The sequence below is a fragment of the Gnatocerus cornutus genome, chromosome 9, assembly GCF_029298725.1.
Source record: "Gnatocerus cornutus isolate USDA-ARS CGAHR chromosome 9, icGnaCorn1.1, whole genome shotgun sequence".
In the NCBI taxonomy this organism is placed as follows: Eukaryota; Metazoa; Arthropoda; class Insecta; order Coleoptera; family Tenebrionidae; genus Gnatocerus; species Gnatocerus cornutus.
Genome location: NC_142241.1, coordinates 981818 through 1125996, shown reverse-complemented (window position 1 = coordinate 1125996; position 144179 = coordinate 981818). Strand labels below are relative to the sequence as shown.

The 144179-nt window shown below is 35.4% G+C and overlaps 2 protein-coding genes, 1 long non-coding RNA gene and 2 pseudogenes across 4 annotated transcripts; 3 read left to right on the top strand and 2 right to left on the bottom strand.

The window, feature by feature from the left end:
* Nucleotides 1-48574: 48574 nt before the first annotated feature.
* Nucleotides 48575-49385, bottom strand: LOC148167676 (uncharacterized). Its single transcript, XR_015770715.1, has 5 exons — nucleotides 49347-49385; nucleotides 49309-49316; nucleotides 49184-49249; nucleotides 48964-49041; nucleotides 48575-48910 (listed from the first exon to the last, which is right to left on the bottom strand). It is a non-coding gene; the product is annotated as an uncharacterized LOC148167676 (long non-coding RNA).
* A 1970-nt stretch (nucleotides 49386-51355) lies between these two features.
* On the top strand, nucleotides 51356-103511 carry LOC148167675 (BTB/POZ domain-containing protein 9-like). The gene is made up of 13 exons (XM_088045509.1): nucleotides 51356-51418; nucleotides 100625-100678; nucleotides 100726-100786; nucleotides 100833-101086; nucleotides 101132-101381; nucleotides 101433-101683; nucleotides 101731-101992; nucleotides 102039-102240; nucleotides 102290-102449; nucleotides 102594-102715; nucleotides 102759-102850; nucleotides 102897-103105; nucleotides 103161-103511. Exons 1-13 carry the CDS (start codon nucleotides 51395-51397, stop codon nucleotides 103230-103232), a joined length of 2013 nt encoding a protein of 670 aa, XP_087901635.1. The 5' UTR covers nucleotides 51356-51394; the 3' UTR covers nucleotides 103233-103511.
* A 9638-nt stretch (nucleotides 103512-113149) lies between these two features.
* On the top strand, nucleotides 113150-113557 carry LOC148167674 (uncharacterized). The gene is made up of 2 exons (XM_088045088.1): nucleotides 113150-113323; nucleotides 113375-113557. The coding sequence occupies exons 1-2, from the start codon at nucleotides 113150-113152 to the stop codon at nucleotides 113555-113557; spliced, it is 357 nt and encodes a 118-aa protein (XP_087901214.1).
* A 5016-nt stretch (nucleotides 113558-118573) lies between these two features.
* Nucleotides 118574-120671, bottom strand: LOC148167673 (uncharacterized; annotated as a pseudogene).
* Nucleotides 120672-138534: 17863 nt separating this feature from the next.
* LOC148167672 (uncharacterized) lies at nucleotides 138535-140203 on the top strand (annotated as a pseudogene). The gene is made up of 4 exons (XR_015770714.1): nucleotides 138535-138798; nucleotides 138857-138995; nucleotides 139047-139100; nucleotides 139156-140203. The product of XR_015770714.1 is annotated as an uncharacterized LOC148167672 (transcript).
* The last annotated feature ends 3976 nt before the right edge of the window (nucleotides 140204-144179 follow it).

Below are 144179 nucleotides of genomic sequence, written 5' to 3'. Positions count from 1 at the left end.
GACACTATAATTCTTAAAACTTAATTGGAGTGAAGCATTATCAAAAATGCAGTAGATGTCGTTTAAAGAAAAAAGGGGTATAAATTAGCGTCAAAAACATATTCTGCGCCACAAACGACCCTTGAAAGAAATGTTAAAGAAGCTTGTGTAGCTCTAGATCTTGCAGCTCCTGCAACTTCGTTGAAAGTTCCCTTAGACCAAAAAAAAACATTTTCTGATGACGTACAGAAAAAACTTAGCAACTATATAGAGCTTGGGCGTTTTATGATGACGAGAGCGATGAATGCGCAGTGAAAGCGCGCTCAAATGCCGCCACTGATGCGCTACCCCTGACTGTTTGAACTTGCGGTCAACGTGACAACTGGGGTCAGAAGTGAGATCCCGTCATTGACCTTAACTAAGTAACCTAAATGGTGGAAAGTACCCGCCATGATGTTCCTACTCACCAGCCATATTGGAAATTTTTAGGCAACCCGCAATTCTCAAGTGTAATGTTTTGCTCTAAGTTGAAATAAACCACCGAAAATAGTCGGAAAACTTGACAGATAATATTTTAGATAACTCACTGTACAGTATTGTATTACTGGTTGCATATAAAAAACTTGTAACGACAAAAAAAACACTTCTAGAATATTGAGTTTGCTAAATGACGCATAGTATAAATAGATTAAGATATTATAGAATAATAAAAAAGTTTTCGTTTAAAGTCGGCCAAATATTTACCTTCACAAAAGTTGCATGTAAAGCAGGTAACCAACAACACAGCTACCTATTATGCAAGTTACAGTCGAATTTCGATTCGTCGTCTCACATTAGTCGAAATTTGCTCGACAACTAGGATTTCGCACATTTATTTGAATTTTCGCGCAAAAATAATGACAACAGCGGTCTTAATTCACCGACGAATAAACGCGAAGGGCAGTTTTTACCGAGGTTTCGTAATGATTTTATTCCTTTGTTTAATTAGTTGAGCGCTGCAACTTGGCGGAGTCGGATGTGTTTGTGCATGTGAAGTGAAATTGTGCCGTTTTAGACTTTGAATTGAGTTTATTTGAGAACCACGCAGGGCAGAAATATTTCGCGAAACTTTTCATTCATGAGTTTTAAAATTCTACTTCTTGTTTAAAGTAAGACGTGCTTAAGCGTAATTCGATGCGCAGCTTAGTTGATATAGCTTTAACTTAACTTCTCTAGTGGAAAGATACAGTAATTTACAGGAAACGTCGGGTTTATTTCTTTTTAATTTCGCGGTTTTGAAATTGAATAGTTGCAGGGTATTACTAACAGATAATTTACTTAGGACCATTTCAATTTAGACATTTCCATTTCGTATTAGTTTCTCTGAACTTTTCGTTTAATAGTTTAAACAATACTGCTTTTGTTCAGATTACTTTCGGAAACTTGATGGATAGAGCGCTCATGCAACAATGGATGGATGGCAAGGAAGCGTAAGATTTTAATTTCTTTTTTTAATGTTTTTATTGTTTTAGATTATAGCAGACTTCGAAGTGGATGGAACAGGCCTAGACTGCTTCAGTGGTGCTAGCACTCAACGTCGCAACGCTCTAATTCATTTCTCTTTCTTTCAGGAATCGTTAAGAAGTTTTTAATGTTTTTTATGTTTTAGATTGCAGCAGAGTTCAAAGTGAAGGACTTCAAGGAACATCTTCGACTCAACTCCATCGTCCTCAACAAACCTCTTGTTTATTTTAACTCATTTCTTTGTGTTTCAGGGACATGTAAAGAAGTTTTTAATGTTTTGAATGTTTAAGATTGTAGCAGAGTTCGATGAGGATGACAGGACGACGCGGGTGCTAGCGTTCAACTCCATTTAGAACTGGATGAACTCACTTCTCGACTCATTTGAATTATTTCTGCTTGTTTTAGATGTGTTCTGGTGTGGATGACAACTTCAAGGAAATTTCAGTTTCACTTTCATCAGTGATTCTTCTATCTTTTAATTAATTTCTTAATTTCAGAGCTCGCCTATACCTAGTATAGTTAGTTAAGTTAGCAAGTAGGTTAGCACGTAAGTTTAGCAAGTAAGTTATAAAATAAGATTAAGAATAAATTATATAATAAGTTTGGAAGTAACAAAATGTGGTAGGTGCGCAAATAATATTTGGTAAAATTGGAATTTTATAACCAGATCTAACTGTTGGGAACTAACATTCTGGAAAATTGTTAATTCGGGACTAACACAAATATGTATAACGTAATATGAATTCTACAGGATTTTGACTTCTAGGACATTTTCAAGAGTGCGAGGATTCAACGCCCCGGCCAGCAAGCAAGTTTCATTTTATTTATACTAGATTCCTTTTCTAGGAGTTTTTAATGTTCTGAATGTTACAGAGAGAAGCCAACATCTAGGTGGAGGACAGGACTTCGACTCCAGGACCGGCTTCATGAGACGTCGTTTTCGTCAACAATTTTCCTGTCATTAATGTATTTTGTTCTTCATTTCAGAGCTCACCTGTACCTAGTATAGTTAGTTTAAGTTAGCAAATAAGCTTAGAAAGTAAATTATGCAATAAAATTTTAGAATAAGTTATGCTATAAGCTGGCATGCATGTAACAAAACGGGATAAAAAGTAAACATAAATAACATTGGGTTCTTAACAAGATCTAACTGAAATATTTAACTGGGAAACTAACGGGACTAACGCCAGTATGTGATTTAATACGTTTCAGATTTTATAAGATGTTGAGTCATTTTGGTTTCGGTGTGGGTTAATGTGTAAACGGGTGCAAGAATCTTAAATTTTGGGAATCATCCTTGAGTGTTCTGGATTTTTGAAAAGGGATTCCTAATCGACGTGATCAGCAACCCAAATTTTTGGATGGAGAGGGATAAATCCAATCCTACAACTTGGTCGGATTAGTAGTTACCACCAATCTCACCCTCATTTAAGCCGCCCTCCATCACAGGTGACTATTGAGAATTTACGATATTTCTGGCGTCCCCATACTAATAGGGATTTTCCTCCATCACAGGCTTTTTTTTGTGGTTTTCCTTCTTCTTCCCGTTTGGTCTTTCCTTGGAAGTTCGGGTTTGGCAGTCCCGATCCAAAGGTTTCTACCCAGGCAGAAGGAGCTGTGTTCCTACTGGACGTCCCGGACTCCTGTCGAACCGTGGAAGGAGCAGCGACGCCAACGCGATAAGTACCTTTATGTAACCTCGTGAGCGGTTAACTAATTGAAGTCGCGAGATTAGATGCGTTGACAGCTGTCGGCGTGTTCCCGCCGTTAGCGTACATTTTCTGACCTCAGCCTGGAACTGTGTGGATTTTAGTGTTTAGTGTTTAGTTTAGTTTTAGTTGTGGCGTGTAATTGAGAAATTGACGATTCCGCCATTTTGTTGTTAGAGATACGCCATTTGGTAATAGTCAATAATAAATTAATGAGATAATTTTGCAGAAGGGCTTTTTCGTGTTGCACATGATGATGTGTCGACTGACTATCAACTGATATGAATGAGGGTGTTTTATAAGAAGTCCCCTCCTTTGTTCAGAAGGACTTTAGCCAGACGATTCAAGGTCTTTTAGTTTTGCTTATTGCTGTCGGATGCACCTTCATGCAGTTTTGTTGCATCTTCATACGTGATATTTGTGAAGGTAATTTAGTGAAAAAGTGAGTAATACCAGAAGTAATTATTATTTTTTATAATATGTATTGTTATAAAGTTTGGGAAGATGAAGAGGAAGATTGCATCTGTAAATGGTGCATTAAGCTTCAACAAAAAAATTGCTTGACGTTTTATCATATCCATTCAGTCGGACCAACTCGTTATCAGTGCTATCATTGTAATTTAATTATATGTGATGAGGGACTAAGAAGTTGTAGGGGTGAAGAGGAGTGCCAAATTATGTATTATATAGATTATACTTCTGCAGTGCGAAGTGAAATATATTATGACACTGATGAAGAATTCGAAAGTAGTAGCGATAGTGGATTGAGGGATGAAACCTGTTTTGAATCTTGAGAGGATGAGATAAGTAGTGATTAGAGTATACATATAAGACATGTGAAAACGTAGATTGTATTAGTCTTGAATATGTGTGGAGATTAAATAATTATATTATAGTAAAAGTTTTTGTAAATTTTTTATATACATTTATATTAATAATATTAATAATATATTGGCAGGAAAACATACAAAAAATTTTAATGCTAAATTAAAACTCCAAGCTGTAAGGCGGCATTTAAAATACAAAACCATGTCGGCCAGCGTCTCAACAAAACCCAAGTTTCCATGAAAAGAAAAACGGACAAGGAGAAACAAAAGAGTAAAAATTAAATTGAATTGAAACAGTTGGCTTCTTAGACACGCTAAAAAGCTTTGTCGAAGTAAATTTTCAAAAGTCCCAATGCTTTTTTAGCGGATTAAGCAAAGGTCTTAAGACATTGCGACTGCTTATGTCGCATGTACAATAGACAAAAAAACTCGCAATCACTTGCCGATATGTCATAAATGCCTTAAAATTCATGAAACAAAAACGGAATTGCCACAGAATACTTTAATAGCATTGCAAAATTGTGGCTTAAAATGACTTTTGCCAACCTAGCACTCAATTTACTCAATATGTGAGGTGCGAGGATTCTTTTGAATCGTTTACCTTATATGGTCATAAAGTATAAATTAAAGAAACAGCTGCTGAGTTGAGATAAAATACCGAGTCCTTTCCCATTGTTTTTTCCTTATCCACATTTACGAATATTTTGATGAATGTAGTCAAAAAAGACTGGTGCTAGAAAAGCGAATCACCTAGAGAGCGTTTACACTAGCACTGCATCTGCTAAATGAAAAAGAAAAGAAGTTTCTGTCATTTCTGCAAGAGAATCTGATCAAATTTCAACTTATTTATAAATAAATAATTCTACAATCATGAATGTTTGATTAAATTTTTAATAAACACAATTATAATAAATAAATCAGAACAGTCCATCAAAAAATTACGTATTGATAATATTGGACGTTGACCAATGAAGTGCCAACTGTAAAATAGAAAATTTGAAGTCTCACTTTGAAAATCCAGCTTCTAAAGATTATCCAGTAATTGCAAGACTTGATCAAGTAATTCTAAACTGATGATGACATAATAGATAGTATTATGGATTACGATTACACAAAATAAATGTTTCAAGTTCATTTGCTGATGATGTAATAAAGTACGTAAGTTACAATTGTTTTGAATGTTTCAATTACACACAAAGAACAAAACATTTTTCACATTCCGCAAGCTAAAATCTTATGGAAAACTGTTGAAGGGTTCAAGAGATACGTACTCTTTTGAAAAAAGGTGCATTTCACTGAAGCAGCATTTTTCAGGAAAAATAAAGTGAGATGATCTATTCAAAATTAAATGTTTGGTGAATAAAATTGCATCTTGAACAAACAAGATTTTGTTAGTAAACTAAATTGACTTTTTATCCCTTCATCAAATGTCTTTCCAACGATAAATAAAGGCAACTGTATAAAAAAAAATTATGAATCTGCGACGTGCTTGAGCAGCAAATTCAGAATCAAAAACCGAGAAAAAAATTAGACATCATTTTCAGAAACAACAACAATCAGATCCTAAAAACTGTATCATTCTTGTAACATTTTTTGTTTCAATATTTGAGTCAGTTGAGACCCATTAACCCTTTGGGTACATTTGACGGCCCACGCTCGTCATGCGCAAATTTTGGCGTAATAACATTTGACGAGTCGGACTCGTCATTTCAAATAACGCAAGCGAAGAATTTGATAGAGATGCGTCAATTAGTGAAATGGAAAGTGAAGACAATAACGAATTGGAAGATGATAGTGATAGCGACATACAACCCATACGACGAAGACGCAACAGACTCTTATCGAGTAGTGATAGTGAGTCATTTTCTTTTTGATATATTTAGTTGTTAGTTGAAAACTACTTGTTATTATTTTTGTTTGTTTTATTTATCATTATTACTCTGTAATTATTATAAACTTATATCTTATTTAAACTATGTATTAAATTAAAATAAACAATTTGTTACATACAAAGTATTGCATTATCATACTACTTCAGATAGCAACAAATTAAATACGTTTCAGATGTATGATACTCTTTAAATAATTCAGTACCCAAAGGGTTAATAAAACTAACCAGGGCAAGTTCTTAAGGTTGTAAATTCTGTTGAATTTTTGTTTCTCCTAGTCCTTATGACTGCGCGCCAACAGAATCACGCAGCTAGCTTGAAAGCTGGAACTTTTTAGAAACGGTGAGATTTAAATGTATTTCCACCTTTTACGCAATCAAGAATTATAATAATTAGAAAGTACAAAATTTTATAGTTCGGCAATATGTACCATAAACAATAATAACAATTCCACTGGTTAGTTGCATACTTAATTGTCCCCTCCACTATTTCTTATTTTTTTTTACGATAAAATTTTTTTCATGATAAAACAGTGTGCACCACGTCTACAGGAGAACAGATTTTCACCTCGAAGAAATGCTGGAAGCGACCGAAAGCCCAGAAAATAGAAGGAAACTCGGAAGCCACTATAAATACAAATCGGATCTCTACATGTAAAAAATCTAATCTTTTGAAAGGTTGAAGTTTTTTAAAGTCAGCACAAAACGATGCCTTATAATCCTGATGTCTGAATTGTAGGTGATTTGTAATGAATATGGTAAGCTTGTCAGAAAATACGGTTTTGGTTTTTGAAAAACCCTTTCTTCCTTTCTCACAACTATGTGGTTTCAAAGACTTGAGAACAACATTAATTTCATAGTCGGATCACAATTATTTTAATAGATTAAAACGTATCTATCATCTATCATTTCTTTCAGAGTAGGGGAAGTTGGGGCAAAGTAAAACGTAGAGGCAAAGTGGAATTTTTATATAATAAATTAGCAAATGCTGACATCTGTTCAAAATGAATGGAAAAACCGAGAACAAATGCTAATCAATTCTACATACAAATTTCATGTTGAAATGGTTCGTGCTTAATATACAATCGAAGAAAAGACGTTTTTGACAGTTAATTTGCGACTTTTTCATATGGAAAACAGTTGTTTAAAGAGTTAATATGTAAGTTTCCTATTAAGTGTAATCACCAATTGAAAAAAAGAATCATGGTTAATTAGTAAACAAAAAAATTCAGACTATTTCTTTTTTAAAGCAAATGTCACTTTTCTTTCTTTCAAATGTCACTTTTCTTTCTTCCAATTTTAAAAGAGGGGCAAAGTGGAAAACGATGAGGTGGTGTCACGTCTGTCTACCCTTTGTACGTTGCCCATGTCACCTCGTTTCCGCAAACTGACTTTGCTAGTTCTCCGTTTTAAAGTGCTAGCTAAGCCACTTGCGAAAACCCGGTGCAACGTACAAAGGTAGTTAACCTCTAAGCCGCCGCAATTATTATTAATTGCTGACAGTAGAAACGGACTCGCTCAAAGAAAAATCTGAATAGCCTAAGAAACAATCTACAATCATGACTGATGACATCATGACTGGGAGAGGAAGAGATATGAAAAGAAGTGCAACTACTCTGGTAGATCCTGATGATCCAAATGAAGAAATTCCTTCTGCTAAGAAAGCCAGAGTTAAACCAGACAAGACAAAAAAGATGAAGTGTTTGAAGTTCAAGCTATACCAAACTTAAATGATGATGAGTTTAAGAACATAAACATTGCAAATAATCAAATCACCAGCATCATCTTCACCATCTTCAGCAAACTCAGACAAGAAGCTAACGGGGTTGAGGGCAAAGCAGAGAAGAAGGCCAAAGATAAAGGAGTGTTCATAGTATCTTCTATGGGGACAACAGCTACAATTACTTATGACAAGGCAGAGAAAATGGTCAAGGAGGCTGCAACAGCCACTCATTTATTTTTCAAAAAATATGGATTGAAAGACCAAGAAAATTGGTATGGGTTGACTTTTTCGCAGCCAACCAACTCAGGTTAACCGAACTAAGAATTGGTCATGGGTCTATGCCAATAAGCAGAACAGACGGGACATCCAAATCCTTTCCAGTCTCCAAATACGGTTTGCATGGTGGGCACCATATATTGTTGGAAGGATGCACATACCCACCTGAAAAGAGAGGATCAATGGCACAAAGTCTTGGACCAATGATTGCATTACTTCTTCACATCAGAACAAGAAGAGAAGTATAGGGAGAAGTGGACCAATGCAGCTAAGAGAGCAATGGTACACATTCCTATTATAGACGAAATCTTGAAATCACCAAAAGAAGAAAAGCTGATGAGGTTAGAACCATAGTAGGGCTTCTAGCTGATCTAGTAACAATGACTACTGGAAGGCAGGCGAACAGAATGTTTTTCCCAATTAATATGTTATACAGACCATGGAAATTGCCTGTGAATGATGAAGGTTTCATCTGCAACTGCATTTGTCGGAGGTGATTTACTATTAGATGCCTTCAATGTTTCAGGAAATGGTGGGATCTACATATACCAACTATGCACTCTCCTAGAATTTATGATGGAGGGAGATCTCAACGAAATTTATGCACAGCAAATATTATTTCATACAATATTTGGAACATTGTAGCATCTTCTTATTCAGAATCGTGCAAACACAAAGCAAACGGCAGCTTTTCGCCGGAGAGCAGTCAGGTCGAAGTAAGGACTCTTATAAATTTCCAAAACAGGCCGATAAAGATAATGGGCGCCACTGCGGTTTAACACTATCAGCAACCCCCGCAGAAGGTCACTGAAATAAGACTGAATAAAATGAAAATTGCTAATACAAAAATTGTCTATTAATGAACTCTACATAGTTGGTTAAATTTGACTAATACAAAGTTAAATGTTGTGAAATTGCTAAGTCAGGACACCTGTGAAGCAGGTCCTGATCGAACAATTTATCTATTAACTAAAGAAGATTCAGATCTGTTTCTTTTACAAAATGAAAATAAAATACACAAAAGACACGAGCTTGACGCTACGGCATGTGTCGCTCACTCACATGTCGGTAAGGGCATTGAAACTGCCTACCAACTCGCCCTTCTAAGTCGATAGGAAATTACAAATACAGGTAATTAAATCTCAAGAGGCGTCGGTGCAACTTAACTCGACTCGAGGTTCTTGAACGTAAAACTAAGGGGTATCACTTATCTTTGGTTTTATCTGGATCGCTGACAATGGGCCGAGGACGACGGCATCCGCAAAATGGACCGGGACGCCCGAAAAGGTGGACGATTGTCCTATGTCCTCATGGCGCTCAATGTGGTTTCGAGCGGTATTGTGGCTAGCCAATATTGGGACTCTCCCAAAGAATGACTAGTATTTGGACTCTCCCAAAGAAGTTTCTAACGGGAATTTAAAATTAACACGGGTAATGCGAAAAATTCAATAATTACCTCTAATCTAGAGAAACTTCTATTCGGTACGCTACGATTATATCGACATCCACTGGCGGATCGACGATAGAAATGAGGATCACCCTTCGCACCTCGTGGTACGATATCGAAAGTCACAATGATGTCTTCCTCATCACGGAAATCTCTCGCGGTACTCGATATTATAAGGCGGTAAAATAAATCGCTTAAACCCGTAATGAAAAAGTGTCATATTTTGAATTCACCGGAAGTCACAATCGGTTATGCGCACTCACGACGCTTGTCGCCAACACTCGTCGAAGAAAGTACCAAGATACTCTAACCTATGACCTGACAGGTGACAGGCCGGTACCTTGTTTACATTTGAGGTTAGATTTTGTAAGGTGCGACTGGACCGATATTGAGAGATGGTAAATAAATGCGCTAACGGGAGATAATTAAATTATGAAATTTTAGATGGAAATAGAAAAGAAGAAGAAGAAGAAGAACAAGAAGTTCGGACCATTGTACTCGAATGGGACCGAAACATAAACGTTGTGAAGAGATAAGAGAAGATAGGAAAGTTGAAACGGGATTACCGAACCCAACGTGAAATTCGGGTGGAAAGTTGTAGCACTTCCACTAGCTGAAACTCTGAGGCGGTAACACGTGGTTGATCCGCTGCCTCAAGGCGGCCACAATAGAAAAATAATTCCTTACACGGATACAAAGTTAGATAAACGGAATGACGGTAATTAAACAAAAATTCATTTCATACTGACAAAATTAACGTTTCAGTTTTGAGATGATAGCTCTACTCTGGCTTGGATGTTAACGCCGTGATGTTATGAACCCAAGCATCTGAAGAAGTCCCTAAAGTATTTCATTATTAATTATGCCCTTCTTCACCGGCAAATTTTGAAACGCTACAACATACAAAGAGGATCTCAGCATCCTGGAAAAGATTACTTCACTAAAAACATGGAATACGAGGGAAGAATTTGGGAATCGATTTCAAAAGATGACTACATGTGGTAAATCAACCCTTTTCAACCCCGTAGTCCTCAATAGATATTCAGTGCCAGCTAAGCCACTTGCGAAAACCCGGTGCAACGTACAAAGGTAGTTAAACCTCTTAATTGCTGACATTGGGAAAAAGCGAACTTTTTTCCACTTTCACCTTTGATATTGAAGTAATTTGAATGTTTCAAAATTGTAAAATAAAATAAAACCAAACCAGCAATGTTGGTCCGAACAAGCCAAGTTAGCTGTTCAGAACGTCAAAGGCGAAGAGTTAAAATTAACAAATGCTGTTGTAAATTAGGTATTTCTTTGGTCATAGATTTTTTAAAATATCAGTTGAGCCGTTGAGCAGTTGAGTTTAAAACAATTAAATCTGTACTAGTTAAAAAATCGTCCTTAAATACTTATAATCTTTTTGGGAATTGTCGCCGAATTATTTGTGCGGTCAACCTCAAATGTAGAAAGATGGACGTAAAAGCATCGGAACGCCCGTTAAGCCTTTTAAACAAAAAATGCCAATGTTTCTGATAAAATCTCAACTTATTTATAAATAAATGATTCTACAATAATCAATAGTCCATCAAAAAAATTACTTACTGATAAATATTGAACGTTAACCAAAATTAAGTGCCAACTTTATTATAGAAAATTTAAAGCCTTACTTTGAAAATCCAAATTCCAAAAATTATTCAGTAATTGCAACTTGATCAAATAATTCTAAACTGATGGCGACATAATCGATTTTTTCAAGCTCATTTGCTGATGATGTAATAAAGTACGTAAGTTACAACTGTATTAATTGTTTCAATTACACAAAAAGAACGAAACCTTTTTCACATTACGAAAGTTAAAATCTTATGGAAAACTGTTTAAGGCTTCAAGAAATACGGACTAGTAGTAAAAAGTAGTGTCGGTTTCACTCCACGACTTTGAGGAGTGACTCCAGCATAGGAAGAATCATTGCAGTATATAGTAAATTAATTTTATATGATTTCAACTCTTAGCTCACTGATATTTGGCACTCATAGAGCCAGTTTACAGAAGCTAACTTAAATCTTAAATTTTGATTAAATACGTAATCAAATGTTAGAAACAGATTTATCAAAAAAAATGGGCCTTGAAAAGTGCTATCAAAATGTTAAAAGAGAATTTTGATTGCATTCAACTACCACTAAAATCGAAACATTATTTTTTTCGAATGATCAATGAACCTTCCACCTCTTGCAGTGGAAACAGTGAAGAACTTTTGCAAAATCGACAATATTGTTTATGTAAAATTGTCAAGTCGACATATAGGGGACGAAATCGCCTGCTGTAAGTAAAACTATTTCACTCTGTATCTACAGTGTTTCTGAAATGCTTGGTCAAACTTTAGCAGCATCTTTTGCAAGTCATACAGACTAAATTAAACCTATAATGAACTACTTGACTGCACGACTGCTGGGTTATTTTGATTAATTTATGTTTGTTTCAGATATGTACAAAATGAGAATGAGATCTTCAATACCAAATTTTGTATATTTTCATTTCACAGCTAGTCCGTACCTAGTATAGAGTTAGCTAAGTTAGCAAGTAGGTTAGCAATTAAGTTAGCAAGTAAGTTTAGAAAGTAAGTTATGAAATAAGTTAAGTTAAGTCCACACCTAACAACGGGGATAAACTATTGAATCTAACTGAAATATTTAACACTCGGGAAACTAACATTTTGGGGTATTAATACTGGACCAACACAAACATGGAATGTAATATGTTTCAGGTCTTAGATTTCTACAGAGTTCTCCTGGTCGACACCGAAGAACATCTTCATGGATGCTAGCTTTCAACATCTCCGTCCGCACGTAAGATACACTTCATTGTTATTTCTTTCTTTTCAGGGATTGTTTAGAAGTTTTTAATATTCTGAATGTAACAGAGTGCACTCATCATCGGAGTGGAGGACAGAAGGTCGCCTTCAGGATGCGAGAACTCAACGCCCCTGCCAGCAAGCAAGTTTCATTTTATTTATACTAGATTCCTTTTCAGGGCTTGTCTAGGAGTTTTTAATGTTCTGAATGTTACAGAGAGTAGCCAACATCGAGGTGGCTTAATGTATTTTGTCCTTCATTTCAGAGCTCACCTGTACCTAGTATTGTTAGTTTAAGCAAATAAGTTTAGAAAGTAAATTATGCAATAAAGTTTTAGAATAAGTTAATAAGCTGGCATGCATGTAACAAAACGGGATAAAAAGTAAACATAAATAACATTGGGTTCTTAACAAGATCTAACTGAAATATTTCTTTTCAGGACTTGTCTAGGAGTTTTTAATGTGCTGGAAGTTACAGATTGCAGCAGGCATCATCGGAGTAAAGGACAGAAGGTCGACTTTCAGGAAGGCCTTTAGGATGCAATGATTCAACGCCCCGGCCAGCAAGCAAGTCCCCCATTTCATTACTACTTTCCTTTTCAGGGCTTGACTAGAAGTTTTTAATGCTCTGAGTGTTACAGACTGCAGCAGTCATCATAGAAGTGGAGGACAGGCCGTCAACCTCAAGGAGAATCTTCAGGATGCGAGAAATCAACGCCTCGGCCACACACGCAAGTCTCATTTCATTACTACTTTCCTTTTCAGGGCTTGTCTAGAAGTTTTTAATGTTCTGAGTGTTACAGACTGCAGCAGCCACGAGGTATAATTTCAGATTCAGAGAACAAAGGAAGTCGAGCCTCTCATCGTCTACAGTTAGGAGATAGAGACCCTCGGTGAGTGCACACGTCTGTATTTCAGTGTAACAGATAAAACAAGTGTTGCTCTCTTTTGTTTCGAGTCAATCATTGGCGGTCCACTCTGAAAGGTCCGGCGCTTCAGATTCCAAGAGTTGCCGACAGGTCGAGTCTCTCATTGTCTACAGCTTCATGGTGCAGATCCTTGGTGAGCTAACATTTCTTTCCTTTACTATCACAAACGAAACGCCTGCAGCGTCCTGGGGTGCTTTAAGTAAGGCACTAAGGACGCTGCTGTCGGTCCCAAGCCCGGATAAAAGGAGGAGGGTTTGTGGACACGGTTTTCTAGCGACCTGTTCACTGTAAAAAAACATGAGAAGCTTCAGGACTCATTCCTGTTGTCTTTCTTCAAGGAAATCTTCAGATGGGTTGATGGGAACAAATGTTGCACTCTGTTCTTAGACATGAAGCATAGAAGCGATTCCTCCAGTGCGTCTTAATTAATTTCTTTTTTGATGCTTCTAGGTAGCATTGGACGACAGGAGAGGAAGCAAGAGAGCGTAATGAGATCGCCACAGGTTTTAGAGACTTGTTTTGCAGTTTTTAACGACTTCTTGATTCTTTTGATTTATTTCTTTTCATCATGTAAAGAAGGAACTTTTTAAGACATTTCCATCCGTAGTCAGAAGTCGCGACGTTGCCGCATGTAACCCATCATTAATTGCAGAAGGAAATTGGCAAGACCTCAGATCTTTACCGGTTTACCAAAAAGCACGTTCGGAAGCGATGGCGGCAGGCGATTTTCATAAAAATCCGTATTTAGACATATTGCTACAATCTCAGAATGAGAAGAATGAAAAGTATATTCAATTTCCCGATGGTAACATTGAAGTTTATTTATATAGCAGGTGTCAATTAGAAACTATATTAGAATTTTCGAGTAATCGCATTTGTTACTTTGATGCTACCGGTTCAGTAGTGAGAAAATTAAGAATTTTGTACAAAAAGACTATATTACTATGCAGGCACGTTAAATTTACAGGGTATTATTATACCATTATTAGAGTTGATTAGTTCGAAACATGACTCGGCAACGTTAACTAGCTTTTTTATTAATTTCAAAAGATTTGTAACCGTTCAATGTCACAAAAGTTGGCCAATTTTAGACGTAATAGTTGTTGATTTTAGTTTTGCTCTTATGTCATCTCTGTGCTTAGGTTTTAATGAGATGACTCTATTTTCTTATCTGCAAGCTACATATAGATTCGTTACTAATCAAATCTCAAACGCGGATTTAAATCAAATAATTTGCATCAGAAATTGTTGTTCCCATTACATAAAAATGATTTCGAGGCAACTTTTTAAAATGAAAGTAGGAAAATACGAACAAAGAATAATTTTAGATATTGTTGCAATAATGATTCAAGCCTCAAATATAAATGATTTAATGGAATATTTTAGAATAGCTTGCATAATTTTACTGTCAACCATAAAAGATGAATACTTTAAAATGGCCTATAATAAGCTCAGATCAATTGTTTGCCACTATTCTTCGGCTTCAGATTTGGAAAAGGACAGTACGTTTATAAGCGATGAAATTTTCGACGATTGTAATATTGAAGATGTACACGGAAAATATCTAGACTCACTTTTCATTTTATTTTTTCAAGTTTTTTTAAAGGAGCAATCTAAAATTAACAGTCATGAAGAAAATCGCCCCCCCCCCCCCCCAAATCAGAATTTCTAAATAACTTTTTCCATAGTCTACCGTTTATTCAATATTTACTAAATAAATGCATGCCTTTTGCTCCATTGTGGAGAGCAATTTTAACACCTTTGATACAAAGAAGAAATGAAAATGCACCTCTAAGATTAAGTAATGCGAATGTTGAATGTTGGTTCAAAATAGTTAAAAAACAACTGCTTCATGGTAAAAGTAATTTAAAATAGAAAGATTTGTTAAAATTTTAAAAGAGAAAATTTTCTCAGATTTAAAAGCCGTGGAATTAAATATTGCAAAAGTACCAAGAAAGAAAAGAAAAATTGTGAAAAATGTTCGAATGCAACAAGAAATTGACAATCCATTAAAAGAAGAAAAGTGGGCAAAAAGAAAAGCAAAAAAAAATAAAAACACACTTTGAAACTCCTCACTTAATGCGGCAATTTAATATTAAAGAATCATCGCATTTAGAACAAAATAGGAGTAATTCAGAGAACAAGGAAGCGGCCGAACAATGAATTATTGATAATAGCAACAATACGCCTCCTTTATTAAGTTCCATAGGCGAAACCTCTTCAAATGCAGAGCAAAAAACGAGTTCAGTTAACAATGAATATTATTTACTAAATTCTATTAGATTTTCATACGTTGTGGGCTCATTTTCTTTAAAAGGTAACAGCAATATTCCGCTACGATTATAGAACTCTGTTGTCAATAAATAATACTTGTTTTCCTAATATGTCAGAGATTAGATAGAGATAGATGGATATCTGATTATGTAATAGATTCATTAGCAAGTACCTTTTTAGCATCTAGAACTGACATTTTGTATTTAGAAGAGATGCTAAATTTAACAAAGTTTCACGTGAGCATAGTGGAATGTGGCAACCTCGTTTTGGAGGAAAAAATAAAAACTTATTTCAAAATTGAATGTTTGATCCATAAAATTACATCCAAACCAAACAAGATTTTGTTGGTAAACTAAATTGACTTTTTCTTCCTTCATCAAATGTCTTTCCAACCATAAATAACAGCAACAAGAATGATGAAGCAGAGCTCGTCACACCAAGATACACCTCTACTAATTGTCGGTATAAACGATCCTGACAAAACAGAAAATTTCTTTGAAGCCAATTAGAAGTAAAAAATAATTTCTGTCAAATTTTTGTTTCTTTTTGTCCTTGTAACTGCGCCAACAGAATCACACAGCTAGCTTAAAAGCTCGGGACTTTTTAGAAACGGTAAAATTTAAATGTATTTATCCACAACCGATATATTATGAGCCCATAATACTACCATTTCGAGACGTCTTATGGGTTCAACAAAACACCAGTGTCTTATATCGTGTTTTCTTAAGACATAATTTATTTTGTATTAATGGAGAAATGCAGCAGCACAACGTCTTTATTTATTGCAAATGGTACGTCTTTTTGTACTCTCCAAGTGTTAAGGCCCCGAGTGATAAGGAGCCTGCAAACCAACATACTTTTTCATAACTTCCGCTATTATGCACTTAATTTATGAAGGCTGCAAACTTTTAGCATTGCTTTTTCATGCTTAACGTTTCCTCGGAGAAGCTGTCATTCTAAATGCGATTAAAAACCTTGAGTAGAAGGATTTATCGAAACTTTGACAGCTGTCTTATTGTAAATATAAATTTGACAACAAAAGTTACGAAAATGTATTTTTGGTTGCAGTTTGAATTCGGTCAGGCTCATTATAACTCACGGATCATAAAGTTGCTTTCAATTTCCTAACAGCAATCTGTAAAGCAACCCTAATAGCAACCGTTTCATAACCTAGCAATTGACTATTTAGCCATGTTAATTATATCTGTCATATTTGACAAATACAGATAAATCATAAAAGCAGTCTTTCTTGCGTTTGTAGATAAAAGTTTGTATTGCATTCGTGTCTTATTGGCCAAGCCAACGTTCTATTGTCTCCGACTTTTCAAATAACACGACATTTATACAACAAATTAACTATTATTTCTACTTTTTCCGTAATCTGGAATTATAATAACTGGAAAGATGAATCTTTGTGCAATTTAAGCAAAATTTTTCACAGGTACTGAGCAACAGAATGCTATCTAGCGAGTTATGGGCTGCGATTAGTTAATTTAAAGTGCTTCTAATTAAAAAACATGAAGACCTGAGAACAACATTAATTTCGCGAATTTTAGACAAACATATGCCGATTTTATTAACTTGGAAACTGTTGTGAATGTACCGAATAACAATGAAGAAATGTCAGAAGCATGAAATGCTTTCGTTTGTTATGTTGTTGGCCTTGACAAGAGGTAGAAATTACCTATTGCCTAGTTCTTCTTTGCGAATTTAAAGGGCCGTAAACGCAAAAACATCCTTGCCAAATGTTTAGCATAGTTATACAGGTGGGTCAACGAGGCTCTCAATTTTTTCAGTTTAAATGCATGCATTAAACACCTGTTATCAAATGATCGGGTGTATTTAATTTTAGACACATGTCATATGATGAAACTAATTAAAAACACTCTGGCAGATTCAGAATTTTTGATTAATGAGAAAGGTAAAAAAATATACTGGGCTTTCATCAAACGACTATTCGAATAAGAATGTACCCATACAAAAGGCTTGAAACTGGCGAAAAGACTAACTAAACGTCACACTGAATTTAAAAATGATACAATGAATGTGCGTTTAGCAGTTCATGTTTTGAGCGACAGTGTAGGCTTCAAGGTACTGTTACAGTAATTTTGTTGATTTTAAAGGTGCAGGTGCCACAGCTGAATTTTGCGAAATTTTTAATATGGCTTTTGACATACTAAATACGAGAAGCAACATTAGTCGCCAAATTAATCAAAAACCGATATTTGAATTAACAATGAATTATTATGAAAAATGCCCCAAAAAAAGTAAAAAAAAAATACATTTCAAAATTGAAATTGCCAGATGGAAGAAAAGTTATCAATTCACAACGACAAGCAGGTTTTGTACGAATTGCCATAGGTTTACAAAATGTAATCAAAATATTTTAATTGCTTTCCGAAAAAAAAACATTAATACATATTTTTAACTTGGGTGCATTAGGAAGTGGTTTTAACAAGAACCTCAACTGCGTACAGTTTCAAGCTGCCTATAAAACATTGCTAACACAAAATCAAATTTCAGCGTCACATAGTACTGGTGTTGTCTTCAACAGCCATGGCAACATCAGAATTTTTGTTATATTTCAACAAAATTTTTGCCACAAATGTAGCATTTGTTAAAAACGGACGAGCACAAAATGTACCCTCTCTGAAGAATTGGCTGTTTACCTTAAAAGGTTTCCGGTATTTATGGGGGAAATTTAAAAACACCTTTAAGTTCCAGTGTTTACAGAACCTGAATCAGGACGTTTTGGAAATTTTTTTGGCTCTGTAAGAAGTCATTCATACGGAAATAATACACCTACGCCTGAGTTACATCCCCGTACCACTCGCGACTCCGCGATAGTGCAACCTCGGCACTTTGTTGCATTATAAAGGGTCACGAGAGTAGGAAATAGGATAGTTTTTTGTTAGACGTAGTAAGAGTAGTTCATCTTTAGTTGTAATACCATAAATAAATAGTTTTTAAAAACTTTTAAAGTTTTTTCTAACATCGAAAACTTAACTCCTGCAATCTTTTTTTCCTCAACAAGTTGGGCATCTCTGGGGTAAATCTTAGTTAAGTATGTTAAATACAACAGTGCTTACCGTGTTTGAATGTTAGCTCGCGTTTTCGAAATTTTGCAATTTTAAAATTTTACTTTTTAATTTTGACTTTTTGGAATCTTCCAGAGCATTCCTAAACTTTCGAGAACCTTGCATAGACCATGCGTGAACGTTCTAAAAGTTTTCAGCCAACCCCCTACTCCGTGGTCAGGTCAGATCAGGTCAGGTCAGGTCAAAATTATCAAATTAATGACCATAAGTGGAAAATGTGTGCCGACTTAAAAGTAGTGGCGCTTTTAAAAGGTATACAAACGGGTTATACCAAAAATATGTGCTACATGTGCAGCCTTTAAGGAAGGAATTTAGATTGCATCTAAACAATATAATAAAAATAGCACTTGTGCCTATCGAAAAAATTTGATTACGACAGCTTTACATCAAACTAGGAATTGTAAAAAAAAAATTAAAAATGCTTAAAAAGCATTGAACCCAGAAGGAAATGCATTTAATGAATTGCGAATGACAAAAAAAAAACAAAAACTAAGAGAAATCTGTTTGCTGCAAAAACTTTTAGTAAAGCCGATTTACCTCCTTGAATCTGGTTGTGTGCTAACAATTTGGTTACTTTATGTGTGTGGCATTGATTTTCTATTATTTAAGTTCAATAAATAGTCAATAAATTTTAAAAATTGCGTTTTGATTGGGTCTAGTGTTAAAAATTGTCAAACTAAAATTATTCGCAAATGCGAGCAAACTTTTAAATAAAATTCATATTATTGGATTCAGCGTATGCGGCTGTGTTTGACCCACCAAGTGCCCAGCAGGTTACATAAAAATGAATATATCGCTGGATATTTGATAAGAAAAATTTTACAAAAAGTGCGAAATTGTAAAACTTGTAAGAAAAATTTAATAAGTGAAGATAACGCAGATATTGCAAATAATTTTATTCTTTAAAGAGTATAAAAAAACCTACTATAAAAACCCAATACAAATTTTCGAAAATTGTTTTCCAAATTTATGTAAAATGCGAAAAAGAATATTTGTTCATTGATTTCAAAGGCTAATTGAGGGAAAAAATGGTACATCTATGCAACTATGTAACTAAAATTGTGGTGGTATCTTACTAATTCGTTCTACACGAAAAACTGGTTTCCTTAATCTAGTTTAGCCCTTGTAAATGAATTTCAAATTTAGGGCCAGTTTCATAATCGGGCCTTAAAAGCGCCTTTAACAAAAGGCACCTTTACGCTAACAGCTCCTTTAAAGCGGCCCGCTGTTTCATAAACATTGACAGACGAATTTTTAACTAAAAGCGCTTTTAGGGGAAATCACATTCTAAACTTCACTAAAAATAGGGAGTTTCGTGTTAATGTTCGTATAATCAACCGGGAACTTTGAAAATTCTGTTTGAGTATGGATAGTATGTAGTATTCTTAAGTGAATTTTTTTTTACATAGCTACTAAGAACATGTTTGAACATGTATATAGTGTTGGAATAATAAATTTATGGTACCTGTTTTTAATTTTTGGTACTTCAACATTTGGAGCAAAAATGCAAGGGATGTTTTTAGGTATTTGAGGCTAGTTTTAGTATTCCGATTATCTTATAAATAGCAAGACGAACAAATTTCATACTTTTCACAATGATTTTCGTTATGTGAGACCAAAATTTTATGAAAATGTCTCATCGTGGATGAGATCTTTTAGATTTGTTCGATGGTCAGCCAATAAAGACAAAAAGTTGAAGGAAACAGCATTTTCTATTTAATACATTTTTAAACAAATTTAATGAAAAGTGCCAACCGGTTGGTTCTAGAAATTATAAATATTAAATATTTAATTTGTATTAACTAAAAAGTCAATTTACGTAGATGTATCAAAGAATTAGTAGATCCGAACGCACAAATGTGAGCTGTTTTTGAGGTTAGAATTGCTTTAAAGGCGCCTTTTAGCAGTTAAATGGTCGATGTCGGTCCTTTAAGTTAAAGGAGGATTTAAAGGAACATTTAAGATTATGAAACAAAATTTTTGAGTTAAAAGTCCCTTTAAGCTAAAGGAGCTTTTAAATTAGATTATGAAACTGGCCCTTACACTTGTTTCGAAACTGTTAACATACCTACTAACATACGAGTATAAGCTGTCACAAGATTATTTGAAAACATTTTTTCCAGCATTAGCATAAAGAGCGGCTTTAGTAATAACTCAAACACAAGACAATTTAAATGAGCATACAAACAATTATTAGTCCATTTCAAAAACAGCTTGTATATTTCATTGACTACATTTATATTATTTTCGATATTTTTTAGATGGAAGATTTGCTCCACAGAGTATCGTAGATCCATCAGATTTTTTAACGCAGGAGCAAAATTTAAGTGAAGATCCCGATTTTGGTACTTTTGCTTTTGGAGGGAATTTGGAGGCCAACCAGTGGCTTTAAAAAACACCTCCATGTGCTCAACATGTGTAATGCCAATGCCATTTCTACAAAGACAGAAGATTAAAGGTGGCATCCAGTGAAAATGCAGGCGATGTGGCAAATTCGGAAGCATCAGAGTCAACTTCTTTTTTTCTAAAAGTCATTTGTCCTTTGTACAAATTTTAAAAATAATGTACGGTTGGTCTCAAGACTATTTACAGAAACAAATTGCGCAAGTTGCGTTCATTTGTTCTGTGGTTCATTTGCAAACCGGTTAACCTCAAATTTGATTGTTTTGTGTTGTTTGACTTTATTTAAAAACTATGTTAGTGTGTGTACTGTGTAACGCTAAAGCAAGCTTTAAAATTTTGTTCTAAATTGCAAATTGTTGGTTTCGAAAATTGTACAGCCACAGCAAATTTCTGGAAATTTTTTAATGATATCTTTGACGTCCTAAATTGAAACCATTTGTTGGCTAAAACTAAATATAATCGTGGTATTTCTAGCACGAACTTCAAAGACATATCTGAAAAAATTAAATTTTTTATTGAATATATTAGTAACATTAAGGATACTCATGGTAATTTGGTTATAAATACTAACAAAAAAACAGTTTTTTTTGAGATGCATTGTTGATTTAACCAATATAATAAGTTTCTATAAAGATTTGATTGAAACTGGTTATTTAAGACATCTTTTGATGTATAAATTTAGCCAGGATCATATGGAAATAATTTTCGGTTTAATTAGACAACGTGGTGGGTTCAACAATAATCCATCTTCGTTGCAATTTCAAAGCGCCTACAAAAGATTACTTGTTCATAATCAAATTAGGACAAGTAAAAATGGGAATTGTGTGAAACTTGACACCACAAATATTTTATTTGTTAGAAGTGGGAAGAAAATTGCTGATAAAAACGACTTAATAGAAGATTTTCTTTCTATTGATGTAGTGGATCAAAATTATAATTATGGTTCCAAAGACATGTTATCTGCACACAAAGAAAACGGGGTCGAATATATTGCTGGATTTATGGTAAAACAAATTGAACCAAAGATCACGTGCACATTTTGTAAAAGTTCGTTGCGTTGTAATCAGGGTGGAACGAAATCGTTATTAATAGCAATGAAGCAATGGGGAAAAGTAACCATACCAAGCGAAAATGTAATTAATGTTTGCAAATCATTGTAGTTAATAGTTTGGGAAAACCAGTCAAAAACTCTAAATAAAACTAATATTAATCTTTTTTTAACTTCGTTTCTATTACGAAAATCCATATCATTTCTTAACACCTCAGAGATCTTGGAATTGGACGTCTTAGATAATCTTAGATAATAAAATTCAGTTAATAAGATGCGTGAGCTATATGTATATTAAAATCAGGTTTCACCATGAAGCAAAATCAATTAATTTTAAGAACAAGCCGACTCTGCGAAGTCGGTTGGCGAAAACTATCTTGTTTCTAAACGAATAAAATAAAAATTATTGATTGATTGTTTGATTACTTTAACTCACAATAAATTAATTTAAAAAAAATATACAGGGTCTATCAGAACTAGCGGACCAAAATGAAACGATGTATTCACAATCTTCTGGGAATATTCGGAAAAATGTTTAAAAAAATCCATCTTTAATAGTGATTAGAAAATGAACAATTTAAACTAACCAATCGTGTTGCTGATGTTAAGTTACCTGAAAATTAGCTTTTCCTGCTTTATTTGTAACTATGGATGCATCTTAAATATTTTTACATTGTTGTTACACTGACATAATTTTTTAGGTGACGTCTTCTCATAAAAATTGACAAGTTTATTTTGAGACCAACAAAATGAAATAATAAACTCAAACTTTAAAATTAACAGAATCCGAAAAACAGATTAGTAAATGAATACAGAAATAACAAGAATGAATGAATTAGCGGTATAAATTTGAATAAATAGGTAAATAGTTTTTAAAATAAATGTTCAAAGTTTCTTCCTTCCACTTGAATGCACAGAGCAGCTCTTCTCAGTAGACTTGCCCTAGCATTACTGACCATTTCAGCTGTTATTGAAGCAAATGCTTCTTGAATGCGGTTTCTTAACACGTTAATATTTTCAGGCATATTTCGGTACACCAAATTCTTGACGTGTCCCCAAAGGAAAAAATCTAAGGGCGTAAGGTCTGGCGACCTGGGGAGCCAACAATTTACTATGGCGTTCCCAAAAACTCCAGCCCAAAGATTGACAGAAAATCTTTGCTGGGGATTACTTTGCCTGAAGACGTGCGGATTATCTCGCCCCCAAACATGAAAATTTCTTTCATTGAAAAATCCATCTTTTTGAAAGCAAGATTCGTCTGTAAACAATATGCTTCATGTTCTCGCAGAAGCCAAGTACAAAACTCCACTCTTATTAGAATCCTCTAATTATCCAATCTTCCGGCGTAAGACATTGCACTTTAGTATAAGGAAATGGGTGCATTCGTTCGTCTTTATGAATACGTTGAACAGAAGAGGTGGACATTTCAAGATTTCTGGCCACAATACTAATATGCTCGTTTCAGGTTCCTCTTCAAAAATCTCAATAACCGCTTCCTCGTTGTCCACGGTTCTCGCAGTTCTTGGGGCACCTTCAACCTCCCTTCTGCATACTTTTAAATTACCAGATTCTCTTCCTCTCTGTACTAATCTTAAAATAACATTTCGGCTAGGCTGTTCCCTATTTGGAAAACGAAGTGCGTATTGCTGGATAGTAGCTGTTGCACTGCGATTACACTCTCCATACAACAAGACCATATCAAAATATTCTTCCGGGGTAAACATAATTAATTATTAAATACAATGAAACCACAAATCAACGTTTGGAATGACTGTCTAATTGTCAGAAATACTTTGTTATGACATAACAGTCAATTATTTTTTGCAACAATTAAATAGGTTTCTATGGTTAAAAATATATGTTTTAGGGTAATTTTACATCTACAACACGATTGGTCAATTAAAACCGTTCTTATTTTAAAATCCAACAAGGATGGATTTTTTTAAACAATTTTTTCTTTATCTGCAGAAGATGATTTATCCATGGGATGATTTTGGTCCGCCAGTTCTGATAGACCCTGTATATGCCATGTGCTATGTAACAAAATATTTATTTCGAAAAAAACATGTTTCAATTGTTTTAAACTGTTCTCTGACTTATCACATATATTAAGTTTTAATCTCTTATTTTAAAGGTTTCTCTTCCTTTAAATTCAAATCACGCGCTAACTGTCTTGACCAATCAATTCTCAGATACTGTAGAAAAAGATTTTATAACTTTGGTTTAATTCCGCCTACCGTTTGGGCCAATTGAATTCTAGCTGGAAGTCTGATTTACTCTGGAACATTTTGATAGTTTGTTGATATTTGCCAGAAGTTGGGTAGAAATGTCTACACATTAGAAGAAGGAATTGACGAAGGTTTCACGATTAATTAAATTCCTGCGAAACTGCAAAACTTCTTGACAAATGTGACACTGACTAAAGTTGTCAAATTTTTTATTATGTTGTGTAAAGGAGGCTAGCCATTCCTTGATTCGACAAATTCAATTCGTCATTTGTCCATGTGGGCGGGGTTAATCCAAAGTTACAAAATTCCGACTATAGTTGTCAGTTTTCAATGTGCTAGAATAGTTATTTACAGTCGCTTGTGGTAACTTACATTTTACAGAGCGAAATCAGTTTGAAATAATTGGGTCTTTCAAAATTCATGAGAACTGCCATATCTGACATTTATAAATTTCATCATCTGTGAATTCTAACAATTTTTGTAGTTGGTGCACAAAAAGTACACAAGATGTATAAAAAACGTGTTATTATGTCTTTAAAATCAAAAATATTGTCTTAATTGAGATAATAATTTAGGTAGATTCCACTTTGGTGATCAATCTTCATTATGGTAAAGTGATTTTAATTTATAAACGCATCAGAACAGCAGACGATTTGGGCAATTTTTACCGCACGACGTGTGTAAACGTCCAGGGCGCTTGTAAATATAATGTTTCCGAAGATGTCAATTAAATGTTAATTTGACGTTTACAATTCATGAGTCCAAAAAATATTTTTAAAGCAGATGAAAGTGTAATAAGAGAGTTTTAGCATTTTTGGGTTTCATATATCGTAGTAACGTGTAAACCCGGCTTAAGATACTAACCATTTGACAAACGTAGTCTCATTTTCTTGGAATTAAACTTCGCCGTGTAATTAATTACCATCAGGACTTTTTTCTTCTTTCAATTAGTCCGTTTTGAATAAACAATCAGTATAAAAAGTAACACTCTCCGTTTTTCGATTTATTACATCGTCTCCCAGAGCATTTAGGTTTTATTTGCCGGCTGTTATATTACCTATCCAAAAAACATTCCAGCGGCCTCAGATTTCAGATATTAAAAATTGATCAAAAAAACGAAATCTGCAGGAATTAACTAAAAACACAAACTCCTTTTATTTCGTCTGCACCTGACACCGCCAAATTAATGAATATGAATGAAAACTTCTTACCTTAACCTGCAATGTACTCAACACGTGGTTTTCCAACACTAAAAACACCAGAACGGCCACGTTTTATTGTTTATTATGTTGTACACAATAAATTATTAATAAAAGGAGATTTAAATCAACATTTCAAGTTTTAAAATGACTAGAAACACCACTAAAGCCTTCTTGATCACAAACGAGCGGGATTACAATGAGAGACGCCATGCTCTCGCGGCCAGACATGCAGACGTTATGCTAGACGCTTTTTGGCGAGAGCAATGGAATCATGCCGGGTTGAAATAATGCGCCGGACTCAACCGAAACATGTGCCGAACTGTCGCGGATAAAAAAATTGAATTTTAGGTAATTAATGTAAATGCGCAGAAAAGCCAAAAGCCTACATATACTATATTTCAGAATAATTGACATCTCGGTACGCCATGTCTGTGTAAAACGCCTCTAACAATGTGAACGACTTTTAGCATTTTGGTTCAAAAACTGTCAATGTAACATTTTGAGGTTATGAAGTAAATTACTGTTTTAAGCTAATGGTTTGATATTTTAATCAGATTCTGAAACTACCATCATAATACAGATTTCTTCTGCTTCAGACTCCAGTTCCTCTTCAGAATCTGATGAATCAGATTCTAAGTTGACGTGACACACATTACATACACATAGGGATAAATATAAATCTAAAAACACTAAATACGCTTATATTAGAAGACTCTGCCAACATAAATTAGAATTTCCAAGGCACACTGAGATGTCAATCATTTTGAAATATAGTATACAGGGTCCGGCAACACTTGTGTCCACCCCCAAAATCATCTTTAGTTTTAAAGATAAGACTTTCAAAATTTGCATACGCTCACAGTTAACAAAGCTCTAGAAGCTGACGCAAAAATTTGTTTTTTATCGCTGATAGTTTTGGCGTCGCGACGCTTTGAAAATGTAATTTTTAGGTAATTGTGAGGGTTTGTGATATCAACCCCTAATTTAATTTTTTTTCAATATAAATATGTTTAAAATATCTCAGTTGTTATTTTAGATTCAATGCAAATTGTCTTCAAAATTTGAGAAAAAAATGCTGTTTTATCAAGTTAGTTTCCAATTTCATTACGTCAAAATTGGGAACTACGTTTACACCCATCTGTCAACATCTTGTGTCACAAATGACATCTATTCTTTGGCTCGCTTTAGATTGTAACAAAAGTCTTACTTGGTGAAATTGTCGCTTTGTCGATGTTAATTAACGATTTGTGGTGTCCATAAAGTGCAACATGCCCGTGTTAATCAAAATTAGCCTTTATAAAAGTGAATGAAGTGACTTGTGAAATTTTGGTGTAAACGTAGTTTGCCACTGCGCCGTCATAATTTTGAAAACTAACTTGATAAAGCAGCATTTTTTTCGCAAATTTTAAACACAATTTGTATTTGATTTAAAACAAAAATTCAAATATTTTTGTTACAGTTATGTCGAAAAAAATTTGAATTCGCGAATATTTCCGCAAAAACTCAAAAATCGCTAAAAATTAGACTTTTTGGGCGTCGCGACGCTAAACAAACCGTGATAAAAAACAATTTTTTTGTCATCTTCTAGAGCTTCGTCAACTGTGAGCGTATACAAATTTTCAAAATTTTGTCTTTACAATTAAGGACGATTTTGGGGGTGGACACAAGTGTTGCCGGACCCTGTATATGTTCTTCAAGATTTGAAATGTTGATAACTTCGTCTTTTTTCTTTTATGCCAACTCATTCATGCTTCTAAACCTATGAGCAATTAAACAAGTGCAAAACGGTCGACTTACAGTAAAATTCGGAAAAACACAAGTGTTTAGTTTACAATTTTGCTTTTCAAGTCTCCATTATTCTCAGTATTTTAATTAATTTTTGAATCTGTCAGTTTCAAGATGAAGGCAAACTCAACCTAGCAAAAATGAGTTCGCAAATTTATTGAAATCCAGTGTAAATCGTTATTTTGAAGCTTATAAATGCAACACTCACCTTGGTTATCGGTGCTGAATTCCGCATTTGGCAATGAAAAGTTCCAACTAAATAACCTTCCACTTGAGCACTAACTAAAACAATCCGAAAGTCTTCTTAAAAAAAGAACGAATAACCGGCAAAAGCAACACGTACAAACAGTGCGCGGGACGCTACGCAACAAGAGTGAACAGCTGATTTCTCCGCTACCAACCACTACCAACCTACGTTCACAATTCCCCAAACAAAGTTGTTTGAAGCGTCGGTAAACTGCTCCAACAAGACCGCGATGCGTGTGTACACAGGAGCACTAACAGATGGCGCTTTACGATTGCAAAATTTAAAGTAACTGGATTTATAAAGTACCGCAATTGTCCGCCATATTTAGGCAAAAATAAGCGCCAAATTTAAAATTTACAATCGAGGCTAAACAGTTTATTTTAAGCAAATGTATTCCTATTGCTAAATTTTCGCAGCTTAATCTTTGGTTTAATTTAATATAAAAAAACAATGATTTACACATTTCTATTTTTTAAACATTCTCTCATTGTAGGAATAGAAAATATTCTCACACCCTTAGAACTACTGATTTTGCAACCAGGCACTTTGATAGTTTTATCACAGATATATACGATTTCACCAAAATCTCAACGTTTTGTTTTACACTTTAACTCACGGCATACCATATGCTAAACTCTAACATAACCACAATTCATAAATTAGTACTGTTTCGTGAAGAAGGGAACATAGACAAGTGTTAAAATTGCGGGAAATTTAAAAATGGCCACCATTTTCTGGCAAAAATAGCCCAATCTTTCTCTAATGCATAGGTACAATGGATTGCGGTACTTTATGAATCTAGTAACTTTAGCAAAATTAAACTACATTATCACCTGGATTTTCAGAACCGAAGTAAATAACGGTAAAATAAATATAGGAGTACCTAAGCGACTCTAATTTATTTATTTTAAATGATTTATCAAACTTTTCATTTGTAGTTGAACACAAAGTCCAACATAATAACTTTTTTAAAACCGTTCAATTTTATAATATCAAGAAATAACAGTATAAAGTCCAGCTCATTACTATCAGTCCACTCTCCTCTGTAAATTTTCTAAAATTTTGGGTGTAAATCCAGCTTTCAATTCTTTAGGGAGAAAATTAGGGGAAAATTGAATAACGATTTTTGAGGTTAACACGTTGTCAAAGTTTAGTGTGTCAAAATCTCACGTTAGTTTAGAATTAATCAAAGATAAGTTCCAAAAAAGAGATTTAAATAAGGATTAAACAAGTTTTGGCAAACTTGCGCAGGACGATTAGCTTCTACGCATGTGACAATTGCTCCACGGTCAAACGCTTTTTCTGCCAACTGTTTTCGATAAAAATTTCTAGGGACTCCACTTTTTAATAAGTGGACTGATAGTAATAAGCCCTAGTATAGAATAACTAAACAAATTCATAATAAAATTTTAGGGCTATAAACTTAGAGATGAGAGAAGACGAAAACACATTTGTACCTACAAGTCCAAGGGCAGAAACCAATTTGTAAGAATAAATTTAATAATAAGAGTAATATAATGTATGAATGTTTGTAGTTTTACAAGTAATAAGAAATCTGAAGACCAAGCATTTAATTTAACTAGTCGATGTCGAGGAGTTACTTTTAGATAAAAACTCCATAAGACGGAAAATATTTCAAAAAGTACGAAGTTTCAAACTTGTGAAAAAAGTTTGAAGAATCACTAGAACGGCTATGAGGATTGAACAGATTTTCAAAAGTACTTTTACGGCAAATTTTTGGAACAACTCCAAATATAAAAATCTGAGCAACTCGAGGCGATAATTTTTTAACAAAGACAATGTATTTTGGAAATACGTCAGGAAGGGTGGCATTCTCAACTCGAAGAATGTTTATTGTACACAAATTTCGATCAAATTTATGTATTGGAATGTACCACTTGTGCATTATTAAAAAAAAAAATGTATTTCTTTAGTTTTGTTCCAGTAAAGAAAAAAAATTATGAGATGCAGTTTTAAAAAAAAAACTATTGACGCATTTAAATAACAAAAATTGACTAGTCCTAAAGAATATATTTGTTTGATTCCAACTCTCCCACTCAAAGAAAACTTTAAACCTTTTCTAAACCAAATCCGATCCGAATTTGTATAAATTTTTTTTTCTGCGAAAGCTTTGTTCTTTCTATGTATTGATATATTGAACGTCAATAATACCGTCTTCAAATTTTTCTCTTATCAAATGGGACTTAATTTCAATGTGTTTAGTCCTTTTCTGAAACACCAGATTCATAATGAGCTTCAGTGTGCTTTGGTTGTTGATGTTAAATACTGGTTTTACTGGTTTCTGAACAATGTACTCGGATTCTACGGTTGACAGTGTTGTTAACTGTTGCTTCTGTGAACCACAAGCAACTGGAACCTTTTCAAGCAAAATAATAAAACTAGTCGTTGACTTTTGATCTTTTGTATCTCCAGCAACGTCTGAGTCACTATAAACTTTTAAGTGGATCATCAGCTCTAAAGTTGATTCTTAAATTTCAAGTTCATTCTAATTTTATTATTGTAGTTTTCCAAACGTTGACTAACTTTGCTACCACCAAATATATCAGACTTCCTACTGCTTTTCTATATGGATATTTTTCGCCCACTGCTCTAGAATTTTTTGAATCATAAAACCTTATTATTATTCATTATCATTATTATCTACTGTAAAACTGCAATCAGTCATCCTCAACTTCCTCAGCATTTTTTTTATGTATGCATTCTGATGTAGGCCCAGCAATCCATCTTCTTCTTTTTAATTTGAATAAGCGGATTTCTCTAAGAATTTTGATGATTTCGCGCATATTGCTACTGATTTCTTGCAATTCAGCCGTTGAATCTTGATAAAAATTCAAGACAGAAAACAACAAAAATCAGCGAGAAATTGTCGTTTTGCATCGAAATAAGCGGATTTCTCTAAGAATTTTGATGATTTCGTGCAGATTTCTGTTGTTTCTTGCAATTCAGCCGTTGAATCTTGATAAAAGTTGGTGGATTTCTAGATTTTGAGCTCTTCTTTGCGGATTCAAACCAGAAAACAGCGAAAATCAGCGAGAAATCGTCGTTTTGCATCGAAATAAGCGGATTTTTCTAACAATTTTGATGTTTTCGTGCAGATTTCTGCTGTTTTCTTGAAATTCAGCCGTTGAATCTTCATAAAAATTGATGGTTTTGTAGATTTCGAGCTCTTTTTTGCGAATCCAATTCAGAAAACCACCAAAATCAGCGGGAAATCGTCGTTTTGCCTCGAAGTAAGCGTATTTCTCTAAGAATGTTGATGATTTCGTGCAGATTTCTGTTGTTTCTGGCAATTCAGCCGTTGAATCTTGATAAAAAATAGTGGTTTTCTAGATTTTGAGCTCTTTTTTGCCAATTCAAGCCAGAAAACAGCGAAAATCAGCGAGAAATCGTCGTTTTGCATCGAAATAAGCGGATTTCTCTAAGAATTTTGATGTTTTCGTGCAGATTTCTGCTGTTCTCTTGCAATTCAGATGTTGAATTGTGACAAAAATTGGTGGTTTTGTAGATTTCGAGCTTTTCTCTGCAAATTCAAGCCAGAAAGCAACGAAAATCAGCGAGAAATCGTCGTTTTGCATCAAAATAAGCGGATTTCTGTAAGAAATTTGGTGATTTCGTGCAGATTTCTGCTGTTTTCTTGCAATTCAGCTGTTAAATCTTGATAAAAAGTGATGGGTTAGTAGATTTCGGGTTTTTCTTTGCGAATTCAGGCCAGAAAACAGCAAAAATCAGCGAGAAATCGTCGTTTTGCTTCAAAATAAGCAGATTTCTTTAAGAATTTTGATGGTTTCGTTGGAGACCAAGAAAGTACTCAAATTCTGTTATTTTAATTCAAAATTCGCGGGTGGTAGCATTTATAATTACAACGTTTGTGCGTTGAAACCTCTCATTAATTTATTAATCGCCTTTATTATCGAACTTGACTTGAAATTTTCTTTAAAATAAGTTGCATTTCTCATTTTTTTGAAGTGTTATTGTAATGTTATTGTATCATTGCCACAACTGTCACGTATTTTTATTGCGATAATTAATAAATATTTAATGAATATTGCCCCACCTAACAACAGGACTGGCAACAGTCCACGTCGTGTCTACAAATTGGGTCGATTTTTGACGTTAACATGTCTCTAAAACTCCGCTTGCGAAGCAAAATGTCTTCAGTCATCAAAGGTAAAATCTATCGTCTTATCAATTCTTTAGAAACATCACTTCATAGGTAATAATCTCTGGTTGTTTCGCCTTTTGTTCTTGGATCTGTACCAAACCATGGCCCTGAAAATCCTCTTAAAAATGTCTTTGACAGGCCTGGCCGTTACGATTATTCTCCAAAGTTTCTTCTTTATACAGACATTTGAGCAAGGCTTCTTTTTTAAATACTTTCCGTATTATAGAGGCCTACTTTTCGTACGTACCACTTTGCATTTCTCTTACTAAGGTAACGTTTAGTAGATTTTAACAGCGATGTGGAGCACTCCAGAAATGACGTTATTTTACAAAGAATGCTTCAAGAACTTTAATTTTTGGGATTTCAAAAAAGCTGGTTATATCACACAAAAGAAGATCCGAAAAGAATCTTTATACTTGCAGTGTTTCCTGGTTGTTAATACAATTCTTCTATTTACCAGTTTTTTTAATTTTATCGAGCCGACCGAAGGTGATATTGATATTTATTTTCCGTTGGTTATTATCGAGGAATATTTTTCCACATGGAAAAAATCGCTGTCGTTTGTTTTAAGAATGACTTTTGGGAAAAGACGGATTCTTAGGGTGGTCACATCAACTGGTGGCAGGACTGGCTTTTACTCATCTGGTAGCATGGGGACAAAAAGTTGAAGATGTGGTAAAGCAAACAGGGTTCTATCTATATCTTCAATCAATCATTTTTGCAGTCGAACGAGTTGTTGGGGGATTTGATTAACGTAAATTGGTACAACGGGAACAGTGAAAATAAGAAAGTCTATTGATTTAGGAATTAAAAATTGTAGTTTAATATTAATCCTAATCTGGTGTAATTTTGGAGATTTTCCATGGTTTGAAGAGAAAAACTGACTTTTGTTTTTTAATATTCTTCACAAACTATTTACAACAACATTACTATAGTTACAACTAAAAAGCTAATTTCAACACTCATCCATTTTTTTTGTAACCTAATACTTTATCTGTATAAGTACTCATGCTTTAACACTTCACTTCACCAATGAAGAGATTGTCTCCATTTTGCGTAAATTTCTTCATTGAAACCACCTTTGTCAGGAAATCTGCCAATTAATTTTCTGAGGGTACATAGGACACAGATCATCCCATCCCTTATGAAATGATATCTAATATCAATATGTTTCGTACGTTTGTGATGCTCTTGATTTTTGATGAGATGAATTGCACTCTTGTTATCCACATACATGTTCGTTGGTTTGTCCATATCTTCTCCAAATTCTTGTAAAAAATTTCTAAGCCAGATGACTTCTTGACTTGCTTCAAAAGCAGCAACATATTCTGAGTCTGCTGTTGATCTTGAGACTGATTTCTGTTTATGTGAAGACCCAGTTCCAATGACTGGAATTTAACAACAAAATATATATAATCGTAGAACGAAGATGATCTAAATCTGCAGCAAAATCAGCATCCGAGTAAACAACAAGATCACCAGATTTGTTACTATCTCCATAGCAAATGCCGCAGTTTTGAGTACCTTTTAAGAATCTTAAATGACGTTTTATTGCTGTCCAGTGTTGTTGTCCTGGATTACTTGAAAATTGACAAACTTGGGATATTCTTCTGAATGGAATATTCTTCATTTTTAACACTTCTTCCTCATTTGCTGGACACTGTTGAAAACTTAAGTTCACATTTAGATCAAAAAGATTAGTGCTTGGGTTACAATCCGACATATTAAACTTTTGTAAAATTCTTCTTGTGTAATCACCCATGTATAAATATACATTTTTCATTTCTATTGCGTTTAATTTCAATCCCAACATAAATTTCTGGATCTTGATCTCAAACCGTTCTTCCAATTGATTTAAAAATTGTTCAATTATCTGTCGTGATTAACATAAAACTAATCCATCATCAACAAAGAGCGCTAAATAAATGTCTTCTTTATTAAATTTTCCATTAAACACTCATTCATCAGAGTGTAACTGTTGATGGATTTCATTTAAATTTTCTACAAATTTTTTGTTCCAACATCGAGGTGATTGCTTCAATCCGTAGAGACTCTTATGTAGTTTACAAACTAATCTTTCATCTTGATCCATAAATCCCTATGGCTGATCCATAAAAATCTGTTCATTTAAATCACCATTTAAAAATGCTGTCTTAACTTCAAACCTACTTGCATCCGATGCCTTGTCGATTTTCTGGTAATTGTTCAAGTGTTCATGTTCCATTCTTCTTTAATGAGGTTATTTCTTCATTCATAGCGTTGAGCCACTCTTCTTTGTTATCACTTTCAACTGCTTCATTATAATTTTGAGGTTCACAAATTGCTGTACATGGTAATTCACCCAAATACTCAGGACGCTTCAGCAATTTTCGGTTTCTCAATATTCTTTTTTCTGTCTTCTTTAATTCTGCTGAACTTTCAGTTTTCTTTTCAGATTGAGTTATTGACGGCTCACATTCTATAACATCTTCATTCTCTTCATTTTCTTCATCTTCAAAGTCTCTAAATTTTATAAATGAATACAATGGGTTAATATTAACTCTCTTCTTCTCATTGAAGACTACATCTCTTACTATTTGAATTTGTTTTGTAGTAGCACCCACCAATATTTTCTTTTTGGACTTTGAATAAAATTTTCTTCTAAATTGTTTTGAAATATGTACATCCAAATCTTCTTAAATGTTTAAGTTCAGACTTTTTCTTTGTCCAGCTTTCATATGGAGATTTCTTATCATCTGCTACTTCACTTGGACGCCGATTTAATAAATACACAGCTGTATTCACATGATATGGAAAACGTAGGTCTTAGTTGAAACAAACTGCAGCTGTCAACCTGATTATTGGCTGTAAATTATTTGATAATAACTCAAACTGGTATTGAAGAGATTTGAGTTTTTGGTGGCCGTCTGCGCTCTTATGAAAACCGTTAACATGTTGAGGCCGAAGTTTGAGGTTATGTTACTAAAAACAGTGTAAAACAGAATGGATAAAAAACACCAGTAGTGCAACGTGCAATTACTTCTCTAAACAAATAAATACCAAATAAGCGAACAGAAAAGAAGTTTATTTAATAAAAAAAAATGTTAAAAGTGGTTGCACACCCACAGTCTCAAAAACACAACTTAATGTTTTTAGGGTGATTCATTGTGTCCACCCATATTTTCATTCACATTTTGGCACCACTTCTAAAATAGGACTCGATAGCAAAAGCCTTTTCAAGCGGTGAACACCTTTTCAATTATGACAATAATGACATTAATGACAGCCAAATGACAACTCAAATTTATTATGCGAAGTTCTCTACGCCATACGTTTTCAACCTTTTTTGTTTTCCACAAAAGGGCTGATCAAAAATTTATTGGATCATACTGTACTAACCAACAAAGTTTTTGCTGTTTCCACAATCGTTCGAAGCTCTCTTTCAGCACTTCTACAGGGTGTTAGGTAACATTACGGCCATAGAAAAAGGGGTGATGGAGGCAGCCGTGAAAAGTAATGTTTCGAAGTTTTTTTCGGGTTTTCTTGAACCGTTTAAGAGCTGGAAGGCTTTGAATGTGACCAATCAGGGAACAATTTGCATAAGGTTACAAAAATTTGAATCAGAGTTACTGAAGGAAATTTTTTGTTTGATGTCAAATTGACAGTTCTTATTGTTTATCAGTGGCGTACTTGTTCCATTTTTGTGGACATCACAAATCAAGTTCTACCAAACGAAAATGTGTTGGGTACAATAAAGGAAACATTGTTGCGTCGTTTACAATTACGTGTTCAACAAGATGGTGGCCATTTTGAACATCTATTGTAGTGTTGCTTTATTGTCTGTTTTTTGAATAAAATTGCGTTAGTGTTTTTTTCTTTTATTGACGCCCCTGATTTAAAACTTCAAATGTGACGGGAAAGAGACAAATTATTCGTTTGGTCCGAAAGCTACTTGGATTTCTGTAAAATTGAAAAATTATTTTAAGCCATTCTATTGGTCAACTTTAAAGCCTTGTAGCTTTTTACCTAAAACAAAAAAAATAAAATTAATTGCTGATTCCGAAACAGTTTTCCTTCCTTAATTACCCATTAGTCTATGGCCGTAACGTTACCTAACACCCTATATTTTGTTCTGGAGTATATGGTGCACATTTTTCGAATACAATACAATTTCTTTTAAAGAAATCTTGAAAATGTCTATTTGTAAACTCTGTTCCATTATCACTTCTAAACAGTTTTATCTTGTTTCCTGTTTGACGTTCTATTAAAGCATTAAATTCTCCAAATTTTTGAACAACATCACCCTTGTGTTTAATGAAATATACTGTTCTATATGATGTATTCTCATCTTTAAACAGTATGAAGTGATTTGCTCCACCAATGGATGGTTCGGACATTTTTCCACAAACTTCTGAATAAATGTATTCACCAGGTTTTCTTAAGGACTGATGGATTTTCTTATTAAGGAATGATTTTCGAAATTGTTTTCCATATTAACAACTCTCACAAAAAGTATCTTCTTTTACTGACATTTTAAAGCTGTCTGGTATTTGACCTTTCTTTGCCATTTCTTTTAAAGAGCGTTCATGCCATAGCATAGCTTAATCAACTTCAGACGATTTACTTTGATATGTTAACACTTCAATATTCATTTTGTAGCAATGATTCAACAACTTGACTCCAGAAACCACAACTTTTTCACCATCTTGAACTTGTATCATATTTTTCTTAAAGATGACTGCCATATTCTTATCTGTTTCTGCTCCTAATGAGAACAAATTCTTTCCCAATTGAGGAATTCACAAAACTTCTTTTAAATCTCTTGTTTCTTTTCTTTTATTGCCTTGAACAACCACTTTTATTGTTCCTATTTTTTCTGCGGCTATAAATGAATTGTCACTAATTTGTACTTGCACTGCCAAACATTTTCACATTCTAACGCAGTAATTTTCTTGGTTTCCGCTCTTAACGGCTGAATTGCAAGAAAACAGCAGAAATCTGCACGAAATCATCAAGATTCTTAGAGAAATCCGCTTATTTCGATGCAAAACGACGATTTTTCGCTGATTTTCGTTGTTTTCTGGCTTGAACTCGCAGAGAAGAGCACGAAATCTACAAAACTGTCACTTTTTATCAAGATTTAACGGCTGAATTGCAAGAAAACAGCAGAAATCTGCACGAAATCATCATGATTCTTAGAGAAATCCTCTCATTTCGATGCAAAACGACAATTTTTTGCTGATTTTCGTTGTTTTTTGTCTTGAATTCGCAGAGAATAGCTCGAAATCTACAAAACCACCAATTTTTATCAAGATTCAACGGCTGAATTGCAAGTATACAGCAGAAATGTGCACGAAAACATCAAAATTCTTAGAGAAATACGTTATTTCGATGCAAAACGACGATTTCTCGCTGATTTTCAATGTTTTCTGGCTTGAATTCGCAAAGAATATCTCAAAATCTACAAAACCATCACTTTTTATTAAGATTTAACGGCTAAATTGCAAGAAAACAGCAAAAATCTGCACGAAATCATTGAAATTTTTGGAGAAATCCGCTTATTTCCATGCAAAACGACGATTTTTCGATGATTTTTGCTGTTTTCTGGCTTAAATTTGCAAAATAGAGCTCAAAATCTACAAAACCACCAATTTTTATCAAGATTTAACGGCTGAATTTCAAAAAAACAGCAGAAATCTGCACAAAAACGTCAAAATTCTTAGAGAAATCCGTTATTTCGATGCAAAACGACGATCTTTCGCTGATTTTCGATGTTTTCTGGCTTGAATTCGCGAAGAATAGCTCAAAGGCTACAAAACCACCACTTTTAATCAAGATTTAACAGCTGAGTTGTAAGAAAACAGCAGAAATCTGCACGAAATTATCAAGATTTTTAGAGAAATCCGCTTATTTCAATTTCGATGGTCGTTTCTCCATGTATTTTTCTTAGAACTTTTATTTCTATGCGACTCTAATTTATTTATTCTCTTCCAGCACTCTGCTTTATACTGGCCTTGCTTCTGACAATAATAACAAACTACGTCCTGTTTTGATTTTCTTTTATTTGCTTCAGCACATTTTGTTTTCCTTCCATTTTCTTGAAAAACTTTCTTGTTCACCTTCAATGTTGCTAAAGCATTAGAAACTTCTTCTTTCTGTGAAAGTCTTGATTCTTCTTTCAAAAGTCGTGCTGTTAAGATGTCAAATGTCTGTCTGTCTTCGTCACAAGAATTCCAAGCTGTTACAAATAGTTCAAACTTCAGTTTCTTGACTATTTTGTCTATTTCTGGAACTTTTTCTTCTGTGTCAACCAATGCTTGAACCATTGATTCAACTTTGCTGATGTGTTGAGCGATACTGTCTACTTCTGACATTTGGTAATTGTTGTTTCAATAGTACTTTGTTAAATGATGACCGTTGTTTATGAATTAATTTTAATCTTCACATTGCAGCAGCACTTTCACAGGTCATAACAGTTTGCAATTGTTGAAATTCCATGGATGTGGACAATATTAACATTGCCCTTGCATTCTGGTCTTTCCATTCTTTCAAATTCCCTCTCCACTTGGTTTCACAAATTTGCCTTCGATTATGTCACCTTAACCATCAGCCTAAAAAATAATGTTCATCTGAAATTTCCATAGTTGAAAATTCTCTCCATCAAACTTCTGAACCTTAATATTTCTTGTTTTGTCCATCTTCTACCTCACTTTTCTCACTTACAGGAAGTAAATCTTGATGTAACAAACACAGTCTTTAAGCAACAGTGAATTCTTTGAAAAACATGTAATCTTGCAGATACACTAATTTCCTAATGAATCAATAGCTAACCTTTTGAAGATTTTCCGTGGGTTGAAGAAAAAAACTGACTTTTATTTTTTAATATTCTTAACAAACCATTTACAACAACGTTACTATAGTTACATCTAAAACGCTAAACTTCAACATGTAAATTCATCTATTCTTTTACTAAATAAAGTGCAGTTCAGTGAGTAAAAAAACGTAATAAACTACTCGGGGTCGTAATTATCCTTCACCAGTTCGACTTCAGCTGAATTATTTCCCATGTGACATAAATAACTTAGAGATTTACGAGTTATTAATGTCATAATGAACACACATAAAATATTTAGATTTCGCTCTAAGAATAATTATCAAGGTACCGAAAGTAGAGTCATTGATTTCAGCTTACGTAAACAACTTGTATAGTTTTCACGAAAAAATGGCACTCACTTTATTACATTTTCGACGCCAATTCCTCTCCCTAAGAAAAAGTAAAAACGTTCTACTAATTATCGAGACTATTTTAATAATTTTAGGTGACCCTCTCTGGTTGTACCGTCTCTTGTACTTCAAGATATTCGATAATCTATTGATGAAGTTACTCTCAAAAATCATTTTAATCTGTGTCGCGTTTCTTAGCATTTTTCAAATTTCTTATTTTCTCAAGAAATTTGACAAAACCTTTTTTCTACAATACCTAGGATCATTCGGAATTTTACCTTTCGTAAGTAACAAACCAACATGATGTCTTTCTGAGCTAATTTTACAGTGCTTAGCAGCAATTTATGGTATTCCAGAAATATTATCGTTTTACCAAAATTTTGAATTTTGGGACGTAAATAAAGCTAGTATTCCAGTTCAAAAACGCATTGAAATAGAAGTTTTCTACTTGAATTGTTTCCTTATTTTTAGCAGTGTTTTATCCCTTATCACTGTTGTGAATTTCATCCTTCCTTCTAAAGGTGACGCTAATTTTTATTTTGTTTTGGTTATTTTCGAAGAGTATTTTCCAAAATGGAATTTTTATTTATCGTGGTTGTTCAGACTGGGTTTTATACCAACGGGTTTTATGATGCAGGCCATTTTTTACGCGACAATTTATGGTTCAAACCGGCTGTGTTTTGACGTTTATTTACTAATTGATTTTTTAAGAAAAATTGACAGCAGATATAGTCACCTTCAATTAGAACTGGTGTACTTTGAAGAGTACCAGAAAGACATTCGAAAACGACTAGAAGCTTGTGTTCGACGACATGCGGTTATTCGAAAGTAATTTTTGTATTTAAATGTACCTAACTTCATTTTATATTTCAATCAATTTTAGTAGGGCAAATGAAGGACAAGTTAAACTCGGTCCTTATGTCGCTTGCTTCAATGTTACTGGAGTTATTTTGGGCATTTCCACCTTAGTTTTTGTGTTTAATGTAAGTTACTTTTTTGGCTCCCTTTTTATACCTTTCTCGAAAGTTTCAAGGTACTTTTGGGCAAAAATATCTGCGCCCTTCTGTTCTTTCGCTTTCGACAATGGTCGTTTTTATCCAAATAATAGTATCTGGACAAATGCTTGAAAATATGGTAACAATTTTAAAAAGTTATATTTTTTTAATTAGATTTTGTAGTCAAACGAGCTTTTGGAAGTTTTGACACACACCAACTGGTACAACTGGAACAATGAAAACAAGAAGATATATTTGCTATTTTTAATGAATGTCCAGAAGAGGGTACATATGAAATTTACCGATTCAATGTGTGTTAATTATGAATTGGGGATTTCGGTAAGTCACTTTTGAACAAATTTGTGACCAAGAAAGATTTTAGATTTTTAAATCCATTTACTCCGTCGTTTCTGTCATGTATCAAGTTGTACAACGGAAAAATTAACAAGAGGTGTTCAATTTTAGTCTATTTTTATTCACCCCTTGCTACTTTTGGGGCACAATTAGTGTTAAAACTGTCCGCCTTTAAAAGATTTTCACACAAAAAATTGAACATCACAGAATTAGAGAAAAAAGTTCTAAATGTAGCACATCTACTTTTGACTGTGATTAATTATCAATTAATCAAAAATTGTTCATCTGGAATGTCAAAAGTGGAACGGCTCACAATCCATGGTGAAGCAGTCCTGATTTAACAAGTAGTTATGGATGCAAAATTTATTTTTGCCAAATTTGTAACATCACTGATATATTTAATGTAAAATGTTATTATATTAGATAGGGTTTTTAAAATAAACAATAGTATTAATAGAACCAGAGTGATTATCATTATTGATGCCCTCAACACATTATTTTAGCTAACAAGACTTACAAATGAAATTCCAAAATTTAACTTTTTCTTTTATAATTTATCACACTTAATTAGCATCTTTAGGTTACAAGTCTACATTGGTGTTAAAACTGTCGGATTACAAATTTTTATAAAAATTTTTGGATTTTGGGATTACGTTACAAATAAAAAATCCATTTGTGCGTCTCCGTCATTTTTTATGGCAGTTGTGATACTTATTTGTGGCAAAAAAATCAGCTTTGTCAAACGTGACATTACGAATAGCTGGTTTTATTTTGCAAGTTAGCATCGCTGCATAAATGTCAACTGTGTCAATTTCTGTGTCAAATTAGAGAAATTATCTGATTTGAATAGGGTGCTAGCAAACTTTTTCCCAGCTGATCACCTAGATGTGAGAATGAATTTTAAATTCAAACCAAAAGTTAACGTAGAACTAGTGAAACTATTAATTATTGTCGATGAGGATTTCAACTTCCAAACTCTCCAAAACATTTTCTAGCGAAAACAAAATCATCAAAATTCATACAGAAATCCGCTCATTTCGATGCAAAACAAAAATTTCTCGCTGATTTTCACTCTTTTCTGACTTGAATTCGCAAAGAAGAGCTCAAAATCTACAAAACAATCAATTTTTATCAAGATTCAACGGCTAAATTGCAAGAAACCAGCAGAAATCTGTTCGAAATCAACAAAATTCTTAGAGAAATCCGCTTATTTCGATGCTAAACGACGATTTCTCGCTGATTCTCGCCGTTTTCTTGCAAGAATTCGCAAAGAAGAGCTGGAAATCTTGAAAACCACCAATTTTTATCAGGATTCAACGGCTGAATTGCAAGAAAACAGCAGAAATCTGCACGAAATCATCAAAATTCTTAGAGAAATCCGCTTATTTCGATGCAAAACGACGCTTTTTCGCCGATTTTCGCTGTTTTTTGACTTGAATTTGCAAAGAAAAGCTCAAACTGTACAAAATCATTAATTTTTATCAAGATTTAACGGCTGAATTTCAAGAAAACAGCAGAAATCAACAAAATTCTCAGGAAATCCTCTTATTTCGATGTAAAACGACGATTTTTCGCCGATTTTCGGTGTTTTCTGACTTGAATTCGCAAAGAAGAGCTGGACATCTACAAAACCACCAATTTTTATCAAAATTCAACGGCTGAATTGCAAGAAACCAGCAGAAATTTTGCACGCAATCATCAAAATTCTTAGAGAAATCCGCTTATTTCGACGCAAAACGACGATTTCTCGCCGATTTTCGCTGTTTTCTGACTTGAATTCGCAAAGAAGAGCTGGAAATCTACAAAACCACCGATTTTTATCAAAATTCAACGGTTGAATTGCGAGAAACCAGCAGAAATCTGCACGAAAACATCAAAATTCTTAGAGAAATCCGCTTATTTCGATGCTAAACTACGATTTCTCGCTGATTCTCGCCGTTTTCTTGCAAGAATTCGCAAAGAAGAGCTGGAAATCTTGAAAACCACCAATTTTTATCAGGATTCAACGGCTGAATTGCAAGAAAACGGCAGAAATCAGCACGAAATCATCAAAATTCTTAGAGAAATCCGCTTATTTCGATGCAAAACGACGCTTTTTCGCCGATTTTCGCTGTTTTTTGACTTGAATTTGCAAAGAAGAGCTGTAAATCTACAAAACCACCAATTTTTATCAAGATTCAACGGCTGAATTGCAAGAAATCAGCAGAAATCTGCACGAAAACATCAAAATTCTTAGAGAAATTTGCTTATTTCGATGCTAAACGACGATTTCTCGCTGATTCTCGCCGTTTTCTTGCTAGAATTTGCAAAAAAATAGCTGGAAATCTGGAAAACCATGAATTTTTATCAGGATTAAACGGCTGAATTGCAAGAAACCAGCAGAAATCTGCACGCAATCATCAAAATTCTTAGAGAAATCCGCTTATTTTGACGCAAAACGACGATTTCTCGCCGATTTTCGCTGTTTTCTGACTTGAATTCGCAAAGAAGAGCTCGAAATCTACAAAACCACCAATTTTTGTCAAGATTCAACACCTAAATTGCAAGAAAACAGCAGAAATCTGCACGAAAACATCAAAATTCTTAGAGAAATCCCCTTGTTTCGCTGCTAAACGACGATTTCTCGCTGATTTTCGCCGTTTTCTTGCTAGAATTCGCAATGAAGAGCTCGAAATCTACAAAACCACCAGTGTTTATCAAGATTCAACGGCTAAATTGCAAGCAAACAACAGAAATCTGCACGAAATGAAACAAATAGCTATTTCTGAAAGCGGAGCGAAACTACTATTTTGATGCTGAAAATGAGAAGCAAAGGGTGATTTTCCCTGCCTAAGAGCGAAAATGATAGAAATTGTTTCTTTTCGTTCTCGACTTTTTTGGCAATACAACCAAAACCGCCTCAGCTAATTATTATTATAATTATTATTTTTCGCTAAACATTGCAAATCTGAGACGCAGGACAAACGACAAACGTTGTCAAACTTATCAATACAGCGAAATTTACAATCAAAATATTTTGCTCTTCTTGACTGTATACTTGTAGATGCATCAAAGCAGCGACGGTAATATCTCTTAAAACTAATTTGATGAATGATGACTTAAAAACTATCACCAAGTGAAATTGTTTTTCAGTCTTATTTAGTTCATTGAAGGTTTGGACGTAGTTAGATTACAATGTAAACATAAAAATGTTATTCCAAAGTTGTTCTTATCGTTATTATCGACAATAAATTGAGTGCTTAATGGGCACTATTCGCCATTTTTGTAACATGGAGGTCACGAGAAAACGCTTTATGGAACTACGTTGTTTTAACGTATTAACACCAATTAATATAATCGTTATTTACAATACAAGTATCCAAGAAATCTTATAGTGAAATGAGCGCTACTTCCTCAATTTAGAAAAGCAAAAATCAACCACTATTAATACAAAGATAATGAAAACAGAATAGATAATTTTTTATTGTTTATGTTGGTAATAACTTTATTACTAAATAATAAGTAACAATCAAAAACGAAGGGTCTGTATAGTTCAGAAGAAAAGTTACCTTTCAGATGTGAAAGGCACTGTCAGTCAACATAGCTTCTACAGGCTTCTTTTAACATTCTTATTTGATTTAACAACAAATAACGGTTTTTGGAATCATCATTTCTTAAAATATGTCAAACTAGTGACTAAGATGCCAGCTCAAATTTTATTTCGATTTTTATTTTTCAATTGAACAAAAAATATCCGAAAATTCGTAATATGTACTGGCAATTTTATTGTTAATGCAATCAGATTGGGCAAGTTGCTAGTTTTGAGTCGTTTATTATCTTTACTAGATGTGTAGAAAAGAAAGTACAAATTATAGAAATTTTTATTTAAATTGAACAAAAAATATCCAACTTTATTATTAATTAATTTTTTGAATCAAATTTGGTCAAACTATTATTTTTAACTCGTTTATTAAGTCCATCAAATCTTAAATTTCTATAGCCAAAAATACAAATTTTGGAGTTTTTTTATTGTGAAGCTGAACCAAAAACATTACACATTTGAAGTTTTTCAGAATTTTTTAATTTGATAGAGTTATTTTGTGTTCTTTTTAGATTCTTTTTACTCTTTTAAGCAATGTTGAATAAGTTTAATTATCGCTCTGATGATGATAGCATTGCTATCGAAACGCGCGTCAGCATTTTTTTTTTTTAAATTTGGTGTTTGGGGAATAAATTGTAATTTTGATAATTTGAATTTTGGAGTTTTTAAAGCTTCTTAAAGCTACAAAAAACACGAACATAAAACAAAGTAACGAATGTAAACAAAACACACAAAAACTTGGAAATGCAGCAAAGTTGCTAAGTCCATTTTTAAACAAAATGCGTTTGCAATTTTTAAAAAAGGGTAACAAAATGGTACAGCGTTGAATCTTTTTGTGTTATTATTTCAGAATTAAGGAGTATGTAGACTCTAGGATATTAGTGAGCATGTTAGATGTAATAAAAACTGTAATAAGTAAGTTTTGCTAGAAAAGACTTTCATATAGAAAATATTTTTAAAAATTTGAAAATTTTGAATCTACTTGATTTTTTTTTTTAATTTTCGTCTTTTTTAATTTTTAAGGTATGGAATTTGGTATGGTTTATAAATAAAAGAAAAGCAAATTTCCACATCATAGCGTTAAAACTATCAGAAGTTCAAATTTATATTACTTTTTTTGGAACTTTTGGTTGACTATAAAAATAAATATATAATATATATAATATATATAATAATAATATATATAATAAATTTTGATCCATAGTCCTGAATATTTTTAAAAATTATACTATAGGACATTGTCCTCTCAAATTTCTCTCATTAATTGCACGGTAAGTTGCAATTTTTGAAAATTTTAGATCCTAGTGAAATAAAATACTATATTTTGTTTTTATTTATTTACTTTTTTGTGAGTTGGTACAGTTTGTAAACAAAAATAGGCAATTACTTTCCTCAAGTTTCTATTTTCTAGCGTTAAAACTACCTTAAGTACAAGTTTTTTTTTAATTCAATTTGGTCATCAAAATATATTTATTTTAAATTTGTGTTTTTTTTGAGCTGCAATTTTGGAATTAGGTACAATTTACAGTAAAATTTGTGTAAAACGGAACCTGTTTATTTAGGAACCTGCTCAACGCGAACGCGGACCATTGGATTTTTAAATTCTATTTTTTAGGAATTATTTTTTTTCAATTTTGTTTATTTTGTTTGCCTCATGTTGAATTTTACCTAATATTTTATGTATTATATTTTTTCAACCGCTCATTCATTTTTTTTTCATTGTTCCAAGTTCTGGGTATAAATGTGTTAAATAATATAAGTTTATAAATGTGTTAAAAATATTTTAGTTGTCATTTTAGATTTAATTCAAATTGTTTTCAAAATTTGAGAAAGAAAGTGGTGTTTTATCATGTTTATCTTTAATTAAAACTTTAATATTATAAGACTGTTTTAAAATCGAAAAAAACAAAAACTAACGAAAATCTTTCTGATTTTTAATTTTGCAACAAATGTCAAAGCAATAAAATTTATTCTTTAATTCAAATCAATTTTAACTATTCGATTAACTCTACACCTTTTTCAGCACATAATTTATTTTTTTAAGACTGTTTCAAATTTTTTTAATTATTGATTTAGAAGCAACTTCATTTATTAGCCGATTTTTTAATATTTACACATTATTGGGTAAATTTGTCTTTAAACTTTAATGCACCAGTTGATATTTAGAATCCATAACCTGTTATTATGTATTTACAATTACAAAATTCAATAAATAAAAATATGAAAAAAACTGATTTTAAGAGTACAAACCAATAATTTTATAATATTAATTGCAGATTTATTTGTTTTGAATTAAGCAAAAATTGCTATTCCTTTGTCATTTTTTTCTAAAATGGAAAATAATTTTTTTCCCTTTTGTGAACTCAATCCGAAGACATAGTGTATAGTGGATTGTATAGAAATTCAAAATTTAAAAAGCAACAAAAGCTTTGGATCGGTTATTAATTTGGTCTGATAATAAAAAATCTAATACCGCGTTATGTGAACAATATTCTACAAAATTTGGTAAAAAAATTTATAGGTTACATTTTTTGCATTCTCTCTATTTAAGTTTGTTTAACACTTAAATATAATAACTCAATTTAAATATGGAACAACGAAAGTTTATCATCTGTTAAGAATAAAAATCGGTTTAACAAAAAATAGGATAATGGCTAGAATTTATTTGACGGTGTATTAAAACTCCAACAAATGTGTATTTTACAAAATTTTTTTTAGAAATTTTTGGAGAAGGAAAAGTCATCGTCTTGCCTTTAAACTATTAAAAGTATATGTATAAGAATACACAAAAAAAAATAAAAAAAAGTGAAATTTTAGATTTTCTTGTTTTTTTTTTCTAAATTTTATTTTTTTATTTAACTATTTTATGAATTGCTGCAGTTTGTAAGCAAAAAAAGACAATTACTCTCTTCAAATTTTTATCTTTTAGAGTTAAGACTAGCTGAAACACAAATTTTATTTTTTTTTAGGAATTTAATTTGGTCATCAAATACAATTTTTTAAAATTTGTTTTTATGAGCTAGAATTTTGAAATTTGGTACGAGTCATAAACGAGTAATGACCACAGCTTTTACACGTTTTCATTTCTTCGTCTTAAAACAAAAGAAAAAATTTTATAAAAAAATTAATGAAATACTTAAAAATTAACTAAACAATATTGGAAGAGACAATACACTCTGTCAAGGTCTATAACTATAAAACTCGATGAAAAATGCACAGCGATCCCTTCAGTGTTCAGATTCAGTGTTTTTAATTTTTTTTTCAATAACTGTTAATTTTTTGAAAAAGTTTTGATAGGAGTATTAAATTGACGAAATTGTTTTAATAAACATGTTTAAAGAAAAAGTTGGGGAAAAAATAGTTATTTGTCTTCCAAAGCCAAAAAGTGTTTTTTTTTTGGTTGAGTCTTTTTTTAAAATGACACTTTTTGGTCGTGATACACACAAGATTTTTTAGGCGACATCATTAAATTTAAGTTAATTAATCTTAATTTATGGTTTATTTATCTAATCATTTATAACAACTGAAAAATTGTAAATTTTTATGAATTCTTCAAAAAAGTTTATATTTTCTTTATTGACATTTGCAATTTCGGCATGTGTAGCTTCACAATTTGTATGGACTAGGTTTGATGTTGTTGCAGCAGGACTGCTAGACATGTTCATTTGCAATAATTCACCATGTCTTTGTTGCACTTTACACCAGTTTGTCAATTTCATTTTACCGAAATCATTATAAAATTTGAAGTAATATCGGTATCTTGATGTAATTTAAACAATTAACGATAGATGGCGTAACCCTAGTACGGACAATAAGGTCACTAGATCAAATTGTCTGTTTTGTAAGGTACCGCTGTTAGTGACAAAAAGAAAGACAACGATATCTTCTGTCTATCTCTACATGCGCACTAAATATTTTGTGTTGTTTGTGTGGACACATTGCTTTATGAACTGTCAATTCTTGTCAAATATCGTTTGTAATAAAATGGTTTGAATGTGCGATTTCTCAATACGAATCGTTATGGTGTTTTTGTTTCCTCCACCGTAAGTAAATACTATTTGACGTTTTATGTACGACGACTTTCCACAAATTTCAGAAAACTCCAAATAGAAGGTAGATGGAAGCCCTATCGAAGCCGACAATCATTGTGACATTGGTTAAGCAGTACGTATTTGGGGAATACTAAAGTTGGTTTTTGTATATGAACCCTTGAGTACTTCTTATAAGGTTATGGAATTTTGTACCTGTTAGTTTACGAATTCCGTGAACTAAATTTAAATAATGTTCCCCCAATTTGTCTTCAATCGCTTTTGTGTTTCAATAGCCCCAATACCAACATGAACTTCTTGCATTCAGGCGAATAACTCGTTCATCTTATTGTTAATATGAGTTGAAAATCAAATCTATGGGCAAGAAAATGGAAGAAGGAAGGCCACTCACATGTGGTACATCACAAAACCTGCGTTATGGACAGAAATATTATTTCAAATGCCTAAAACACAAGCAATGATATTGTAAAGTGTAAGTATATCGGCCTCAACGGTAAACGTTCTCAAAATGTGTTGTAGGACCAACTGACTGCTATCCTTAATCTAACAGCGGGGCCTCATAAACTATCAGATGGACAAGACACAGTCATTGCACTCATCACTTGAACAGTGCAGATACACAGTCACATGAGGAAGACACACCATCGCTTTCAACATCAGCGGCAGAAGATGGTTTGTTTGAAGCCGCTTCCTCATAATGAATGGGACATGAAATGCATACATAAGATATGCAAAACTAGTTCTATAGTTTAACGCTGGAGGCTCAAGAACTCGAACAAAGCACTAAAATACATTATTCGCACTTCAATTTCGAAATGTTAGTTTACTCCTTACGTATTCAAATGGTCTCCTGTAGAGTTAAAAATAGATGTAATTTTGTATTTCAGGGTGATTTAAGTAAATAATTTTAACATAACCTTAATATTTGTTCTTGATATTCATTTTGTTGCAGTTGTTTTGCATAAACTCATTCAAGATCTTAAACATGTCTACTTCTTCAAACTTGTAAATTCTTTCTTCTTAATAGCCCCTTTAAAATATCTCATGTACTTCATTTTCTGCTCATGTACTTGCTACTTCCATTTGTGCAATGCTTTCTCTCAGTTACTTTAACATCTCATCATTGTTACTACATCGTCGGGAGAAGCTACAATATAATAAGTGCTAATAGCATATTCTAATTAGGGCGTTACTGCATACAGGTCGAATCGTTGGAGATTAGAAAAGACAGTGCTTGAAGTCCGAGACCGTTTCTGAGTGTTGCACCTCCTTAACGTGCTAAAATGGAATCGGTTCTAATGTCGGTTCGCTCACCTCTTACGTATTCACATAGTCTGTTATAATGTTGGAACCAATTTTCTTTTTGTACCCACGGTTTATTTAAGTGTATTTTAAACAAATAAATTTAAGATAACCTTACATTTTGTCAATGACAAATTTTACGTCAACAATTTTATGACAATTCCCTAGAATCTTGCGTCTCGTTCTAACCCATTGATTTATGGACTATGTCTGTCTCTCTTGCATTGCGCACTGAAAACTAACAGCGGTACCTTATAAAACAGACAATTTGATCTAGTGACCTTAACGGACAAAAATAAAAGCGGCCAGAAAACGATCATTTTTCGTCCGCATTTGAGAACTGAAAAGTACAGTTTTTAATTAAGGTCGCCTAAAAAAAATCATTTATTAAACAAACAAAAATTCAAATTTTTGTCTCCTATAGATAGAATAAGGTCTCATTTTCAAGCGCCACTGCTCCTCTCATATAAATATTTAAGGATTCTAAAACATTTTAATCTAGACAAAAAGGGTGGCAAAATTTGACAAAATTAATAATAAAAAAGAATTATTTATTTTGGGTTGAGGTAACTTTATTAAAAAACAACAATATTATATTATCATTATTCTATAGCAACAAAAATAAATAAATACACTGCCTTACAAAACTATTGTAAAATTTAAAAAATTAATTTTTTCAAATAAATTTTAATTTTTTTTTAACAAATTATGATCAAAACTACCATAAAATCTACACTTGTAAAAATTGTAAAAAACAAAACTGAATCACTTTTCCTTCCACTGCGAGTTATTCAATTGGCTTTAACAGCTTCTAAACAAAATGCTACATCTAGCATTTATCCTTGCATATAGAAAATTAAATTTCGAACTTTCTCATTTGGAAATTTTTGCCACATTTGCGTTAAATCAATTAATAGGTCAGGAAGGATCGTAGAATGCTGCTGAATCACTAATTTATTCAGTCTTGTTAAGTTTGTGTGAATCAACAATATCTTTTTATTGCTATTTTTTAAAAGTTTTATAAAAATTTATAAATTTATAAATTTTAGAGATTATCTACAAGAGGTAGGTATAGTTGACTTACGAGGCTTGCTTATGACATATTGGATAAAATGTATTAAAAAAGTATACAAAGCAACATAAAATTCGGCAACATTATTAATAGAATAAATATTATATCATTTTGCAATTTTGCAGACAAAATAGTTCCACCTATATACCATATATTTTAACGGATTTTTAAAGTAAATTAATTTTGTATATTTGTGACGAATACGAGTTTTAATTTTTATTAAATATTTATTTTTATGATGTAATTTGTTAGTCAAGTATGATTTTAAATTATTATAAATTATGTGCAGCAAATAATAATTATCCAAAATATTATAAATTTAGTTCTGATTGCATCAGAATTTCTAGTAATTTTAGCAGCAGTATTATTGCTTTGTTTAAAATATTGATAGTCAAAATATGAATTGTATTTTTAAAATAAATAAATAAATAGCTAACCAATGGGAAATTAGTTTGTTCACAGCCACCCTGATGAGAATAAGGCATTTCTAGATACCCTGCACAAAAGTCTTTGTCGCACTGTGTTTATACTGCGCTTCTCACTCTAACGCACTATCTATTTGTTATCAGATCCATGGTTTGTAATTTAGGGTTCTACGACGACCAATGAGAGTCAGCGGAGAAATTGAAGTAGCCAATAGCGTAACAAAGTTAGACAGAAACCTAAAAACTCCACCATTTAACATTTGACAGATGCAGAGTTAAGAAGAGAATGCGCAGACGCATAGTACTGAATTTTTAAATTCGTTGTCTTTTGGAATATTTTTCATTATATTTTAAGCTTATATGCTTTTTAGAAAGACAATGTAATAAAGGTTTAACAGCCATAGGTCCAAGTTTCTTAAATATTTCAAATAAAAGCACAATTTGCTAGCAAAAAGATGCTTGCAGCAGTGTATTTGGAATTCTCTGGAAATAATTGCGTTTCTTGCGAATTTTTCAGGAACTTTCTTCGATTTTTTACCGTCACAGTTCGGCACACGTTTTGGTAGCGTCCGGTCGCAGCTGCCATTATTCCAAGACTCTCGCCAAAAAACGCCTATCGTCTGGTAATGTCAAACGCAGTATGGCGACTGTGTCGTTAAAACCGCGCTCGTTTGTGACGCTGCAACAAGTTTTAGAGCTGTTTGTAGTCGTTTTAGTCGTTTGAGAAGCTCTAATGTTGATATAAATCCTCTTTAATTAATTATTTTGCCGTGTACAACATAATAAACAATAAAACGCGGCGGTTCTCGTGTGTTTAGTGTCGGAAAACCACATGTTGACAACATTGCCGGTAAAGGTAAGAAGTTTTATTGTCATTAATTTAGCGGTGTTTGGTGCAGACAAGATGAAAGGACTTTGTGTTTTCAAAATCTCGCCAAATCCGGCGTTTTTATCAATTTTAAATGTCTGAAATCTTGAAAAAAAGGGAAGTTACTGAAATGTTAACCGTTTTTAGGACAGCCGGTAAATCAAATCTTAAATAAACATGCGTGTGATGTAATAAAACGGAAAATGAAACCTACAACACTTTAGATGAGAAAGTTCCCCTAAAAGGGAAATTGAAAGGTCTGAAACTTTGCTAAAACTTTCCCCCACAATTGTAAGATGGCGATGCGGTCGCTGCAAATGCCACGTGAATGATTCTGATTGGCCTAACTGGTTGCTAGGAGCATTGAGTTGTTATGGTAACTTAAAGTTATCAATAATACCCTAGTGTACATTGGGTTGTGGAAAAATAAAATGTTCAAAAAGCATAAAAAGGTAAAAATTTAATATTACCTAATAAGTATTTTAATCATACCTATTCCGAGGGCTAACTATCCCTCGATATTTCATTATTTATGGTGTTTTAATATAATTTAAAAAAAATGCATATTAATAGTTGACAAAGTGCGATTGTTTCGTCATCTCTAATTCTTTTTATTTTTACTAATTTTATTCGCTGCCCTTATATGGTGTGACAAAAAATTTCAACATATTTTATTTGTATTCTCAAATCATACATGTTATACGAATTATTATTTACATGCAGGTGTCCGGAAAGTGGCGCACAACAAAAAAAGAAAAAAAATCACACTCTGTTTTCGTTTCATCAAAGAAACCAATAATCGCCACAAAAGATTGCAACTATCATTTTCATTCGGCTGAAAAAAATGCCATTAGATATATTTGTGGTTTTTTAATAAAAAAATGTTTAATAATGCCAATGTCTATCAAATTTTGGACGAAACAACAATTTATGCGCACTTTAGAGCCTATAAAACCAAAAATATGGAAGGCTTTGGAAAATATACATGCCCAACAATAATTTTTTCTTATACATACACTACCGCTCAAAAGTATTTGCCCACTTAAAAATATTATTAATTTTTTTGCGATTTCGCGGTTATTTCTGCTGATTCTGTGGTAAGCGATAATCATTGCACGCGTTTCCACACCTAATTTAACTTTCTTCACCATTTCTGTAGAAAACTGTCACTAATTTTTTGAGAAAAACTTGAAGAACAAGAAACTTCCCCAACCACAAATTAAAGAAGTTTTGTTGTCAAACACCTTAATGATATTAAAAAAACGGTAAGCGTCAGTCAACACTTCTGGTTTTTGCCTTTATAGGCTGATGGTCTGTGAAAATATATGAAACGACTTTTTCAAAATTTCTAAAAGTACTTTAAAAAATAAAAAAAGTGATATTTTCTAAAACATCAAAAAAAGAAAAAAATTGCTGTTAGCATCAATAAAGTATACAGTATGTCCCCGGATTGAGTTTCCAAGAGGAAAAAAAACACGTTATTTTTCATTTTACAAAAAATGACAAAGGAATAATATTTTTTGCTTCATTTAAAATAAATAAATCTTTAATTAAAACTTTAATATTATCAAGCGGTGTTCTTAAAATCGAAGAAAACAAAAAATAACGAAGAACTTTTTTATTTTTAATTTTGCAAAAAATGTCAAAGGAATGAAATTTGTTCCTTAACTCAAACCAATTTCCACTATTTGATTGCCTATTACCTTTTTTAGCACTTAGTTCAATTCGAACTCGTAATTATTTAAGACTGTTTCGAATTTTCTCAATTATTGTTAAGGATGCAATTGCATTTTTTTAATACTTACACATTATTGGGAAAATTTTCCTTTAATTTTTAACGCACTATTTGATATTGCAACTCCACAGCTAGCTATTATTTAAACACGATTACAAAATTTAATAAATAAAAACTAGCCTGTCTTGATTGTTTTGGCACTCGCTTGTTTCAAAGAACATGTATCTTTTTTTTAAGTCGCATTTTTTGTCTATTGGTTAATTAAGACAGTCGGGGTAATAAGCGCATGATCTGTCTATTTGTTAATTAAGACAGTCGGGATAATAAGCGCATGATCTGTTTATTTGTTAATTAAGACAGTCGGGGTAATAAGCGCATGATCTGTTTATTTGTTAATTAAAACAGTCGGCGGAATAAGTACATGATCCGTCTAATTGTTAATTAAAACAGTCGGGGTAATAAGCGCATGATCTGTCTATTTGTTAATTAAGACAGTCGGGGTAATAAGCCCATGATCTGTTTACTTGTTAATTAAGACAGTCGGGGGAATAAATACATGATCCGTCTATTTGTTAATTAAGACAGTCGGGGAAATAAATACATGATCTGTCAATTTGTTAATTAAGACAGTCGGGGTAAAAAGCGCGTGATCTGTTTATTTGTTAAGGATGCAATTGCATTTTTTTTCCATTTTTTTAATACTTACACATTATTGGGTAAATTTTTCTTTAATTTTTAACGCACTATTTGATATTGCAAATCCACAGCCAGCTATTATTTAAACACGATTACAAAATTTAATAAATAAAAATAATAAAAAATTTAATTTTAAGAGTACAAACTAATAATTTTGAAACTTTAATTGCAGATTTATCTGTTTTGAAATAAGCAAAAAATGTTATTCCTTTGTCATTTTTTTGTAAAATGAAAAATAAACTTTTTTTCTCTCTTTTGAACTCAATTCGGGGACATACTGTATAAACATGAAAACAAAAAACGCCAAACAAAAACGGAAGAAAAAAATTATTTTGGAGTTACTTAAAAAAATGTTGGTGGGCAAATACTTTTGAGCGGGAGTATATGTCAACTTGAAGACATTTTTTTTTAATAATTTTGAAAATATTGGAATTCAGAAAAATACGCTTAAAAAATTTGTTGCTATGTACAAAGAAGTTATTTTACTTCATTAATGTGAAAATTTTTCACATGAATATTTGTTAGCGTTATATAGCAGAATGTGGCTATTTTACACATTAACATTTCAAATTTTAAATATACCAATTTAAAAGGTGAAAAAATTAATAGAAAAAATTATATTCCAGCATTAATAAATGGGTACAGTTAACATAAGCGATATTTTTGTATGTTTGTATATAACATGTATGTGTTTTAAGTATCACAATTTGTATAAAGTTCATGTTTTGTATTTGAAATCAGTTGTAAATCCAAGCCTAAGAATTGATTTAACACAAATTGAAGCCACAGGATATCAATATTCTACATACAATATCAATATTCTTACGTACATCAGTTCTAGGCACCATCATCAGCTATAAAGAATAAACAAACTGAACTGAATTTTGAGTTCTTGCTTTGTTAATTCAGGAAAATCATTAATTGGTCTGAAGTTATTATCGCAAAAGAAACTTTTCTTCTTGTCCAACGATTAGTTTCCACTTCTGAGGCTAAAGTTATTATCTTGATGTTTTTTTGAATTCATGGTAGCAATATTTTTTTCTGAAAGATCAAGATCAGAATCAAATCATGTACCAAATTCATAGTGCAAAAACAAGCGATTCGATAAAAAACACTAGTTTTTGGAAGCAATTTATTGTGCAGTTCTGTTGTCTAGAGTTGTTCTGATTCTTCTCTTCAGGGTTTAATCATGCTGAAAAAAATTAGTGTTGTCACTTGTGACAATAACATTTTTTTATTTTTTTTTTATTTAGCGCTTGGAACACTCGATAACTCTCACGTAGTCCTCATACAATTCATCCAATAAAAAATTCAAAAATTTAAAAATTTCAAAAAAAAAGAAGAAACTAATTAACATACTAACGAACCGTTTAATAAAAAGAAAAAAAAGGACCAGAAAGATGACGAATTAATCGCAAAAAAAATATACTAGATCTTGAAAAAAAATTAAACTTAAGCAACTAGAAATATTAAAGTAACAGTTTGGTCATAACGAAAGATTTTTGAAATAGATTTAGGGATTCAAAAAAACATTTGAAAAAGTTAAGGTTCATTAAGTTCTATACCCTGAACATCATCAGGTTCATTTTGGTATACTGCGATGTTGTGCAAGATAGCTGTGGCAATTATTATGCATAAAGTGGTTTCAAGTTTTGTTCGCAAACCTAAGGTCAAGCAAGCAAAGCGTCTTTTCCAAACATCAATACAATTTCGCGTTTGGATATGAGCTGTGTTGTAATTGTGTTCCTCTGGCGTAGTTAGGTTTACCACAGGAGTCTGCAAAAATTCTGTGGACGCATAGGCGCTATCACCTAATAAGAAACCAGGTATGAATTCTCTGTTTTCACTTCTGGCACATAAAAGTGATGTATTCCACATTGGCCATCTGGCATCAATGTACAGTACAGTAGAGTCTCGCTAATCCGGCACAATGTAAACTTGGGAGTGCCGGATTAGTGGAAATGCCGGATTAGTGAACGTTGGTCGTAAATAAACAAAATAGGAACAAAAACAAATTTATTAAAAATGTAAAAACAAAGAAACGCACTTCTTCTTTTGTATATTGTTTAACAATTCTTGTTTAAAAGCTTTTTCACGAAGATTTCTTAGAATCATAATTTCCTGAGCAGACACACTTTTCTTCAGCCCAAATTATACATTTACTCAAGGATAACAAAGTTTCTGCAGGAATAAATAGGCGAATTATTTTAGTGCCGGATTACTGGACGTACTGGACTGATGAAGTGCCCGGATTAGCGAGTGTCGAGGTGCATGGTTTTAGTGGCGGATTATCGAGACTCTACTGTATTAGCAAATTTGCATCACACACCGCCTGGACATTAACAGAAAAATAAGTTTTTCTGTTGCGAAATAATTTTGCATTATTTCCTCCCACAGAAATTATGGGCACATGACTCACATCAATGACATTAGGAAATCTTCTTATTAAATAAAAACCAGTTTTTACTCCTGTCTGCTCATTATATTGGGAATCTTTACAAACTGAGGTCGTAAGGCACCTATCTTATCAGATTTTTTTTACGGTTCTACTTACAGTACTCATTGTACACCATAATCATCTTCCACCAATATTTGAAATGTACCTGAAAATATTTTATTGCAACTTTTTTCATTTTTTATTTGACTCATACCTGTAACATAGAATCGAAATGCTATTAAAAACTGGTCTGCAACTGATAATGATGGGTTCCTTATTCTAATGGGTGCTTTATCATCTTCTAGCAAATTGATAATCACCTGAACGGTATTTTTGCTCAAACGATATCTGTTCTTAAATTCTTCATAATACAGTCGAACTCGGCTATAGCGAACCACCAAGGGATCACATAATCGGTTTGTTATATACGAGAGTTCGCCATAGACAAATTGTCAATGGTTGTAAATAAAAACTTTATTTTAAACGCAGGAATGTAGTTTAATAAAAATAAATTATTACATATTATAAATTAAACAGTTTGAACAAAAAAATCAGTAATTTTTTTCTGGTTGGATCTATGTTGCAGCATTTCTTTGGTAATTCTAGTTTTTAATACTTCTGCAGCATTAAAAAGGCGTTCATCGTCATTGTGGGTTAACTGAACATAGCGTGAAACAACTTCCAATGCAGCAAGGGTTTCTTTCGTGGTTGGTAAAGAAGTTTCGTCGTTGTCCAAATCTTCTCTATATTCTCTGTCACTCTGTGTTTCCTCAACCTCTTCTATAACAGACCGCATAATTTCATTATCTGTAGGATATTCGGCAATTTCGAGATCTTCGTCAATACGATCGTAATCATTTAAGTCCATCTGGTTAAAGTCGACCAGTAAATTGTTTTCTGCCCATTGGGCTAGACCTACGTCGTCGTCGTCGATTTCTTCAGGTAATAAAATCCACTGAGCAAGGGGCATGTCGTCTTCCTCATTGAACCCTATGTCGACATTAAATCCTGCGTGCCGAAAGCAATTAGAAATTGTCTTCTCTGTAACACATTTCCAAGCTGCATTTAACATAAAAATTGCATCGAGTACCGAAATTTTAAATTCGACATTATTATCGTATGATTCAATGAGTTTTAGAAGTAACCGCCTTCGATAGTAAGATTTTAAACATTTAATTACACCTTGATCCATGGGCTGCAAGATGGAAGTAACATTTGGCGGCAGGAAAATCAATTCAATCCATTTTAAATGAACCAGTTTAGGATGAGCAGGACAATTATCAATCACTAATAGGATTTTTCTATTTTCTCGCGAAAGCTCTTCATCCCACGTTGTTAAAAGTCGGACAAAAATGTCCGATTTCATCCACGCTTTTTTGTTTGATTCATAAGTAACTGGCAGAGTTTGAGATTTTTTGAAACACCTAGGTGATTTTGATTTACCTATGACCAGCAATTTCTTTTTTTCTGACCCATCCATATTTGCACAAATCCATGCTGTTAGCCGATCCTTTGAATGCTTTCCCCCGGTGCATTTTTCGCCCTTAAATTTGAGAGTTTTATCTGGTGTCATTTTACAGAACAGGCCCGTTTCATCCCCGTTAAAAATATCCTTGTCAGCATATCGTCTACGTATACCTACAGTTAAGATACACTGGTTGAAGTAAAAACCAAAAAAAATTCTAAGTTTATACATCACCTGGCCATACTGTTGTAAGCCAATTTGTGGTTAATTCTGGTGATACAGCTCCAGCTTCACCATGGATTTTCCCGCTGTTTATGTTGTGCCTTTTTTTGAAACGATCGACCCAGCCTCTTGAGCAATTAAAATCTTCTGTCCCGCCTATTTTGATTTCCGCTCGATTAGCAAATTGGTCGGCTTTTATTTGTAAAATTGGTCCCATAATAGGAACATTTTGACTCCGTTTCAGTGTAAACCATTTCAATAAAGCTTGATCAACATCAGTTCTCTTTGGTTGGCGCATTTTTTTCCTAGAAGGATTTGTGCAAGTTTCTGCACCCAAGTATTTACCTCTCTTGGCCCAAATTGTAGAGACCGTGGACTTGGATAACTTATAGTCACGACAAATTTGTGCGTTTGCACATCCATCTTCTAATTTTCTTATTATTTCCAACTTCGTGGATAATGTTATAGATTTTCTTGTAGGAGCACTTGCCATTCTGTAGAAGAACAGCGCACAACACGTCACAAAGTAAATCCCCGCGTTGTATGTAAAGGTTATGTTCTTTAATGTACGATCGGGAATGTTCGATCGTAAAGTTACTTACTCGTCAGTTCGCTATAGCCGAGGTAATTTGCCTCATCGGATGAAATATTGCGATCTTTATATCCGTGTGTTCGTTATAACCGGGTTCGTTATATCCAAACAAAATTACATGTGTTTAATAAGAAATTTTGGCGGGAATTTTTAATTCGTTCGTTACAACCGAGAGTTCGTTATATACCGTGTTTGTTATAGCCGAGTTCGACTGTATTTTTCAAAGGGATCAATCTGTGGTTGTGTTCGTATAACAATGTTTATTCACATAATACATTAAACTTTAGGATAACTTAAATGATTAAAAATCGCGACGACAAGCTGTGTCGTTGTTCTCGCGTAGCTCTCTCGCGTCTCTCCAGGTGGCGTTCTCTCTCGCGGTGTTGCCAGCATGCTAGCGAGGTTGCCACAGAACTCCCCTTCGAGTGGTTAACGGAATTTCGAGTTGAATCGTACTGTACGTCCGGAGCGAGTCGTAACCACGTCGTTGGTCTTGGGCTTCAGGATCTATTTTGGTGCGGAGTCTGATTCGTTCGTCGAAAAGGTTTCGAATGGCGGAGTGCGGCTTGCAGATCTTGGTATCGGTCGGTTTTCGACGAATGCTGGTTTTAGTCGATCGATGGATATCGTTTTATGGGTACCGCTGATGTTTACCACAATAGTCTTGTCGTAGGCCAGTCAACAAGAACATCGGGTATACGTGAAAAATAAAGAAAATTCCAAAAGTTTTGAAATTTTCGTCAAATGTGTATTAAGTAAGAAGAATGATAAATCTCAATTTGCAACTTCGTAGGAGGTCCGGAAGTTACTTAAAAAAATTGAAACGCGTTATTTTCTTTAACTATGCGAACAAAATTACAAAAGTCTTGCAAACTTAATACAATGAAAAACAGTATTCTTTGTATCTTGTATTAAATTTGCAGCTATTTTTGACATCCGGAACTTGATAATTTAGTAAAAATTAATGTTTCTATTAATAACTCAGAGAAAAAAATTGCAAAAGTTTTGCAAATTTGTTAAATTGTGCTTAAAGTGGCTTTGGATATTGACGTAAATTTGCAGCATTGCAGGATGTACGGAACATATTGCAATATATATATTATAATATATTTGACAATTCGATATTAACAATTTTCGATCGAAATAGCCGAACAAAATTCCAAAAGTTTTGCTAACAAGTTGCAAATGACGAGAATTCAATTACAAACACATTCTTAAATTTGCAGCTTCCTATGAGCTCCGGAACATTGTTATATCACAATAAACATTGAATTTTTGACGAATTTAAAAGCGATGTCGCTCGTTACGAGAGTGCAACAAGGAAAACTATATTTTGTCTACTACGCTAAACTTGGATAACGAAGAATGATTCTGATAAAATGCTCCACTGCTAAAACACTTTTTTTGTGCTCTCACGTTACCTTATGGAAATTAAGAGTGTTTGAGTTTGCTGTTTAATGTTTTTCTTTGTAGAATTTGGAAAGGATTATTTAATAGTTTCTTAAATTTGTTAAAATACAGTAATATTATTATAGCGCAGAAAAAACAAATTTTAATTTTTTTTATTCTGAAAGCTCTGTGATAATGAAATAATGTACGTTAACTTTTTTGTTTTATTCTTAAATTTACCAAATTAAAAAAATGAGATAGTAGTGAAAAATTCCTTTAATATCACAACATAACTAGAAAGATGTTTTTTTGTTTGTGTAAATTTTGCGACATTTTTGATGCACTTTAACACCACGTAATGTCTTTAATACGGATGCCTTTCCGTCTTTTCTTAATTCACTACACTCCACCAAGGACCTTAAACCTTTTTGTTTTACGTAATCATATTGATAATTTAAAGTTTTTCCGCACACAAAACAGTTAATTTCCCAGTCACTCATGAGGAGGTTCAAGTAATTAATGACATTATCGGTTTCTGAGACCCTACAATTGATGACTTTCGCGTTTTTTCTCTTTATCAATTGTTAAAAAGTAAAGCGAGAGCAAAAAAAATGGTTTGTAAGCATTTTATCTGAACCATTGGTTGTTATCAAACTTTAGCTTATTCAGAAATACAAAAGAACAAAACCACCCATTATTGGGCGAAAGAAACGAAAAATTGAAATAGGTAATTTATGTTACTGAGGTGAGTAAATATGTATTGTTGTCTTTGGTGCACTCTCGTAACGAGCGACATTGCTTTTAATTAAATTCGTCAAAAATTCAATGTTTATTGTGATATAACAATGTTCCGGAGCTCATAGGAAGATGCAAATTTAAGAATGTGTTTGTAATTGAATTCTCGTCATTTGCAACTTGTTAGCAAAACTTTTGGAATTTTGTTCGGCTATTTCGATCGAAAATTGTTAATATCGAATTGTCAAATAGAATTGCATTATGTTCCGTACATCCTGCAATGCTGCAAATTTACGTCAATATCCAAAGCCACTTTAAGCACAATTTAACAAATTTGCAAAACTTTTGCAATTTTTTTCTCTGAGTTATTAATAGAAACATTAATTTTTACTAAATCATCAAGTTCCGGATGTCAAAAATAGCTGCAAATTTAATACAAGATACAAACAATACTGTTTTTCATTGTATTAAGTTTGCAAGACTTTTGTAATTTTGTTCGCATAGTTAAAGAAAATAACGCGTTTCAATTTTTTTAAGTAACTTCCGGACCTCCTACGATGCTGCAAATTGAGATTTATCATTCCTCTTACTTAATACACATTTGACGAAAATTTCAAAACTTTTGGAATTATTTCGATTTCATTGTCTTTGTTGACTGGACTATCGTTGCGAGAGATAACTTCAAATGGACCGTCGTAGGGTGATTGTAATGGTTTACGAACGGCGTCGTGTCGCACAAAAACATGGGTACTTGATCGTAGGTCCTAGAATATGAAGGGTTTCGAAGTACTATGGTGCTGTGATGGCACGGGACGTAGGTAGCGCATTCGGGAGCGTAGGTTTGAGGTGAAAGATGAGATGTCGACAGAGTTGTCGGTCACGTTTTCAAAGAATTCTCCGGGGAGACGGAGTGTTTGACCATAGAGCATCTCTGCTGCGGTTGCGTCAACGTCCTCTTTGTATGCAGCTCGCATGCCTAGAAGAACGATTGGCAAATCGTCTGTCCACTGTTCAGATGAATGACATTTTAAAGCGGTCTTGAGTTGGCGGTGCATACGTTCAACTAGTCCATTTGCTTGAGGATGATATGCTGTAGTGCGAATGCGGCTGCTGCCTGTGAGTGATATGAGGGCTTTGAAAATATGGGATTCGAATTGGCGTCCTTGGTCGGTTGTTATGCGAAAAGGAATACCAAAGCGGGAAATCCAACCTCGGAAAAATGTTTTTGCTATTGCCGCGGCTTCGATGTTCTGTATTTGGGAAGGCTTCGGGCCAACGAGAGAATCGATCTATGGCTGCTAGACAGTATGTGTAACTTTCAGATGAAGGAAGAGGTCCGATCAGATCGATATGGACGTGCTCAAAACGCTGAGTCGGTGGCATGAACGATCCAAGAGGGGATGTAACATGACGAGTTATCTTGTTACGTTGGCATGGAACGCATTGCTTGACAACTCGTTTGCAATCACGCTCTATTCCAGGCCAAACAAAAGATTTCTTGAGAATTTGGTACCTGGGTGCGATAAGTTGTGCAATGATGCTATGGCTTGCTGGCGAAGGTTGGATGTAGGGTCGGACGTTCGACGTTGAAGTATCACAATACAAGCGAGTATCAGTGCCAGGTAGTGTAACTGTTTTAAGCTGCAAACCTGATGGTGCTGAAAATAGGGATGCTAATTCGGTATCGGTAACCTGGTAGTTTGCAAGGGCTGCAAAATCGATGGCACTTGTGATGGCTTCTACTCGAGACAGCGTATCGGCCGGAATGTTCGCTGGACCTTCAATGTGCCGAATGTCGGTGGTAAATTGGGCAATAAAGTCTAGATGACGAGCCTGTCGTGGAGATGCCTTGTCAGCTTTTTGTCGTAATGCAAATGTTTTTGAGGAAGTCGTCTTGCACTGTCACCTGCGAGGTTTTTCAAACTTCGTAGCAACTGAGAGGGTGAACGATTTCCTAGTTCTTCGGTTCGTAGGAGCTTGTCCAACCTTTTTGCCTCTGATTGCGACAGGCGATCTATAATGGCGCTTTTTATGGCTGCATGCCTATCTGTAGCTGGCGGGCTGGATAAAAGATCCTGAATCTCCGTTGCCGTTCGTTCGTTTAGGCACGATACCACGTAGCTGTATTTCGTCTCGTCAGCGGTGATGTGCCCCAGTATGAATTGCTTTTCCAGCTGTGCAAACCATAGTTGGATTTTCCGTCCAATATGGCCATCCTAGTAGTTGCACTTCGCCGGGGTCACCAATGTGGTTGTGTTCGTCTAACAATGTTTATTCACATAAAGGCCTCATTTGAGGAGTTATTTTAAAAACTCAATAAATCCATTTCATAAATTATTACAAGCGTTTAGAAAAAACGATAATTTGTTCAATTTTCTTCAAATTTGCTTTAACTATTTTGGCATAAGAAGGTAACATAATGTTTAAGTAAGAGGTTTTTCACTGAATAAAATATCCACATTGTTAGATTCACCCAAAATAATCTCAAATTCACATCAAACCCACTGTCAGTCAAAGTTGGATTTATCGAGTTTTAAAAAATAACTCCTCATTTATCAAAACTGATGGAGTATATTTCAGTTTTTACATTTCCTTTGGCAACTTTTTGGGGTTTGGATTAATATGGAAAACCAACCAATGAATCAAAGTTTCGCCGCTATAAGTGACTTGTCGTTACAAGCGACGTCGTTATAACTGACTTTCACTGTATTTTCGCTCACTGCCATGTCGTCAACAATGGTGTTGTATTGTAGGGCTCCACGGTACTCACTTTGAAAAATATGTTTTTACAATCCTTGCACTTTTTACCGTAGTCTCGAATATTTTCATCAATTTCTTTTCATCGCAAATAAAATCGATGTTGAATTCGGTACTGTCAAACATACTTGTCATCACTGTAATTTATGTTTTAAAATGTCAAAATTGATTTTTCGAGTGGTGTCCAAAATTACATGAGTGCGAGTGTACTATATCGGTCAATAAAATGTCATTCTGACCGACGTTTTAAATCAATACATTTACTAAAATTTCTATAAATGTTGTAACATGAAAAAGACAAAATAACAATTGAATACTTTAAAATATATAACGGAAATAAGTGTTTGTATACATAAAACTTCTTAAACGACTAATTTTAATTAATTTTAAGCAGTAATATATTACTGAAGATTGTGTAAAACAAGAATATAATGTATTTATTGGCGAATTTATGCATTTTTGAAAAAGTCGGTAATACAGGTGTCCCAGAACTCGTGTACTGATAATTGCTTTGTAGATAAATTTTTTAACCAAATTGATGTAATAGCTGATCGTTTTTAAATTGCTTTGAAAGATTAATTACTTTACTTGAATTTTGTAAATTCGTATTTAAACGCTAAAATTAAAATAATAGTACTTAAACCTAAAATTCCAATAATCTTATCCGAAATCTTTTTCAGCGAATTCTTCAAGCTTATTTATAATTTTGTGAACAACATTTGTGGGATACCATTTTTTTACTAAGTTGATTTATTAATTAATTCGTTTTTGGTTGGATTTCATATCAATGTCCTCATTTTGCGGCTTAATAAAACTTGCTGAAAATATGATTTTTAAAAGATGTTTTGTTAGTTCTTTTTTAACTCTTATGGAAAAACATTTAAACCACTTGTTTAAAAACATTAAAGCATCTTTACATCCATGATTTGTAATAAAGCCTGTCAGAATTCTGCTGTTAAAAGATGAATCTAACTTCATAAACCATATAAAGTGTTGAATTTTAGCTTTGCTGATACGTGCTATGGTGAAAAGGCGTGTGTAAAGTGTCTTGGCTTCAAAACGATTTTTTCCTATCGTTTTACTAAATTGATTAAAAAAAAACAACAATTAACTGAAAGTGTTAAATAATAAAACGAAATATATCAAGCATCTTATTTTCTTCTATACTTATCCTATTTTATGATTTTAAATTAATTTAAATATGTAAAAACATAAGACAAAATTTGAGGAACGTGTAACAATAAAAATCAAATGAATTTCAACATATTGCAATCTTACAAATTTTGATAATATAATAAAGAGTTCACTGATAAGAAAAAGTTAAATTAAATGGAATATTCAAAGTAGTAAAATATAGATTTTTTTTTGTTTTCATATAATTTAAATTAGCTTAAATGAAAAACTAGAAGGTAAATAAATAAGCAACCAATATTGGTAAAAATATGTTGTTTAATTAGTGGTCTATTTAAAAGTTTTTATTAAAAAATAAAATAAAACAATAAAACTTATTATAATTATTTCTTACATTATTACAAATGTTTAGAAATATGATTAATTACATCTTTACATTTGCCAATTTGATTGTTAAGGTTTAATGCCTCGATGGTAAGTTTTCTTCTTTTTTCGTTTATAAGTAGAAGAAATTTCTCTTCTTTTTTGATGAGTTTCTGGACGGCCTTCTCTATATCTTCCAGATGGTAAAGGGGCTTCTGTTTTTCGCTGCCGACATCCTCGCAGTGTGGCTGCTGTGGAATCTTCTTCTTCTTCTGTGGAGCTTTGCGATGAAAAATGCGACTCCTCGTCTTCCAATACTTTTTCTTTCAGTTACCTCATTTTTTTCCATGGAAGTGGTCGGTTGTTAATCGTTGAGGAATCAATTTCTTTCTGAATTAGTGTTAACGAGGGCATTTTGACTTTCAGAACGTGGATTGTGATTTTGGCACATTCAGAATTTGACATTGTCATCTTAAATGACAGTTCTGTAACTTGATTTACAGTTTAGTTAGTTTTTTATTATCAGCAAGGGTACATTAAGAAAATATATGATATGACATAATTTTTCGCATTCGTTTGGATTTTATTCAAGATTTAACAAAAAATATTTCGATTTTGGGGTGGTTGAATGCAATCAATTTTTTTTTAACATTTTGCTAGCTTGTACTTTCCAAGGCGCATCTTTTTTGTCATAAATTGAAATTGTGTCAGAACTATCGTTTCCGAGATATTGCTTTTCAAACTTCAAAAATTCAAAATTTTAGTTATAACTTGACACGATGTGTAAAATCTACATCTTTTTTCAAAAATCAATTATACTTAGGTAGAACGTCTTGAAAGTGGGGTGGGTCTCTAAAATGCTCAAAAAAAGTTTTGCTACTGAAATAAATTTTATTGCTGTTGCGTCTCACCCCCTCTAACGAAAGGCTACTACTACCGCACCCCAACCATTTTTACTATGATTGCAATTTGTTACATAAGATCTTGACATATTCGCCTATTTTGTCTTGTTTTTGTATAGATTCTTTTGACATTATGTTTTCACCACAAAATTTGCAACATAGCATATTATATACATGAATGAAGAGGAAGTTTTATTTGCACAATAGATTTTTCTTGAACAGTATTAATATTGGTGTTACAGGACAAACTATTATTACTTCTAATAGTTGTGAGAACACTTCTTTCATTAAAAATATGATCCTTAATATATCTAGGACTCATATCATGTGTATAATTTTTGCAATAAAATCTCTGAAATTTTTCCATTACACTAGGGTATTTGTTATCACAGTATTCTGGGACGGTCAAGATTTTGGCATCATTGCATTCTATGAAGACTGTGTCGTCCTGGACCAAAGAAAAGAAATAACATTTTTCTGTTCCATAAACTTTTCTTATTTTTTTTATCTTTAAAAGTGGTCTCATAATTGCCATGGCTTTGTGTCATGTGTATGTGTTTATTATTTTTATCACTAGGTAACATTATTATTGAATTGGAATGTCAATCTTCTAGGAAACACCTCGCATATATTGATATTTCTTACTGCTTATTTTTATTTGGGTTAAATCTGTTCTTGTTTTTCATTATTGTTCGTGTAACAGTATTTGATTAACCATATGATAAAAATAAACAAACTTGTTTACATTCAGCTCTATTATCTATTCTATACATGTACCTATTCTGATATTCCTCTCTTCAAATGTCATTTGTTCTACCATCTTGCATTGCGTTTTCTGCTCGCTATGATAACTCGCTTGTTCTTGAATTATCTGACAATTCTAGTTATCTTTTGAATTTAGTTTTTAGGTGCAAAGCAATAAGATACACCTCAATTTACATTACCATTTTTTTATTTCATTGCATTCTTGTGTTACACTTTCTCTACATTGACAATTTCTTAATTTTGGTCGAAGTTTATAAAATTCAATTGAAGATTGTCCTAGACATCCACTCCTCAATAAAAACAATTTAACTTTGAATTTTTACCCCTGTTTTTTATAATGAACATGGACAATTATGACATCATTGAATTCTAGTCCATTTTTATCATCTTTGTCAATTCAAATTTACAATGGACAGTAAGAAGCTGTTCATTGTGAACCCATTGGCCACGCTCCGGGTGAGAGAATAGATGACTTAATCGAGAAAAATCTGCTTACTTGACAGCTTCCTCAATAAACTAGTCAAGTTTATCGCTAACAGACCAACTAACGGAGTCTTGATTTGAAAAGAAATGCCTCCCATCGAAGTAATGCATGTCTTCATGCATTTAGGGCCAATCGCACCATCACAGAATGTGTAGTCAGAAAATATTGAAACATACGTCTTAATCTATTAAAATAATTTTGATTTCGACTATGAAATTGATGTTGTTCTCAGGTCTTCGAGACCACAAGCTTGTCTCTTCGATGAGAAATGAAGAGTTCAGGGTTTTCTGAAATGAACGAAATTTTGTCTTACATGTTTACCTTATTGATTACAAATCAAGTCAAAGAAACGGGATACATTTTCAAATTATATATATATTTTTTTCGAATTAGTTAGAAACGATCCACATATCATCGAGATATTTTATTTTCGCGATTAAATAAACGCATACCATGAAGTTTCTACACTACTCAAAGGTAGACTATCAAACAAAGTTTCGTGATTTCTTGCACAAGCAGGACGAATACCGACTATGAAATTAATGTTATTCTCAGGTTTTCGAGACCACAAAGTTGTCTCCTCTGTGAAAAAGGGAGAGTCTAGGGTTTTTTGCAAAAATAGAATTTTATTCCTATTTTTTCATCTTTCTAAAGAGAGTTTTGAAGTCATTGATTTTTTTTATATCGTTTTACATCATCAGTATCGACTATGAAATTGATGTTTTTCTCCGGTTTTTGAGACCACAAAGTTGTCTCTGCTATGACGAAGGAAGAGTTTAGAGTCCAGAGAGAAGAATTGTTATTATTTTTCAACGTATTGCCAAATCACCAGAACTCTTTAAAATTTTGTTCTTTACAATTAATATAATTTTAGATTAAGTAAAATGTAGAATAAATGCATTTAAAGTTTACGGTTTCTAAAATGTCCAAGCTTTCAAGCTAGCTGCGTTATTCTGTTGGCGCAGTTACAAGGACAAAAGTAACCTTAAGAACTTACCATAGTGGTAAGTTTTATGAAACGGGCTGCAGAGATTTTTGTAGCCAACTCAAACATCGAAACAGAAATTGTTATGTATTTGCCAGACTAGAATCGATAAGTCAAAAACTGAAAAAATGTCAGCCTCATAAGAAGTCTCATTGATCTTACCATTCTTTTCTGATCTCCGAGCAGTTAATGATAAGGTGGAAGGTTTGCTCAGCTCAAGTTTATCTTTATCACTTACAGCTAGGTTGATTCAAGCAAATCTATGTTTTTTAGGGTCTGTTTGAGTGTGTCTTGTCTTGTTTAAAGTAGATCTAATGCCTTTTGAACAGAGGCCAATTCAGTCTGATTGACAGTGTTATGTCTATAACGTCAGTTGTTTAACAGATGCTTGGAAAGAGCTAATCGTATTAGAGGCAAGCTGTTTTTCTAATGACTGTGCCTCTTCTATCTCAAATCCCACGGCTAAGGATATGAAGCTCCGAGTAACTGCCCATAAGGGGAAGTCAGGAGAAAGGTTTCCATAAATATGCAAGACGGAGGTCATTTAAGACAGTTGAGCCAGATAATTTCCCAAAAAAATATACTAATGATGATGAAGTGTTTAGGATTTAAAAGCTTTGAAATAATTGTTGTTTTTTTGAAATTTTCTCTTGATAACTGTCGAATTAAACCATTTGTTATCATGATTTTGGATTCTGGGTATTCTGCTTAAGTACGTTGTCGACCCATAAAATTATTTCGTACTTCTGATTAGCTTGAAAGAAATTTCCAGATATGACTACGATCGTTCATACCGAGAACTAGTGGAGGTGCATCTTTGAAGAGTTTTATGATCTGGCTTTATTATTTTAGTAGTCTTTATTTATCTATCGTTGGAAAGACATTTGATGAAGGGGAAAATGCCAATTCAGTTAATTTGGCAATAAAATCATGTTTTTTCTTGTTTGGTTTAACCAACGCATTATCGTCATCTCAAACTCACGGTCCATAACCGTAGGAAATAACCTTCCTCCAGAATCACTAGTTCGCTTTGATTTAGAAACAAAAAACTCTATTACGGTGCCGGTTTCTTTATTGCTCATTTGCAATAATAGTAGATTATATCATTAAGAGTAGAAGTAAGTCTTTTTGTGGTAAGCCTACAGATTGAGAACCGAGACGAAATATATAAATCCAATCTCTATTGTTGTCAATAATACGAAGGTAATTCCAAAAATTTTGAGAATAAAAAAAAACAAAAGAAGTTCTATCAAAACTGTTTATTACAGTTTTTCGACATAGGACCCTTGAGCTTCTATATAAGAGTGCATGCGCTTGAACCAATCCTTAAAGCATCCAGCCCTTGCTTCTTGGGGTAGCGCGCTAACTTCGTTCTGGAATGCTTGCAGCGCGTGATCAGGACACTGAAACGACCGACCTTTTAACTTATTTTTAATTTTTGTAATTAAAAAAAATCTCATGGAGCCAAGTCTGGACTTTAGGCTGGATGTCTCACTAGTTGCACTGGAGTGCTACTCAAAAAGTCAAGAATTTGACCTGCGATATGGGCGGTGGCGTTGTCGTGGTGTAGCTGAATACCGCGCAGTCCGGTCTTTGGTCGTCTCTGCTCAATTAGTCTGAACACCTGAGAGAGACAAATGGTCACATACCATTCAGCATTAACTGTCTTTTGACCCTCAAGTGGAACAGAACTAATGAAATCGCATTTCATAAAAAATTAAAAAAAAAAATTAATGGCGGCACGGCGCTCAATCAAAACTATCATAAGTAATATAACGAGTGGGCTCGAAATTGTCGGAAATTTTTCCGACAGACGAGTAGTTTTTTCGACGATCAATTGCACGAGTGAGCGAAGCGAACGAGTGCCAATTGTCCGGAGAAACAAACTACGAGTACTGGAGGAAAAATTTCCCACAATTTCGAGCCCCCGAGTTATATTCGTCATGAGAATTCAACGAACTGACAAGCAACTGACAGCTCGCGTGGTATTTTCGCGTGGAATTGTCACTCTCGCGTGGTATTTCCGCTGAAAATTTCACTAGTGAAAATTTCCAAAAAAAGTTTGCTCTGATTGGTTTATTTGAAAAAATAAATGTCTCTTATTGGTCGAATCTATGGTGAGTTGAATTCTCACGTCAATGAAACTGATATTTTCACTAATGGCAAATGAATGACACTTCATAGATATGCCTTTGCTTTTACCTTGCAAACGTCAACTACGTTGAAGCTAACCAATTTTCTTCTAATAGCACTACCAACAGGGACACTTTCTCAAAATTATTATGATTTTGCTTATGGTGCCTTTCTAAATTTGTATCGGCGTGGAAATTAAAATTCGCTGGCGTAGGGATAACAATTTATTCAACAAAGGTAACAACTAACTCAAGACTGATCGGAGTTCAGGGGCCTATTCGTCCGAGGTGCTTTTGGAGTTGTATGGTTGTTCCAGAGCCTTTTTTTTTGTGAAGGTTTAGGAGAAGCTACACAGTCAACCTCTGGGTCTTTGGTGTTCTAAGCGACCCAGAGAGTGTGGACCTTTAATTTTTTAATGCCTGCTTTTTCCAGGTTTCTTTCATGCCTTTCGTTTTCCTTGAGGATGTTTCTTACCATTTTCTTCAGCACTTTCCATTCCTTTTCTCCTTGCAGCATTAACTCGATCATCTTTACTTTGTCTGGCTATTGCCCAGTCTCTTTCATGACCTGCAGCCTTTCCGCATCCCTCCTATGTATACTGCAGTGGAAAATAGTGTTGCACACATGATCTTTTTCCTCAATACCAACACTGGTCTCTTCCCGCTTTCCCGATTTTCTGTTCCATAGGCCTATAAGCTTCAAGCGCAAGAGAAAGAGTTCCCTTCAACGGTCAGCGGTCAGACCTTATTGCTCTGCCAAAAGTTAAGAATGCTGCTATACAACGAACGAGTGCTTTGGCATATTCATTGCGAATCGTATTGTTGTTACCAGGAGTTTACCCAACTCTCTGGTGACGTCGTTGTGGGTATGGAATGGGTAGAAAAATAAAGGGCAGTTTGTATTTTAATGTCCCCGTAGTAGGCGGAGGAGAGCGGTTACTCGTGTTACAGGCGTGTGTTGAGGGTGGCTAGCCGATACAGCTAGCGCAGAGACCCTTGTCGGAGATGGTGCTCGTGGTATCGTGTGTGTAGAGGGTGGCTGACCGATATAGTCAGCGCAGAGGCCCTTTGGAGATGCTGTTTGTTGGAGATGGCTAACCGATACAGTTAGCGCAGAGACCTCGTTGTACCGCTGCTCGACTCAGATTGCCTTCTGTCGGAAATCCGGCCGGTACTTATCTGTGCGCCCGGCCGGATGAGGGAGGAGCTTCTGTTCGTCGCTTGAATTTCTTTCAGAATGTCTTCTTTGGTGATGTCCAATTCGACTCCTTTGATGACTGCGGAGAAGGTCGGAAGTTTCCTTGGAGTTTGGGTGGTGTTTTTTGTTCCAATTTTGTGGACGCTGATTTGGGAGTTTCTGTAAAGAAGATTAGTTTGGGTAATGAAGTTTGAGGGTAATGGGTTGGATAGGATTAGGAGAGCGGTTTTATTGTAGTTGACTTTAAGGACTTCAATGTGGGTGATCATGAGTTGTGTGGTTAGGTGGGTATAAAAGGTTTTTTGGGTAGAAATTGGATCTGGGATTCCTTGAATGGTGTTTTTACATGATGGGGGTTCTTGGGATTTGACTGTGTCATCGGAAGATTGGGAAAAAGTTGGGCTTGGTGTTCTTGGAGTTGTTGTCGATTTGGAAAAAGTTGGGCTTGGTGTTCTTGGAGTTGTCGTTTGGGTGTTGGTGTCGATGATGCTCTTCTTAGTTCGCGGTCATCCTGATGATGCGACTGATGGTTTTGTGGAATTGGAGGATTTCCTCATCCGTTGGGTTTTTAGCCTGAAATTGAATTAATAGCCATGACAGTTCCTCAGCTATCTTACTTGCGTCCGTTTTTGGGGCGGACTTTGTTTCCGATTTTTTTGAGGTGTGTGGTTTCTCCTCTTCTTTTTTCTTCCTCTTTTCTTGTTGAATTTCCTTCAGTGTTGGCTGCGGCTTCTTCGGGATTTCGACCCACTTCTTCGGTTCTCTTGGCTTCTCCATTCCTGGCCGCTCGGGACACCTCCTCCAGGCGGAGATGTGCTCTCCTCCGCAGTTTGCGCACTTCGCGGCCGTTGTTCTTTGTTTCGTGCACTCGTGAGTGCTGTGTTTGCCGGCGCACTTCATGCAACGGTATTCTGCGAAGCAGTTCCGCTGCACGTGCCCGAACAATTGGTATCGGTGACACTGCAGTGCCTCCGTGCGCGCCCTCAGCGCCTCGACGGTGACGCTTAGACCTAAAATATTTCTTTTATTATAAATCGATTTGTATGCCTTAACTATTTCCACGATGACACACTGTCGTGGTTTCCCTTCTTGGTTTTTCATCCGACGGACCATTTACGCCGGATATCCTTCTTGCTCCAGTTCTTCTTTGACTTCTTCCTCGGTGACTTCGTGTGGGATTCCTTTCATCACCACCTTCAGTCGCCTTTCTTCACGGAGTTGGTGAGTGTGGAATTCGTGGCCTTCTTCTTTCAGGAACCGGTACATTGCCCGGTAATCCTGCACTGTTTCCGGCTGGATTTTGATTCCTTCGCGGATTGTCGTTGCCTTGGTCCAGTTGATGTGCTTTCTTTTGAGAGCGGCGCAAACTCTCGTCCACTTGGTTCGGTCCCTTAAAATGATCGGTGTTGAATTTTGGCCCGAATTGTCACTTACCTTGTTCTGGCGCGATTCGTCCTCCTTGGTTTCCTTTTCTTCAGTCTTCTCATTTTTCTGTTCTTCTTGCTAGTCGTCGTCATCTTGGAGTTTTTCGAAGATGTTCTTCGTCTCCACGGGTTTGGGAATTTTTGGGGTCGATCTTTTCGACGTGCGTTTGGGGTTTTCATACTCTTTTTCTTCCTTGGAATGCCTCTTCTTTCCCTTCTTCTTTGTTTCACCCTCTTCGTGGACTTCCACGTCCATTTCCGGGTCGGAGTCGATGGGGGCCGAATTGGGTTGGGGCTCCGCCGTTGAGGGGGCACCCGATGCGACAAGAAATTCCCGTCGCATGGAGATCACTTCAATCAAGCGATCCAAAGTGTCCACCGACATGGCGTTGAGATCCCAGCTTCCAGTTGCGGCCATTTCGAGAATGCGTTGGAGTTTGTGGCTTCGAATGCGAATTCACAGGTGATGTTCTCAGCACGACAAGTTGTCAGAGAATTGCCTTCTGTCATCATTTTGTCGGTGGCTGCTTTTACGTGGTCTCACGAATTTTCGTGTTCTTCCACAGTCGTGGTTCCTTTTCTTCGGTGGTTTTCTTCTTTCTTCTTGTTTTCTTCGGTGGCCTTTTGTTTCGGTGGTTTTCTTCTTTCTTCTTCGGTGGGTCTTGTGTTTTCAGTGTGGGACCTTTTCTTCTTCTTCTTCTTTCTTCTATGCTTCTTCCATTGCGAGTCTTGGTCTCTTGAATCTTCTCGTGGTGGTTTCTTCTGTTTGTTTCCGAATTGTTGGGTTGTCATGTTTTGCTGCCTTCTCGAAGTGCCTCCTGGCGATCTTCTGGATGACATCTTCAATGGGTGGAATCTTCAGGTCGTTGTGGATTTGTTCGTTGGTCATGAACCATGGGGCGTCGATGGCGTTCCTCAGGGTCCTGTTCTGCACGATTTGGAGTTTCTTCTTTCTTCTTTCGTCTGCTTGGTTCCAGGTTGGTGCTCCGTACGTCATGGTGGGCCTAATAACAGATGTGTAAATACGTATTTTGTTTTTAATACTTACCTTACTCCTCCGGTTGAGGAGTGGGTAGAGTTCCCGATTGATCCTTTTTGCCTTGATTTCCGCTTCGTTGATGTGCTTCTGGAAGTCAAGTTTTTGGTCCAGGGTGATTCCAAGATACTTGACTTCCGTCTTCCATGGGATGTCTTTGTCACTGAACTTGATGCTTCTTATTGGTTTGTGCTTCTTCGATCTCTTCGTGAAAATGATTCCGTTGCTCTTCTTCCCGTTGACTTTGATCTTCCATTTTTCTGTCCATTTTTCGACTTCCTCCAGGTGGGTGTTAATCTTCTTGGCGAGTCCTGCTGTGTGTCTTCCTTGGGCCAGAATGGCCGTGTCGTCCGCGAACGTTGCGATGACGGTGTCCTCCGTCGTTGGAACGTCCGCGGTGTAGAGCAAATACAGGAGCGGCCCTAGGACAGAACCCTGAGGGACTCCTGCTTTGCTCCACTTCTTGGTGGATTCCTCTTCGTTGACTTTGACCTGAAAACAGCGATTAGTAAGGTACGAGTGGATTAACTTACCGTAGGCCAACGGGATCCGGAAATCGATAAGTTTCCGGACGAGTCCTTGGTGCCAGACTCTGTCGAAGGCCTTTTCGATGTCCAAAAAGACTCCTGTTGTCACTTTTGAGACGTTGAATCCTTGGATGAAGTCTGTGATCCTTGTCGTTTGGTGGATGGTTCCGTGTCTTCTTCTGAATCCGTGTTGTTCTTCCGGGATGATTTTTCTTTCTTCGATTACTTCCAGAATTCTTCTTTGGATGACTCGTTCGGCTACCTTGCTCAGACTGGAGAGCAGACTGATGGGTCGGTAGCTGGCGGGGTCCTTCTTCTTCTTTCCTGGTTTGTAGATCATGATTCTTGCTTCCTTCCATGCTTCCGGAAACTTCCGGGCGGGACCCGGGATTTCTTTGGTGGCGCTTCGGCGTCGTCACCGTCGGGTTGGTCTTGCGACCTGGTGGAGGATCTTCTCTCTTCCCCGATCTTGGCGCCCTCTTCGCCGACGCCTTCCATGGCGTCGTTGAGGAGCTGATTCGCAGTGATGGCGATGCTCGTCGAGGAGGAGGTGGTTCCCCGTGAGGTGGAGGGGACGATGGCGGAGTCGGGGGCGGCTGCAGGGTCGGCCCGCTTACCGCAACGTCCCGGAACGAGGGGGCAGTCGTCGTCTTTTTGACGACTTGGACTTGGAGTCCTTGGTGGACTTCTTGGAGTCCTTTGAGGTCTTCGCGGTCTTCGCGGTCTTCGCGGTTTTCTTCTTCGCCTCCTTAGCGGTCTTCTCTGCCTCTTTCGGCATGGGACGGCCGAGCGTTGCCAACTTTTGGCTGCTCGGGGCGCTGGGGCGCAAGTTGAGGACTTCCATCGAGGTGGGGGAGGCGTTCCTCGGCGTCGTGAGGCGGCTGCCCTCCTGGCTCGACGAGGGACGGATCGCAGGCAGGGGTTTGAATTTTTCCCCCGACGTTACCTGAAAGGGGTAGAAATTAAAACCGGGATCCGGCGATTTCTTACCCCTGGTCCTCTTGGGGAGGGATTGGCCGTCCTCGTCCTCGAGGTCGGCCAGGGCAGCAAACTTGTTGCTGGTGGCGAGCGGGGCGTCCCTTGTTGGGGACCTGGGGAACGACCTCTTCGAGGAGAACGACATCTCCGAAAAGGTCGGGCTGAAGGACCTCACGGTCCTGGGAGTGGTGGCGGTGGCGGTGATGGTGAGCTCATTGATGGCCGTTGTCTTCTTTGGTGATGTCCACCGAGCGAATTGGTTCTGGGTTGAGGGGCCCAGACTCGCATTCGAGAGGTCCCGGGTTCAATCCCCGGCGGCCGCCTAGCGTTCTAGAGGTTTTTGAGAGGTTTCCCTCTAGAGATTAGGCGAATGCTGCGCTAGTATTCCTCCTCTCAGTCAGGGATCTTCGGATCCCACCCAGTCAGTCAGGTAAGGCCAAGACACAAAAATGCCCGATTGAATTACATAAGCGCAAGCCGCTTGAAAAATTCTAATCGCACATTTTTTTTTTTTGTGTATGTTTTGTTTGCAGTCCGCTCTCCGTACAGCTTAGTGCCAAATGCGGGATTGTGATTGGCTGCACGGAGCGCGAAAGAATTCGCGGTTCGCGGTTGTCCCGCGGAGCGTGTTCCGCGCGGTAACAGTATGACAGGTAACCGGTCAGGCCATTCATCGTGTTCACATTCTAGTTGCAACGATAATTGTATTTTGAAGTCCCTTTTCTTGCGTTCCACTGGATGGGAAATACCTAGGCAGTTTTGCATGACTGCGCTAACGAACTGAGTGCCGTTGTTACTGATTACTCGTCGAGGAGTTCCGTAGCGCATGATGATTTCATTAATGAGTGTCATGGCACAGGCTGTAGTCGAGGTTTCTTTTAAGGCAAACAACTCTATCCATCGGTTCGATGTGTCTTCGATGACGTAGATCCATCTTAGCTGTTTCTTCGATGGAGGTAAAGGTCCCACTATGTCGATAGAGATTATTTCAAAACGCTGGCATCGGTTCGCACAGTTATTTGGTGATACTACTACTTCTACTTCTCCTAACTTTTTTGCAATTTTTCCCCAAAGCATTTTTGTGTTTCTAATTTCTAATGTGGTAATTTTTTTTTATATATTTTTTGTAGAGATCCAATAAAAGCTTCGATTCGTTTTCTGTCCACTTATGTTCTGGGACTTTGATCTTATTAATGTTTGACTGAGCTGTCAATTGTCTAGGTATTCCATTACTAACAAGTATTAGTTCTTGTACTCCTAAAAACTAAATTAAATTAGTAACGAAAGAAACGTTAGTTAAAACATGTATACCAACTTACTAGTGGATAGACCTTCTTCGTTAATTTCATATAAAACATTCATGTTTCCTGATGTATGCAACTAATAATCTACCCACTATGTGTATCACTCTGTTTGTTTACCAGGTTTAAACAAAAATAACATCCAACTAACCAACTACCCAACTGAATTGTTTTTTTGGCGCTTGCACGATCGCGTGATACTGTTCCAACACGTGTCCACTTGTGTATGGTTACTAATCGCACTAACCGCAGGCGCCCTGAGCAATCCACGTACCGTTTTGTGGCGGTATAAAAACATGAGTTGGAACAAACCTATTGTTACGATCGTCGTTTACTTCTTTTCCTGGTCGAAGTTAAAAGAACGGACCCAAAATTGCTATGTTGTGTTTCAAGTCAAAATTTACGTTCAATGAAAATTCTGCTGTTGTAGAAAGAAATTAAAAGATTTGGGCACACTCTACTTAAGCTTTATTAACACAAAATTTCAAAATGAACTTAAATACATTCGGGCAGGTCGCTTATCAGCTGGGCTTTACTTAATCTAAGAGTCTCCTAATGGTACGAGGGTGGGATTTCCTGTACGCGAAAGCTTCACCCTAACTACTCGTTTATCCGTGCAGGCTCACCCTAACTAACTTGTTCAATGTTTGCGAAGGCTTCACCCTAGCTAATTATTTTAGTTCTCCGAAGGTTTTCCCCTAACTAATCGTTTCTGTTTCGGTCTCACGTCGAACTTTCAGTTTTCTGGATTATCAAGGGTAATCAAGGTTATCAAGGGTATCAGTGGGTAACTGAACATGTTCACTCTTATCGGTCTATCGGTTTGGATTTTAAACGGGAATATACGTAATCGAAAAACCGGTTGTTGAATTAGGAAGAAATTCAGATTGGCTAGTCAAGTTTATTGCTAACAGACCAACTAACGAAGTCCCGATTTGAAAAGAAATACCTTAAAAGGTCTTAGCGCTCTTTGTCCCGATTTGGAATAGTGCCCAACAAGTCTAGGTCTGCCCCTCTCAACGAAATTATTAAAAATGTGGATTTTTCTGATTTTTCTTCATTCTACCATCCGTTCTATTTGGCTGCCGCTTCAAATTGCAGTTTGTAATTGTTGAATGAAGTCGAACCATCGTAAGTGGGGAGTCTCACTTCTTTTGCTGCGGGTCAGGCTGGTCTCATTTGGAGCTTGACGTCTTAGGCGTAGTAGCTCGGTTTGCACCTGTTGCTTGAATCGCTCCAAATCTTTTACGGGTACCTCTTCTTTGACGCCTTGTACTTTTTTTTAACCCTCTTATGCACCCTTCTGACCTCTTTTTTATTAAAGTATTTATTTCTTGGTAGCAGAGCGTGGTTGAAGGAGTAGTAGTTATTTTTAATATAGAGAGGCTCAAATCTATTGCTTTATTTTTTTACAACTTTTTCTTGGCAGTATTTTATTTAAACAACTATGTAACATAGCCAACTTTTTAATATTTGAACATTTACTTAATTTTTGAATTTCGTCGACCTTTGTTATCATGGTCACGTTTATATTCTGTTCCATGCCTTTCAGCTGACTCAAGATTGATGCATTTTCTGGTTGTCTTTTTTCTTCTATATTAGTCACCAACTTTTGTTGTGTTTTCAATTTGGCCATTAACGTGGCCATCAATTCTTCAAGCGCCTCTATTTCTGCGGATTGTTGTCTCGTCTGAACAGGCATAAAAATGTCTACAATCAGGTACAACAATCTTTCAATCCGAAATTGTCACGAATTTTATGAGACCACAAAGTTGTCTCTGCTATGAAGAAGGAAGAGTCCCGAGTCCAAAGAGTAGAATGTTTATTATTTTTCAACATATTGCCAAATCACCAAAGCTCTATAAAATGTTGTTCTTTCCAATTCATATAATTTTAGATTAAGTAAAATGTAGAATAAATGCATTTAAAGTTTACGGTTTCTAAAAAGTCCAAGCTTTCAAGCTAGCTGCGTCATTCTGTTGGCGCAGTTACAAGGACAAAAGCAACCTTAAGAACTCACCATAGTAGTAAGTTTTTTTAAACGGGCTGCAGAAGATTTTTGAAGGCAACTCAAATATCGAAACAGAAATTGTTATGTATTTGCCAGACCAGAATCGATAAGTCAAAAACTGAGAAAACGTCAGTCTCATAAGAACTCTCAAAGATCTTACGTATCTTCTCGGATCTACGAGCAGTTAATGATGAAGTGGAAGGTGCGCTTAGCTCAAGTTGATCTTTATTACTTAGAGCTAGGTTGATTCAAGAAAATCTGAGGGTGGACCTGACCTATTAAGTTTTCTAGGGTCTTTTTGAGTGTGTCTTGTCTTATTGAAAGTAGATCTAATGCCCTTTGAACAAAGGCCAATTCAGTCTGATTGACAGTGATATTAAACTAGACGTTATAGACAGTTGTTTAACAGATGTTTGGAAAGAGCTAATCGTATTAGGGGCAAGCTGTTTTTCTAATGACTGTTCCTCTTCTATCTCAAATCCCACGACTAAGGATATGAAGCTCCGATCAACTGCCTATATGGGGAAGACAGGAGAAGGAGTTTGCATAAATATGTAAGACGGAGAGATCATGGCCATTTGAGACAGAAATTTCAGAAATATACATACTATACTCACTAAAAATAATAAACTTTTTTCTAAACTAATTTCTGCTTCTTGGAAACAAAAAAGTTGTAATGTATCAACAATAATTACATTAAGTTTAATTCTCTCACTTTTAAGGCCGCTTTTTTAGTCGTGGTTTATACCAAAAAATGTTGTTAAATTATTTAAACCCATGTTTGAAGTTTTTCAGTCGTTTGCTAAATTAAACTTCTGTTTTTAGTTAGTTTAATCCAAATTTTAATACAAGTGTTTTAATGGATTAACTAAAAATTAAGCTGAGGCAAGTTCATCAACTAAAAGTCATCAAAGTCGGTCAAAATATTTTACCGAAGAAGAGTTGCTACTCCTGGCGGAGTTATTTTCTTCAAGACCTGCAAAATAAGTGTCTACAACATCTTTGACCTCCTCATTTGTTGAAAATCTTTGTCCACTTAGAAAGATTATGAGTCGAGGGAACAATTGAAAGTTTGAGGGGGCCAGGTCAAGTGAATAAGGGGGATGGAGAAGTAAATCGAATTTTAATTTTTACTCTATTTGCCTCACTATATCTCCAGTAGGGACTCCTCGGGGCCTTTTCGCTCCTCGGAGTCTCGCTTCTGATTTCAAAAGTTATGTTCTGGTGGTCGCTCAGGTTAACGTCATCCGTGACTATCCACCCTGTAACTCTGCTTACCAATTCTTCGCTGTGCGACACCCCGTTGTGTTTGATGCACGTGGGTGCATCCCCTTGGTTGAGGATACACAGGTTCATCCTGCTCCTCTTCCCTGCTGCCTTAACACTATATCGCAGAGTTTAGGACCCTATTTAGTTTTTCGATGTGTACTTTTGGCGAAACGTAGCACGCGTACATGACGCACATGTCTACGTCCACCCACACATATCCCTCCCCACCACCAGTGTACTTACCTTTATACTTGTTGCTGGTGAACCTTATCGCTGCATCCCGGTTGGGTTCAGTCAGCCATCCTCTGTGGCCCGCCATTCTGATGTTCGGCTCGGCCACCATCACGACGTCTGCTTCTCTCTCAGACGCCGTCCTAAGCAGCAGCTCCTGCGCTGCTGCGCACCTGTTTAAATTGACTTGGAGGACCCTCATGCGCGGGATGGGCCCCCCGCTGCCACCTTCCCTCTGGAGTTCTTCTTCCTGGAGCTGCCTCTCTCCATTTCCCTCTTTTGAGCTTCTCGGTACCTGGGGCAAGCGCGAGTGTCGCTTCTGTGCCCCTGGACCTTGCAGCGGTTGCAGCTAGGCTCCTCCTTGCACGCTTCGGCTTTGTGCCCCTCCTGTCCACACTTGTGGCAAGCTGTTTCCCGCCTTGCCTCTTTGCAGTCGGCCGCTCTGGCCGGTGGTGGTGGGTTTGGGGCGGTACCTGACTCGGCACGACGTCCATCCCACCTTCAGCCTCCCGATCCTTTCCGCCTTCCTGGCTACCTCCTTGGTCACACGAACTGTGGCTTGTTGGGTGGTCCTGTAACCAGCCCGGAGTCGTACATCATTTGTACTCACCTTGTAGGCGAGAGCCTCGCCTACAGCCTTGGCCACTTCCTCGACTGTTGCCACAGCATCCAAGTCGAGGATTTGGATCTCCTCCTTGCGGTTGCCGGTCTTGACCTCAACCTTTTCGATCTTCTTCTCGATCGCCTCTTTCACGGCCTTGCTTGTGCCTTCCCCCCCGTCAAGGGTGATCAGCAGGCCTTCGCCTTGCTTCCTCACCCCCTTGATTTCCGCCCCTGTGGCCTCCATGTTGACCTCGGTTCTCATCCTTTTCAGGAGTTCAGCATACTGAACTCCTGTGGCCTTCACCAAGATGGTCTCCCTTGGTCGCTTGGAGGGCCCTGGCCTCTCCCTTTTTTCTGGCTTCCTCTGCACCTCGCGTGTGGTGCAGACCGCCACCTCAAGTCCCGCGTTGCCAGCCAGAGCGCACTCTGCCAGCTTGCGGTAGGTTCGAGCGTCTAGCGCGGTCGATGTGGCCAGCGCTATTCGCTCTCTTCCCTTCTCGGTTGCGCTGTCGATGAGTTTCCTCACGGCGCGCACGTCTTCCACCCTGGGCTCTGCCCCCTCCTGGCATTGCGGCACTCCCGCAAGGAAGACGAATCGGTCTCTTCGATTCTCCCCTGCCGTGTCGCTTCCTACAACTGAGGTGAACTTAACGTATTTCAGTTCACCTACCTTGATGGGGACGAGGTCCCTCAGCTCCGGGTACCTCTCGGCAACCTTCCTTCCTACTGACTTCTCCAGGTTGTCTTCTGGAGCAAGCATCAGCGCAATGTCTGTGTTGCTGGGGGCCATCACCGGGTGCCCCTGGACCATCTTGGTTTTTTGGAAGGCCTCCTCAGGCCATCCCCTCCCTGCGAGTTCGCAGATCGCTTCTTCCGAATCTGCCTCGGCTATCCTCTCTCGGATGTTCCTTGTTTCGAGGTCGAGAGCAATCTCTTCCTCGCTCACCGTTTGGGTTCCTTGGTGCACCCATCTCTTGTTTGGGGCGTCCGTTTGGCAGCCCATCGCCCTTGTCGCACCTGGGGACCTTTTGGCAGCATGCCTGGTCTCGCTAGCTGCGAACTCACCCATGCTTTTGGCGATTCCATTGGACTTCGCAATCGCCGCCTTGATCTCCTTCTTGGTGTTCGGGTTTTCCCTCACCAGTTTCTGGAGCTCCTTCAATGTGGCAGTCAGCGCTGCCATCTTCTTCTGCTGGTCTCCCATGAAAGACCAGCTGTCATGAGGGCTGTCCCTCTTCCTTTTGGAACGGACGGTTCTCCATCGGGGGGTTTCCTGCCTCCCTCCGGATCCGGCCTCATCCGTGTCTTCTTCCGTAGAAGAGATGCTGATGGTGATGTTACCAAACGCCGCCAGCTCGTCTCCCAGGGTCCCACCCTGGGTGTTTGGCTTTGGCGATCTTGCCAAGGCCCTCCCCTGAAACGGATTCTCACCTGCATCCGTCCCTCTCTCCTCTCCGGTGGCTCCTTCGTCCACCCTTTCCTCCTTAATTTGTTTTGTGTTAAAATCCATAAGATGTTCCCACGAGTATGGGGGATTGAATTGTCGTCGCACGCGGTGCCCCCTGCACGTGCGAAAGGCTTCCTTCGACGGGGTTCGCCTGGTGCCCCGAAGTTGGCCGCTCACGACTGGTCCACTCTCTAGCCACGCATCCCTTTGGCGCGTACCTCACCGTGGGATTGAGGGATTTTTATAGTGGTAGCCCTCCACTTGGCCCAGGCGATTAAGCCAAGACCCCCGTGCCCCCTGCTAGCACGTACCCGGTTTCCCGGGGTCGTTGCACTGGCAGGCGGTTTACGGTATGATCCTTGAGCCATTTTTCGTTCGCCGCTGCTGCCTCCCACACTAAGTATGGGCTAGCTCACAGCTGACTATTGCCCCCTCACCGCGGCAAGGTAATGACTTTCTAGGGGGTACCTGACCTAACCTGACTCGTTCAATGCTCGCGAAGGTTTCACCCTAGCTAATCGTTTCTGTTTCGGTCTCACGTCGAACTTTGAGTTTTGTGGATTATCAAGGATAGTGGGTAATTGCACTAGTTCTTTCTATACGTCATCAGAAAATGTTTTTTTTTTTGCTTTAAAAAAACTTTCACCGAAGTTGCAGGAGCAGCAAGATCTTCTAGAGCTACCACGAGCTTCTTTAACACTCCTTTTGAGGGGCGTTTGTGGCACAGAATATGTTTTCGCCGCTAATTTATACCCCATTTTCTCTTTAACGACATGTACCTCATTTATTATAATCGTTTCACTCCAATTAAGTTTAAAGAATTATAGTGTCTTCAATAAATAATGTGAATTATACTGAATCGTTTTCCAGTGGTTCTTAAAATCCTTACCTGGTCTGAGTATTTTACAATTCCCACGTTTTTCATCTTTCTAAAGAGAATTTGAAGAGAAATTGACTTTGTTTTTTTTTTTAATAGATATAATCATCAGTTTCGACTATGAAATTGATGTTTTTCTCGGATTTTTGAGACCACAAAGTTGTCTCTGCTATGACGAAGGAAGATTAATATAATTAATATAATTTTAGATTAAGTAAAATGTAGAATAAAAGCATTTAAAGTTTACGGTTTCTGAAAAGTCCTAGCTTTCAAGCTAGCTGCGTCATTCTGTTGGCGCAGTTACAAGGACAAAAGCAACCTTAAGAACTCACCATAGTAGTAAGTTTTGTGAAACGGGCTGCAGGAGATTTTTGTAGGCAACTCAAATATCGAAACAGAAATAGTTATGTATTTGCCAGACCAGAATCGATAAGTCAAAAACTGAGAAAATGTCAGCCTCATAAGAAGTTTCAAAGATCTTACCTATTTTTACCGTAAAACTTACTGTTTTTTTTATCTCATTTGCAATAATAGTAAGTGCTAAAAGACCTTCGACTCTGAATGATAGGTACTATTTTATCTTAAAAGGAATCGTACCAAACTGATCGACGCCGCCCATATACAGGTGTCCCAGAACGCTCGCACTTCCTTTTAATAATCCATCAACATCTGAGTTGATTGTAGTACCGCACAATGTTCAGGCCCTTCTAGTTTCAGAGTTACGATTGCATTCTAGATGCTAGATTGCATTCTATTGCTACATTACTTGCGAAAATTTTTCCTTAAATTGCACGAAGATGCGCTGTGAATGGTCAGCTTTAAATACTTGTAACTTGAATACTATAAATGCCGGAAAATTGTGCGATGCGGCAATCAACTCGGATTTTGTTGGAGAATTTCCCATTAAAAGGAAGCCTATTTATTTTTTGCTTTATACAAAATTTCTGAAATATCGTGCTTTGCGTTTTGAGAATTTCCTCATTGTGGATTGTCAATTCTTTGGCAACAAAATTACTAAAAGTTGAAAATTTGTTTTCCTTCTTGGTCATGTCAATTTTGTCCATTACTATTAATGTTTTTTTTTTTTTAATAGAAATGTCAATGTCATCAGATACGGTTCGTTTTCTCTTGGTACTTTGTGGTGCTTCAGGTACAAGGCGAAAAAGGCTGTCACTGACCAACGTAGCGTATTTTCATCAAAAGTTCTTTTACCAGCTTCACTGTCTTCATCAGCGCTGTCTACAGACTTCTTCTTTTGTTTAAAATTGACTTTTGCTTGCAGGTGTGTGAATTGTGATCTAACTTTCATGATTTTCTACTTAACTTCCTTCAAATTGAACGTTTTTTGGTATATTCATAATTTTATTTTGAAATTGAAAAATTGGAATTACCAAGAAACCTGTTGATATTGAAAACATTAAGTGATTAGGTGTATCTGAATATTTGCCATTTCGTTTACTTTCCAGACTTATTTAGTGACGTCATAATTACGGCAAAAAACCTTTTTTCGTTGCTGTGGGTTTGGACAATTTAGAATGAAACGTCTTGCTGATTTCCAATGCTAATAAAATATACCAAGCAGCGCAAACCTCCGCCATGTTTGGGTTTTTAAGGGCGCCAATTTAAAATTTAGCAATGTCTTATAATAGTAATACAGAACGAATCAGAGGCCAACTAAAATTGACCCGCTTTTTTTTTAAATCTACGGGTAAGTGTCTCTGTTTCGTTTTCGTTGACCTACCCTGTATAATAATTTGAAGCTCTTCTTGGTTTTACTAATGGTGGCCCAGTCAACAAAGACATTGAAATCGACATAATTCCAGAAGTTTGAAATTTTTGTGTAAGATTTTTTATTTCAAACAGCCTTTGCATTATCCGAGTTTTTTTTATCTCAGCAGGGGCTGGTGAACCCTTATTGAACCCTTCAATGTCTTCTCTTGTTGAAGTAGGTCGCTTTCTTGGGGCAATGCGAGTAAAATCTGAATCGCTATCAGCGGTTCTGAAGAATATATTTACATTATCCATTTTGTTAATATAATTATTTACATACCTGCCATCATCTGATGAAGATGGTAACTTTCCTCGAATTTCTTGTTTTAAAGTGCTATTTGAACTACTAAAATTTCAGAGTTAGCACAGATTTTTTGATTCACAAAATGTTCCCTGTTAGGTAGACTTTGAACTTTGTAGAAAACAGGAACCTACCTAGCGTAGTTTGGTGGAATGATTGTTGTCTCAACAGTGCATAAGGTTACATTCTCCTTTGGAGGGAATGCGTTAAGGATTTCCACCCTGTTAGTGTTAATGAAAGACTGACCAATAAGGATGGGAATACTTTGGGTGTCATTCTTCATTACGTAGACGTCGACATCGTTTTCGGCTTGGTCGAGTTTAAGGTGAACTTTAGATTTGTCGAAAGATTCATGTTGATCCATATTAAAGGTGCTACCTGGTTTATCAAACAAACTATATTTGTATTTTTCATAAGAATATAAAAATCATCAACTTCTTTTCTGTTCAATCCTTGTGCCCTAAATTCATTAGCATATTTTTCAAAGTAAGTGGAATATATGACAAATTAAGTCTTTCTTCAATTTTAATAATCAAATCATAAATTTTTGTAGTTTATTCTTAGCAATCATCCCAGATACATAGGCCGTGGCGACATCAACTGGTTATACCGGATTTGGAATTTCCACCACGTTGTATGCTTGCTCTATGCGATGTTCAATAAAATTTTTGAGAGTCGAAACAATTGGAGCCAACGGAAAGGGGAGAAACAAGACTGTTAATAAGTAACGATTTGAATATAGAAGAAAAAGCAGAACAAATGGGTTTTCGATTGGGTCCGGCGTGGCTACTCACACAAGAAACAAAAATTTCAATTGGATCCTGATTGAAGGAACGGGGAATTAGATATTTAAAACCCTTTGCAGACAATTGATTCCATGTAACTGAAGCTTCGCAGGGTAAAACCCCATTTGAAAAAGAAGGAATGCGAATACGTTTAGAAGAAGAAGAGTCAGTATAGTACATAGATTCAAGAATGGGAATTGATTTAAACCAAAGATCATGGTATTTAGAATTGGCAGAAATTGCGTAACGAAATGATTGGCTATTTGGAGGCCTCAGTCGACTACCATTCACGATATCAAAAAGATTATTAAAAAACATCATTATATCGCTTGTATCCACTGCAGGAGGATCCAAATAGGTCTCGAATTCTGGGCATTGATGCCCTTGTTTCCATTGTGGAAGCAACTGTGCGACTAAAAACTTGTGTGCAATGTCGTACACTCATTTTTCGAATTCTAGTTGGAATAATATGTTCATCCGTTAACTTTACGAATTGACTATATTTATTTTTCCTATCAATTCTATACAATTCCATCACATGGTTCCAAGATGCTCGTTTTTCTTTGCCATCTTGAGAGAAAAACTTGAAAACTTGAACATTTGTTCCACAAAGAAAGTCCAAACCATTCAACAAACGCCGTTTTATTGGATGACAAACTGAATGAAACTGAAGATATCTGGCTTTTACCTTCAATTTCCGGATTGTCCCTTGTATAACCCTGAAGCTGAAGAGATGTAACAACTTATTTTATTGGAAATATATTCAGAGTGATAGGGCGAGCGCCCTCTTCGAGTCTGAAACTAAGAACTTAACATTTGTGGATTATTTTGCAACATTCTCAATTTTTGGACAAGCGACTTTTTACTTTTTTACTTTTTACCTTCAATTTCCGGATTGTCCTCTGCATAACCCTTTCATTCACCCTCCCTATCTTAACCCTAATCGGCCGAGTTTTCTTTCCGTGATGTATTCCTAAAAAATAATAATTCATTATATTAAATGTCTCACAAAAACATTAGAAATTGGACGGTAACTGCTGGTAATATGACCACACTAGTTTATACCATATGAGCAAAAAAACTTTAGATAAAGGATGGCTGTCTACAAACTTTTGTTTTGGAAACGTATGTCGGTTTTTGTTGTCATACCCAATCATATGTGCTTGAATGTTTGCAAATGGATTAAAACGTGGACTGTAGAGAAAAACAGACCATATTGTTTCGATGGTTTAATTCAATCAATAAAAGGGATACTAACTTTATGGCGTGATAATAAAGAGACATATTCATATCTGCTTACAAGTCGTCTCAATCAAGACCCGTTGGAAAATTTGTTTTCCCAAATTAGGCAAAAGAGAGGATTCGATCCAAATCCTTCAACAAAACATTTTCGGCTTGCACTACAAACTATAGTTTCAGCGTCTTTAAATAAATCTACTGAAAGCTCTAACTGTAAAAACGATGAAGATGTTTACATGTTCAAATCAGATAATTTTGACAGTAAAACAATTGAAAGTGATTTTGAAGAATATTCTCAGGAGTCGGAAATAAATATTTCCACACATTTTTCATCTTCATCGTCTTCCGAATCTCATAATAAAGATGAAACTATCAATATTCCAAATTTGGAAACCTGCTCAGTTAATTATTTAGCTGGTTTTGTAATACAGCGGTCTATAGAAAAATTTAAATGCAATAATTGCAGAACTAAATTAACACTGGCTAATGAACAAGAGATTGATACTAATGAATTGCTTATACTTAATAGAGACTACAGTGACAGTTCGATCAAATATCTCACTAGGCCCCGGATCGAGCCTTATCAAATTGTTAAAAAAATTTTAAAAATCTATCACCAAGTTACAAGCAGAGAACCTCATTTATCAAATATTAAAGGATTTTTAAAAAATAAAATAAATTGTGACAATTCCATCAGACAATGGTTGACAGGTTTAGACAGTTGCTTAGAACATAGGGCATTTTTAGTGAATAAGCTTTTAAATACCAAGTTGTTCAGTATTTCAAAATCGTCTAGTGAAACAGATGCAAAACAAGTCCAACGTAAAATTAAGAATGTTACTCATAAATAACATTTTGTAAATTCATTCATAATTAAGTGTTTATATATTTTTTAAGATATAGGTAATTAGGTTTGTTTAGTTCGTACACGAAATAAATTATTATAAACGTAAAAGCAAGAACCATCGATCAAAAAATATGGTTTGTGTAATTTAGTTTAGTTGTTACTTTATGTATACGATATAATATAATTCAATGTAGTACCTATTGAAAGTGTATGTATTCCAAAAAGTTGAAATCAAAATTGTTATATTATGTGATTTGATTTTAGTTCCCTTTATAAGTAGAGACAAAGATTTTTGTAGTGCTTATCAAATAATTTTGTTTAAAAAAAGAAACGAAAACAATCCTGCAATAAAACCGATACCAGGAATTGAATCGTCAGCATATTATTCGATAAACGCTTTTCCGAATAATCTATCTTTGTTTAGTACCGTCCGTTTTTGGGTTTGCTACCGAACTATTACAGATAACTGTAACGGTACTATTTTTTAAGCTACCCACTGGCAGGTTGATGCACTTCCTTAGGCACAAAATTGTCAAGTTTGCAAAAGTTGGCTCGTTACAAATCTCCCATAAGCATGATTCCTCTATATGTGTTTACTCTATGCCCAAACGGAAGTCGCAAGAATCGAAAGAGGCCGAAGGGACATATAAAGGCTGTCTTATCTCGATCTTCCGGTCGCACCTGGATTTGCCAGTATCCGGCCTGGAGGTCAAGTGTGCTTATACACCCAATTTGCCCAACTGACTGCAGAAGGTCGTCTAATCGTGGCAAGGGGTACGCATCTGGCTGCGTGATAGCGTTGAGTCGACGGTAGTCGATGCATGGTCGAACGGTGCCATTGGGTTTGGGTACCAGCACTACGGGTGCTGACCATGCGCTATCGCATTCTTCAATGACCTGGGCTTGCAGCATCTTTTCGATCTCTGCTTGAAGTAGTTCTCGTTTGGCGGCCGTAAGTCGGTATGGGGGTACCGAAATTGGTGCATGACTGCCGGTTTCAATTTTGTGTTCAGCATATGGAGTTGGAGGTCCATTTTCTTTGAAGACGTCTGCGTACTCGTCGATAGTCTCGTTGAATATGTTGCGATCTTTGCCTTGGTACATCGTGCCTTCTTCGGGTCGTAAGTGCAACGATGAGATAAATATTTTGCGTGGGCCGCCGGGGAAAAGATCCATTTGCGGCATCTCTTCATAAGCGTCGGCGATGGCGACGTTAGCGTCTCCCCACATAAATTGATCTGCGTGCCGAGCTTGATACACGTTCCATACCCCGTGTGGAGTAATAATACCGGTCTGTTGTATCTGTGGGACAGGTGGTGCCGGACCATACCCCTCGTAGATGTCATCATCTTCCATGGGTTCGATCATTGCGTCCAAATTCATTTCTTGGAACACCGCTTGGACCTGTTCTTTCGTGGGCGTCTTATGTTTGTCCATATCTACAAACGGATGGCGCCGATCGGGACGATCCCGGAAGTAGAAATATTTGCCACACAGGTCAGGGACCACCTGGGCGTCTTCCAAGAAGTCTGCTCCCAGCAGAGTACGTGTGTTGTTGTTGGTTTTCACAATCCTGCCCATGACCGCGACGTTAGTGGTTATAGAAGGAACCACCAGGTGCCGAGTTGTACCATCAGCGAGGGTAGCTAGCACGGGTTCTGTCTTGGCCGTGTGCCCCGTTTTCAGCAGGTGGTGGTACAGTGACGCGCTGGCTACACTGTTGCAGGCGGCGGTATCTAGGTAACCGGTTCCCTCTGAGCCGGCGATGTTGACTTGGATCGCTGGACGCGACCGTGGTATCAGTGTGGTCGCTTCCACGGCACAGAATGCCATGGGTTCTGTACTCGGCCCATTTGATGTTGGCTTGGGGTTGCAGTTAGGGCAGTTGCGTCGGAACACCCCAGGACGATTGCAACCGTAACATTTAATTCCCTCAGCCGGGTTCTGTGGGGTGGAGCTCGATGATGGTGGCATTTCTCGCTTTTTCTTACGGCATTCTTGCTCTTGATGACCGAAACATCGACAGTAGTCGCATTTCGGTCTGGAAGCGCGAGTACCGTGTTCAGTCTTTTTGTGGCCTGCAGGTTCGACTACCGTCTTCTTACTTCCCTTCCTTTCTTGTTCGCCGTCTTCAACAGCGCGAGCTTTGTTTAGGAGATCAGCAAAGCTCGTAACGCTGGTGCGCGTGACACCGTCACGAATTTTGTGACGGAGGAGGCCATAAAGAATGTCTATCTGCCATTCTTCATCCAACTCTCTAGACATTTTGGACATCTTCTCCCGCTGGATGGTGACGTATCTATCTGTTGTCATGTCATCTGGTTGGGGTTGGTTGAAGATATCGACGAAGAGATTCGGAACCGTTGGTGCGAAGGCACCCCGTATTAGCTTTACGGTTTCCTCCCAGGTTGTGGCGTTTGCCTTTACGCCGTTCCACCACTGCAGAGCTTCTCCCCTGAGAAGCAGTGGTAGCGTTTCGATGGCATCTGCATCGGCGATCTTCTCCACCTTTTTGTAGAGAGTCGAAGCGATGATGAATTCATCGACAACCGCGGCGTTTCTGGTACCGTCGAAGCGTGCCGAGCACTGGCTAAAATGCTTGGACACCTGGACCTGCGGTGCTTCAGGTGCTCGTGGAGTCGCTCTTCGCAGGTGGTCGATCAGTTGCTGAAACTGCTCATTCGACATCTGCAGTGCCATGTCGGGGTTCAAGCGAAGACTTCTTCGAACTGTAATCGGCGTCGTGGGCGCAATATTGAAATCTCTTGGCGGGATTCGGGCCGCTACGTTGGGCGTCAGTTATAACAACTAAACTCTGTTAAGTTTTAAATGTCTTTATTTACAAGGAATATAATTATTACAGTAAATTGCCTTTGGGGTCAGGACCGCTAGCCGGTGCTCTGTCTCCGCAGGAGTCTTTCTCGCTTGTTCTTTTGGGATTGGGACCGCTGCCGGTGCACCGCTCTCAAAGAAAAGTCTTATTGAAAGATCAAGAAACAAGTGCTCGTTGTTGGTGGCGGTGCATCTTATAGAGGGTTGCGGGTGACCGTTACAATACAGCGCCGAGCTGGACCAATGAATCGTGAGGGTGGTGGAGTGGGGTCTTTGGCCGTTATGTCCGAGAAGGCGACGGTGGCGCCTAGGCAGAGGGTGGGGCGGAGCGCATTGACACTATTTTCGTTACAATTTTTATTAATCTTCTTTCCTTTTTTTATATAAATCCAGTGTTTTTAACTATAATTATAAATACAATATAACTAATTTTTTCAAGGTCACAGACAAAAATATTGCTTTCAGGCCGTTTCAGTTTTTTTTTTAATTGTTATCAAATCCTAGTTTGGGGTTTAATAATCAATTTAACAAAACGTGAAATAAAGTGAAATAAATATGAAAAATTTCACAAATATTTGTGGCTTTCACAACGAAATGTAAAAATTATTTTTTGTAGAACATCATTTTCTTCGTATTTTTTCCATATAATCTATTTTGTTTAAAAATGTATTTAAAATAGAAAAAATAAATACGTTATACTTTTCTAAAACAAAATTGTAGTTAATTGTTTTCACATTATCTCTATCTTTTTACGATCCCTGATGGAAGGAGTATTCAATGAGCCCAATCATTTATGAATATATATTTTATTTAAAATAACAGAAAAAAAAATAAAAACAAAAAAAAAATTCTATAAAACAAAAAACTAAAAAAAAACTATTACAATTATATACAAATTAATTGTTGTAAATATACAACGTGCCACCACCATGAATGGTGACATGGCTGCGGCCGGCTCTGTCGTCACCATCCCCTTCTTGGCGGCTGCCACCACCGCCACGGCCTCGTCCACGGCCGCGACCGCCCCGGCGAAGTCGCCGCCCTCGCTCTTGCCACAATATTCTCTTGAAAAATAGAAAATACATGTAAATAAATCAAAATTACATTTAACATAATAGTTTACGAAAATTTTTGTGCAATTAGGTACTCTATATTATATATCTTCACTTTTAAATTCTATGTATTTATGCAGTATATACCAACCTCAACATGTTGTTTAATACTTCGCATCTACGAAGCATTGTGAGGGCCGTGTTGTCCGCCCTTTCATCCTGTAGGTAAAAAAAAACAATTAAGAATTATTTTACTCGCAAGCATATGTATAAAAAAACAAAGTCGTACAAATATTATACAAGCAAATGTTTTGTAATAAAAGCAATTACTTACAGCTTGCCTTCTTTCTACTTCTCTTCTAGCCTCTTTTTCTTCTCTTCTTTTCTTATTCTCTGTTCGTCTCTTCTTCTTTCTTCATACCTTTTTTTTGTCTCTTCTCTTCTTTTTTCTTCTTCTTTTCTTATTCTATGTTCTTCTCTTCTTTCTTCATACCTTTTTCTTGCTTCTATGTTTTGGCCTTCACGCTCCTGTTCGCTAAAACACATAATAATTAAAGATTTTAAATAATTTTTCCTAAATATTTACTAACTCAGTTTTTTTATTTTGATTAGTGTCAGACATGCTGCACAAATAAAAACATAAATTTAAGTATTCTTGCAAAATCTATGAACACTAATTTGGCTCAACCCCAAATTCCAATCCTTTCCGATGCCCCGCTGATAGCAGCCAGCGATTTCAACCGACACGCCATGCCTCCTAATGGGATTATGCAGATGTGGTTGTAATTCGTAGATTAAAATTAAAAGGTTCGCTATTATTTCGTATCTCCAGCCTATTTCTCAAGAGATTGAGATTTTGTTCCCTTCGTTGCATTTCCATAAACATGATCGGCAATATTGTTTCTTGAATTGTAAGGCACAGATTTAAGAATTAAAGGCCTTACAATTTAATAAAAGTTTAAAAATTTGTTGCTTTACAGCTTGACAACTGACAAATTTTGGTTTATTTGTGCAAAGGCTGCACTTGGTTCTGCTTCATACTTTTCTTGAATTGATTTTTTTTCTTTGCCCCAGGCCTGTTTCACGTTAGTGCATGATAACTGGTCTAAGTTAGAAAATCTACAACCAAACGTTAGAATGGAATATTTGAAATTTCATTTTTTGGCTTACTTTGTAGTTGTAAATTTATTTCATGTGGACTTGAAAGTAAAGCCGACGTCTGAAGAACCTGTGGAAATATTTGCCGATGTTGATATTTTTTACTAGACACAAAATGACACGCCTCGCTCTGAAAACTCGGTCTCCTTCTCAAATAGGGTTACTCCTATTCCCTACAGTCAAAAATGTCACTTAAGAGCACTTCAACACTGTACATTTTGAAGAAAACAGAAAATAGAAAGTATGAATAGAAGTAAATCCCAAATAAACCAAGATAAATGCATTTTCTATTATAACCATAACTGAAACATAAAATAAACAGTTTTTACCAAACTTACCGCAAGACCCTATAAACATAATTACCCTCACTCAAATGGTTGGTCTTGTCTGGTGATCAGAATTGATCTCCCCTAAATTACAGCTTTTTTTGTTAATTCAGATTTATTGGAATTAAAGAAAAATATTTGGAAATGAAGTTTTAGGACATCAGACAAATACAGGTGTCCCAGAACTCGTAACCCAGAGAAAAATGGCTCAAGGAGGCATCAATTCTGAACCAAAATTTCGAAACAAAAAGTTTTTAGCTGAAAAAATAATCGAGATAAGACCAAAAACGGTAGCCAATCCCGAAGCAAAACCGAATTTGAAAATATATCTAATTATTTTATACTAAGTAATACATCTTTTAGAAAGGATTTGAAACAAATCAACATTGTCACTAACAGTTCCAATTCCATCGAGGAATTTGAGGGTCTTGCAACTCTGCCCATTGGTGTAAAGTACCTTATTTAAAAATTTGTCTTTGTACAAAGAGCATTACAGTGAGTGTCCTATAGTCCTATAATTGGGAGATTTCAAAGTATTTCTACCCAAAAGAAGTATTGAGGTTATACGCAGCAACTTGGAAAACTTTGCTTCAGACACAATGACATATTGTTTAGTGTACACAGGAATAAGAAAATTGAAGAATTCTGAGTACGGTACTACAGCATTGTTTAAAATTGTCTTAAAGAATGAAGACCATTATCACAAAAGCGTTTGAAAACTGATTACTTCATTAAATTATACAATTATAGACATAAATTAGTACTGCTAAAACATGAAATGTTTAAATAAGGTGTTTATTGTTTGTTGGGTGATATGAATGAGGAGCAGCGGATTGTAACTTTAGGAATTAAAATGCTGTGTTTGCTTTTACACTATTTACTTGGACTTCTTGAAGGATGCTTCTTACACGGTTCAAATTTGAAATCGTACTCTCAGTTTCTTAGTTGTTCCGGGCGGTTGGTGACCACGATTCTCCCCCCTCGTACGTGGAGGGGATAAGGGATGATAATCCCGAATCGGTGGTACTCAACAAATACTATACCATGTAAAGCCAGCAATAATTCTAGCGAAAAAGGCCACCATCGTCCATTCTGTTCTGTTAAGTTTTAAGCTCTCCTCCGCTTGGTTTTGTCCCATACTAGCTGCTTCGAAGATAATTTGCTCCTTTTTGGACTGTCTGCTTCCACACATTTTTTCCGGTGTCTATCTTCTTACGGTTTGGCCAAGGTTTGTTCCGTTGGCAGGATCGCCATGTGATGATGAGATTTGGGTACGGAAATAACTGAAGCCAAGTTCACGGGGTCATCTATTAACACTTTCATCTACACACATTTCGGCATTAACAATAACAATAAATTGTGAGGACGATGACTATGACTATATAGTTTACAACAACTATTTATACAAACATTGAGTGGTATCAGCAGATTTACCTGCAATAACCATTACCTTATATAGAAGTATTTCGCTAAAGGTAATAGGTATTGAACTCATTACTTAATTGCATTTTCAGCAATTGGTAGAGGCAAATATAATATATTAGCAAATATAATATATTTTACCATTACAATTTAGTTGGAAATAATGACAAACATTAACATAAACATTATTAATAAATTACAATTTATTCCCCAAACACCAAATTTGACAAAAAATGCCGACGCGCGTTGATTAATCATCGCTCTGATGATGTTAGCATTGCTATCGAAACGCGCGTCAGCATTTTTTGTCAAATTTGGTGTTTGGGGAATAAATTGTAATTTTGATAAATAATAACATATCAATATTTTTAAGTAGTTCGAGTTTACATCCTGTGTATTTCAACATACAGCTCCATGTATAGCCTAAGCATAACTCGACGGAATTTTTCAAAAACATCGGCCAATAGTAAAATGTCAATTTTCATATACAAATCTAAGTATTCGCCCAAGTTTTTAATTTTGAATTTGGTCCAAACGTTTTGACCATGTTGATAATTTTCTTCGGAAATGTGCCAATCATTTAGTTTATTATAAAATTTTTCGATCGGTGGTAAACATGTTTCTGCTAATTTTTAAATGAGTCGAGGTAGTCGTATGGAAATACACCTTCACGTGTGAGTAATTTGAAGGAATCCTCATCTAAGTCTATAAATTCGCGTTTTAAATGTTGTAATTTATCTGCTTCTAAAGTAGATACCAATTCATCCAAGGATGCATTTATAAATCTGAGAGAATCAATGAACCTAAATTTTATCAGTATTTTCATCTTTCAGCGTGAATGATTGGCAAAAGTGTGATTTTTCCTAATTGTGAAATATCTTCAATGAGGAAATGACTATCATATCCCGATAAATTGTGGAAAACAATGGGAACCATAAATCGCTTTTTATGATTAAAATTACATATTGAATGAGCAAATCCTCTAAATATCGATGTAAAATGATCATGATCTCTTACAATGTTTTTTTGTTGTCTATCTTTTTCGGTAAAACATTTCCCACGTATGTGACATAAAACAGCTGATTTAAAGCTTGGACTTGAACCCATAGGTTTAGCTTCGATTACTTTTTCAGAGACATTTCTTGCAATTTGTTTAAGCTTATTTGTAAACTACACAGCATCATTCTCACCACGATAAAAATCATAAAAGGACAGATAATCATCATAGTTACATTTTAGAAATAGCCCAACACTGCACGCTTTATGTTGTTGATACTTGAAGGTTTTGGATGTATTTTTACAATTTTTTTCGATAGGTAGAAGCACAGACTCAAAACCGCACTATAAAATAAAAGGCAGTGTCTGCTGATTGATATAATTTTGAAATTTTACATAATCATATTTTGGAAATGAAATTTTACTAAAATTTAGTTTTTCACCTTGCTCCAAATGCAGAAGTATCCTCCTTCTTGAAATAATTAAGGCATCGATCACCTAAATAGACTTTATGATTATGTTTGTTAAGTTGACTAGAAACAAGTCGAGACAAGTTTTTAATCCAACAATAATGATACTTTATTTCGGTATTATCCACATCGTCATTATCTGGAGCCTCATAATCATTTAATTTTGGAAAATAAACGTTTTGGACTTAGAGCAAACTTACATGTTTTTCTAAATTTTTTTTCTGTTAGTCTTACTGGAGCCACAGTATATTACGGTGCTTTTGATTTAGTTTGATTTAATTCCAAAACGTACACGTTAATTGAAATATTATTTAATTTTTCAAATTTGGGAATTTGATTAATATTGACAGAAAATTGTATCCCCTTCATAATTTAATTTTGATGACCAATGGGGATACGATTTAATTCTATCAGGATGACTTTTAGCGGGAAATAAGGCCGAAATGATGCTCCAAGAAAAGCACTCGTTATCATAAGAATTTTTGACATTAACACAATCACCTTTATTAGCAATTTGTTGTGGAAGTCTTATGAAAGATGAACCATTCTCAATTTCACATTCATTTATATTGATTTCCAACGAAATAATTTTATGTAATGCCCAGCCCGAATCGCGAAGTTGACAGTTTTCCAGTTTACTTAAAATTTTGTTTATTCTATAATTTTGAAACCAATCTTTAATATTTCGCACTTGATCCAACAGTCCATTTCTGGTGTAAAACGATTTTTCTTCAATAACTTCACTATAAAACCATGCGTTAATTTTAAGCAAAGTAAATTTTTGAAGCAATTTTTTAATGCGAGAATTAAAAGCAGGAATATGCATCATTTAAAAACTAAATAATATTTAACTTCAATCCTCGACCACTGATACCATTATTTGCACACAAACGTTTAAGTATGACGTGAAAATGTTTTAATTTTATTAAATTAGAATTAAGCTTGAGTCGAGCACCAACACTTAATTTTAGGCTTTTAATTGTTTTTGAATAAAGCTTAAAACAACTTTTAATTTGGTTGACCAAATATAAAGCATTTTGACGCTTAAAATTTGTCGTCAAATTATCCAAAAACTTTTTAGTAGCCAGAACGATGTCGCTACTTACCACGATCACTTTATCAGCTTTGGATGTCATGATAGGCCTAAGATAAAGTACAAATTCAGTACCAGATTTCAGCAATTCCATACGTCACGGGTGTGACAAAATGACAACATTTTATTAATTTATTTTTCACCAAGAGCATTTTTAAACAAAAGTATACTCTCATCAGATGGGTTACAGTGCTGCAAATTATCTAAATAAAATTTGTTAAGTTATGACTGTAGATCATAGAGAAATAAATTAATTTGTAGCGTCACGGGTGTGACGCGTACAAATTAAACTTGTTGTTTTTAATAACATTTTTCTATATTTCTGTGAATACCAAAACTCTTGATTCCTTCTCCTTTAGTACACAAATATATGAACTATAGGGAGATATTTTAAGCCTCTTTGCACAATAGAATCATCAATTGAATTAGTAAAAATAAATTAAAATTAGTTATACAAATTAGGTTGTAAATTGTAAGTTGCAATCTATGGAATTGCTCGACAATGTTTCGGAAAGTCAATTTAATGAGCTGTTAAGCAATGTATAAAACTCATTGCTAGAGTGAGTACTTCTCATAGTATTCTTACATCTTCGAAACTTAACAACTGAAAATTCGTATTCTTTGTCTTGTAACTTCTAAATTACAAGAGATGATAACGTGTTTAACATCGCGTTAGATTTTGATATGACGTATTACATCAAAAAATCAAAGTATGGATTTGGGAGTTTCAGGCAAAAATGTTCGTTTTTCAAAATTTTCTTTAGTTTTTCTCAAATGTCTTAAGGAAAAGTTACTCTTCGGAGGACTTGTATAGTTCGTCGGGAAGAGTGTTTTAGTATCTTGATTTTGCAAGTCGTTAAGTCCAGACCTGATCGAGCAAAACGGACCTCGGATTCAAAATCTATTTTAGACTTGGTTTTCCACTCCTCCTGTCCAAAAGATTAGTGGCAGCGTTTTTGTCGGACTGATTCTCAAGTAAATTTTTTTATTATCGCTTGTCACCGCAGTCGTTTCCTCTAAACTATGGCGCACGAGGCGTTAGAAATGGAAATGAAAGTGATTTCTGATGGGGGAATTTTGGACAAGAATATGGCACAATTTCTCAACAACCCGAGATTCTCTGACGTCATTTTTAATGTTAGAGGTGCAAAAATCAACGCCCATAAGGTGAGTTTTTCGCTACTTGCCAAGCCCCGTAGGTTAACTGTACTCGGCATACATATTATCTAAAATAATTCACTTGTACCGTAATTAAATGTTAAATGTAGTGGCAAACTAAAATTAAAATATAGTAATTTCTTGCAATTTTAACATGGCCGATTGTATCAGGTTTTTGACGAATGCTCACTTATGTGCAAAATTTTTAGTTTTGTAAAAACAATTAATTGCCAATTTTCAAGAAAAAAAATTCTCAAAAATAGAACAGCAATTCCATATGTCACGGGTGTGACAAAATGACAACATTTTTTAAATTTATTTACGACTAAGAGCTTTTTCGAGCAGAAGTACACTGTTATCAGGTAGGTTAAAGTGCTGCAAATTATCTAAATAAAATTTGTTAAGTTACGATTGCAGATAATAGAGCCGCAAATTAAATTTATTATTTTTAATAACATTTTTCTATATTTCTGCGAATTACAAAAGTCATTCCGTCTCTTTTAGTACACAAATATATGAACCATAGGCACACATTTTAAGCCTCTTTGCAATTAGAATAACCAATTCAATTGTGCACTGTATTTTTTAGAAAACTGTAACGGGTGTGACATACATTTGTAACGGGCGTGTTGCTAAAAAATGAAAATTATGTAGCAGAAAGACTAATTTTATTAATGCTTGTAACATTTTGAACAAAGTAAGTTATATTTTACACAGGCGAAGGCGCCCACAGCTCCCAGGTTCGGTTTCACAAATTGGTCGAGTATACTTATATCCGCTAGACATACCTACATCCACCCTAAACTAACTTCTTTATTTGGACAAAATATGAGATATTGTTGGATATTTGTTATTGATTGCTTGAATATTTTTACTTAGTTGATTCAGATCTTTTGACTTTGAATTCACCAGTATACAAAATATTTATATTATTAATTGATTTTTTGCTTTCAAGACGAAATCCTTAGCAGAATTGTTGATTACCTTTCTGTGAACGATACGTTTATTTGTGCCTCCCATACCATCTAGAGTTTCTTTAACATGTGAGCATTTTAATAGGAGTTGTTAAAACCAACTGTGTGTACATGTTTAAGCCTTAAATCATCAAATTTGAAAAGTCCGATCTAACAATTGTCACACCCGTGACATTTATTTTCAGTATTTCTCTAATATGTCTTTTAACTTTAATTAGTGCAAAAACTGCATTATCAATTTGTTCAGATTTCAGATTTCAACCAGTTTTGCCAACTTTTGTTAAAATATTGTCACGGGTGTGACAAATTTTCTTAACAAAGTTTTAATTCAAAAACAAATTATGAAATTACTTTTTTATGAATTCAGTATCTAATGTGTTAAGTAAATAGTTCAAACTGATTTGTCCACTAATTTTAAATTCTTGGAATTTATATTTTGAGTGAAAAAAAATAAGTGAAGTTAAGCGAAAAATTAAAATAGATGAAAGAAAGTGTAGTTAAAAAAAGGTGGTTATTTAAAGTAATCAAGAAGCAAACAATTCATGGTTTTGGTTAATTTAAGATTTATATATTCGATTTTTAACAAAATTATGTTTCTGCAAGATGTTTTAGTTTTTAATGTGTCAGGTTCAGTTCGTGTGGAACTGCTGAGAAACCCCACCACAAAAAAGCCGCGACACGTGTTTAATAAGTAGAATTCAAAACAGATTGCATAAAAAATTCACACGATTTTGAGTTTTTTATGTCAGGCCATTCCCTTGTTAGTTAAAATAATCACTGAGGTGATAAAACTGAATCCAAATCCGCCGCTATCTTTAACTACGTGTTATTTTTTCATACGACAACTTTTTGCAATATGAATGAAACAATAGCGTTGTCAAAATCGTTCGTTAAAATTTTCACAAAATTTCCAGTTTGACAACTTCAAATTACTTGACTGAAACAAAATACTGTTCCTTCAATCAAAGACATGACTTGAAATTTCAACACCAACTGAGGATGAGTTTTTATTTGATCTCTCGATAGTTGCGATCTTTTGCCATCTACGATAAGTAACGACGAGAAATTTCTTATTTTAGGTGATTCTAGCAGGCCGCTCCGACTATTTTGATTCCTTGTTGGCAGAGAACAAAGTACGTTTCTGCGTTTTTTATTTAGTAACGGCATTGTTCATTTTTAGGAGGTAAAACTTGATGTTCCATTGCGAGCTTTTGAACATGTGTTAAAGTACATCTATTTGGGTAAAACACACAAAAATTTCAATCAAAATCTAAGTTTGGTTTGTAGGAACTCTTTCTATTCCGTCTGAAGCCGACATGGTGGTTGAAATTTCAAATCTTGCTCATAAGTTTTCGTTGGAGGCTTTGGCAGAACTCATGATTGAAAAAGTGACCTCTTTTCTTAATAGCCAGAACGTGTGTCAAACTCTAAATATTGCAACCGCATGTCATCTTCAAGAACTTATAAAGAACTGTCTGACTTTCATGGACAAAAACATCGCGATGATTCTTAAACATGACAGTCTTTGCTCGTTGTCTCAAGTAAACTTGAAAGACATGTTTGACTCTTTTTAATCGACTTTTTAGGCGTCCATGATTGTGTTGTTAGAACGCGATGATTTTCCTCTGCCTGAAATTGAAGTGTTCAAACTGGTAGTGCGTTGGTGCAAAGTCAACACAGACGAAGATGGTTTGGTTAAAAACTGCATTAGATTGGCTTCTTTTACGGAAACTGATATTTTTGATTCTGTTGCCCCTTCAAAACTCATCGAAGAATCTAAATTGTTTTCTACGCTTTGGCAAATTAGAAATGGTGTTATCCAAAACCGAACTTTCAGTAATTATTTTCGGTCATGTTAATGTTGTTCACCTTGATATTTGGTTTTAGAATACCAATCTCCATCATCTATTCCAGAAGGTTTGAAAATTTTGGAACTATCTGAAGAAACCATGGTAAATAGTGATAGTTCTGGTGTTTCCGCTGATCTGGAATATCCCATAAATGTGGAAAATGTGATTCCAATTCTAAACACTGCAAATTTTTATGATTTCGTTAAATTAAAACAAAATTGTCACGAGTTTATGGATAGCAATTTTGCAAAAGTGTTCTCAACTGGCAGTTCTCAACAGTTATCAAAGGTAGAAAAGAGAAGCAGTTTCATCTCTGAACTAACAAAAAGTTTTAGGAATCTTTAATAAGCTATTTACAACATGACTCTTGGTTAATTAGGGAAATCGAGCTTTTTAAATTAGCTGCAAAGTGGTGCAAAGACAACAAAAGTGTTGATGATGCAGTATTAGAGTGCATTCGGTTCTCGACAATGTCAGTGGCCGAATTAGTGTCCATAGTGCGGCCCACTAATTTGCTGAAAACCGAAACTTTACTTGAATTCATTTCAGAGATTGTTGAAGTGAAACCGAAGAGATCCAAGCTTAGATGTGATGCACGTGTGTATAATTTAAACTGTTTCGTAAAATGAAATCTTTCTTTAAGTCGAAAATGTGAATGTTGCTTGCAAAAACTATAGAGCTCTAGTGATTGCTGGAGTGAACACTGATCATTTACTGAGTGAAATAATCGGCGAAAATCATTGCGCTCATCACATTATAAATGGCAATGAAAGTATTGTAGTGGCACTTTGGGAAGAGTATAGTATAAACTACATAAAAATGAGACTTTATGAAAACAGTGAAAGGTAAAATTAAAGAAAAAGTAGGATAAAGTTAGTGAGAGTATCGTTGCAGCTCCTATTCTTACTACATCGAAATCTCTCGTGATTATAAAAACTGGACCAGGATTATTGACTACCAACATTTTCTTTGTCGTTCTGTCCAACATTTGTACTTTAATCAACAAATGGTCAAATTTATAAAAATTGTGGGAACGAAAAGCTCATCAGGAAGTGTGAGTACTTGCGTTATTACAGAGTGAAGCTGGCTGAGAGAAAGTTTCGAGGCCGCTTAAAATGTGTTTGCTGTTTGAGCATTTTATACAAAATTTTGCATTATCAATATAAAAAAATATTGCCATCCATATTTTTGTCCGTAGAATTTTGAATTGACGTCCCTTGAAGCATTATGGAAGAGCGATATTCCCACCATAGTAAATAGTATCATTCGTCCTAGAAGCAATGTGGCCACATTAGAAAATGGAGCTCTCTCCATTGAAGGGTGAGTGTTTGTGTGAATAATAATATCTCTAACTCACTTGTAGGAAGATTTTTGGCAGTGATATGCTGAATGGTGATCCAATATATGGTTGCAGTTACCATGAGATCGAAAGAGGAAGCATCATGATACAACTAGGTAGACTAAAATTATTTAGCAATCGATATGAAGCGTCGTTTTTTAGCTCAGCCATACCTGATTTCTTCAGTCAAGTTACGGTTAGATGAGAACGTTAACTACAAATATCGTATAGAAACTTCAATTAACCAATCTCAGTGGGAAGCGGCTGTCGATAAAACAGATGCTTTCTATGATGGATGGCAAGAGCACACATTTTCAGAGAGACCTGCAATTTATTTCCGCATTAAGGGGACATCTTGCGAAGCAAATTGGGTGAGTGTGCAAAATGTTAGAAATAAAACTCCAATTCTGTATAATATTTTTTCAGCCATTTTTTTCTTGCATTTTGAATGCAGTTCTAATAAAAATATTTGACCCCTATATAAAATTTCTTAGGTAATGTTTACTTTCCCTGGAGGCAACCGGTCATTAGTGAGAGTTATTAATGTACGACTACCACTAAATTCAAACCTTTTTAACGATGCTTTATAAGGTTTATTGATTTTGCAAATTGCTTAACAAAATAAAAAAACAAAAATAAATGCAGTGTACTAAAATAGTATATTATAATACAAGTTTATAAGCAAGCCTATAAAACACGCACGACGAGTTTAAGAGCACGACGCGTCAGCGCTTATAAACAAGTGTTATACGCTATTTTTTATTATACCTATCCATTTACAATCCTTAAGGAGCGTTGAAAAAATGTGAATTTACACAATAAAATTATCAACGGTTGTTTATGAATCGTTGTCGTAGAAACGGTTAGCAATTGTTTGTTTACGTTGTCACATTTTTTCACGTTTGTAAAAATCCGTTCAGAAAATGAGTGAAGATATTAAAAGGCTAGCAGAACATGCAGAACTGCGATTAATTCTGAATCTACCCGACGCTAAGAAATATACTGGTTGTCATGCTTTCCGACGAACTTCATACGATTATGGCAAACAGTGGTATGAGCATCGATGAGTTGAAACGTCAGGTGGGATGGAAATCTTCGAGTGTGGCTAGTGGCTATAGTGAATAATCCACTTCAAAGAAAATAGTTATTTCCAAACGCATTGCTGGTGTTCTGAACACATCGGTTGCTAAATCAACTTCAACAAGAGCTATGGACGTCCAACAGAAGAATGAAAATGAAAAAGCTTCTACTAGTTATGAATTAGAAGCAACACACAACAGTAACCAGCTTAAAGCGACAGGCTTTGAAATTTCAAACAATAGTAATTGTAATTTTCATGTTTATTTATATTATAAATAAAAATTAGTCATGACATTTCACTAATTCTTGTTACCTAGACAACTTTAAAGCTTTAGTGTTTTAAAGACCCCTTTTTGCACGCTTTTGCATGTTTTAATTTAGAATTATGATGCAGATATAATAAAAAAACTTATTTTACCAAGACCTTTGAGTTCAAACCTGATGGAGCAAAACGGGCTTTCGATTCAGAATCACGAAGCAATTCTAGACCAAAGCTCATTAATATCAATCCACTTTAAAAAGGAAAGATGGCAGCAGCCTCTAGCAATTTTTATCGGAAACAGTTGGCAGAAACAGCAACTGAGAAAATGCGTAGAAGCTAATCGTCCTGCGCAAGTTTGTCAAAATGTGGTCAATCCTTATTTAAATCTCTCTTTTGGAACAAACCTTTAATTAAATCTTAACCAATGTTGTTACATGAAACTTTGACAACGCGTTAACCTCAAAAATCGTTATTCAGTTGTCCCCAAATTTTCTAATTAATTCTAACTTTAGAAAACTTACACAGAAAAATGTCTGATAGCACTGAGCTAGACTTTACTTTAAACACGAATCTTTATTGTTCCAGTACAAATCTTGTACCATTTTTTGACCAATGGAATTTCTTCTTTCTTCTTCTAAAATTGCTTATAAAAATCACTGAAAACGTTTTTTCGGGAATTATAACACTTTAAAAATTACATGGGAATTACAGACCCTAAAATGGACGTCAGTATGTCATTCTAGATGACAGATCAGGCAAGTTGGCCCTACAGTTTGGGTGGTTGACTTATGACTACCATAATTGCTCATATAATAATATACTATTATTGACGTATTTTATCAACCATCTTATTTATATGATTTGTGCTAAATGTAAATGAAATGTTGTTTAAAATGGTCTAATTTCCTAATTGAATTAGTAAAAATAAATTAAAATTAGTTATACAAATTAGGTTGTAAATTGTAAGTTGCAAATCTATGGAATTGCTCGACAATGTTTCGGAAAGTCAATTTAATGAGCTGTTAAGCAATGTATAAAACTCATTGCTAGAGTGAGTCTTCTCATAGTATTCTTACATCTTCGAAACTTAACAACTGAAAATTCCCTTCGTATTCTATGTCTTGTAACTTCTAAATTACAAGAGATGATAACGTGTTTAACATCGCGTTAGATTTTGATATGACGTATTACATCAAGAAATCAAAGTATGGATTTGGGAGTTTCAGGCAAAAATGTTCGTTTTTCAAAATTTTCTTTAGTTTTTCTCAAATGTCTTAAGGAAAAGTTACTCTTCGGAGGACTTGTATAGTTCGTCGGGAAGAGTGTTTTAGTATCTTGATTTTGCAAGTCGTTAAGTCCAGACCTGATCGAGCAAAACGGACCTCGGATTCAAAATCTATTTTAGACTTGGTTTTCCACTCCTCCTGTCCAAAAGATTAGTGGCAGCGTTTTTGTCGAACTGATTCTCAAGTAAAATTTTTTATTATCGCTTGTCACCGCAGTCGTTTCCATTTCTTCCGATTAGCAGTTTGTCTCTTGTGAATTTACACTCCTCTAAACTATGGCGCACGAGGCGTTAGAAATGGAAATGAAAGTGATTTCTGATGGGGGAATTTTGGACAAGAATATGGCACAATATCTCAACAACCCGAGATTCTCTGACGTCATTTTTAATGTTGGAGGTGCAAAAATCAACGCCCATAAGGTGAGTTTTTCGCTAGATAATTTTGGGGTATCGAGAGATCAAATAAAACTCGTTCTCAGTTTCCTTTGGAATTCCACAGCGTGTCCTTAATTGCCACTATAAGAGCTGCTAATTTTGAGGTTACAAGCCTTGAAATGCAAATAATAAAAAGTAAGAGCAAAGCAAGGCAATCTGCACCCCTCATAAACCGCCTCCAATTGTATTTATTTTATTTTAGGTTACCTAAAGGAAGTGTTAAGGATCTAGTTGATACCTCTCAATGTAGAAATTATAAATTTCTTTCATTTTTCTCCGACAAAGTAAAATTCAAGTCGAACTTAAAACTTTGAAATTGAACTTTTGACTTTAGAATTAGAAACGCCCATTTAGTTACCACTCTCGCCAACTGTCACGTTTAAGAAGTTTTGTATTCGCCAATTTTAGTAACTTTAATGTTTTGTGAATGGATATTATTAGTTAATTAGAAAGCAAATTTAAAAAATCATTCTTTATAGCATGCGAGTTTGCAAATGTTTTAAAAAACAAAAACGCCATTGAGAGACTTTTCAAATGTGACCTTACATTTTATCTACGATTACCAATTCTCAATTTACAATTTAAAAAAGAAGATAAGAAATCATCAAATCAAATGTCAAAATTTCTGCAATAAGTATGGTGACTCTTGAACCAAAATCTGTTTAAAAAACGTCAATTATATTGTGTGATTCATTAAATTTTCATTCGCAGTTGGCTTTGAGAAAAAAATTCATGTCGTAACTAAGACCATTACAGTAGTTTCGACTTAATATTTGCGAGATTTGCTAGTTATCGAACAAGAAGTCAACGCACGTCCAAAATACACGGCCTACCTAGAATGGAAATTTAATGAATCACACGATATTATCATTATCATAGTCAAAATCACATACTTTTACGCATTCCTTTGATCACTTTTACGCACTTGGGCACCAAGTGAAGATGGCTGGTGGTTTAATTGTGTAGTATCAATTTCGTTCATGACAGCGGCTTTGAGATAATGAAGGTGCGGGATGTAACCCCTAAGGACAGTGCCCGCTTCAGACAATAAATTCCTTTTAGTATATTCCTTTTATTCTCCGCTCGAAATTCAGTTTTAATTCTTTTTGTTTCCTTTCCATTAATTAATATTATTGCACCGTAATTAAACGAGAAAACTTGTTTAATTTCTCTAATTTAATGAAAAGTTAAACTTTTCTCCCAAGAATGTGGCAATATTGAATTACGCCCATCGACTTGGTAATTTCTGAATAATTTCCGACCGAATCTGGGGGTGGGTGGTAGAAAAAAGTTTTACGCCCTTGCAGGGACAATGAAAACGGCTCCCACGCCCCGTCATTAATTTCTAATTATTTTTTACCGGCAGTGACAGAAATCCAGTGAACAATAAAATCGTATAGTGTTCTTTAAGTGTTCTTCAAGTGTCACTTAAAAAGAACTGCTTCTTTCAGGAGCTCGGAATAGCCGCATTTCTTTTCCATTAGCTGTTGAATTATACAATCGAAGAGCTGCTTAAATTTCAATAAGCACACGTCAAAGAGTCGATTTCAAGGAAAAATTGGCGAAAGTTTGATTTTATGCCGGACTTGCTACAAAATGAATGACTGCTACGACGAGGAAATGGTCTGTCTTTTCACTTCTTTGTCGACTTTTCGATGAATTATTGCCTCAGTTATGCTTAATATTTCTAAACAGAATAAAAATAGAGCATTTGGAAAATGAGCTAAAGCCGTAAAGTTGTAATTCCGTGGATTGCGATTTTACTAGCGTTGTAAAAAATAGTATATTATGAAACGCGTTTCATAATGAACATTTTGCCGCACGCACGTGTTTATAAAGTAGTAAGTGCGGCAAAATGCATTATGAACAAGTATCATACGCTATTTTTTCTATTTCGCCCCATTTTAAAGGAAATTTAGGGTAGTTGGCATTTACAAAATGTTTGGGAAAAAAAATTGAAGTAGCCAAATCCAATTTCAGTCAGTTTGACAGGTGTGACGTTTTGAGGTTACCGGAGCGCAAGGGAGCCAAGAGGGCGAAGATGTTGATCATGATCATGATGGTTCTCTTGCATCCAAAGAGTTTTTCTCCGATGAATTATTAAGCCAAGTACAACAAGAAATAATCGTGTTTTGAGCGATTTATCATGGTTTATCAAAACCAAAATCTAAATTGTCAATGTTGACGGCAGGTTGACGGTTTGCCCGCTGCAAACCTAAGAAAAATAAATGCCCCTGGAAATATTGGCACGGGATTGGTCCATTACGACACTCAAACGCGTATCAAAATATCTTTATTATGAACGCGAAATAGAAAAATACCATTATAATTCTCCAGATTATTCCCACAGGAATTTATGCCGTTTCGTCATGGATCCGCTTAGGATGATGCTCGATGCAATATTTTAAATGCAAAATTCTCTGAATTTCTTTCGTTTTGTTGTTAAAAAACCCCACATTCTAGAAGCGTGACTGTAAACTGGCTGTCTCAAATTACCCCCGCCGCTACAAGTCTCAGGAAATCTGTTATTTATATTTAAATCGCCCCAATGTCAGTCTGAATTCAATTTCGTCGGTTTGATAATTTCGATTTAGTCCCGCACGCTTCTTCATCGATTGTTGGTGCAAACAGGGAAATAAGAGAGCAATTGACGTTCGATGTGTAAATCTGTCGACATTTCGCCATCGAGATTTTTAATTAGGACCGCCGTTAATTTTATGTGAAACGCGAATAACGAGAGAAGAACGCGAGTGGCTCCGAGCTATCTCTTGGGAATCGACCAAACCGGGCTCTTAATAGAAAACCGTAGTTTGAGATTCGCGTGTAACGATAGCCATTTACGCTAATTGCGTTCGGAAGAAAGAACTTGGAAGGATAAAGGGAACGTCGAAGCGGTGGTCGGACATTTTTACTGCCCATAGAAAGACCAACAGACGCGAAACGGAAATATGGGGGCATACAGAGATGTATGGGGTAGTTAAATTTTTGCAGAGTGCTTGAAAGGGTCATCGGGCTCAAATATGCAGGAGGCTCTACCTAAGGTTCTGATTTTTCAGCTCCTTCAAGGTCTTTCAGTCGTCTTGAATTTTTTTAGGTTTTCCAATCTTTATTTTCAATATTTTCAAGACTTTTGAGGTTCTTTAAATGTTTTTTCGAATTTTAAGATTTTTAAATCCTTCGTGTTTCTTTCATTCATCAAATTCATTCAATTTTTGAAAACTTTTTCGGCTCCTTAAGTTTCTTTCGTTAAATTTGACTTGAGACTTTTGAATTTTCTTCAGTCCGGATTTTTCACTTTTATTTTTTAGTTTTAGAAAGAAAATTCCTTTTGATTTCTTTGGGTTCTCTAGAGTTTAGAGTTTCTATAATTTTTTCAATTCTGAGGATTCTTTTGGCTCCTAATTTGTCGGATGCTTTGAATTTTTTCTTGCCTTGGATTCTTTTCAATTTTTTCTATTATATTCATATTCTTCTTGTGATTCGTTTTGATTGCTAGAATTTTTAGCTTCTGTGGTCTTAAATTTTTTCGATTCTTTAAATTCTGTTTTTTAAATCTTCCAATTCTACCGAGTTCTCTTTTCTTTATGTTTCTGTCTCCAAAGTCTTGAAATTTGTGAGATTGGATTGCTTCAAATTCTTTAGAATTTAAAGTTTCTAAAATCCTTCGCATATTTCTTGTTCTTCAACTTCATCGATTTCTGCCCTTCCTATGCTTTTTCCCATTTTTTCTATTTTGGGTTTTTGTTCTAAATCATATACTTTCTACTATTTTTTTTGGATTATATTTAGATTTATGAAAGAAAATGTCCTGTTATTTTTTCTGGAGTTTGGAATCTTTTTTGAAATATTTGTTTTAATTCTTTAGGACTATTATAGTCCGAAGTTAAAAATAACAGCTTCTCTAAATGTCATTCTTTTAACGTCACAAGTTTTAATATAAAAAATCCAAATTTTGGCTCGCCTCAAAACAAAAATTCCAAAATTTTGTTCTTCTGCTCTATAATTGTGTGCTTTAATCCAATTGAAAAAAAAATCAAAAATAGTAACTTACAAATGGCTCTAAAATTATGCAAATTATAGTCTTTAGAACCAAAATTTAAAAAAAAATTGCAACTCTTGAAAGTAAATATTTCCAAATCTTGTTCTTTTTGATACATAATTTTGTATTTTGGCACAAATGAAAAACAAGTTAAGAATAACAACTCCTCTAAATGTCAATTTTCTACCGTTAAAAGAGCCAAAAATACAAATTTTAATATAACCAAAAATCGAAATTTTGGCTTGCCATAAAAAAAATTCCAAAATTTTGTTCTTTTGCTTTATCATTGTGTGCTTTGGTCTAATTGAAAAATAAGTCGAGCCTGATTTCATCTCGCCAAATATTAAGCATATGGCATTAAAATTACGATAATCACAAGCGTTATAATCAAAATTTTGTAAAATTTTGCAACCTCTCAAAAATAAAAATTCATAATACTTGTCTTTTTTGTTCTATACTTTCGTCTCTTGGCACAGATGAAAAACAGGTTAAGAATGCAAACTCCTCTATATATCATTGTTATTCTAACGTGAAAAATGCCCAAAATAAAAAAATCTAAAATTTTGGTGTTCTGTTCTATCATTCTGTGCTTTGATCCAGTTGAAAAGGTCATTTTGGGCTACTTTAATTTTCTTCTTGCGATTTGAATTACATATTGTAAATTTCTTTTCACAATCATTCAAAAGGTTTTTTTTTCAGTTTTTTGTTTCTTTGGAAGTTTGAAATAACAATAAAAAACTGTAAATAGTTGTTAACTGAGGATTAAATTGAGAATTTCGCTTGTTTTTAGTTCTTAACTCCGAAATCTTCTATTGAGGTTTCTAAACTCTCAAATTTCTGATGAACTCCGAATTGCGAACCAAAATTATTTTAGTTTGAAGTGCACACATGAGGGGAATGGCAAAAAATCGGGTTCATCGATCTTTCTCCTTTTGTTTTCCATTCGCCCCTCTCGAAACTTCTTCTTTTTCTCGTCCACCTCTCGTATGAAAGCGCAACAACCACTCATCTCGTGCCAAGCGGCTATTCCAAGCCAAACTGAAAGACTTGCTGTGGACTCGGCTAGCAAAAAGTAATCTCCCAACTGCTGCTCATTTCGGATGCGGTTACACGATTCAGTCGAATGAATGGAGATCAGTATCGCGTGTTGCACGCACCTTGCCTTCTTATGAACTCCCAACACACTTCTGCATAAACCTCATCCATCCGTGGATCAAACCGTGGCATAGCATGACATTACCTCTAAAATGGGAGATTGTTGCGTTTTCTATTTTGATGGAAACTGAAATTGATACAAGATTTATGTGATGCTATCAAAACAAAGTTCAGTGAAGACTTATAAATGGTAATTTCCAATTTTGCTTCTTGAATAAAAAATTTCCATGATTTTCTTCCTCTCCATTTCAATTATAAATCATCTGCTAATCGCATAATAATACACTTTCGTTGCACTTTGTGGTCTGTGGTTGATTTTCATATCTCGCTTCTCAATTCCTCCACAGACGACGACTTAGTTCAGAAACATGCCAGTTGTAATATCCCATCGATATATACAGTATGATCCAAAACACTTTTGCTCAGCCCTTCTCTGAAAAACAAAAAACATGGAAAACGTAAGTCCTAGTTGAAACAAGCTGCAACTGTCAACATGATTATCGGTTGTAAATTTTTAGATAATAATTCAGATTGGTTTGGAGCAATTTGAGTTCTTGGTGGACGTCTGCACTCTTTGACATGTAGATGCCAAAGTTTGAGGTTATGTTACATAATGTTACATATTTTCATAAAAAAAATTGAGGTTGTATCAAAAACAAAATTTCACTCCGACATGACTTATATGTTAGTCTCTCTCTTTCATGACCTACCCTAAACAAAATTTTTGTCTTACTAATCAGCTGCCACTGCTCTTAGTGACCGGTTTTCTTCAAATTTTGCAATGGGTCTTGGTTTTTCGACTACAGTTCAATGTCTAGCCGATTTTAACGATTAATTAAATGACAATTAGAAGTGCGCCTATGATTTAAAGTGAAAATGAAGCTAGAAAATTTTGCCGTAGACATTTCGTTGTCGTCAACAGTACGGCATTGCATTATGTTTACAATTGATTATCAAACAAAAATGTAACAAATTAAAGCTATAAATTAAATGTGAAAGATGCAGTAAGTTCTCCATAGGGCATGCATACAAATTAAGAATGCAGTAACTCCACACAAATTTATTTAATTTAACATAACTGATCAAATAAATGACATACATTTTGTAACAAATTTAATAAAATCATAATGATAAACAGAAACAAGTTACAACAAAAAATACATACAACTGTTAGTTATCATTTTTCACTTGTGCGAAGCTCAACCGCTGAATTATTAATAGGTCTTTGTTGCCAAAATGTTTGTCTATTTTCAGCAAAAATTCATCTTAATTCCTTCCTCTCTTCATTAATTCTCCCAGAATTTGATCTGAACCAATCATAGAAGTCTTCTATTTTCATTACTTTAACCGCTACTTTTCCAGAATTTGAAGTCTACTCAATCTACAATACCATTAAAGTTGTAAACTTTCAAAGGATAATTCCACTTGGTGGTGAAAACTGTCAGCAGACATAAAATAATGTTCTGGTTCAAAATAACGCATAATAATCAATTTAGCCCTTATTTATTTCCTTCGGATTGTAACTGTGGAAGGAAACCAAAATTTGATTTACGACATTTATACATATACCTAGAATATTAATTTATAAGCGCTAATTTCGGAACCTCATTTTACATTTTCCGAAATTTATTGATTCAATTTTTTTATAATTACATTTTACATTTCACTTAATTTAATTTAATAAATAAATCTCGTTAATCTGAAGGAAAAGAAATCAACGCTTTCTGAAATTATAAAAATTGATATTTTCTGGAATTTTTTATAAACATGTAGGGCATAATTTCCAGAATGTTGGTATGTTTACTTGGAGGGGCATTATTTCGAGAGTGTCGGTATTTTACATAGATGAGGATAATTTCCAGAACCCAGTGAGTGCGGTGATTTCGCAAATTTCTGGAAATTATCCCATTCAGAAATTATGCCCCTTCAAATAAATAAACCAGCGTTTTGAAAATGATGTTTATCCAGAATGCAACTTGAAAATTATGTCCCTTCAAGTAAACATACCGACATAATGGAAAATACGCCAATCCAGAACGGCTACGCGCAGGACACTTATTTTCCACCTTCGTTTCCAGAGGCCAATTTCTTGACTTAAACCACACATTCAACACAAGAGCCTTTCATTAAAACATTTATTGACTCCCAGTTATGTCATTATGTCAGTTATGTCAGTTGTGACAAATTTAATAGTTTCTACAAACATTTGGTCCAAAATAATTGATAGTGGTCAACCACTTGACATAATTTACCTACATTTTACTAAAGCTTTCGATGGTTACTTGCTAAGATGGATAGAAGCCTTTTTAACAAATCGAAAATTCTGTGTTAAAGTTGGAAAAAGTTTTTCTACTTACAAATCTGTCTTGAGTGGTGTTCCGCAGGGTTCCGTTTTAGGACCAATTTTGTTTATATTTTACACTAGAGACTTACTCATTGAGCTTGATAAATGTTATTCGGCTTATGCAGATGACATTAAGTTATTTGCAAATCCATTGGAAATTAAATTGCAAAATAAATTATCTCTTATTGAAAACTGGGGTCAAATTTGGAAAAGTAGACTATAAAATGTTATTTCTGGACCAGGGCATTTGGCGTCTTAAAAATCACGGCAAAATCCTACAAATTTAGCTGTTTTCTCAAAAGTCAACAACCAAAAAAGGCAAGAAGCATTAATTTTTATCCACCCCAAAAGTACCCAAATATCTGTAGACCACCAAAAATTGGGCACATGAAAAAAACCGTTAAAATCTCCCAAAATAATGCAAAATCATCTCAAGAGCACTCTGAAAAACTTTCCAAATCCGTTGTTTTTAGACATTCCAAATGGCTTTGTATTTCTGGACCGGACCAATTGGCGCATGCAAAAAAAAAGTAAAAACATTACCAAATCAAAGAGGTATATTTGGCGCCTTACAAAACAAGGCAGGATCCTAAAAATTTATGTTTTCCCAAAAGTTAACAACCGAAAAGACATAAAATCCTTCAAAAATCATAGTTTTTAATACGACCAAAAAATACTCAAAAGTTTCTTTTCTTGTTGTAAATCAATAGCCAATTAGAAATTGGGCACATGAGAAAACTGTTGAAAACCATCCAAAATCAAACCTAATTACGTTAAAAGCACCCAAAAAACCTTTTTTTTTTTTTTTTTTTTTTTTTTTTTTTTTTCCGAGGAGACCCTTTAAGAGCCGCACGCTGAGGTCTATTGACCCATTGTGTGCAATCCTCGTTTACGGGACGACCTATAAGAGCCCTGTTGTCTTTGCAAACGCCAGGATGCTCTTTATGGGTGCTTCCCGAATCTCAGATGGTTCCAAAATATGAAAATCCATATGTTCCTTCCTCAGTTCAGAAAGATTTGGACAGAGGCATAATATGTGTAGTGGAGTTTCCGTGTCCTCCATACACGCTCTACACATGTCGTCAGTCTTGAGACCGATTGTGTGCATGTGTTTGTTAAGGGGACAGTGTCCTGTGAACAGTCCCACTAATATTCTGAGGTCTTTCCTACAGAGTTTCAATAGTTCTTCACTGCGTTTTAAGTCTGGTCCATCAATAAATAGCCCAGACTGTCGCAGTTCAAGCTTTTGCCATTCCTCCCTGTGGAGTGATTCAATCCACTCTTTCAGGAGGTTTTTCTGGAGGGTTTTCGGAATTGGAAGAGCCGGCTCCGGTCCAAAGAAGCCCTTTGCAGAGCCTCTTTTGGCCAATCGGTTAGCCCTTTCATTCCCTTCGACCCCTGTGTGTCCTGGTATCCAGCAAAGCACAATTTGTTTGTTGCGCCTTGCCAGATTTTGCAGTGCTGTATGACATTCACTGACAAGTCTTGACGCATGTCTGCATGACTGCAGAGCTTTCAAGACTTCTTGGCTGTCAGTAAAGAAGCAGATGTGCTTATTAACAATAGCTCTCTGATTACATTCTGTAACACACTGTATCACAGCAAAGGTTTCTGTTTGAAACACACTGGTATAGATACCCAGTGATGTTGAGACACCGAAATCCGTGCCCCAAATAACAGCTCCAGAGCCTGAGCCCTCTTGTGAGACCGAGCCATCTGCATAACAGATGGTCCAGCCCCCCTGAGTTATGGCTCTTGTTCTTTCACTCCATTCTTCTCTTGAAGGTATTATCACTTCATATGAGTGATTGATCACAATAATGGGAGCCATACAATCTTCCCTCATCTTGAAGATGGGGTTGATGTCTGTCACAAGTTGGGCGATAGCCCAATGTCCTGTGCCCATTGTTGTATTTTTCCACTGCCCTGTACACCTTAACCTAAGGAATCCCGCCGCAGCTGACTCCTTCACTTTGAGGTGAAGGGGAGTAAGCCCCGTCAGTATTTCCATGGCCGATGTGGGAGTGGATTTCATCGCTCCTGTTATAGTAAGGCACGCTAATCTTTGAGCTTTAGCCAAAAGAGTTTTGGCCCAAAGCCTAGACGTCGCGCCCCACCAGACGATGGATCCATAGACTATCATTGGCCTTACTACACATGTGTACAGCCAATGCAATATTCTGGGAGTAATTCCCCATGTTTTCCCCACAGTCCTCCTGCACGCCCACAGGGCTGCTGTAGCTTTTCCAATTTTGTTTTGCACATGAGTTCTCCATGTGAGTCTAGAATCTAGGTGGATGCCTAGATACTTGACCACTGTTTGAACTTCTAGTGTCTTGCCAAAGAGTGTTGGGGCCACATATTGATCCTTTCTTCTCTTGGTAAAGATTACATGACTGGTTTTGTCAGGGTTTACAGATAGTCCTTGTCCTGTGCACCATTTCTCGACCAGCTTTAGAGCCCCTTGTGTGAGCTCTTTAGCCAAGTCAAGAAACTTGCCCTGAACAAGGATTACGATGTCATCAGCATAACCTTGCACATAGACCCCTTCCATGTGCAGTTTATGTATTAAGTCATCCACTACCAAGTTCCACAGAAGTGGAGATAAAACTCCTCCCTGTGGGCATCCTTGTGTAGCGGTGACCTTAACCCAACACTTACCAAGATTTGTGTTGATTGATCTGTTTGTCAACATGGCTAGGACCCATTTTATTAATGTTTGATTTCCCCCATGATTCCTTAGAGCTAATTCCATAGAGTCATAGGTTGCATTGTCAAATGCCCCCTCAATGTCTAGGAACGTTCCAAGAGTGTAATATCCTCCAGTTAGCCCTGATTCAATCTTCATTACGATTTGATGCAGAGCCGATTCTGTGGATTTGCCCATTTGATAGGCATGCTGGTTTGGATGTAGTGGCATATTGCACAGCAACTCCTCCCTAACATGTTTGTCTATCAGTCTTTCCATGGTTTTTAGTAAAAACGAGGAAAGGCTGATCGGTCTGTAGCTTTTAGCCTCGGCATATGTTGCACGCCCTGGCTTGGGTATAAAGATTACCCTGACTTCCCTCCAGCTACGTGGTATGTAGCCGAGTGCAAGACAGGCTCTGAATAGGTGCAGCAGTGGTGTGGTGAGCATATCTAGTCCCTTTTGTAAGAGAGCTGGAAATATCTCATCCAAACCTGCCGACTTGTAAGGCGCAAATGAATTTATGGCCCATTTTATCCTTTCGTGGGTGATGATTTTAGAAGCAAATCTCCACGCCTCCCGAGAGGTGGTGCATTTTCCAATGTTGATACTTTCTTCCTCCTTGGATTCCAAGGAGTTTGGAAAGTGAGTCTGTAGTAGGAGCCTCAGAGTATCCTCCTCGGAGACCGTGTAGTCCCCTGTTTGGGTTCTCAAACACCCCAGACTGACAGACTTGTCTTTTGATAGAACCTTCTGAAGTCTTGCTGCTTGCGGAAAGCTGTTAATCCGCTCACAGTAGTCTCTCCAGCTGTCCCTTTTCCTGCGGTTTACCTCAGATTTGAAGTCCCTTTGAGCCTTCTTATAAAGCTCCCAAGACTCGTTTGTTCCCGCAAGTCTTGCTCTATTCCAGAGTTTCCTTGCGGTTTTCCTTAGCTTACTAAGCTTACTAACCTTACAGAATTCCTTGTTTTGAGTCACCCCAAAATGTCTTTACTTCTGGACCATGGCATTTGGCGTGTTAAAAATCAGGGTTGAATCTTACAAATTCAGCTGTTTTCTCAAAAGCAAACAACCGAATAAGGCATAAAACCTCTCAAAAGGCATTAATTTTTATATCCACCCCTAAAGTACCCAAATATCTGTAGACCACCAAAAATTGGGCACACGAAAAAACAAGGTAAAATTCTACAAAAAACTTAGAAAATGCCTTGTTTTTAAACACCCCAAAATGGCTTTCTATTTCTGGACCAGGTCATTTGGCGTCTTAAAAATCACGGCAGAATCCTACAAATTTAGCTGTTTGCCCAAAAGCAAACAACCGAAAAAAGGCTAAAACCTCTCAAAAAGCATTAATTTTTATGCACCCCAAAAGTAGTCAAATATCTGTAGATGGCTTTTTATTTCTGGACCAAACCATTTGGCGCATGCAAAAAAAAAGGGAAAAACAACACCAAATCAAGGAGAGTTGGTACCGGGACATTTGGCGTTTTAAAAACTGGGGAGAATCTTACAAATTCCGCTGTTTCCTCAAAAGTAAACAATCGAAAAAGACCTAAAATCATCAATTTTTCTGCGCCCCAAAAATCTATAGACCATCAGAAATTGGACACATGATAAAACCATTTAAAACCTTACAAAATCCGTTGTTTTTAGACATCCCAAAATAGCTTTTTATTTCTGGACCAAGCCAATTGGCACATGCACAAATCATTGAAAAAGAGACAAAAAACTTATTCAAATTTATGAGGTTTTCGAACCCTCCAAATGGATTTTTATTCCTGGATCAGAACGTTAGAGCACTTACAAAATTTACCCCAAAATGGCTTTTTATTCATGGATCAGGATAATAACTGGTAAAATAAAATAAAAAATTGAACAGGTCTAAAATTGGAATAAAAAATATTGTTAAACAAAAATTAAATAAATTAAAACTATATATCTCTGACTATATTACCAAGTTTTTCATCTAATAAGATTTGGTAAAATCTCTTAACGTCTGTAACATATTATGGTTTCCCTAAATTTATCTCTACCAAATGTGCCCCATAAAATAATATACGTTAATCCCGATTCATTGATGAATCTTGCTTATTTTCCATACTTTGTCTTCTTCGTTTACATGGATTGCTTTATCTGTTTTTTCATAATATCCTAGTTTAGAAACCTAGTAAATTCTTCTTCTACAATCCGATCTATTTACAGCATTTCCTCTTTCACGACAGCTTATACCATTTTTAGGTATGTATCTATCGAAGAGAATCATCGGCACGACCATCAATCCTGAATACACAGGACAGGTCATTGTTGTTCGATATTACTGTAAGTCGATGGAAGACTCTCAAAACCGAGGAAAAAAATCAAAAACTATCTATTAAACCCATTTCAGAGACCCCGAATATTGTGCATTTCACTTCCTGACCAAGGTGGTTTGGGTAACAAAAGAACCTTTAAAACCCACCAGATCGGCTTCCAGTTACTAAAAGTCCAATATTAAAAAAAAGGAGGCTTTTCATTTCTACTAAAACAATATAACACTAAACTAAAAACTAAAATCAACTTGCCCCTAACCTTAAAAATACACTTTGAATTAAGTATTACTAAACTTAAAAATATACTGAATTAAAACTAAAAATTAGCCGACACGAATTGCTTTTTCGCAAAATAGATTAATGATTTCTTCACCCCTAGTATTAACAGCTATCTCAATGCCATTTTCTAGCGATGGCTCTGCCGGAATGTTGTGATCATCTAGAACAGCCCTAATATCCTCCATTCGGAGGCACATCACAGATGCTTTCTTTTCAGAATCTACATGCATTCCCATAATAAGAGAAAGAGAAGGATCTGTAGGACGATCATTAAAATATTTCGCCATTGTGAAGACATTGAAGTAGTGATTTTCAAAAACTTGTTTTACTGCATCTTCTACAGCATGTGGATCACATTTTAATTCGATTATTATAGCATTATATCAATTTTGGTTCTATCATTTGGGATGATTATTTCATTTCCAAAGAGAAATCCGTTGTGAGTACATGTCAATGTAATTATACTCTGTAATGTTGCCTCATTTAGTGGATCGATAATTTTTGACTGTTGAAGTAGACGGGTTACAGTACTTTGAAAATTTGCTAATTCTTTATTGAACTCTGGTAAGGAGCCATCTTTTTCACAGAGACTGACAAGTTCAGAAAATGATTTTGAACAATCCTTGGACAAATTTTTGTTAATACCATATTCAATAAAAAAATAGTTTCGTAGCCTCTTTGTAAATTCCTGAATTAACTCGCCGTTAGGTATTTTGAGTTTTGAATCAGCCTATGTTAAGTATCCAAGAGATATAAAAAACCTAACAATAATGTGTTCGTCACAATGCAAATTCGCATCAGCTAATATCCCTTGCAACGATTGCAGATCACTTAATTCTAACGGTCCCAGTTTCAAATTTTGCATATCTATCGCACTTTGTAGTAGGCTAGTCAACAAGTTAGGCACGACATCCTCATGAAATAGGTTACACATCTTGTGGATGTAACCAGATTGTTGCCAATAATTTTGCAAAGCATGTTCTCCCAGACGTAAATTTTTCAGAAAACGCACAACCGATTGAGGATTACATAGTCGTTTCTTGTCCCCATTGTAGTATCCATTATATTTGGCTTTCGCTTTTGTCCTCAACCCCTCCTCTACTTCAAACCGATCAAACAGCATATCGACTTCATCTTCAGAAAACCCATAGTAATCCTGGCACAGATTGGGGGTTCCGAATTGTAGTCGTTCCAAGTTACCCAATACGCTGGAAATCGTTATACCAGCAATATCTAAAATTCCTGTCATAAACACTCCTTGAAAGAGTTCAGGAACTCGTTTTAAAGCATCTCCAATAGCTCCAAAGGCGAATGAAGCAACTTCCGTTAGGTCGTTCAACTTGGCATCTACCAGATTATACAATGCATTTGAAACAATCGAGTCATACTCGTCAACAAGCAGGAAAACTTTTTTTTTATGAAACTTATTCAGATAAACTACCAAGTCTCGCAACCCCGCCTTTACATGTTTTTCTGGAATTTCTTCGTAGGCACGTGGGTTACACCATTGTCTACAAATATCTTTTTCATAATCTTTCAACGGCGACACTGTGGATTCGTAAAGGTACTCGTGTTCCTCAAAAGCGCAATGTATAGCTAGTCTACACACATCCACTGCATCAGATTGGTTTGTGATGGGATCAGAACATTGAAAATTTAGCTTGATAATCGGATATTGCCCGAAATGAGTTGTTACAAAGTTCTTATTCCGCTGGTCCATAACTTTTAACTTGAACCTTGCTGAATTGAACAGTTTATAGTTGACCTTTTCTTCCAAAACCGTTGTTTTCTCTATTCCATTTTCATCTACTTCCAGTTCCAAGAATCGTTGGAGCATAGTTAAGTTTACACTTTTTCCAAACCGACGCGGTGCTGTACAAAGTGTCACACGAAACTTCGATGTAACAATTGCAAAAATCAACCCACTTTTATCAACAAAGTTATCACAACTCAGAACATCTTCAAAATCCGGTGAAAGGGTACATTCTCTCTCGGTCGGATGGTCCCCCATAATTAACAAAGAAGAGTAACAATGTAACCTGTAACATTGATGAAAACCAAGAATTAATGTTGGTCACAATAAATAGCAAAATACAAACGAATTGGAAGCATGATAGACAGGCCAGAGTGAATTTAACAATCGTTGCATTTTGAATTAACCCTTTAACTTATAATTTATCTGAAATAATTTCATAAGTTGGAGTAAGTATAATATGCAACTTTTACGGACATTGTGAGTCAATGGATTAATGGCAAAATTCAAAATAGAATTTTTTATGCGCAAAAAAAGCAGCCATTGTGCAACGTATTGCATACAAGTTTTTTTGATACGAGTGATTCTGAAGATTCTTAAAATCAAAGGAATTATACGAATCTGATGAATCACCAAGAAGATGGAATAAATTTGATTCCTTGATTATATTAATGATTTTCTACGTTTTTTAAAAATTGTGATAACATAATGTCATTTTTAACACTAGTGGTAAAATGGAGGGCGTTTGACAACCCAAATTGTAAAAAATAAATTATAAATGTGGGCAATATCAAAGAAAGCAAGATTGTCGTGGAGTATGACACACTGTTGACAAACACACCAACAATTCAAAAAGTTTTAAATCTTTTATACGGAGCAGAAAAAATTAAACAGGTATACCCTTAGCTATAGAGGAAGCAAAGAATATTAATCAAGTAAGGTAAGTATGGCTATAGCGTAATTTTGTCATTGAATATCTCAAACTTTGTTCATTGGTAAAGTGTATTGAGAATTGTGAGTATTGTCTGAAATAAAAATAAACTCCACAAATGCTGTGAGCTTGGTGGCTTGTACTCAAGCAGGTGTAAAAAACTAACATTTCTTTGTTGTCATTTTTTCTAATTTTTAATTCAGATAAATTTTCTAATAAATTAAAGAATGACAAATAAAGAAAGTAAAATTGTTGCAGAGTATTACACACCATTAAAAACAAGACAGCCATCTGAACTCCAACAATTTAAAAATAGTTACAAATCTTTTACTCTTGATAAAAAGCTAAATATACCAAAAAATATCAATGAAGTAACTCAAATGAGAAATCGTAATTTTGCTATTGAATATCTCAATTCGACTGTAAATAAAAAACTAACAAAGACAGAATTTTGCAAATCTAAAAATATTTCTAGAAATTCCCTAAATATGGAATTAAATTCAGTAGGAATTCAGATTGCATGTAAGACGAGAACAAATGAGAACAAACGGGAACAATCCGGGACAAAAGAGAACAAATCGGAACAATTGGGAACAAAAGAGAGAAAAAATAAAATAAAAAATAAAAAAATATTCGATAATGTAGAAAACGATGAAACCGTTGAGTTCAGTTCTTAGATTAGTTAGAGTATAGATAGCCGACTCTTTCACTCTCATTTTGTTACCGAAACTAGCGCATTCTATAAAAATCGGGCCGTACTATTTTGAAGAGTTAAGACAACAACCACACTAAATGAAGGTGCTTGTCTTTGCTATTTGGACTACTGGTTTTTGTCTTTGCTAATTTAGAAATAGGTTTTTATCTTTGCTATTTTTGTTTTATGGATTAGCTAAAAATTAAAACAAAACCCAAATATCTTATACATAAATGTATATTAAAAAGTAATAAATGCAATAACAACTACTTGAAACAATAAGTTCTGTAACTGTGTTAACACATTCAAGTTTTAAATATTGTAATTCATGGTTCATACGACAATGATGAACTTGAAATATGATGATTAATCAATTAACTACTAAAAACGTTTTCATAATTTGCCATAAACATAAATATAACAATCATCCAATAACAAGAGACACATTTCAAGTGATACTGAACTAAAAAAAAAATTTTTCTAACTAAAAAACATTTTGAGTAGTAAAGTTTAATAAACGTTTTTATGGAATAATTTTATGTTAAAAAAATGTGCTCGTATCAAATTCGATTGCATCAACGTATACAATTAAAAAAAAAACGTAAAATGGAGACTACATAGGTCATCCGTATAAATTAAATTATTAAATAATTATACTAGATATATCTAAAATATACAAAGTAATCTATGTACAAACATATTAAATGTTGTTATTTATTACTACGTACTGGTTATCGCTTCCTGGATTTTTTGTAACACGTATGCGCCAATTTTGAGACGGGGTCATCATCAACCCTTCTCAAATCCATCCCTCTTAAAATGCGATTAACCTTTAGTACGTAGTAATAAATAACAACATTTACTAAAATATTCATAAATGTTGGAACATTTCCTGCATGAGAAGGACAAAATAGTGGCAAAGGATCTGGTATTTCATCCAAATTCAACAGTTGTTCCTTTAGTTTATACTTTATGACCAAATAGGGTAAACGATTCAAAAAAATCCTCGCCGTATCTCTAACATATTGGGTAAATTGAGCGCTAGGTTGCACAAGGTTTTGTAGTCCTTAATTTCGCAGCGCTATTAATGTATTCTGTGGCAGTTGCTGTTTTGTTTCATGAATTTTAAGACATTCAGAACATTTAGGCAACTGCTTGCGAACTTTTTTGCCTATTGCACCTGCGACATAAGCAGTCGCAAAGTCCAAATCCATTGTCTCATCCACTACAGGAGCATGGGGGGCAAAAATTGGAGTAGGCACGCAAGGACTATCCGCCAAATCTACTCCTACTTCGACAAAACTTTTTAAAGTGTCTAAGTAGCCAACCGTTTCGTCGGCCTCGCAGTTAGCTCCAACAGAACGAGAAGAAACAAGGTTATTAATAAGAAGAGATTTAATAGTGGAAATGAAAGAAGAACATGTAGGTTTAGAATTCGGCCCTGCGTAGCCTCTTACGCATGAAAAGAAATTTTCCAATGGATCTTGGTTGAAAGCTCTTGGCGCCATGTAGCGAAAACCACGAGCTTTCAACCGAGTCCATAAGTAAGAAAAGCCACGCAGGGTGAAAATCCAATTTCAAAGAGAAGGTATGATTTTAGTTTGTTGAGTAGAAGGTGAAACAAAGTACATAGACTCAAGAATAGGAATAGCAGAACGCCAGAAAGAAATGTGTGAAGAATTGGAACTAACTGCGCACCTCAGAATTTTACCTTTTTGAGGCTTTAATTGGCTACCGTTGACACTGTCAAAAAGCTTGTCGAAGAAGAGAAGCAGGTCACTGGTTTCCGACGCCTTCGGATCCAGATAAAATTCCGAATTTGGCGATAGTTCTGCGCTATGAAGTGCTCTTACTTTAATAGCGCTTGCTACTCTCTGGCTAAAAACCTGTGTGCAGTGTCTAACACTCATTTTTTTTACCCGGTTAGGAACGACGTGTTCATCGGTCAATTTCAAAAATGAGCTGAATGGCCCTAACTTACTATCTAACCTATATGTTTCTAGAATATGCGACCAGGATACCACCTTCGCCTGGCCATCCTGCTTAAAATGGAGATCCTTATTCAACAAGGAATTGCGAATACCTTTCATAAGATGGGGGACATCATACAAATGGACCACCTCTTTGTGATCAATGATGTACCCCTGAAAACTATTCACAATTCCTTGTCGAATACAATTGGCCTCCGTACTTCTGAGGAGATTATTGACAGCCGCAACGTTCGTGGTACCCTGATCGCATATTGACGCCACCACTTCAAGACCGGTGCGGCGTACATTACGGATCACACTTTTGATTATTCTTGTAAGGTCCGCCGAAGAAATTGTGCCCTTAGTGAAATAGAAAGCAATTGGTTGTTTCCACTTTCGGCGGATACCTTTCAACATAAAAACAAGAGCGTGATCCGCAAATGCAACCGTCTTATGTATGCCACCCAAATCAACAAAACCTAGAATTGAATCCGTACGACGGTCGTACGTCAATCCCGGTTGAATGGCAATTTCGTCAAACATCATGACGCAAAATTTATCTGAGGCATCGAGCTTAGCTACAGTTACCTTCAAATGCTCAAAAATCCGCGTATTGATTCCGCAAGTCAGCGGCATCCTCTGCAAAAGACTTCGTAAAGTTTTTGCAGAGGGCAAACAAAACATTCGTTGAAGGTATCTGTAACCTCTGCCGCTTTGTTTCATTAGAGACAAGGCAAATACCTTATCTTCTAAAGAAAATCGCCTACCCCTGGCTCGAAGTGGCTGATTTCGAATTTGTGATTCAATAAACAAACGCATTGGCGCCGTTAAGTTTTTGAAGCAGCCAAGCAATTCCGGGTTTTTATTGACCAAACGCATCTTCTGCCTTTGGGATTGCTGGCTGCTTCTTGACAATTTTAGTTGTCTACGAAGCCCCGACAACTGCTTCCGGAGAAGACGTTCGGGTTCTGTCAACCGTCGAATCCCTGAAAAAAAAAACAATTAGAATGTTACAATGAATGGAAGGTAAATAAAATCACATGCGTGGCATGCGCGCAAAAATTAATATGTGTACGAAGTTAATTTTGATAAAGCTAATTTACCCGTTTTATTTCTTCACCGACTTTGTATTTAGTATTTAGAAGGGACGATGGTCAGTTCGGAGTTAAGGAGTGTTTGCCAGATGTTGGGGACTATGGGAATACCGGATGGGTTTTATGGGATCAGGTAAACGGTTGGGAAGGATAGGAAATTCCGAACTATTTACAATGTATAGAAATGAATAAAATTTACAAGCTTGTCTGTCTGAGTGGCTGATATGCCGCCACCGTTTCCGCTTTTAGTTCAACATTTCATTCTTAATAAATATCTGATGAAATCCTTAAAAGTCTATAAAACTTGGAAGTAATTTTTTAAATGTAATATTTTTAGTAACTGAACTCAAATTGACCAAAACCAGATAACGACGGATAACGATAAGAAATTTTTAAAAATACTGAAAAATTCTAAATTATCACTTATTACACAACAATTTAAATTTGGTCATTACTTACCAACTTGTCTATTTGCGGATGGCCTCAACTTTGGTGGTAGTGCCACTGCCAAAGGAGCTGGTTCCCACACATCAAAACTCCGCGAAGTTGATGGAACTGGCTCGCATGTTAAAGAATGCGATGCCACTTCGCGTTCAGACACATCAGAATCAACTGAAAATAGATATAATTTTATTACTTATATCCACAATTAAGTTTTAAATTATTTTTTACCTTTTACTTATGAATTGTTTTAACAATTTTTTTTCCAATATCAAATTAAAGTTAGTTTACTGCACTGTTATAAAAATAATTATAAACATGTAAATCTTGCAATTTAAGTATTTTTTTATTTCGAATAATTTGAACTTTCAATTGTGAATAAACGGCATTCGTAGTTTTATCACGTTTTATCCACTTAAAAAATGTAATCACCCTAACCATGTTCTCGTGCTTTTAATGAAAAACTAGCTAATTATTGATTATGAATGAAACACTATAACGTTAAATTCATACTTACAGTCAGAAGTATAAGACAATTTTGCTCTTGGTCCCCTATAAACCCTTTGACTTTCCGTTTTTCTCAGCTTTGGTTGGGGACTTATATCTTCCTTTTTATGTGTCTCTTCTGAAGAGGTCGACATCCCCAAACTTCTAGCCAATGATTCTGTTAAAAGTGTTAATTAATATATATATAAATATTTAATTTCTTGCATAACTTACTGCGTACTTTTTCCGGGGTAACCATTGTACTTCCTGATGGTGGATATAGGAAGCAATTTTCATCATTTGCTTCCAAATCACCATCTGTAAAAATCATTCGTAAAAATTACCACAGTCAACACAAGTTAACAATTATTTACCAGGCAAATTTATAGTGGGCAGAGAAAAATTTTTTAGTGTGCCTCCATAAAAACATCTACTATCGAAATGACCCAAACAGACTGTATAGTTTTTGGTGGACTCGCCAATCCTAGGATTATTTATCCGCTTCAGCCAAACATTCCTAATACTTTTGTTAATTGGTATGTGCACTCTGAAAAAATTTAGACATATATCCATAACTATTGAAATAATATTGATTCTTACTTTTTGGATATAGTATCACCACACCCAGGAACACAACACCCTCTTCCTCCTGGAGTCATGTTTTAATAAAATAATGTCTGTTTAAACTATGTAATTAAATTAGGTACTAACACTACACTAACTTAACACTATTCTAGACACTATATAAAACACTTAACTATATCCACTATACACTAAACTAACACAAAACTTAAAACGAAACGAAGAAACAGGAAACACACTAAATAAAAGACAAAACCAAAATGAATCTGGTAGTTTGCAGACTGCAAAAATTTGAATTCCTAGAATCTGTCAACGACTGCGCTTGCTTAAAATAAAATACCTAGCGCCACCGAGAACAGAATCCGCAAGTAGTAATTTTTGTTAAGGCCAGATTTTTATAGATGGCGGTAAAGTAGCTGAAAAGTTCGTCCTATGGAGTGCCCGTGCCTTGCACTGAGCGACGGTTTGTTATGAGCGTGAGATGTGCAGGTGGGGAAGGGGGGATCCACGGCAGCAAGCGAAATTGAACCTTAGGTCTGCCATGGTTTCCGAGCAGGCGATTGGTCTCTTCCGTCGTTACAACGCGTTCAAACAACTCGCATTCGGTAAGTCCAAGGTTCGATTCCCGACGGCCGCTTAGCATTCTAAAAGTTTTTGAGAGGTTTAGGTAAATACAGCGTTAGTATTTCCTAAAAATCTTTCATACCAGCAGTCAGTATAAAAGGTCTTTGGTATTTTCCCTCTCAATCAGGGTTTTTTTGGGAATCCAACAGGACCAGCTATTTACAACCACGCAAAAAAAACGTTCCGAAAAAATATAAATCGGACTTTTCTACTTTTAATTTTGTTCAACTGAGTTGTAAAATTAGGGGGATAATATTTACAAATCAAATGTGTCTAAAAATCTTGTTTTATTTTGAGAAATCACTTCGTGTCCATTCAACTTGTTTTCGGATAGCCATTTCGTCCATCACCAAATTACAAAACACTTTTTCACCTTTGGCGTCGGCTTCGGTTACTTTCATCTTCAAAGCTTGCAATGCTTCTTGCGTAAAACCAGGTGCTGCATTCACCGATCTGTACCATTGTCTTATGATGTTTGGGTGAGGCAAAGATTTGTTGAATTTGTCTCTAACATAATTGTAAGCTTTGCCTGAGTAAAAATTTAATGTTAATGCAAATGCACGTAATTCTGGTGAATATTTTTGTTTTGACGACCCTTTTAAAAAATGTGTCAAAATTTGCGTTGTTGATGCAGGCAGAGAAGCGTCTATAGTTATTTTCGCCGATTCGCTTATAAATTGTTGTTTTTGTAGGTGTTCCAACAAGCACTTAAAAGAATTCACTCGGGCCTTCAGTCTTCTATTAGCTTGTGTCAATCTGTGTCGCTTTCGCTTCTGCTTATGTATTGTGGCACGAGCTATCGGCCAATTTCTTTTGGCCTTTCGTGGGGATGCCATATCATCTGATATACATTCAGAAAAATAACGAGGGATTCGTCTTTGCTTTGTTCCAATCTGTTTCCTCTTAAGGAAAGTTGAGTCTTTGATGAGCTCTTGTGATGTTGCAGTAGTGGTTGGTGCATCTGTTTTCTCATCAGCTTTTGCTCTTTTAGGAGGAGGTCCCATTTCCACGTTCAACGCTTCAGATGAAGAAGAATGTTCAATCCTAATTTCTTTTGTTTCTGAAGCAGACAAAGTCGACGACGACGATAGTGGAATCCCTAGCGGTGATTTAGCGGGATTAACCTTTTGTGGAGAATCAGTGGTAGACTTCGTGGTAGATGACACAGATGAACTTGTTGCACGAGAAGAAGTCTCCGATTCTTTGCTTGTTGATGCCATCTCCAAGGGTCTTGCTGTCTTTCGTAAAGCACTGCATCCATTTTTCCTAATATAAATGTCTTTTTTGTCGAAATGGTCCGAACATAGATACAAATTCTCATTATCGACTACATCCATACCCAATAGTTTAAACCACACCACTCGCTCAGGTACGAACAGGGGAAACCTGCAAAATAATGTACAAACAAATCAAATTATGTGCTAACAACAAAAATTCACTACTATCATTTTAATTTCCAAATTAATTAATAAATTTATTGTTTTTGTAAAATGCATTTTATAACATACCTGAAATAACTTCGAGTACAGGCTGATTCATATCTTCTTTTGCACAAATAACAAATTCTCACCATATTGAATACACAAACAAACGTTGGATTAATTAAGCTCTGTAGTTGTGATTAATAGGAAATTTTATAAACAACGATTTAAATAGCCGGGATCAGCTGGGATCGAAGACGGGTAGATTCTAAAGCCTCATTTCCACGGTCCGTTCTAGAGAGAACAGAATTTGATTTACGATGGAATTTGAGTTGTTGCACCATATTTTGCGGTCAGAAAATTTGCAAATCCTATTGCACCCTTGGTTTACAATCCTCTGTTCCGATTCGGGCGGACAAGCTGGTTGAAACGCCGAACCAACACACGGACTGCTACATTTGGTGATAACCAAACAGTTTTAATTACTCCAATTCTTTTAATTTGAACACTAATTTTGTATCATAATGTGATGATGTGGTGGGCAGACACAAGGTTCAAAGTCGCCTGCAACGCTCGTATCCCCCCTTCCTCACCTGCATACGACGACTTCAGGCTCCGCGCCTACGAACTTGAGTTATTGTGCATTTAGAAATACATGATCGAAGGAACGAATGCATTTAATTTAACTGAAGCGCACCGTATTTTGTTTTAAAAATTGAATTTTTGGGAGCAATTTACATTGAACCTGCTTATTTGCAGATTTATCATTGTCCAAAAGTAAATCAGTAAAATTAATTTCTAAAGAAGTTCTCTGGACCTAGAAATGACTTATTTAAAATGCCTTCACAAATAATTTTAACATTTTACTTGTCATCTTTTTTTGTCATTTAAAAATCTTCAGATAAATGACAAAAGTAGTGTTCAAATAATTTGTGAAAGCCTTTTAAGTAAGTCTAGGCCCAGCGAAAAATTTTTAAAAAGCAGATTTAAAAAACATGACATTATTTAAACCACGATGTTGGGCTAGCCCATCGAGAGCATATATCGCTGTATCAACGCATGTATATATCGCTGTATCAACACACGTTCTGAGTCGATGTACGTGTTTTCTTCACCATTAGACTGCAGACGTACGACGCAACTTGATTCGCGCAATTGGGCTACCCCAGAGCTTTGACTCAAAACACAATTTCTGTGCTCCGAGCTCGAAACGATTGGTAATAAAATGCATTGTTTCCAAATTCTTTTTTTCGTTCAATAAATAAAAATTAAATTTTTATTGTCGATAATAATAATAATTAAAGGTGTAAAATTTAGGGTGGGCTCAGCCCACGCTGCCCACTGCTACGAGCCGCCACTGCTATTATGTGTAATCGGGATCTATAATACTATCTATTATGTCATCATCAGTTTAGAATTAATTGATCAAGTATTGCAATTACTGGATAATTTTTAGAAGTGGGATTTTCAAAGTAAGACTTCAAATTTTCTATATTAAAGTTGGCACTTAATTGGTTAACGTCCAATATTGTCAATACGTAATTTTTTTTGATGGACTGTTCTGATTTGTTTACCCTTTATTTATTATAATTGTGTTTATTGAAAATTAAATCAAACATTCATTATTGTAGAATTATTTATATATAAATGAGTTGAAACTTGATCAGTAACTTTAGCACATTTTTTTATTTGACAGTTTACGTTGTCGGCTTTTTTGCACGATTTCTGTGGATTCTCTTGCAGAAACGACTGAAACTTCTTTTCCTTTGATGCAGATGCAGTGCTAGTGTAACGCACTCTAGGTGATTCGCTTTTCTAGCACCAGTCTTTTTCGACCACATTCATCAAAATATTTGTAAATGTGAGAACATCACCTGCATAAGGAGAAAATAATGGGAAAGGAATCGGTATTTCATCTAAATTCAGCAGCTGTTTCTCTAATTTATACTTTATGACCATATAAGGTAAACGATTCAAAAGAATCCTCGCACCTCTCAAATTGAGTAAATAGGTTGGCAAATGTCATTTTAAGCCACAATTTTGCAATGCTATTAAAGTATTCTGTGGCAATTCCGTTTTTGTTTCATGAATTTTAAGGCATTTATGACATATCGGCAAGTGATTGCGAGTTTTTTTTGTCTATTGTACATGCGACATAAGCAGTCGCAATGTCTTAAGACCTTTGCTTAATCCGCTAAAAAAGCATTGGGACTTTTGAAAATTTACTTCGACAAAGCTTTTTAGCGTGTCTAAGAAGCCAACTGTTTCAATTCAATTCAATTTTTACTCTTCTGTTTCTCCTTGTCCGTTTTTCTTTTCATGGAAACTTGCGTTTTGTTGAGACGCTGGCCAACATGGTTTTGTATTTTAAATGCCGCCTTACAGCTTGGAGTTTTAATTTGGCATTAATATTTTTTGTTTGTTTTCCTGCCAATACACTATTAATATTATTAATATAAATTTATATAAAAACTTACAAAAACTTTTACTATAATATAATTATTTAATCTCCACACATATTCAAGACTAATACAATCTACGTTTCGAATTCTTCATCAGTGTCATAATATATTTCACTTCGCACTGCAGAAGTATAATCTATCTAATACATAATTTGGCACTCTTCTTCACCCCTACAACTTCTTAGTCCCTCATCACATATAATTAAATTACAATGATAGCACTGATAACGAGTTGGGGTCCGACTGAATGGATATGATAAAACGTCAACCAATTTTTTTGTTGAAGCTTAATGCACCATTTACAGATGAAATCTTCCTCTTCATCTTCCCAAACTTTATAACAATACATATTATAAAAAATAATAATTACTTCTGGTAATACTCACTTTTTCACTAAATTACCTTCACAAATATCACGTATGAAGATGCAACAAAACTGCATGAAGGTGCATCCGACAGCAATAAGGAAAACTAAAAGACCTTGAACCGTCTGGCTAAAGTCCTTCTCAACAAAGGAGGGGACTTCTTATAAAACACCCTCATTCATATCAGTTGATAGTCAGTCGACACTATTCACATCATGTGCAACACGAAAAAGCCCTTCTGCAAAATTATCTCATTAATTTATTATTGACTATTACCAAATGGCGTATCTCTAACAACAAAATGGCGGAATCGTCAATTTCTCAATTACACGCCACAACTAAAACTAAACTAAACACTAAACACTAAAATCCACACAGTTCCATGGCTGAGGTCAGAAAATGTACGCTAACGGCGGGAACACGCGGACAGCTGTCAACGCATCTAATCTCGCGACTTCAATTAGTTAACCGCTCACCCGCTCACGAGGTTACATAATGGTACTTATCGCGTTGGCGTCGCTGCTCCTTCCACGGTTCGACAGGAATCCGGGACGTCCAGTAGGAACACAGCTCCTTCTGCCTGGGTAGAAACCTCTGGATCGGGACTGCCAAACCCGAACTTCCAAAGAAAGACCAAACGGGAAGAAGAAGGAAAACCACAAAAGAAAAGCCTGTGATGGAGGAAAATCCCTATTAGTATGGGGACGCCAGAAATATCGTAAATTCTCAATAGTCACCTGTGATGGAGGGCGGCTTAAATGAGGGTGAGATTGGTGGTAACTACTAATCCGACCAAGTCGTAGGATCGGATTTATCCCTCTCCATCCAAAAATTTGGGTTGCTGATCACGTCGATTAGGAATCCCTTTTCAAAAATCCAGAACACTCAAGGATGATTCCCAAAATTTAAGATTCTTGCACCCGTTTACACATTAACCCACACCGAAACCAAAATGACTCAACATCTTATATAAAAAAGGTGTAAAATCTGAAACGTATTAAATCACATACTGGCGTTAGTCCCGTTAGTTTCCCAGTTAAATATTTCAGTTAGATCTTGTTAAGAACCCAATGTTATTTATGTTTACTTTTTATCCCGTTTTGTTACATGCATGCCAGCTTATAGCATAACTTATTCTAAAACTTTATTGCATAATTTACTTTCTAAACTTATTTGCTAACTTAAACTAACTATACTAGGTACAGGTGAGCTCTGAAATGAAGAACAAAATACATTAATGACAGGAAAATTGTTGACGAAAACGACGTCTCATGAAGCCGGTCCTGGAGTCGAAGTCCTGTCCTCCACCGAGATGTTGGCTTCTCTCTGTAACATTCAGAACATTAAAAACTCCTAGAAAAGGAATCTAGTATAAATAAAATAAAACTTGCTTGCTGGCCGGGGCGTTGAATCCTCGCACTCTTGAAAATGTCCTAGAAGTCAAAATCCTGTAGAATTCATATTACGTTATACATATTTGTGTTAGTCCCGTATTAACAATTTTCCAAAATGTTAGTTCCCAACAGTTAGATCTGGTTATAAGATTCCAATTTTACCAAATATTATTTGCGCACCTACCACATTTTGTTACTTCCAAACTTATTATATAACTTACTTGCTAAACTTACGTGCTAACCTACTTGCTAACTTAACTAACTATACTAGGTATAGGCGAGCTCTGAAATTAAGAAATTAATTAAAAGATAGAAGAATCACTGATGAAAGTGGAACTGAAATGTCCTTGAAGTTGTTGTCATCCTCACCAGAACACATCTAAAACAAACAGAAATAATTCAAATGAGTCAAGAAGTGAGTTCATCCAGTTCTAAATGGAGTTGAACGCTAGCACCCGCGTCGTCCTGTCATCCTCATCGAACTCTGCTACAATCTTAAACATTCAAAACATAAACCCCTGAAACACAAAGAAATGAGTTAAAATAAACAAGAGGTTTGTTGAGGACGATGGAGTTGAGTCGAAGATGTTCCTTGAAGTCCTTCACTTTGAACTCTGCTGCAATCTAAAACATAAAAAACATTAAAAACTTCTTAACGATTCCTGAAAGAAAGAGAAATTAATTAGAGCGTTGCGACGTTGAGCGCTAGCACCACTGAAGAAGTCTAGGCCTGTTCCATCCACTTCGAAGTCTGCTATAATCTAAAACAATAAAAACATTATTAATCTAACGCTTCCTTGCCATCCATCCATATTGTTGCATGAGCGCTCTATCCATCAAGTTCCTGAAAGTAATCTGAACAAAAGCAATATTGTTTAAACTATTAAACGAAAAGTTCAGAGAAACTAATACGAAATGGAAATGTCTAAATTGAAACGGTTCCAAGTAAATTATCTGTTAGTAACACCCTGCAACTATTCAATTTCAAAAGCGCGAAATTAAAAAGACATAAACCCGACATTTCCTGAAAATTACTGTATCTATCCACTAGAGAAGTTAAGTTAAAGCTATATCAACTAAGCTGCGCGTTGAATTACACTTAAGCACGTCTTACTTTAGACAAGAAGTAGAATTTTAAAACTCATGAATGAAAAGTTTCGCGAAATATTTCTACCCTGCGTGGTTCTCAAATAAACTCAATTCAAAGTCTAAAACGGCACAATTTCACTTCACATGCACACACACATCCGACTCCGCCAAGTCGCAGCGCTCAACTAATTAAACAAAGGAATAAAATCATTACGAAACCTTGGTAAAAACTGCCCTTCGCGTTTATTCGTCGGTGAATTAAAACCGCTGTTGTCATTATTTATAGTTGTCGAACAAATTTCGACTAATGTGAGACGACGAATCGAAATTCGACTGTAACTTGCATAATAGTTAGCTGTGTTGTTGGTTACCTGCTTTACATGCAATTTTTTTGAAGGTAAATATTTGGCCGACTTTAAACGAATTTTTTTTGTTCTATATCTTAATCTATTTATACTATGCGTCATTTAGCAAACTCAATATTCTAGAAGTGTTTTTTGTCGTTACAAGTTTTTTATATGCATAAAATATTATCTGTCAAGTTTTCCGACTATTTTCGGTGGTTTATTTCAACTTAGAGCAAAACATAACACTTGAGAATTGCGGGTTGCCTAAAAAATTCCAATATGGCTGGTGAGTAGGAACATCATGGCGGGTACTTTCCACCATCTAGGTTATTTAGTTAAAGTCAGTGACGGGATCTTACTTCTGACCCCAGTTGTCACGTTGGCCGAAAATTCAAACAATCAGGGGTAGCGCATCAGTGGCGGCATTTGAGCGCGCTTTCACTGCGCATCCATCGCTCTCGTCTTCGTAAAACGCCCAAGCTGTATATAGTTGCTAAGTTTTTTCTGTACGTCATTAGAAAATGTTTTTTTTTTTTGGGTCTAAGGGAACTTTCAACGAGGTTGCAGGAGCTGCAAGATCTAGAGTTACACAAGCTTCTTTAACATTTCTTTCGAGGGTCGTACAGAATATGTTTTCGCCGCCAATTTATACCCCATTTTTTCTTTAACGACCGCATTTTTCATAATTGTTTCACTCCAATTAAGTTTTAAGAATTGTAGTGTCTTCAATATATAATTTGAATTATAGTGAATCGTTTTCCAGTGCTTCTTAAAATCTTTATCTTCTTTAAATAGATGTAATCATCAGTATCGACTATGAAATTAATGTAGTTCTCAGGTTTTTGAGACCACAAAGTTGTCTCTGCTCTTTCGAAGGAAGAGTCCAGAGTCCAGAGAGTAGAATTGTTATTATTTTTCAAAGTATTGCCAAATCACCAGAGCTCTATAGAATTTGGTTCTTTCCAATTAATATAATTTTAGATTAAGTAAAATGTAGAATAAAAGCATTTAAAGTTTACGGTTTCTAAAAAGTCCAAGCTTTCAAGCTAGCTGCGTCATTGTGTTGGCGCAGTTACAAGGACAAAAGCAACCTTAAATATTAAATACACAAAAATTATTTCGTACTTCTGATTAGCTTCAAAGAAATTTTCTAACTTGACTACAATCGGTTATACCGACAACTAGCATGATATAAAGATTTCTAAGATATGATACTCAGGCAACCCGAACGCGTCCATCTCGCGCAGTGACGTCACTCGGAGAGTAGCAGGAGTGCGTTCAGGAATAAGCGATGAAGGAGAGGTGTTCCCGAGTAATGGTGATATGACGTCATCACTCAGGTGATACTATGGTGATATTCATTTGTGAACGACTTACGGTGATGTATTCATCTGCAGCTGCTGTCATCTTAATATCTCAAATACCTCAAAACTGCAAGTGATACGTTGTGAATACCAGAGATGCGCACAATGTTTTGAATTCGATGGTGTAAGCCAGATGTAGAAATATACTCAACAATGGATCTGTTATCAGTTTCAGTATCAGTGTGTATGGCCAGTGATTTTATTTTCAATTTTTATTTACAATATAATATATATAATAATTTCAATATATTTCAATATAAACAGTGAAAGCGATAGTGGTAGTAGTAGTGAGGAGGAAGTTGTTACTGCGATTGTTGTAATGAAAAGAAAATTTAAAAGAAAGCCATCAAGAATTAATAATTACATACATACTGTTACTCAGTATTCGTCCAAAGAATTTCAACAACATTTTCGTATCACCTTCGAAGCTTATGAAAACTTAATTGCACTTGTGGGTCCAGAGTTACAAAGAAAGGGGGAAAGGGGCAGGTACACTGTAGACATAGACAAACAACTCTTATCTGTTATATGGTTGCTTGCGACACCAGATTCCTTCAGGTAATTGAAATAAACATTATAATTTCGGTGATTTAGTAGAAACCACTCCATAGGTCCGTGGGTGATCGGTTTTATATGGGTAAATCATCATTATCGGTATGCTTTATGAGAGTAGTGAAAGCATTATGCAATGCAGCACCACGGATTGTAAAATGGCCAACAGGACGCCACGCCATTGAAACTAAAGAAAAATTCCAAAGAATGGGAGGTTTACGCAATGTACTTGGCTGTGTGGATGGTACATTTGTAGACATTAAGGCCCCTAAAGAAGATCCCCAGTCTTATATTACTCGTAAAAGTCGATACTCAATGACTTTACAAGCTATATGTGACGCACAACTAATATTTACAGATGTGTTTGTGGGCTTTCCAGGATCTGTAAACGACAATAGAATTTTCAGGAACTCAGACATCTATTTACACATGCAAAATCATTTGCTTGACTACTTTCCAGAAGAGGTGTACATATTGGGTGATAAAGCATACCCTATATTATCATGGTGCATATGAGACCTCGTCAAACACATTTCAATGCAGTGGTAGCTAAGACACGCCAAACAATCGAACGAGCATTTGCTTTACTGTTTGGTCGTTTCCGGAGGCTAAAATTTTTAGACATGAATCGCACAGATTATATTCCTGCTACAGTTTTGGCCGTATGTGTTTTACACAATATTTGTTTAGATGGCACTGATTTAGAGATTGAAAACTACATTCAAGAAGGAGAAAATCATGTACACCACAATATTGATCAGGATAATAGATTGGTTCGCGATGACCGAGAAGGAATAAACAAAAGAGATGAATTGTGCAGACTTCTATGGGAAGCGCAACATTAATGTATCAATTGTACTTCCTGCTATTGCAGTGTTTACACGTAAATAAACGTTTATTTTGAAAATAATATTTCATTACTCAACAATAGTAACACAACAATAATTCTTCAACAATTAACGAAAAGTAGTCTTCTGTCAAAATCAACCCTGTGATACATTAATATTAGAGTAATTAATCACTAAAAGTTTGCCCCAGCAACCACAGTTTTAGGAATTTTATTGCTTTCCCATTTTGTCCATTAGTTGATCCATTTTTAGGGCAAATGTTGCAACTGCATCTTTTTTTGCATCAATGAGTTCTTGATGTCTCCTTTCTCTGTTCTGTTCTTTGGTCTCAGAGGATAACTTAAATTCCTTGATGAATGTTATCACTGTATCTTCTTTTTTCACAATTCTTGTTTTGACGAGTTTTCTTCTTTTCGCACCATTTTCTAATACATGTTCCTGAGCTTCTTCATCAGACACTATAAAAACAATGAGCAAAGTCACATACTTTTAAAGAATTGTTACTACTTACACTGTACGCCTTTTATGGAGGAGGCAATGCTTGGAGGATTGACATTGTGTCTGTCTCGCAACACTGCATCCATTTCTTCAAAATACTCAAATTTTACCCTATCCTCACCAGTGGCCCTTGGGCCCATGTTATCCACTTTTTTCATATATCTTTTTTTTAAATATTGCCACTTGTCCCGGCATTGGTTAGGTGTGAATAGAAAATGTTGCTTTTTCATCTCTCCTGCCAACATGTTCCATACAACAGCATTTTTCATTGTAGTGGATTTAAACTGTTCATCAAATTGTTGTCGTAAATGTATGAGCATCTTTGTAGCTGGTCGAGACCAGTACTTATCCATTTGCGTATCTTCAGATGTACTTTCTATTGTCGATACTTGCCGGTTTTGCTTTTGGACACTTGGAATCTTCGAAGTTCCTGGTTGTGTTGCACTATCACATGTATCGACTTGGGCATGATTGCATTTCACTCTCATGGGGGAACACGGTCTTAAGTATTTTACTTATTTCTTGCGTTATTGCAACGTTATACAATGTTAATTGTTGAATAATACAATTTTCTCACCTTCGGTGTTTTGCAAGAATACTTGGTTATTCTCGTTGATGATTGGTTTGCCGTTTGCAACGGCAAATACATAATTTTCCATTTTTTACCAATTAAAAACTAAAAATTCGAAATTCTATGTGAGGTTGTAATACGTATATCCACGTTTTTAATGCGCAACCTCGGTCATTATTTCCGCGCTTCAAAGCACGGCGATTTAGGATTACCGTACGGACATCGCCGAGGATAATTTGAACGATGCGTTGGTAAACTGTCACAGTGATTCTTGTCTTTTTTGAACGAACGAAGGTAGTAATAGTACGCCTAGTAACCATTCCTGAACGCACCCCAGTTGTAAGAATTGGGCATGAAAACGGAATGTAGATGGCGCTGTAAAATTCCAATATGGATGACGGTTGCGAGATAAATGTTTGTTTACAACCGGCGTGTTAACATAATCTTATAGTTTTCATTGTTTTAAGTGCTTTAAGCAGTGCATTATTAATCAAAATAATGAATGCAAATAAAAAACTCTCTAAAAGCAATATGTACTGTTGTGTGCCGCAGTGTAAAACATACTATTCAGATAATGTATCGTTTCACAAATTTCCAAATCCCGATAATAAAATACTACGATTGAAGTGGATTCATGCGTTGAAAATGGGAAACAGTATGCAGCAAACATTTTCAAGATCAAGATTTTTTCTTTAATCGACGTAAGTTGGTATAAATTAATCTAACCTAACTTGAACCCATAAATAATAATGATTACAGGCCATGTAAATAAAAATTACCGACTAAAAGCAAATGTTGTGCCTTCACAAAATCTTCCAAAGGGTTTGCATGACAAAGAAGTAAACGAAGAAAAGTCTTTGCAAAGACAACAAAGAATTGCAAATCGACACAAATTAATGTAAGCATAGGTTTTAGGTGAAACTGCTTTATTATTATTTTTTCAATGCAGAGATGCGAGTAGGGATGTCGTGCAAATCGTAGAGGATACACCACTTGTTGAGAGGTAGTTAAAAAGTAAAGTCAAATAGTTTTGTTTCTAACCTATATTTTCATTTGAGTGTTAACACTACTGAATTGGACGCTGCAGAGGCGTTAATTTTTTTGGGACATTCAAATCCCATCAGTTTTTCAAACAGAGAAGCTAAAGAATTTGAAGATAAATGTATTCAAGTAAATACATATGAAGAGTTGAAAGACTTTGATTTGTTTGACATTATAAATACGGATTATAAACTACGAATTTTGACGGGAATTCAAAATTTTGCTTTGTTAAATGTTTTTGTGAATGCGTTAATGCCAACATTGCATATGAAGTCAAAATTATGTATGAAAAAAATTGTGTTACTCTCTTTAATGCGCCTCAAGTTAGATATACCACTTACATGTTTAAGTATTTTGTTTGGTGTCAGCCACACAACAGCTCAAAGCTATTTTCAGCATGTTATAAAAAATTTAGCATTTTTATTGAAAAGTTTCATCCGGTTTCCTACTATAGAAGAAATTCAATGTAATATGCCACTTTGTTTTAAAAACTTCCCAAATACAAGAATTGTTCTTGATTGTACGGAAATTGAAGTTGAAAAATGTAAGTGCCTAAAATGTAGGATTAAAATGTATTCATTTTACAAAAGTAAACATACTGTAAAGTTTTTAATAGGTGTAGCCCCGTCTGGAACTGTAACGTTTTTAAGCAAACCATATGGTGGTAGGGCTTCGGACAAAGCCATATTCAATAAGGAAAATATAATTTCAAAATTTTCTGCAGGTGATGCTACAATGGTCGACAATGAATGTGCTAAAAAAGGAATTGAACTTATTCGTCCGCCTTTTTTAAAGAAAGAAAAACAATTAACAAAGGCGCAAGCCCAAAACACCGCAGAAATAGCTAGAGCCCGAGTACACGTAGAACGCGCCATACAAAGAATAAAAACGTTTAAAGTCTGTCGAAATATACTGCCATTTAAATTATTGAAGAATATTAATGATATTGTTATTATTATTGTTGCTTTAACAAACTTGTCAAGTCCAATTTTATCTACGGATAAATTTTAATCTTATAATACTCCCTCTGTTCAGAAAGGGGGAGTAAATCATGCTCAAATTTAGGCTAAATCCATGTTGTATATGTAATCAATGCCATGACCTCATGAGGCTGTAAACGATAAATTGTACTGTTTTGAGAATTTAATAACAAACTTAAAGATGTGATATTTATTTATTTCATTGTAGGTTTACATAATACATGTAACATTTTCTCAAAAAATATTGAATTTAGTTTCTTCACTAGATTTTGACAAAACATTTCATCTCGATCTACATTCAGAAGATGAAATGTTTTGTCAAAACTACTATATATAAGAAAATCACAACCTTCTAGGTTTAACACTGCCATAGAAAGTTGCACTTGCTCCATATAACTCTAAAATCTCTTTCTAAAATCGTTTTCGTCGAACCTAACAAAATAATTTTAACAAAGAAGGCTTGTACAGTACGTTGACTTACCGATAACCGGACACTTTATTTCTAATAATCGAATTGGTTGTCCATGTACGAGTACTATCCCATCAGGAGAAACAGCCAACTAAGGATTATGTTTGGAGACTACCAACCCACACTCAATGACCACCTCATTGCTTGAGAGGCAAGTCTTGTAAGCCTCACGGGCAAATTTTTCTTGCTCATTGCCGTATCGTGTAGCAAAGTTTCCTGTAAACGACTTTGGATAAAAATACTTCCTAGATTTCATGTCCCATTCTTCTTTGGCGTACGTAAATAAATTGTAACACCTTGAGCCTACAACCCCATATTCTTATTTACAAACAAAAACATAAGTAAATATTTAGCTACAAACCAGTTATTCTAAATTGGCGTTCTTTGTGCCAAATTGCTTTGCTCAGGCAAGTTTGTTTACAAACTTCGAAGGTGTCACAGGGATACAATTTGTTGAACGTATTAAAACAACATCCTTTCAAATTTAAATTGGACTGGGACACCCATTCGGTTAATTTGCTTCGCTCGGCATTATGGCAAATAGATCTGATCAAGTCATCCCTGCAAAAAAAAACACAGCAGCAAAAACTTTTAAATAAAAAAGTGTTTATATCATAATCAATTGCTAAGGCGTGATGATGCCGTTTATAAAAATTATTTGATACAACCTGGCTTGGTGTTTAGCACAAATTTTGTCCTCCTTTTTATCTTATCTCTTCTTTCTTTTAAAACTGAAATTGATTTTTTAATTCTAAAATTTTTAAAGTTTTTCATTTTCGCTTTTAAGTAAATATACTTTTGCTGTCAAGTCATTTTCGAAGTCTGTGTTCACGCTATCGAAACAAAAAGTAAAGTTTATTTGATTATTTGACAACATGCAAAAACATGCAAACAGAAAAATGATTTCTGTGAAAAAACTGATTTTCCTTATTAGATGAAAATGTTAATTTACCCGATAGATTTTGAAGTTGAAGGCACATTGTCAACAAACGTTGCCGTCGTGTTATCGTCGATCTTAAGTTCCCTATAAAAAATTGATTAAAGTAAACAGAAAAAACAATAGAGAATACTACCAAAGAAGAATTGTTTGATTAATTACTACTTTTCAACAAATAATGGCCTCATATTTTGCATAAATAAAAAGAAATTAAAGTAATGTAAGAAAATTATTAGCGATGAGTTACCAACTTACTACGTTTCAATTATGTTTTTCACAAATTTGGCTTGATCTTTTTTGCACGCTCTTTTTTCCCGTGCTGTTGAAGGTTTGCTTGATTTTCCTTTAGGAAGAAATAAAGAAGGAACAACTTCGTCTTTTAATTTTCTCCACTTCTTTGGTAAATAATTTAACAGTTCGTATTTTAAGTTTCTTTCATAGTCCTATGCACAGAAATGTTAAACATATTCTGGGATTTTCTACATTAAAAGAATCAGACCGCCAACACGAAATCACCCACAATTGTCGTCACACTGTCTTTGGGAAATCTAAAAAATTTGATGTCTACTCTACTCTGCTCTCCGAGTGACGTCACTCCCCACTCCATAGATGCGCAATATCACATACCTTAGATTTCATTAAACCATGGACAACTAGTGGAGGTGTATCTTTAAAGAGTTTTATGATCTTGCTTTATTATTTTAGTAGTCTTTATTTATTTATCGTTGGAAAGACATTTAATGAAGGGGGAAAAAGCCAATGCAGTTAATTTGGCAATAAAAAAGCTTTAAAATTATATAATGTATATTTTATTATATAGTTTTATTGTATAGCTTTATTATATAGGTTATTATATAGCTTTATTCTTAAATAAATCTTTGAAGCTTTAAAATTATATAATATATATTTTATTCATTTTGTAGCTAGTAGAGTTTAAAAAAATATCAGGGCTATCATTTTCGTCAGAGAAGCGAATTTTTTTTCCTCGAAAAAAATCATATAAATTAAAAAATATTTTTTATGGGGGCTATATATAAAATTTAAACAAGTTTTTTCGTGTAATACAAGAAAAATATCATATGAATTACAAAACAACATGAACTTATCAATTACTTATATTTTCTGTGGGGGCGATTTTTTTTCCTAAACTGTATATAACAAATTGAAACCCATTGGGGTACAATTGAGGGTTGACAATTTGGGGTACTGTAACAAATTATAATAATAAAAATAATAATGGTGGTGGTACAAACACAAATTAGAATTGTCAAAAATTAGAAAAAAAAGAATAATTGAAAACATTCTTCCTTCACGTTTTGGAAAATAGTATATTATGAAACGCGTTTCATAATGAACATTTTGCCGCACGCACGTTTTTAGGACACGACGAGCGCAGCGAGGAGTGTCATAAAGTAGTAAGTGCGGCAAAATGCATTATGAACAAGTATCATACGCTATTTTTTCTATTTCGCCTTATTTTAAACGAAAAAACTTGATTTCGAACTCTAGGGAATTTTAAGGTAGTTGGCAACTGCGAAATGTTCAGGGAAAAAATCGAAGTAGCCAAATCTAATTTCAGTCAGTTTGACAGATGTGACGTTTTGAGGTTACCGGAGCGCAAGAGAGCCAAGAGAGCGAAGATGTTGATCATGATCATGATGGTTCTCTTGCATCCAAAGACAATAAGAACGTGCAACAAGAAATAATAGTGTATTGATCGATTTATCATGGTTTTTTAAAACCAAAATCTAAATTGTCAACGTTGACGGTAGGGTGACGGTTTGTCTACTGCAAACCTAAGAAAAATATAAGTTCCTGGAAATATTGGCACGAGATTGGTCCATTACGATACCGAAATACGCTCAAACGCGTATCGAAATATCTTCATTATGAACGCGAAATAGAAAAATGATGTTTCATGTTCGATACAATTGCTTCAAAATTGGGACTCTTTGATGTAAGAGCGATTTGAATACAGTCTTCGGCGTTTAATCGATTTCTGTTCTTCGTTTTTATGTTCCTATAGTGGAAAAGCCTTGTTCGTACAAATATGTTGTTCCAAATTTGATTATTATTGATTATTAATTGATGGTCATTTTCCACTCGTCAAATGGACCTTTTTTGCTTAGCAAATGACACGTGTCTTTCATTTGCGCTGCTTCCTAAAAAGTTTTCTCTCTTGTGTTGAAACCAAGTGGAAAGTAAAAAAGTTATTGCTACCGAATTTTGTTTTTCGCTAAGTTGATTGCCAATTGAACATTGTTTTTTAGAGGTTTGGTCCTAAATTACTATCTCGTATAGAAAAATATGAGGTCCTTTCTCTTTCCAAGGTTTCAGAATTTTTTTTACTACAGATCCAGTGGCATCTATTTGAATCCTGGAGTATGACGATTTACAATATTCCTTATAAACGTTGAATTGTCTTGAACTCCAATATGAAACTCAAAATATGAAAATAATCTGAATCTATTTGTTTTTTTTTTAATTTCTCTGCTTTTCGCCTGCCTTAGTACGTCAAGGGATGGTAAATGACGAGGCTCAAAATCAGTGCCAAAATCCATTTCATGAGCTTTCTCTCTTCTGAAACGAGCGGCAGATGTGTGTTTTTGAATCATTTCGTCTAATGCTTCATTTTTCAAAAAACCCGTTAATGGG

What these genes read in the sequence shown, in the direction of transcription:
- LOC148167675 (XM_088045509.1), top strand. Translation starts at nt 51,395, where the DNA reads ATGTTGACAACATTGCCGGTAAAG. An exon ending in CAAGCTTAGATGTGATGCAC is followed by an intron (nt 101,993 to 102,038) that starts GTGTGTATAATT and finishes TCTTTCTTTAAG; the next exon opens with TCGAAAATGTGAATGTTGCT. An exon ending in CGAAAAGCTCATCAGGAAGT is followed by an intron (nt 102,450 to 102,593) that starts GTGAGTACTTGC and finishes TTTTGTCCGTAG; the next exon opens with AATTTTGAATTGACGTCCCT.
- LOC148167674 (XM_088045088.1), top strand. Translation starts at nt 113,150, where the DNA reads ATGTCAGTTATGTCAGTTGTGACAAATTTAATAGTTTCTACAAACATT. An exon ending in ATCGAAAATTCTGTGTTAAA is followed by an intron (nt 113,324 to 113,374) that starts GTTGGAAAAAGT and finishes GGTGTTCCGCAG; the next exon opens with GGTTCCGTTTTAGGACCAAT.